The 144,179-nt window shown below is 36.5% G+C and overlaps 1 protein-coding gene across 6 annotated transcripts; it reads right to left on the reverse strand.

Moving 5' to 3' along the window:
* Positions 1-4,617: 4,617 nt before the first annotated feature.
* Positions 4,618-97,705, reverse strand: ETV1 (ETS variant transcription factor 1). Of its 6 annotated transcripts, none has more exons than XM_036079471.2 (14): positions 97,383-97,705; positions 97,088-97,284; positions 96,825-96,956; positions 95,917-96,004; positions 94,460-94,507; positions 85,198-85,251; positions 49,314-49,443; positions 46,305-46,493; positions 41,839-42,086; positions 23,454-23,522; positions 21,780-21,848; positions 18,346-18,515; positions 12,719-12,820; positions 4,618-7,752 (listed from the first exon to the last, which is right to left on the reverse strand). In XM_036079471.2, exons 3-14 carry the CDS (start codon positions 96,867-96,869, stop codon positions 7,531-7,533), a joined length of 1,434 nt encoding a protein of 477 aa, XP_035935364.1. In that variant the 5' UTR covers positions 96,870-96,956; positions 97,088-97,284; positions 97,383-97,705; the 3' UTR covers positions 4,618-7,530. The 6 variants fall into 6 exon arrangements, with proteins under 6 accessions (XP_035935364.1, XP_035935365.1, XP_035935366.1 ...); XM_036079472.2 differs by having other exon boundaries at positions 96,825-96,983; XM_036079473.2 differs by lacking the exon at positions 97,088-97,284.
* Positions 97,706-144,179: the final 46,474 nt, after the last annotated feature.

Genomic DNA, 144,179 nt, shown 5'->3' on the forward strand with positions numbered 1-144,179 from the left:
GGAATGCGACATTTAATTTGAATGCAGAAAGGGGACAATCAGTTGATTTTAGAGCAGTGTTTAATATGAATTTGTGGAAGATTCATATCGGGATTTTGAGAGATTAAATCAATGGATTTCCCAACATAGAACAAACTGAAATGAATAATCTCAAGTCTCTCCTAATATAAACGAATTAATATTCACTCAATGAATAAATCGGTGTGCAATGCACTTTTCCTTTGGGATCTAAATTATCCAAACATTTATTTTCATTTTTCTCCTTGCTTTGATTTTAGAAATACTGCCTCAGGGTTTCTACATAATCACAGTTTTTTGTGAAAATAAGCAAACAGCAAATTGTGCGGAAAAAGTCATTTTTCAGTTGATTCTATTTCATAATTTTGATACTGAATTTCACAGGTAAGCATGCAAAATAATTAGAATGGCAACTTTGTGTGTTATTTGTAACATTTACTATTTATGAGCTCTTCATGAAACAAGTAAAAAAAACAAACAAAATTGGAATGTATCACATTTGGGCCTGGTACATATCTGAGAAAAAAATTAAATATAATAATAGATTCTTATCTCTTCACATGCTGCCCTCTCAATAATGAAGCAAAAGTTTACTCCATAAGTGAATGATTCTAAACAGGCCACCTTAATCTGTATGTGATTGAATACCATAATGCAAGGAATAGATTTTGAATCTGCAAGAGATTTGGCAAGTCAGAGAAAAATATTCTATTTCTTTTCATTTAGAAAGTTCTTAGTGTTTAGGCTTAAGAATACGGTGAGAAGGTGGTGGAGAGATGCCCATTTTATCTTGATAGCCTAGTTTAATTAATTAAGTATTGTTATTTAATCCAGCATGTTTGTTAATTTTTTTTTTTAAATCATCTGAAATTATCACTCTTAAAGAGTTTAAGCATACCTTCAGTATGTTTGTGTTTTTATGATATGTTAATCACATCTGTCACTTCAAATTTTAAAAACATGAATGGAAAACAGCAGTTCACTGCTTGACATGGCTTGTGTAAAGGGACTGTTTTTATTTGTTAACATACACCTAAATAACGGAGTTATTTTCAAAATAGCCAATAAGCTGGTTATCTAAACAAACTTTTCTCCCTGCAACAATAATTGGGGCTCTGCAGACATAGTGTTTATGCATAATGTTTATTTTTTTCTTTAATAAAGCCATTAAACTACAGGGTAAAACCAAGAACAACCTATTAATGAAGAAACTGCAAGTAATATGAATTACTAGAAAGCAGAAAAAGCTGCATGTTTTACCTTTTTAATTCTTACGTATAACAAAGTACCTCCTGTGGTATGTTTACTAACACTTTAAGAATAAAAGGATCTAGATGTTTTGGAAATAGTGGTGACGGTTGCACAACATTCTGCATGTAACAAATGCCACTGAATCACACACTTAAAAATGGTTAAAATGTCAAGTTTTGTGTTATATTATACCACACTTTTAAAACAAAAAAAATTAATTTAATATTTATGATTAAGTATACAGTAAAATATTTCTGCAGTATTGAAAGTAAGATAGCATTTTAAATTGTAGTTTAAAAAGTAGTGCCACCTGCATTGTCTTTTTTTCTCCCATTTTTTCCCCAGGTTTTTCTTCCTCCAATTAAATTCATGTTAAACTATAGGACAAGTACTTTTACTAGCTCTTCAGAAAATTAAAATGTACATAAGAGGTCACCGTCCCCTTTGCAGTAATGTGACATTTAAAAAAATGAAGATTTCTATATAAAATAATTTCTATGCTTTCAGTTCTACTTTCTAAGTTAAAAATCTGTCTGTTGCTTCTTCTGAATCATGTAAATTCGAATTTACTGTGCCTTAAAAGTTTTCTGGAAAATCTATTACTTTCAGAAATCATATCTAATAGCATAAATCATGGGGGGCAGTGTTTACAACTTTCTGACGAATTTGATCATACATCTGTCTCTTTTGGTAGCATTAAGCTATATCCTTCTCCAGTAGGGGAAAAATAAAAATTAAAAACAAAAACACCACCACCAACAAAGTGATACTTCAATCATTTTGATTTCTAAATGCTTAAAGACATGGAAAAAACATCATAGCCTGATGTTGCTGTGTTTAAATAGCACTTGATTTCTTTGTCAGATTTTTCTATAAAGACTATTAAAATGGTTAAAGAAATGTTTTAAGTAAGACTGTGTTTCAGCAAAATGTGAATCATTGTTACATACATTTTTAAGTCATTAGAAATTTAAATCAAGAAAGTAGTTAGGTCCAAGTTACAGAAAAAAGTAGAGTTTATGAATTTGCCTGTGATCACATGACATCTTGACACAAGGACGTTTTTGTTTTGCCACGAGCCTCAGCTTCTCCTCGATGAAGCCAATGAGTGACAGAGGCATGGATGCTGGCTCCACATGGAAGTCCCTGAAATAATTTAGATGCTCCCTTCCCCAAATTTCTTCCCAATATAGTTGCTGAAAAGATTAAGTGAAATAATGTATTAAGAGAGATTAGAACATAAAACTAGAAAAATGTTTATCAGATGTCCTGGGACCTAACTTACCAGAAAGAGAATAATACATCGGAAGTGGGAGAAGGGCAGCAAAGACATTACTCAAATGCTTTGGTCATACATTAAATGATTAAAATGATTCAGATGGTTAGAAGCAAGTCAAAAATTTAGGCAACCTTTATCTAAGTTTTAGATATGCCACTTTAACTTAATAAACCTTAAGTTTTAGATATGTCACCATCCAGAGTGATCACAATAATACTTTCAGGGTCTGGACTTTTATTTTAGATTTAAATTTTGAGCCTATTTAATTTGCTATAATCACAAATTTCATAGTCTGTTTTCTCAAACCATAATTTCAATACATCTAAGTGAATTAAAATAATTTCAATACATATAAGTGAATTAAAAATGTCTTCCCCATAGAAACATAAATACCATTTTAGAATGGAAGTAAATAAGAATATTGGAGTCTATGTGCAGAATAAAAACAAACAAAAACCTACCCTACATATCAATTCCTAAACCATAGCTATTTTCTATATAATTTAACATTCTAAAATCATTATTACTTCTATAAAGTTGCCCACTCTTCTTACACTGTATTTTTCCATAATTTTTTTATAAATTAATCTTTCTAAAGGAGTCTCATGTTAAAAAAAATATATATTAAAGTCAAGCCCTGAAAGTACTAGTTCAGTTCTGAGTTATTAGGCCAAATTCTTCAGTATCATGTCCAACACTGATATTTTCTGGAATCTTGGCTATTATGAAATTCTTATCACAATTGCTTAATATGCTCAATAGGCTTTTTAATTTCCTTTTATTATTTTGACCTAATTTCTTTCTTTTTTTTTTTTTTTTACAACTCTATTTTCTCCTTCTTCATGTCAAACTCCAATTGGAAAAGAGCTCACTCACTTATTTTTAAATTTTACTTTTTCTCTTTTAAGATACCCAGTACAAAACAAATAGCCTTCTCTCTAATGTTTTGTCCTTATATGCTCTTGAAAGTATTGCTTGATAGACCAAGTAACTCATTTTAGAAACTCCCATGATCTAATTAAACACTATAACAGTGGGTAAAAGATTTCTGTCCTTGTCGTATAAAGATTAGTTGACTCATATTTTAGAATTGTTCTTTTGAGTAACAGACATACTCTGTAATCCTCACCTAAAAAACAGGAATCCCTTACAGATGTTAAGATCGTATAGTAACAAGTCATTCTAGCACAAAAAGAAATTTATTTAAAAAATATCTCTCTGGCTTGGACAACAGAATTAACTGTGCTACTACTCCGTAATTATCACACCTTACTTTTTTTCTCTCATTACCTAATATTTACATGAGGGGTTATTAAATCATGTAAAAGCTTGATGCCATTACCAGATGCTTTAGTGGAACAGGCGAACTTTAATAGAATGCTTTCAGTACCATTTCTAAGAAGTAAAACTATTTCAATGGTAAACAAAAATGTTCTTCAGTAACTTCTAATCCTACCTCCAACAATAGAACATTTTTTTGCCCATAGGTAAATCAATCAGTGTTTTTACTAGTGTCTTCATCTACATGACAGGCTGAGTAACAGCACCCTCCTCATGCCCCTCCATAGCCACGTCCTGATCCTGGGAACCCATGAATGATATTGACTTCCAAGATATGATCGAGTTAAAGATCTTGAGAGGGAGAGATTATCCAGGGTAGACCTTAAATGAAATCACAAGTGTCCTTAGAAGAGGTAGGCAGAGGAAGAACAGACTTTAGTAGACAAAGGGATGTGACCACAGAAACAGACATTGGAGTGACCAAGCCAGGAGCCGGGAGCTGGAAGCCAGAAACGTCAGCAGCCTCTAAAAGTGGAAGAAGTTAAAATGGGATTCTCCGCTGGAGCCTTTGAAAAGGAACAGGTCCTACACACACACTTTGATTTTAGCACCTTTAGACTCATTTTGGATTTCTGATCTTCAGGACTATAAAAGGACACATTTGTGTAGTTTCAGACCATTAACTTTGTTATAGCAGCTACAAGAAAGTTAAAACAATCTGTAAAAAGGAAGTTCAAATAAATGACCTCTAAAATCCTTCTAGGATTTGAGAGAACTGATCTGCACTGTTAGCTTTGTGGATTTTTATTTTTCAGCATTTTTCATAGGCATAACTTACAAAAAGTCATTTTTAATTAGTTATTCAGGATATAATATTCTTTGATTCTTTGTTGGAATCAGTCTCCTGGGTAATAGCTTGTCATGATCAAGAGGTGGCAAACATTAGGGGAGATATTTCTTTTAGTTTATTTTACCAAGTTGAAGGAAAATGTTATATTTTTAATTAATTTTCTATGTTTGAGTAGCCAATTCAATTAGAAATTCAAAACACGAGAATCTTGCAGAAATCAGCTGCCAGATTTATTAATCTATCTGAAAATAAAAACAAGCAAACAAAAAGTAGAATAAAAACAGAACTTAAAAAAAAAAAAGAAAACTTTGGAATACATTTCCCAAAAGAGTTTATAATGCAATGTTTTGAACCCTTCTGTATTGGAAATATCCTTAATGTTGGCCAATTACTCATTTTGTTTTGTGAGTCACTACCTTAAGCAGAAAAATAGTTTGTCCTTAAATATTATATAATTAATACCAGTTCTTCCTTGATCCCTTAAGATAACTCATAGTCCAATTCTTCCCCAATGGGAAATTAGAACTAGAACTTTAAAAAGAAAAAAGAAAAAGGAAAAAAAAGAAAAAGGGGAAAAAAAGAAAAAGAATCCTCAATACAATTTCATTTAGATGATATTTTAAAGACCCACTTTTAATTTCTCCTTCAATTTCTCCAAATATGTTAATTCTCTTTCCAATAAATCTTTAGCTTAATATTTTAAAATTTGTTTTTATTCTAAGTGCTGTAAATGGCCATATGAGCATAGTGGGGGGGGGGAGTTCTCATTTTTAAGGCATACTTATTAGCCCATAATGGGCCAAATGATATATATAAGGTATATGCAGAACAATCATTGAAATCACAGGTTACATACATACGTTGAAATTAAAATAGGCCCTTTTGTAGGATTAAATGTGAGTAGTATTGATTACGGTATGTGGGTTTCCCAATAACCGTTCAGTTTAGATACATGAGCTGTGATCTGTGCCACGCTGGAAAATGGGGTAGCCAGGAAATCATCTTTCGACAATCTTTCCTGTGCTCGTCAAGAAATGCTTTTATAGGTTCATTTTGGCTTTGTGTTTAGGATTTTTTTTTTCTTAACATTTCACTGTAGGCGCTTAAAAAATGTTGTTCCTCTGGGATATTGATGGATTGGACAAAATTCAGGCTTCTTGTTTGAATGGTTTAGCAAGCTATTCAAAGATATTATAACACCATTTACTTTTTTTTTTTTTTGTCCAAGGTGAATGAAACAACATATCCTGCTTTCAATTATTTTCTCCAAATGCCAAACACAAACAAAACAAAAACCTTTGAAACTTTAAATCTTTAAGTTCTTCTTTCAAACAATCCAATCACATTTACACAAGTGTCCAAGTGTCCAAAACAAGGTGAGTATCAGCGCCAGCACTATGTCATACAGCAACTTCCTCAGCTTCTTCGACAGTTTGTAAATTTTCTATTTCACCAAAAGTTACAAAAGTTTCCACAGTTTCCCTTAGCAAGCTGAAGCTTACTCTTCATTTGTCAATGTGCATAAAAGCTGCTCAGAGCATAGCATGGCATAAGCTATTTTTTAAGCAATAAATGGTTGGAGTCATCTATTTTGTCCTGAAATGCTATCTGTAGTTCACTGCATTGCTTATAAATGGTCATAGTAAATTCAGCATGAAAGAGAATATTACAGAAAAGACAGCAGCAGAAGCATTAGCATTATCTAATATTTATATATGTTATCAACATAACACAGCAGTAAAAGGTTTAAATGCATATCAACGGGTACCATGTCTAAAAATTACTATAGTACCTATTTAGTGTATTGGATATTTTTCTTAAGGAGTGCTTGCTGTATCTAGAACAGCATAATATGTGATTTAGTACAGTTAATTCTTATCGATTAAATAATGTTTCTTTATGTACTCAAGGAAGTGAGATAGATTTTTTTTTTTTTTGCTTCATTGTGATCCCAGATTTAACATTTAAATGAAGATCTCAAAGGACCATGACATATCATTATTTAACTGAAATGGGCTTCAAAATATTTAAATGACAGTATGATTTGCGTCTCAACAGCAAGGTGGCACCAGGTACACGGAATGCTACTGGCCTGTGACTCGCTTTGGAGCCAGAGTCCAAAACTGTGCCCCTCATTTACAGTCATGGTGATCACTCAACTTCAGAGAGAATTACCCATTTTATGGTTATCCTCTGTGAGTCAGATAGAAAGCAAAACAAAACAAAAAACAGCAAATGCGATCTCTAAATACCTTTTTACAACAGGTGCAAAACCAGTCATTTCTAACAGGTAAACTGCCATTTACAGTAGGTTTTTTTTGTGTGTTTTTTTTGTTTTTTTTTTTAAGTTTTTTTTGTTTTTGTTTGTTTTTTGTACACCTTGCAGAGACTCAGAAATGAGAGGGGAAAATGCCCAAGGCAAATAGTCTCCAAGTGGATATTTACACAATGTGAATTAACTGTACCATAGATACCCAGAGAAAATGAACATTTTCTTATGTTGTTATGAAATCAAATAAACATGATATAGCTTCATCATACTTAAAACCTGTAGGACCCCATCCCAAGCCTAAGTAAAAAGTAATCCCCATATTCCCCCACCCATTCACCCATTATCTTCCTGTTACACAGAATAAATGTTTAGATTACACCTACCCACCCTCAAATAAAGTGCGCAGTCCATGGCAGACCATAGAATAATGCAACAGGAAAGCCCCTTTTTGTGTATTATTATTTAAAAATAAAATACAAACAACAAAAATCAAACGAAGATTGAAGAGAACTCAGAGAGTCTCTGCATCCTGCAAAAAGAGGAGAAGCGCGAGGAGGCCCTGCGTGACTGTCACTTGTGTTAATACACGTAGCCTTCATTGTAGGGGTGGGGGTTGCAGCAGCCCCCTTCGGGCATGTAGGCCATGCTCTCGTCAAAGTGAGACAGAGGCACCGTGTCTTCTTCATTGATGTGACGTTCCATGTCCGTCTTCAGCAGTGGGCGCTGATTATCTGGGAAGGCCATGGAGAACAGGGCTTCCGGATCACAGACAAATTTGTAGACATATCTCTCTCCGGCCACCTGATGAAAATACGGAAGAGAAAAACCCATCCTTATGTATGGTGACGGATGTTAACTAAGCTTACCAGGGTGATCATGTCACGATATATACAGACAGTGAATGACTAGGTTGTGCATCTGAAACTGACATAAGGTTATATGTCAATTAACCTCAAAAGAACCACAATCTTCACAATCCCCAAATGGGGAAGAGCAGGGAAAGAAAAGAACAAAAACATGGTTTAATATGTCAGAAAGGAAGCATAACAAAAGGAAAGCAGCCAAATGTTAAAAGATATCCATGAAAGCAAAAAAAAAAGTCCTTACTTTGTGCAATAAACTTCAGTCCAAGAGAGGGAAATGCGGCCTTGAGTAATGATTGACCTTGAGTAATTACATTCATTCCAGGCACAGCTAGAAAGCTTAGCAGTTTGCTTGTTTTAATATAAAGGTAAACTTACATTGTTATTTCGGGGGGGGGAAATCAATGATTTCATGCAGGTATCTCACAGTGAAATTTTGTGTCCTTTGCTTTAAATGGTTATATCTTTATTTATAAAATAACTGGACCTTTAAGGTGTAGTGAGTGTCTCCCTCTTAATATTACATTTCTGAAATTGTAGAAAACCTAAACTTCCAAACCTTAAAAGAAAAATGTGCTGTGTTCTTAATAAGACAAGACTAGTGACTCACTGATTCACAGGGTGAACTGGTTCTTTTCTTTCTCTCTCTCTTTTTTTTTTTTTTTTGGCACTGTGTATTCTCACCAAAAAAACAAAAAACAAAAAACCCAAAAGATGCATAGCCTTATTTAAATGAAAGATGGATCAAGAGGACAGCATTATCTTGGGTACATCACTTTTAAAAATGAAGGCAAGATGCATTAGACAGAAGTTAAGGATGTGTGTAAAGTGTCAAACTGAAGTAAGAGGTGTAAAAAAGTGAAGGGAATTTAAAATATACAATGCATAGGGAGGAAATGAGAAAAAGAAATGTGAGAGCTGCCTGAAATAAAGGAGAAATACCATAATTTGTAGGGAATGACATGTCCCAAACTTAAATTTTGAAGACTAATGTTTCTCTAGGAAATTATAAACAATTGAGTGAAACAAATATGCAACCCCCCCCTCCATTAACAGACAAAACTGAGGTTCTCAAAAAAACAGGGGTGGGTTGGGGGTGGAGGGTGGGAGGGGGTGTGTGTATGAATACAATTCTTTGTATTGACATTGAGGTAAACCTCCATGTGTATGCAGAGATTAGTAATTTTAGAAAAGCGAAAATTATTCAATGCCTCTGGGTTCCTATGTATCAAAAAAAGGCACTGCTGGTTGCTTTGCCATGGAGAATGTTAAGTTCATGGTTTGTAAACTATCTGTATATGTTTGGAAAATAACAATCAACTATCAAAGAGTGCTACTCTTCTGGACTCAAGATTTACAACACTGTTTTGTCCTGGATGTTTTAGCTTATAAGAGGAGCCAATTTAGAGAATCCAAATAATCTGAATATTCTTAGGTTTGAATACAGTGAACACTTAGCTTTTATGAATTTGTACATGTTTCTTTTTTTTTTTTTTTAAATTTTATTTATTTGACAGAGGGAGACACAGCGAGAGAGGGAACACAAGCAGGGGCAGAGGGAGAGGGAGAAGCAGGCTTCCTGCTGAGCAGGGAGCCCGATGCGGGGCTCGATTCCAGGACCTTGGGACTATGACCTGAGCTGAAGGCAGATGCTTAACGACTGAGCCACCCAGGCGCCCCTTGTACATGTTTCTTAATCGGTCCTCAGTTCCCCTTTTTTTGTGAAACAGAGGTGGGAACGGCTTCTTTGGAAAGCCTCTTGTAAAACTGAGATGGAAGTCTCTAGGACATTGCACGGCAAACAGAGAAGTTAGTGTAAATTCATTTACTTTAGTCCTTTATAAAAAGGAAACTAAGTTCATAAAGGTGAAATTGCCATAAAAATAAAAACAGGCAATATCAGAAACAAAGCTAAGATATGAAATCCTAGTTTTCCCTTTATTTCTTTATTCAAAGCTTTTTGAGAAAAAAAAAAAAAATGGCCTGCAGTCCTTAGAGCTTTTAATAACCTGCTTTGTTTTGTTTGGAGCCGCAGAAAAAGAGGTATTTGCTTCAGGCTACTGGTAGCTTTTTTATCCAACCTGTTGCTATTGGTTATAATTAGAAATGATTTGATAAATCACTGTGGGGAATTAAAATGTACAGCATGCAATCAAGATTATAAAATCTCTTAAGGAGTCTGCCTTAACTCATGGCTTCCTACGATTTTTCATACGAAAAAAACATTTTTGGAACTACTACTATATTTATGAAACTATGTTAAATGTCACGGAGTTTAGAACAAGCGCTGATAATTACCAAGGGAAATAATGTCTTTCATTATTAGTAATACAATTACAATCTAGAAAATGCTGTACATTAAATATACCCAAATCACAGTGCTGAGATAGATAAAACATGAATTTTTTTTTTTAGGGGAGATGAATTGGAAGTGAACAAGGAAGTATCTTTTGAACTGTGCTTTGAAAGACTAGATATTTAAATTATGTGTTAACCTTTTAAATCTCAGAAGTAACATAAAAAAACTGGCGGAAAATTAAAAAAATTATAGATTAAACCAAAGGAAATAGTGATCTATCATGATATCATCCACAAATAACTGCTGTTAAAATATGTGCACAGATTTCTCTAGGCATTTCTAAGTTTTGAAATACAAGGTCACACCTGTACAATGTAAAAGCCAAACTCCATCATTTCTTATCTCTTTCAGAACTACTGAAATAGGCAGGGTTTTTCTACATGTTTAGATCCATTTGATTATTTTTATTTCAATTTCTAATCTTTCCAGGTAATTGTCCTGAATATACACCACACACATATATAATTTAAGTTTAGAAACAAGTGTGGTCATACAAACATTTTCCCCTACACACTGAAAGATAAAATTCCACATCATAGGGTTTTTTGTTTTTTTTTTTTTAAGGACGGCGTAACTACCCTCTGAACGACTCTGTTAGGAGTTGCTTAACCATTAGAATGGTACAGATGTTGGGTACAATCAGAAGGCAAGACACTCTATACAGAGGGCAGGACAGCAGTGACGCAGAGGGAGTCACAGGTGCGTCAAATGGCAGCAAGGAAAATGGCTCAAGGCATGTGAGGAAGAAGAGTAAACATGTCTGTAAAAATGGTGGAAAGCCTTCATTTTTGGGCTCATTACAAGTAGACTTCAGTTTTGTATGTTTCACCATCAAACAACCTATGTTTTCTTATATTATGCAGCAACACGCCAAAAGTTCTGTCGCATACAGACGCTTTGCTAGTCTATCTTAGCTGATAAAGAAATAGTTGCAGGGGCGCCTGGGTGGCTCAGCCGTTAAGCGTCTGCCTTCAGCTCAGGTCATGATCCCAGGGTCCTGGGATCAAGCCCCGCATCGGACTCCCTGCTCAGCGGGAAGCCTGCTTCTCCCTCTCCCACTCCCCCTGCTTGTGTTCCCTCTCTCGCTGTGTCTCTCTCTCTGTCAAATAAATAAAATCTTTAAAAAAAAAAAAAAAGAAATAGTTGCAAATAGTTTCTTTTACCTTATTTCATTTAATAATGACAACAACTTGATGAAGTAAGAACACCACCATTTAGCAGGAGAGGAATCTGTTCAAAACGGTGATCCACAGAGAAGGCAGCGTGCGAACCTAAATCCTGCGTGCATTTTCCTTGACATCTGCGCACCACTGCCCAGGGGACCTGAGCACCTACAGCGCCAGCCCACTGCATGGGTCAGGAATTAGCTAGACAGTGAGGGAAATGAAAGGAATGGAATGCGTCTGAAAGGATTTGGCTGCAAATGGGAAAGGTGGGTTGGGAGGAAGGGAGGAATTAAAAAAGGACCCCAGGGTTGAGGTGGAGAAGACAGGGGAGCAGGTAGGTAACGGTTATATGTCTTGAAGGTGAGATTCAGGGAAATAAGAAGTGAGTAATGAATTCAGCCTTATCTTTCAAGCATCTTGGGCACTGTAACTTCTGAGAGCTGGCAAACTCCAGAGCACCGATTCCCTTTGGTCTAAAAACTCAATGAAGCTGTTTCCTCTATTCTAGCATGTTTCATGTAGCAAATGGTCTGGTTTTTCTTGGCGTAACTACAGTGGTATAAAAATATGCCACAATCTGCAATATATAACTAAGTTTGTGTCCCCCACATGAACAAAAGATGCAAAATAAAACAGTAATGTTCACAAGAGATAAATCATAAACTTAGTTCACAGCCTAGACAATAGGAATGAATACACATGCAAGGCTGAAGGATGTAACAATAACAAATATCCGACGTTTTAACTTTATTCATTTATTCATTACCTTCTTCAAAAATTGTATATTTTGTTCTATGTGGATTCCATTTGTTTTATCATACGTTTTTAAAAGCCACCTTCAAATATTTAGAGAAGCTCATTTGAAATAAAGTAAAATACATTTACCTTAACTTCATTCACCAATGAAATAACATCAAACACTTATTTTTAATAAATGGTTTAGGTAACTAAGCTGTCAAACAGCAAAACCAGGGAAGACTTCAGACAAGAAGGGGAAAAGTAAGAATTCAGTTAGTATTGGAATCCATAAACAAAAGCATTTCAAAATTATGTAACTGTGGAGAATGTAGCAGACTATCAACAACTTCTGGGACTATATGGGACTATTAATACTGAAACAACATTTTTTACCAAATACGGTAAAGTTGGGACTTCCAAAAAGTCTACTAGTTTCTATAAGATATTATTACATAGGTCTATAATGCCAATGGATTTATAAATAGAAAGGCTTGTCATACACCCAAAACCAAGAGCTAAGCATATGTTAAAATGAGTGAAAACCTTGCTTCAGCAATGCAATGACATGTGGCTTTTAAAGTATGACATGCAGATTAATGTGCAACATTTCAATGAATTTTAATGCTGCTGTAGCTGCTCACCTTTTGCATGATTCCTTTCTCATAATAATAGCGAAGCGAACGGCTAAGTTTATCATAGTTCATAGCTGGCCTGTTTTTCTGAATGCCCCAACGCCGGGCCACCTGCCACCAAAACAGAATTACATTGTACTGTTAAGTATTACCTTATCAAGATATTTCATAAAACATTAGTGAATTAATCAGTTACTTCCAAATCTTCCAAAACACATCCAAATTAAAGACATAAGTAAAGAGGCAAAAGCTATCATGATCTGAATTTTCCTGTGTCCTGGTTTGCTTTTAAACCAGGCGTGCAGTGATCATTCTGCAACTTCACAATAGAATTCTTTGTCACTATTGTTTTGGATACAAAATCAAATGGAAATAAGGGGATGTGTTTACAGTGGGAATGAACAGGCTGCAATTCACCAAAATGAGGCAAGTTTCCCATTCTGAGATATACTGCCTGTTTTTTCCTTCTTAGTTTTTCTGATAAAACCTATAGACCAAGAACAGCTTAGGGATCTCTTTGTAAAAGTGTTTTCTAAGGTTATGATAAACTAAAGAAAAAAAAATATGCTGTTTGCTACAGAAGGAAAGAATGAACAAGTGGCACCGTATGTGTAACAGAGGAAAGAGTATACAAATTCATAATCTGAACTGCAAATAATTTTTATTGCCCGAAGCAGCATCAGAATAAAACTGTAAACAATACTAAAGTGGAGAATTAAGCATTCATTTAGAGAACAGTAATTGGATACTAAAAATAAGAAGGAAGTGGAAAAGGTCACCATGTACATGAATCCACAAACAAAAATCTCTAAAGCAGAATGTCCACTTTGTTGTTTAGTGAAAAACCTCAGAGCTTCTGAGGAGGTGGCTTTGGAGGAGCAACTTCTCTGGCAAAGCCGAGTTTTCCAAGGAACCCTCCTTCCTCAATGTATATATACATACCCCCCACACCTCACCGCCACCCGGGGCTGGCTGAAGCATTACACTGAACCATGCAGCGTGCTTCTGCTACCCCAGCTAAAGTCAGGTTCTCATTAATTTCCGTATTTTATTCATCTGAGCAGAAACTGCAGCTGTCGTGCATACCTAGGCAACCCCAAGAGAACATTATCTAATAGGGTTAGTGTTTTCCTTCATTTCTATGAAATTCCAAGTTGTTGCTATGTCACATATCCTAAAATAGACTGCTTTTCAGAGAGATCGTTCTGTCTCTCTCCACTTTATTAGCAATTACCTTTTCCCCAGGGTTTTTTTTCTTTCAAAAATACTGATCCTTGCTATTTTCTCCCTCCCTAATTTGTATTTCCTGAATGAAGATACAATGTAATTTAGCCACATGCATCAGGATACTTCTTTTAAGAGCAGAGAGATGTGATGTAACGGGAACATGACTACGTATCCAAGCAGTCACCATGGCAGGCACACCCGAATTTTCCAGAGATAAACTTCATTTTAATCTAAGTGTTCAAAGCAATAGTGCAATGGGAGGGTGGCAGTAAGAAATGAAAGCCATACTATCTAAATAAAATGTCTTTTAAAAACCTAACAATGATTCATTGTTTGCGTATAACACCCAGTGCTCCATGCAGAACGTGCCCTCTTTAATACCCATCACCAGGCTAACCAATCCCCCCTCCCCCCTCCCCTCTAGAACCCTCAGTTTGTTTTTCAGAGTCCATAGTCTCTCATGGTTCATCTCCCCCTCCGAATGCCCCCCTTCATTTTCCCCTTCTTACTATCTTCTTCTTCTTCTTCTTCTTTTTTTTTTTTTTTAACATATAATGTTTTATTTGTTTCAGAGGTACAGGTCTGTGGAACCCTACATCAAAAACTAATGATGTAATATATGGTGATTAACATAACATAATAAAAAAAAAAAAAAACCTAACAATGGACATCAGCAAATCTTTAACAGATTTGGCAACTGAAGAGCATGCTAACCTCGAAGGGCCATGAAAATAAACTCTTAATATTTCCTTAAATTAAACACCAGTTTCTGAATACCTTTTCATTTATAAATGATTCTCCTCTAGAAATTCACCAGGATGCACCCAGAAAGTAAAATACTTGCAACCAACTTTAAGACAACCCTGTGGAAGGCGCCTAGGTGGTCTAGTTGGTTAAGAATCTGCCTTTGGCTCAGGTCATTATCCCAGGGTCCTGGGATCGAGCCCCAAATCAGGCTTCCCGCTCAGTCTGCTTCTCCCTCTCCCTCAGCCCCTCCCTCCCCCCCAACCCTGCTCATGCTGGAGCGCGTTCTCTCTCTCTCTCTCCCTCCCACAAAAATAAATAAGTAAATAAAAATCTTAAAAAAAAAAAAAAGATAACCCAGTGGAAGTCTCTAGGGAGAGAAAGATGGTTTTTTTTTTTTTTTTTTTTTTTTGGATACCATAAGCAGATTCTGACTTTTAGGATGCCAGTTAATTCTCAGCACAAGTGGGTATTAGGAGACATTTTAAAAGAATAAAATATATTCTTAGAGGTGTTTGGATTTGTTCAATGTCACATTCATCATAAGGGGAAGAGGGACACACCAAAACACCTCTGAGATGCAGACAAGTTATGCAAGGTAAGTTCTAGAAACCTGCTCTACCACAGCGTGCCCACAGTTAACAATACTGTATTGGACACCTAAAAATTTGGAAGACGGCAGAGCCCACGTTAAATGTTGTTACCACAAGAATAAAAACAAAAAAAGACTGAAACTTAAAGTCAACAAATAATACAACTAATTTCCAGGAGAGGTTAGACCACCTACCAACTCAGCCCACTCAGCGCTCATGTGGGAGCCACCCATCACTACCACCTCCAGCACCGCTCAAAGCCAGCGCAGCGTTCTCAACATGGAGTGGGTGTTGTGCTGGCAACACTTCCAGTGACTTCCTTATGATACGCCTTCAAGTGAAAACTTCGACTATTAGTAAGGAAACCGAAAAGGCGACTACACTATAAAAATCTCTCTTGGGGCACTTGGGTGGCACGGTTGGTTAAGCAGTTAAGGGTCGAGCTCTTGACTGCAGCTCAGGTCAGGATCTCAGGGTCGTGGGATCGAGTCCCATGTCAGGCTCTGCGCTCAGCGTGGAGTCTGCTTGTCCCTCTCCCTCTGTTCCTCCCCTCACGTACACTCTCTCTCTCAAATACATGAATACATAAAATCTTTAAAAAAAAATCACTCTTACTGTCAAACGAATTAAGTAGGAAAATGTAATAGCTCAAGCATTAATTGATTTTTAAAAATCATGTTTGAATACCCAACAGTAAACCTGGAAACCACAATCAGGTCCTGGTTATCAGAGTTCCTGGTAACTCTTCTAGCTCAACAAGTTTGAATAACTTTGAAAGACTTCTTCTCTGAGACCTAGAGATGCTTTACTATGTTAATAATTGTTCCCTGAGACAATTCCCTAGCATCTATGATGAATTTGAAAATAACATCTCATTATTTCAAATATCTCAAAAAGAGAGATGTTAAAGAGCACGTGCTTGCTAACGTTACCAAACACACTGAGCAGATCATCAGCCCAGGATGACAGCCTCACTCAATATCATTTTAAACTGCAAAATGAAATAGAAAGAAATGAACCAAGGAGTATCTCCTACAAGAATGGCTTCAGAGGCACCTTCCAGGAGCCATGCTGAGAGAGACCCTCAAAGAGTTCCCGTGTGGTACAAGGAGGAGGGCGACCGTGGGCCACAGAGGCTAGAGAAATTTCACAAAGACTTCCCAAAGAATAAACTTAAATGGCACAGCCATTGCCTAATGGAGGCAACTGCAACAGCGAGCAAAGAGGCATTAGAAATGTGATGTTTCATTGTGAACAAAAGCCTTAGGAGGCTTAGTACTTACTGAACAACTACCACTGAGTTAGTTACTTTTTGGAAATGGTCTACTGACTCTGAATCACCTGGCCCTTTTTTACTTTATGAGTCTTCCACAGAAAAGGTATCTAAATGTTTGTTGTATTGAGCAGAGGTAATGGTATGCCTTTCGTGCATTTAAAAATCACAGAAATTCAGAATCTGATGAAGTTAATGGTCATCTGTTCAAGTCTTCTATTCTTCTTATTCAACCTGAACATCATGAAAGTCAACAACTGCTAAAGAACTTAATTACATTCATAAGGATTTTATTCTTCTGAGATCAATAGTGACCAACATAATTCAGTAATTTTTTCACCTTAACAAATATATGGAAAAAATAAAAAGTTCTGTTTCTGCTCACTTCATTTTAGTTGTAGGTAAAGGGAAATAACTGATATAAATTCCTGTTGAATGTACTCACTTCTAGGATGAACCAACTCTTGCAGTGATTATTAACATGTGTGATGAGGTGAAGAGCATACACTCCCATCATGTTAAAGGGCTTGCAAGTTACTTTACATTAAGTGTTTCCAGTCTCCCTTTGTTAGTGCTTCACATTTTTACGGGTCTTTCACTTACATCATTTAAGCACATCTACATAAAAATGAATTTCCTTTGACAGACAAATTAAGCCTTAGACACACTATGAAATTCAAATACCCAAATACTTAGCCCATACTAGATGATGGATATTTTCAAATTCTGATATCGAGCCCTCTGTGCGTGTGTGTTTCATTAGGGCAATGGAGATGCAAAGCTAACCCTCTAGACTACTAGTGTATTGATATAATCTGAATTAGACATAATTATGCTAACCAGCTCCTTTTATTTCAAACTTCTTTTAATACAAATTTGAATCAGACCATCTCTTAAATAAGGAAGATGACTTATTTTCTGGATATCAAACAAGGACATGTTATCTGATTATGAATGAATATACGGTTTCAGAGGGCAGAAAATTTAAGATGTATGGGCCCATTAGCCTAGGTTGTAGATGTCCAGTCTATACTAATCCAAACTAATCACTTTGGGTTCAAAAATAGCTGGATATCTTCCTAGATTTTACACGTTTTTGAGGCGTTTAGACTCTACAGCCAATATGAGCAGGCATAGGCATGTTAATTGCAAGTCATCAGGGATGCCTGGGTGGCTCCGTTGGTTAAACGTCTGCCTTCAGCTCAGGTCATGATCTCAGGGTCCTGGGATCAAGTCCTGCATCGGGCTCCTTGCTCAGCCAGGAGCCTGCTTCTCCCTCTGCCATTCCTCCTGCTTATGTGCACTCTTTCTTTCTCTCTCTCTCTCTCTCTCTCTCAGACAAATAAATAAATAAAATCTTTAAAAAAAAAAAGTCATCCATTGCTTTCTTGACTAATGTAAACTAAAGTCGATTCTAATAGTAGCTGAGAAAGCACCTTTAGTAAGATACAAACATTTTTATATATAAAAGTCACCTTTCTGTAGAGGTCCAAAATGCTATCGGTGGGTTATGCTGTAATAATAACAGTAGTTTTAAGCCTAAAGCTAGACCTGAGGAGAATAAAAATTGAACTGAGAAGTTTTTCAGGAAAACACTCCATTTGCATGTGCATGAGGGTCATATTCATTTCTTATTTTAAATGTAGACTTTTTTTTTTCCCTTTGCCCACTTTCTAATTCAGAAGGTTTCCCTAAAGTTTTAAAATTAAAAAAAAATACATTTTTAGCATATTAATCAATATTTGTTTCTTTATATTGTAATATATCCAATTTTCCTAACAAAAATCTACTAAACCCACCTCTTCAGGCTCAATCAGTTTAAATTCCATGCCTCGCCCAGTCCACGCAATGAAATGAGAATTAGAAGGGTCATCCAGAAGAGCTACCAAAAACTGCCAGAGCTGAAGTGATCCCCGCCGCTGGTATGTGGGTCCTTCCCGATACATTCCTGGCTCCTGTTTGATGTCTCCTAAATTAAAAAATGTTAAAGTTTCTATTATTAGCAATATTACGACATTTACATAAAATTTACATTAAACCAATCATGAAAATGTTTCAGCCACAACCACTTTACGGGTTTCTATGAAATATAACATTACCACTTTAAATAGGGCTTTAAAACAGTTAAAGGATTTAATGTAAACCAAGAACCTGTACAAACTTACAGACAACTATATATAACATATAAGGGTCAAAATATAAATGCAAACGGGTGTAGAATAAATCCACGAATGTCATTTGCTTATTAAAATTTTGTATAACTATCTTTCTGTTTTCACTCATTTATTTAAAAACCATACCATCCAATCACACTTCTTGCTTTTATTGTTAATGACATTATTCACTACTCTAAGCAACATGGAAGAGGGAGTAATTGATTTTAAGCTCTGGACATTTTATTTGTACAAATTCTGCAAACTATACTTTGTAATACCTCATTGACCAGTACATGAAAAAATCTGCAAATTTTAATGCAAATATTTCAAAGCAAATTTACTTTTATTTATTTATTTTTACAGATTTATTTATTTATTTGTGAGAGAGAGAACAGGGGGAGAGGCAGAGGGAAAGGGAGAGAATCCCACGCAGACTCGCGCTGAACCCCATGTGGGACTCGATCCCATGACCCTGAGCTCATGACCTGATCCAAAATCAAGAGTTGGATGCTCAACCAACGGAGCCACCCAGGTGTCCCATCTCAAAGGAAATTTAATTCTTAAATTCTGAGTTAAGTAATCTGTACTTTATGTAAATTAGGAAAATCGCACAGGTAAATCAGGGCATATCGGATTATCATCAGACCATCTTTTTCCCACACCTTCATACTGGCACTACCACTTTCTTAACTGGCAGCAAATAAAAATTCATTTTTCTTTATCTCTTGTTTGCATTTCAGTCACGTGAATTTAGCTTGCTAGTCTTTTTCTAAAAGTGCAATCTAAAAACACAGGAAATACAGGAGCTTTCTGTAAATCTATCTTTTTAATCAAGAAAGTCTGGTTTGTGTTACCTTTATTTGTTATTTATATATAGTGTAAAAACCAGTAGTATTAAGTAGATTACAGCAATAAGGGTGTTAGTGTTGTAATTCTTCTGGTATAAATCTGGTCAGTTATTTTGTTTTTAACAAACAAAAATTCAGTCATAGCTCCTGATTATTTACATCTACCTCCAGTCAACCATCCCCAAAAATATGTGGAGTTGGTCACACTGGGGATTGAGTGTCTAGGGCCCTACAAACATATCATTGTTAATGCATGAATTTCTCTTCTCCACTATAGAAACAATTCAGACAGAATATATTCAAGCCAATCTATTCACAGTAAGTGTGAATTATAAAACAGACCAGATCAAAGCTTCTTAAAACTTTCTTTTGGTTAATAGACAGACATACACCTCTTAAAATAATTACAAAAGAACAACACTTTTAAAAACCACAACCAAAATAAAATTATTCAGTCAATAGCTGTAAAGAAATCATTATGTCATTTTGGTCTAAGCTAGATAATACAGAAGTGTCTCTTCATATTGATTTCAATGACAGTTTTATTTATCTCAGTTTTTCCTTCAGAGACTTACAAATTTTTTCATGGAGGTAACTGAGCAACTTTACAGAGAGAGTGAAACACTGTCAAATTTTATAATCTCTAGATTGTTTCTGCCTATAAATGTGACGGACTATTCTAGCCTTGTCAATGAAAAAATAACCTTTTGCTTTTCTATTCTCTTGTTCTCTAGTCCTTATCAAATATAAAACTATCTTGCAAAAAACATTTTCTTAGTACAAAGTTGAAGAATATTCAAAAGTCAAAGGGAATAAATAATCAAGATAGATTGCTTCCCTAAACATTAGTGTGACTTAGGCCTGTTAGATTATATCATAATCCCACTCGTAGTTTTGAGCTCTTTTTATTTCCTTATATGTCCATACTGGTAATCAAGATTTCTTAAAATGTTAAGCTCACTAAGAATGAAAAACAAAACAAAACAAAACAAAACTGATGGAGTTCATTCCCAAAAGTGAAGGCTTTATGCTTTGTCTTAAGAGAAAAGGCCGTGTTTTAAGAACTGTGACTCTGTTAATGATGCTAACTAGCACATACCACACTGAAGCTCGAAGCTTAAAACTAACAGCTACTTAGAATAAGGCCAAAAAAGTGACCCCTACGAGAGCTTAACCCTGTGACCTTGAGTGAATTTAGCCATTTAAAGGAAGACTAAGGAAACAGATCTTCCCCAAATGATCATTCTTTCTGAGAAAGGACCAGAGTAGCAAAAACCTCAGGAACAGAGTAGTCTTCAAGAAACTAATTAGAGATGGAGAAGCAATCTGAGCATGCACTTTGCTGTTTAAATAATGACAATTAAAAACTTCTGAGAGCTACCAAGTCATTACAGCCATGATCCCTAAAGTTTGCGCAATCAGCTAATCAGAGGGTCCCTGCTCATTTCCTGTTAAACAATCAAAGCAGGAAATACGGAGACCACTCTGAAGAACCACTAAATCAACTAACTGTTCACTTTTCCCCAAGCTTCCTCGTAGATGCTGACTTCTGCCACCTTTGTCAAGAAAAAAAAAAATTTCTATCTAACTTGACACTTTTTTCTAAAATCTGGGACCTTTTCACTACAATAGCGAGTGATATTAAAAAGGTAATGCTTTCCTAACTCCATCTTAAGCAATTACAAAGTAACTGCACATTAGTAATGAACATCTTCCCAGGGGGGAAAAAAAAGGAAAAACAAAAAAGAACGACTAACAATCACTAACTAAATGGGCAGCTATGTTGTTCCTGTGTTCCATAATGCATCTTTTCATGAACAATAAAAGGAAAGAGGCTGCATTAGTCATCTGTGCATCCACAGTAGCATGCTTTCTGTTCTGCTTTGTTAATTATGGGATCAGCTTTCAATAAATCTCGAACAACAAGCCACATGTGCTCAGCAGGGCAATGGAAAGACCCCTCGTACTCTACACAAAGCTCAGCAAGAATGATAGTCTCTGGTAGTATCTTTAAAAATGAGATCTCTCATAGGACAAAAGAAAAAGCTTCTGAATAGGGGAAGGAAGAGAGAATTTATAAAAGGTAAAGTTTAGCAAGAGTTGAATGCATCATAAATGATGTGCATGGAAATCTTTAAGCAGGGATGTCAACTGTTTTCAGGAGAGTCAAGGGTGATCGCTCCACTCCCTCTTAAAAAAATGGAACTTGAAGCACAATGAGAAACCTACCATCAAATTTCTCCGGGACAACACAAGTGTCATCGTAAAACTGCCTGGGGCCCTTCTCAAACATACAGCCTGTGGGAGGAAATAGGATACATTTATTCATGATACAAATGAAGCTCACAAGCAATTTAAAATACAGCCATTAACCACAAAAACTGGGGTAGAAAAGGACTTTGCCATTTTTTAGCTCCATGACCTTAGACACACTATTCAGCCTCTGTGTCTCTGTTTCCTCACCTATAAAATGGGAATGATAATGAATCACCTATCTTAAAGGGGTTGTTGTGAGGATTAACTGATTTAATACAGCAAGTTTAGAATAGTACCTAGTGCACAGTGATATATGACAAGTAGATATTTATATTATTACTACTCCAAGCACAAAGCAGGTAAACACTGCCAAACCTAGAAATTACAAGATACCATCTCCTTTTTCATTTTCTTCCAAGTTTTTTTATTCATGAGACAGGAGGAAAATCAAGATGAGTTACTTATGTTTACCTTGCACAATTACCCTGATAAACTGAAACACATTCAGTTTACCTCTTACTTCCCCAGAGAAATATTTAGCTAGGCTAACCTCATGTTTTCATCTTCAACAGCCAAGACAGTTTTAATTTTCCTTTTTAACTGTCCTTTTTTCCTGTAACAAAACTAAGTCCACAGAAAAAAATGCAAAATAAATCAACAGCTTTTAGCAATCATTTTCTCCCCCATATATCCTTGACTGTGACCTTCACTGAATCGTTGCCGTCTTTAATTACCAGTAAGAAATTTCATATACTTTAGTCACAGTTTTCTTTCTCAGATGTACTGGTCTCTACAGTGAGTACATAACATTAACAATAGCAGTGACAATAATTACACTGGATTTCTGCTAAATTTTTGGTCCCAAATATTTTGGATTTACCAGCTTATTATACTCTTCTTCAAATATAAGCATTTACTTCTATCAGTATCACTTATGCAAAACAACCAGTATTAGACCTAACCTAAAGAAGATGCACCTATCCCATCTTACTGAGGAAACAGAACGTTTATGCCATAAACCATGCACATATTTCCAGAAACACCTTAATAGGGAATGTATCCAGAGAAGATCCTTGTTATCCATTACTTTGCAGGTATCAAAGTCCATTAGATCAAAGCTTTCCCACCATGGTTACCATGAACACATCCACAATAAAAACTCCCTTCTGTAGGCCTCTCTTGTGAAATTCCATTCTTAACAATTACTTGTCTAAAAATGAAAAATCCAGGATATATAAAGGCAAGTATATTTAAATCTACTCTCTTTTATTTCAAAACACAGACTTAGCTCTTAGAGCAAAACTGAAATTCCTCAAAGATAAACTTCAGTAGAGAGTAGTAAGGTAGACTAATCTATAAAGCACATGTTCTGTTTTTAAAGGATGTGGTTGTTGACAAAAAAAAAGAATACAGAAATCCACTTTTCAGCTGTTTATGTGCATATGACTCTTGTTAACAACCAAATTCAAGATAACATGACCTGAAACATCTTCCTTTTACTTTAAAAAGATAAAGTTTTAAAATAGTGGTTTAGGGAACATAGTGATTTTTTCCATAAAATATAATGATTAATCAAATGACTGCATCTTTGGTACCTCTGATAATTTTGACTGTATTTACAAAGAATTTCAATAATAGAAAACTTAACTTCTGTTCTGCTGGGATGAGCCAGGAAGCCTTCTTGCCTCATATAAATGGAGTGGCAGCTAGGCACTTCTGAAAGAAGAAAAAGCATCAGTCAAAGAGAAGTTTGGAGCTGAAAATGTGCTGTTACCAACAGAGTGCAGACAGGAAAATAACAGAAACTGACATGAGTCTCCATGAGGGGAGCTTCTCAATGGGTAGTTAACATTTCAGACAGGGCCCACACAGGAAATGGGAAAATGAGGGGCACCTCGGTGGCTCAGTCGGTTAAATGTCCGACTCTTGATTTCGGCTCAGGTCATGATCTCAGGGTTGTTAGATGGAGCCCTGCGTTGGGCTCAAGCTCAGCAGGGAGTCTGCTTGAGATTCTCTCTCTCTACCTCTGCCCCTCCCCCAGGTCGCTCTCTCTCTAAAATAAATAAATAAATCTTAAAAAAAAAAAAAGAATGGAAAAATGAGAAGCATATCATGGCAGACACAGATTCTCTTCAACAGGCATGTAAATTCAAAGTTTTCCCCACGTTTACTAAAGGATGGCTCGCCTGCAACCCCACATGAATGTGAGAGTGCTCTTGGAACAAATGGGGTCATGAGTAAAGATACATTTGGGGCATTTGTGGGGTAAATTTGTATATCCCATGGTATTCAAAGCAAAGATCAACAAAGACTCAGTCATGGTTTATTTCAGGAACACTGTTAGAAATTATTATGAAAAGACAAAACTGCCACATCTCTTAAAATTACTCTAGCCTTTTAAGGTGACTGCTATTTTTCACCCCCAGATAAAAAGTATGACTGCCTTTTTATTTTGTTAAGCACACAGGTAATATTCAAAACGAATGGGGCTATAAAACAGAAATCCAACCATTTCATAGCAAACACTATTATGACGCTACCTAAGTTAACTCATCACTGAGAAAATAAACTTGGTTAATGGTTAAACTTGAGTCATAGTGACGGCTGTTTATTTAACATGTTTAGTAGCCTAGGTATAGGGAAAAGGACAGACATATGGATTAGGAGACAAAAGATTAAAATTCAAGTTCTTAACTTACTACTAATAAAGCTAAATGACTTTAGATAAGTCATTCTGTATCTAAGCTTATATAAAATAAAGGGTTGGATCAGATGTTATCTAAAGTCTATTACAGTCGGGGCGCCTGGGTGGCTCAGTTGTTAAGCGTCTGCCTTCAGCTCAGGTCATGATCCCAGGGTTCCTGGGATCGAGCCCTGCATCGGGCTCCCTGCTCGGCAGGGAGTCTGCTTCTCCCTCTCCCACTCCCCCGCTTGTGTTCTGTTCTCGCTCTCTCTCTGTCAAATAAATAAATAAAATCTTTTAAATAAATAAATAAAGTCTATTACAGGCTCAAGTTCTTTGATTCTGAATAGAATGTCACTCACTTGACCAGAGGTTGATTTCTAGTGAAGCCAATGAAGTTGTAGCTTCAGGAAGGACCCTCCATTTACAGGAATCCCTTCCGATGCCCTGCAACTCATTTTGTAGATGCTGTTGCTTTCTCTTTTTCTTTCAGAAGGTTCCCCAAATTTTATATTTTAGGTCCCATGAACCTGGGCCCAAGCCTGTACATAACATATACAGATTCTATAGGAATGTTTAAATATATGTGACTAAATTAATTCTATCATCTGCAGGTATCCTCAAGTTTTTGAAACTTTCAACACATACAAAAATAAACTTATAAAATACATAGGACAAATGTCCTATTTAATATAAGAGTATGTCCTCCATTCTACCACTTGTAGCAAGTACATGATTTCTGAACAAGGAATAAAGAACATTTAAATGAATTGGGATCTAAAGACCCTCATCTCTTCTTAACTATCCATCCACAGACTTTCATGTTATAACAGATAATTAGCACTATTTATTTGGCCTAGAGGCCATTCTTTCTTGGTCTGGAATGTTCCATTTTTAAAGTCTATCTGATTTCTAAAAAAAAAAAATTTGCCTGGTGATTAATGTCAACCAAAATATGAGATAATTTTTCACAGAAAAAAGCTTACATGATTTTAGTAAAAAATATCTTAATGGCAATTCGTAATAGCGATAACACTTAAAAAGTATGTAGAAATCAACAAGCTTATGAGTTGAAAACAATATAAAACTCATTATCAAACATTTTAGAACACCATGCCTTCTTTATATAACATATGATCTAGTATATAATTCTGACCCTGCAAAAGACAGAGTTTATCTTGTTTCCTGATATCAAGAAACTTATAATGGGGTTGCAGAGTAGTTCAACTTCTGCGTTACCAAAGAGCTAGCAGTCCATTTTATCCATACTTTTTATTTTTTTTTTTATTTTTTTTTTTTAAAGATTTTATTTATTTATTTGACAGAGAGAGACACAGCGAGAGAGGGAACACAAGCAGGGGGAGTGGGAGAGGGAGAAGCAGGCTTCCCGCCGAGCAGGGAGCCCGATGTGGGACTCGATCCCAGGACCCTGGGATCATGACCTGAGCCGAAGGCAGACGCTTAATGACTGAGCCACCCAGGCGCCCCTTATCCATACTTTTTAACCAGTCGTACTTCAAATTAATTTTTAATGTTATGTTGATTTATTGCCAGGCATAGGACCCTCAAAGCAGCTGGGCCTAGGAGGGACAGCGTTAATGACTCCGCCATCAGTTCAGCAGCTGTTTAGAGGTAAGAATTTTGTTGTACCAATGTTGACAGCCTGCCACAAAACACTTTTACTGACTGCTGCCCAGCTGGGGTATGGCTGTAGGCTGCTCTCGAGGCAGCTAGAGGAAAACCTATAGATTAAACTCTATTATATGTAAGTGTGACTAAATGCAGTCTTTCCTCCCCAGGGGGGGACAAAAAGAGGAAGAGAGGAAATTCAAGCATTTATAAGAAACACTCAAGTCAAAGTTGAAGGAACATCTTATAAAAGTGCTGTAACATAATACAAAATAAGCACGATCCTGGGTATGTGACATCAAAGATAGAATGTGATGATCATTTCACTAATTCCCACATCTCTACGGACCTTGCCGATTTGTTATTTCTTGTGCTAATTCTGTAATATTTTTTCATAAATTCTACTTATCAATATGACATTTAAAGTATACTGATTTAGGGGCACCTGGGTGGCTCAGTCGTTAAGCATCTGCCTTCAGCTCAGGTCATGATCCCAGGGTCCTGGGATCGAGCCCCGCATCGTGCTCCCTGCTCAGCGGAAAGCCTGCTTCTCCCTCTCCCACTCCCCCTGCTTGTGTTCCCTCTCTCGCTGTGTCTCTCTCTGTCAAATGACTACATAAAATCTGTAAAAAAAATAAAAAAAATAAAGTATACTGATTTAAAATTCATAATAAATTAATGATTTATAATAAGGCTAAAGCCAGAACCTCTATTACACTTCCAGAGACCAAACTTGTGATCTAAGTTCTAAGAAAAGCCATGAGTGGCAATTTAGGGGGGAAAAATACATATATAAGAATATAATTGTGTTTTTTCCATTCTTAATACTATTTATTATACTCCGGAGTAAATAAAATTAACATCAGCTCTTGAAATTGAGACACTTGGCGAGCACTGTTTAAATCCAGTCTATCCTTAAAATCGGTATCCCTTATAGAGTCCAGAGAAGCCTGAAAAAAATATGACTAAGAGGAGTTTATTCCCCTCAAGTAACTAAAGTCATGTTATCCTAAAGTGGTATCAGTTAATTTATGACTATCAGAGTGGGTCAGACTCTAATCAAATTGTAGAAACATTTCCAAAGTGATTATTCAATCAAATGACTAACATGGTTAATTAGGAGCCATAAACATTGCTCTGAAGTTCATCAAAGTAATGACTTGCCCAGAAAAATTACTGCTAATTAAATTGCCTGCTGCTTTCATTTCTACCTTATCTAATAAAAAATCCAACCAATGAAGTTTGGTATTACATTTTAACTTTTGCTAAATGCTCAACTAAGAACCAAACTAGCTAAGTGGGGACTTCAAAGGCAAATGTTCTGTGGTAGGAAATGGAGGCCTTGCACACATATGCATTCATGTGTTTTCATGGAATAAAGCTCCCAAAATTCAGCAACAATAACGAACTGCTGTTTAACCTAAGCACAAATGTTACTAGGACAGCGTATTCATTCTGCTCTATTATGTGTCCGTAGTTTATGATGTTAGGGCCATGAGCACAGCACTGTGATTACAAATGTGCTCCTTGTCTTCTAATAGACCTGATTTTGAACCTCAGTTCTGGTATTTCGTGGGAGTATGACATTTTATTAGTTTTTTCACATCTCTAGCTCTCAACTTCCACATCTGTAAAATGGGAATAATACGTGATATCCTTCAAAGGGTTGTGGAGAGGGACCCTATGGGCAACATTTCACTTAATGCCAAACAGTGAGGATTCAAGATACGTGCTTATCCTTAATAACAGAAACTATTTTTAAGTGTCCCGCACGAGTGTTTAAAGTGAGTGAACCACAGTACTTAAAACTAAAAATAATTATGTATTTAAATTATTTTATATCTTAATTTGCTGTTCTTAAAACAATTACTTAGTGAGAAGGATGAACCTGTGATATTTAAAATATACTGATTTAAAATTCATTATAAATTTATGATATCAGGTTTAAGTGAGAATCTCTATTACATTTTCAAAATATTTGGAGGTACCTCTTTTGAGCTTCTTTTTACAATGTTATGCCCTGATGTTTGCTGCTAAATGACTTTGGTTTAAAAAGTTTTTAATTCAGGGGTGCTGGGTGGCTCAGTCGGTTAAGTGTCTGACTTTGGCTCAGGTCATGATCCCAAGGGTCCTGGGATGGAGCCTGGTGTGGAGCCCCACCTTGAGCCCCCAGGGAGTCCTGTGCTCAGCGGGGAGTCCCCTTGCCCCTCCCCCTCTGCCCCTCTCCTCCACTCGTGTTCTGTCTCTTTCAAATAAAAGGTTTTAAATTCAATCTATATATTGAATTATGTAAATTTAAGACAAAGGATTTTATATTATTTTGAAATGTATGGACCAAAAAGCACTACAATAGGACACTTAGCATGGGCCCAGTCAGCTTGCTGAAACTAAACTGCCTGTAATTTGTCACACATGAATTCGGGGGATGATTAGCTGATCTAACATGCTACAAAAATTCAAAGCAGCAAAGCACTGTTGTCATTTCAATGCACTAGTTAATGCAGGGGCACTTAAGAACAGTAAACTAACACCTCAAACTATCTGATTTGATTAGTCTTCACCTTTAGTAATACCGTTAAAATTGCCTTTAAATTAAGATAGTCAGGTATGAAACTAAAGAGTTGAGTTTTCTGTCTCTTGCATCTTAAAGCCATATTGGGAAATACAGCGCTCATTTGGGGAAAATGCCTCTCTTTCACTGGATGCTTTTGGTTAAATGCTTCTAGCAATAATCAGTGTGATAGCTTAATTAGGCATTCAAGTCTCTGAGAGTAAATGAGAAATCCCTATAAAAGAGGAATAAGTCCAATGTTGTATTTTTACATGATCTTGCCTTCATATGAGCATGCAATGGAGAAAGATGGATTTTCTATACACTTGACCAACTCCTTGAGGAGGTAATGGGGACAAAATCACATCTACCTAAACTTGTGTGTCATACATTGATGATGGTGGAAAACTTGGCACATTAAATGTCCAGGGCTAAAATACGTGTGTAGACATACATCTGAAATTATCAGACACTTTGTGGAAAACATGCGTGCATGTGTGTGTAATTCAATGCACACAGAGGAGTTTAAACAAGTTTTTCAAAGACACGTATCTATTATCTTAAGAAATATTGAGTTGTACCAAGAACTAATGACACCATTCTCATTCAAGAAAGAGGAGCTTTTAATACATTATATGTTAAAAAGAAAAAAAAGATAAAAAAATAAAGAGGAGCTTTATGACATATCTTGCGAAAGTTTTATCGGTCTTAAACTTCATGTTTTACTGTTTTGTTTGTTTCTTCCCATTTCCTGGCACAGTGTTTAAAATCCAAAGCTTTTCTAGAGTGCATAAATAACATGAGCTTTGTGAAGATGTAGTTAAATGCAAATGCATTCACATACAGCCTAGTGTAGCATCATTTTACTATGCGTTTCCACTTGCCACATAAAGAGATTTCACGTGGCTAATCGAGAAAATTATATTTTATAAAGTTTTCTGAAAAGGATGCTAAGGGGAAGGAATTTTTGTTTACACCCATGGGATCTCTCTATGAGCGAACAAATCTAAAAGTAATTAACTCTAAAAATAAGGCCCAGGATAAGTATGTCTGAATTCACTTGAGAAAGAAGAAGGCCAGTGGGATGGCACAAAAATGAAGTTTTGTAAGACCTGTTTGTCATCAGTCACAAAAGCTCCACATGGATGTAATAACATCTTAGTCACTGAACCTCATATAAAAAAAGCAAAAAAGTTGGACTTGGCTGAAATCTTAAGAGAATGATGAAGTTAGTATGACCTCATTCACACTTAGATGGGATCTTTTTCATTAGGATTTTTAGTAAACTGTGAATATAAATAATGTAAAATCTGCAGAGATATTCTCTTCCACCACAGCTCAGAGATACAGACTCTATTGTTGATAGACTTTGAGGACAGAAAGAGCACCACGTTAGTCTTTATGGTGTAGTGTTTGCAAGATATCAAAAAAAAAAAAAAAGTAATGTTATCTGCATTCAGGTACTTTTAAAACATAAAGGCTATGTAACATGAAGTAACAGTATAGAACACTATTGCTATGAGACCACAAACTTCTCTTGTAAGCATGTGGGTTTTGGGGGGAAACAGTATTCTACACAAATAATGACCAGATTCAGATTTAGCTTATATGATCTAGTAAGCTGATAATTCTACAAGTTTTACAAGCCTGTGAAGTTTTATTAAGTTAGAGTCAAAAATAAAATTGAAGTGATAGGAAATTTAAGTACAACTGTAACCTTGACTGTTTATTAGATATTATTGTACTCCGACAGTTTACAAAAGTTTAAAAGAAAATACAAGAATAGATGCCATTAGCTGCTAAAACAGGGCCACAAGAGAATTCTGAAGAGGGGAACGTTTTAATGTTGAGTTTCAATACTGAATCATTCCCCTTCTGGAATCTACATGATGTGAAGCAAACACATCATGAATTGCTTTATCCTCTCCCTTTCATCTCTCCTTGGATCACTGCAATATTCAGATATCTATTCTAATTGCTTTGAACATGAATATACTAGTATGGAGTTCTGTAGGATGGCTTCACTCCGTCGCAGACAGAATAGTACAATAACTTGTTGGTCTTACACAATAGGACTCTCTTCACCGAAGACTATCTCTCTCACTTTGTCTTATCCTCTAGCCCCCAAAACGGTATTTGCAAGCATTAGAAATAATAATGGCATCTTATTCAAGGACTAGCAGTCTTTCAGGAAATCTCTAGGAGTCAAGATAAAAATCATACCAACAGAAATCCCTTACTCTTGCCTGGACCCCTACTACTATAGATATGAGTAACTTTACAAACATAATCCTATCTAATCCTTACAAAAACAGAAAGGTAGAGGAATTATATGCCCCTTCTTATAAATGAGGAGATGAAGGACAAAAGGTGTAACAAAACATGTCTGCTACGACAAAGAGAGGAAATAGTCATCGGGCTCAGAATTCAGTGTAATATTTCCAGTGTCATACAAAGTGGGTGGTTTTGTTTTCTATTGCTAAGAATAACAAACACAGGCGGGTAAAGCAGTGCACAGTGGAGGCCCACACACTGAAACGAAGGGTCACCAGGATGGAGTATTCCAAGACTCTTCTCTAAATTTAAGAAAATGGTAAATAAATCACAATGACACATGCTTGTCATTCTCTCAGTTTTGTTTTGGTTGCTTTTCACATCTATCTTTGAATATCACTCCTTGTAAAATTTTCCAGACGGTATTTGAAACAATTACCTAAAAATTCTCTCACACACACATGATAAAAACCATAATCCTCTATTTAATGTGATAAAAATTCCTTGAAAAGGTTTCAATTAAGTTAGTCATGTGTTAGGTAAAAATATTTTATGGAAATAAAAAGTATTCCTTTTCCTCTAAACTATTAAATAGTAACTCACTTAAGTATACAAATCCTGTAAGTGAAAAAAAATTCTGTAACCACATTCTATCCTTAAAAATCTATATTCAAGTACTTTTTAAAAAATAAATAATATTTATCTTTCCTCTCGTTCACATTCATGAAACACACGTATGCACACACACACACACACACACAGATCCAAATATGCATCCTTAAACTGTTTCATTTAATTTCAAATCTTAACTGCACATATAAAAACAGTTGTATGATCATTTCGTCCACTTGCAATAAGCAGTTCTGGCCTAAACATCCTGATGGTTTTCTTTAAAAAGAAACTAAAAATCCCACAGTATAAAAGTCCTCTCCCCTCCCCCTTTTAATTCCCTTTTTTGATGTTAGTACAAGTCACAAGCAGATTATACCTCCCTTCCCCCTTTCCTGCCTGTAAAATCCAAGTTAGACAAACACTGTGTGGCTGAAATGACATATTTGAATGGAATTCAGACCCACCAGTTCCTGTTTATGTTTCTGATTTGAGAATGTTGTCTTCTCATTCACTATACATTAGGAACACTGCAAGGCCATAAATAGTGTTGGGTTACATGCAGGCAGAACCAATGAGCATTAATCATTACTTCCAGTCAACTGGCAAAAGCAGCAGCTGATGGAACACTACACCCTTCAGCTCTGTATAAATGGACATTCCAGAGAGTAAGAGTGCGTGTACGTGTGTGTGTGCGCGCGCGTGTGTGTTTCCTTTCAGTCTCCATTTTATGAATGAAACTCCAGGCTCTATAGAGTCCATTCATGTAAGACAAATGCTTCCAGGGCTCTGCCCCCAGGGATCAATCAGTCATGGATAAAACTGATATGATTGGTTTAAGACAGCCTTCAGCCTTCCATTACTGACTTAAAATGCAGTCCCTGTCCATTTGACCTGTGTTAATGCATAAAGAGTAAATCCAGACCATAGTCTCAATTCTCAAATCAAATCACTAGCCAGTGCCACTTACTGTAACTGTAGATTTAGAGCATATTTAAGTATTTCTTAGAAAAAGCGATAGAGTGGACCAGAGTACTGTTTTGGGAGATTTGCTATTTTAACTCGGAAAAATGAGGAAAACCCATACGAGGCACGCGGGGCAATAAAAAGCAAAGTCAGGTTGTGAGGCCAATCCCTGACCTCTATTGTAATAACAAAATCAATTAGGAAGATATCACCGTCACTTTTCACAAGTGAAGCACCTAAAAATCAGAGATTAAGTGATCCACTAGTCCACAAATCACTGGCTGAGTAAAAGAAAATTATCTTCGGATGTTAGAGAAACAGAATGTTAACATTTTCTGAAGGATCAATAGCTCATTCCTTTAAATTCCCAAGTGATTCTCCAGCTGAATTTTTTGAAGCAATAGTTTTAAAGTTAGGATGGAAAAAAAAATGAGCTGCCATGTTTTAGGAGAAAATGTAGCCATAAGCAAATGATGCTTACTAATGGAATAGGGCCAAGGCTTGGCCTTTGGGAGTGTTAAATATCAGGTACAAAAAGCCAAAGTTCATGAAACCATAATCATCACTGCACTGGAAATTACTAAAGATGGTAATGCCTAAAAATATCTAGAGTTTTTAGAAGGAAAAAAGCCATTTATGAGCAATTATGGGAATGATTTGTGAAGAGTCAATCGTATACCAAACACTGTTAAGCACATAAAAGGTTTTATCAGCCATCTGTAACTTGGTCCTTGACTCCAGAGGGAAGAAACCACTTCTCTCTTCCAGGGGCCTAAAGCCATACGGGAAAACAGTTGTAGTCAACAATCTCCGTATACATCTCCAAACAATTTCTCACGAAATTTTTACCATGCCTGTTGAAGAAGGAATGAGGAGAAACGTAAAAGATGCCTAGTCTTTGGTTTTAAACCTGTGAAGGATTATCTACTGTGGCATCATGACAATTTAATATGTACCTTCCAATTTCTAATATCTGATAAATAGAAGAGAATAAAGTTACCAACATATGTTAGAATTCAAAATTGAAATACCTGACAGAGCCAGGCGGGGAGATAATAAAGAATTCTATAATCTCCCAGCCAGAGAAAATATGGAACAGAGGCAAGACCACTGACGAGTGAACATACAGTGAATTATTAATTCCTAAATAACACTCTTTATTCAAGGCTTTAAAATTTTTTTCTTCTACTTGAGATGGTTCAACGATATGTAAATAAATGATGAAATTAAGCTGAATATTTTCAAATGTAATATTTCATATTTAGAAATTTTAAAATTATCATTATTGGCTGTAGGACCTTCCATTTTGGAGATGAGGAAGGCTGCTGGTTTATGGCAAGCCTGGGTGTTTAAAATAAGTATCAGAAGCTCTTACTCCCTCTGTTCCATCTGACTTTAATTAGCATTTTTCAACAGTTTCCTTTTGTAATCACTACATTCCTTGTGTTTCTTGAACAATATGTTTGGTTGTTTACTTATGTGTAACTCAATTGTTCAGAAAAGATGTAAGAAAATTTATTAGAAAATATGCATGAGGTCAATTTCTCTAAAATATATATCTCCTCTTGTAAATAAATAATAAAAATCATTTAAAAATAATAAATGCTGATGACAAAATTTCTGAGATACTACTCTAGTAGTAGTAGTAGTAACACTCATTCTGGTAATAGTTGAGAGCTAAACTACTACGTAATTGTGGTCTTCTGAATTTTGTTCTCTTGTTTTCACTTTTTTGAAATTTTGTGTCAGTTGAATCAATCGATGGAGGCCCTGAAGAATCTTCTCCAAACTCATAAAACACTATTTATTTATATTTCTATGTGGCAGCAGAAAATAATTATGTTCATCTTGCTCTGTCATCCACTGATTCCAACCTGTAACTTTCACTTTAAAACCTTATTATAAACTTCGGAAGGGGAACCCCAAGCAAGGCTTACTAGAACCAGCATTAAAAATTACTTGACCAAGGCGCCTGGGTGGCTCAGTTGGTTAAGCGACTGCCTTTGGCTCAGGTCATGATCCTGGAGTCCAGGGATCGAGTCCCACGTCTGGCTCCCTGCTCATCGGGGAGCCTGCTTCTCCCTCTGACCCTCCCCCCTTCTCATGCCCTCTCTCTCTATCAAATAAATAAATAAAATCTTTAATAAATAAATAAATAAATAAAAATTACTTGACTACTTTTCCTATGATTTGACTAAGATGAGTAGCCACCAACACAGCAGAAACACAGAAGAAGAGTGACAATGGAAAAATCTTCCTCCCTTGCCATTTTAGAAACCCAAGAGGATTTATATTTAACTCTCTTTGTCTAAAGTGCCAGCTTGGGCCTATATGAGGACCAGATATATTTGTCAGCTCTGACAGCTGAGAGTTGAACATATTCTTAGTTTTCACATACTTAACATGAGGTAAATATGTTTTCAGTGTTTATTTCATCATTTCTCTACCTATATATAATTTTTTCACATGCTAAAGACAGAAAATCTTTCTTTAAATTTATGAAGGCTTGTCTATTGGCTTTTACTAAAGGCCTAAGGTGACAAAGAAGGATATGGGGGAACTTGGGAAGGTTGCTTGGATGAAGAACGGATTTAAAAATGGAGGATGGAAAAGTCCTACCATATTCTTCCAGATGTAAGCTTTCCTTGTATCTCTTTTATATAATGCAGTCCCTCATAAGCTTTCTGGCAAAAAATGGATTCAACTGATAAAAGTTTGAAAATGACTCCTCAAGTTAAATTCTAAGCCTTTGAGAGCTATCAAAAAAAAATTTTTTTTAAGATTTTATTTATTTATTTATTTTTTGAAGATTTTTTATTTATTTATTTGACAGAGGGAGACACAGCAAGAGAGGGAACACAAGCAGGGGGAGTGGGAGAGGGAGAAGCAGGCTTCCCGCAGAGCAGGGAGCCCGATGCGGGGCTCGATCCCAGGACCCTGGGATCATGACCCGAGCCGAAGGCAGACGCTTAATGACTGAGCCACCCAGGTGCCCCAAGATTTTATTTTTAAGTATCTCTACACCCAACATGGGGCTGGAACCTATAGCCCCGTGATCAAGAGTTTAATGCTCCACTGACTGAGCCAGCCAGGCGCCCTGAGCTACCAAAAATTTTAACAAAGAATGGGTGATACCCAATAAGAAGGCTCAGATAAACTCAAAGTTCATATATAATCCAAGCATTTTAGAGTTGGATGATCTGTTAATTAGCTAATTTTTCCTTCTAATTATTACTAAGCCTTTTCCAGAAGACCTATTATGGAAAGTCACTTCTTTGACAATCTCAACTATTGACAATGTTTATATTTTTTTAAAAAGAAACAGAATGCATTTTAATCCTAAATGTCACTGGAGGTCCCATATTTTCCTCTCTTACAACAGTGAGCACCTAATAATTAGAATAAAATTTGGGGACCATCTAATGTAAAGGAAAAGCACACATTAGGTCTCAGTGCAGATACTTCCATTGCTCTGAATCACGTAGAGTTTTGACAAACCACAGAGAAACTGAGTCCAAAAATTAGAGTATAGGATCAATAACATAGGTAAGAAATGGTGAGTAAAGTACTTTATTTTGGACAACTATGTAGAAAGACGGTGGTGAACAGTGTACTAAACTAAGAAAATTTTGGTTCCAGTTTTGACTGTTTTACAAAATATCTGTGTACCTGGAGATAAGTTAATAGGAATGAGCCTCAGGCATTTTATCTGTACAACTGAGGTGTGGGGAAGGAATGTGAACTAGATAATATCCAAGAGCTTTCAGGAGTTTAAAATTTTCTAATTCTGTGAAACAACTCTTTGTGTCAATTTCCCAATTTAAAATTAGCATTCACAACATTTGCTACCATATGTGTGTTATTTGCCTCCAAACTGAAGGAAGGCCTCCTCAGTACCACAGAGTGGCCCTACAAAACACCATTAAAAAATATAACACAACTAATGAATCATTGAACACTATACCAGAAACTAATGATGTACTATACAGCAGCTAACTGAACATAATAAAATATATATATATAAAACATTTTCTTCAGGAGACACATGATGTCAGCTTTCTCCACTACCCTCTCCTTCTACTTGTTCCTCTCCTGAAGCTCAAACCTTGTCTCCCATTTTCTGATTTCAGCAACTTTCTTCCTGCCCTTGAAAGTTCTCCTTTCCCCCTCTCCATCCCCAGCTCTTAGATTAAACTGCTCCACCTCTTGGCTGGGAGGCATCTTTTAAACTAAGGAGAGTAATAGAATAGGCCCTGAGAGCTAAAAACATCTTATTAATGTACTACCCCTCCAATCAACTCTTAGGTTGAGATTTTTTATGTATCCCAAAATGCAAAGGAACAAAGCACTAATTGTGGATTGCAAACACCACGCAGGGATGAACTGGAAACCCACCAAGTAGCATAATAATTCTGCTCCCACCTCTAAGGCACTACTGGACACAAACTAATAGCAAGTCAGTTAGCTCTGCATCATGTGAGACTATAATATCATCCTTTACTTAGCACTCTTTTCACTTAAAGGACTGATGTGATTAATCTGGACACTTCTGCAACTCCAAATGGGTTGATATTTTGAAATATAAAACTTATTCTGTCTGATTAGAAAAGTAGTACCTAAGTATGGTTAAAATGCAAAGCACTTTACAGACAAAATAGAAATTGCTTAGAATATCATCACCCATATAGAGCCACAGTATGTCTGTACTGGGTATTATTTTGAATGAGTCATACATTACATATGTAATACTCTTTTTTACTCAGATTTCATTTCATTAAATTTTTTTAAAGATTTTATTTTTAAGTAATCTCTATACCCAACATGGGGCTCAAACTCACAACCCTGAGATCAAGAGTCACAAGCTCTATGACCGAGCCAGCCAGGTGCCCCTTATTATTTTTTTTTAATATATTTTTTTTAAAACCTGACTTCAAATGGCTGCATAATATTTCTCTAATGGATAGCTATAACTTATTCTACCTTTCAATTACTCTATATTTGTAACATTTCTCTCTCACTCAAATATTCATTGTGCCTTCCATTCTCTAACATAATTTCCAGGGTGAAATGACCTGATTACAGTGTATGAACATCGTGTGCTGATATTTTCTTGAATCAAACTTTAGTTTAATCTTCCCACCACCCCCCTAAAAATGCTACCATGTAAACTATCAAAAAGGAAGGAAGGAAGGAGAAGAAAGAAAGGAAGGAAGGAAGGAAGGAAGGAAGGAAGGAAGGAAGGAAGGAAGGAAAGAAAGAAAGAAAGAAAGAAAGAAAGAAAGAAAGAAAGAAAGAAAGAAAGAAAGAAAGAAAGAAAGAAAGAAAGAAAGAGAAAGAAAGAAAGAAAAAGAAAGAAAGAAAGAACGAAAGAATCAACTAACACAAACAACTCCAATGAAATATGTTGCTCTGAATATATAAAATATTTGCCTCCTTGGGCATTGTGAATCTGCAAAACCTCATATGCAAACATGAAAATGGGAAAATAATTATGATTCTATGAAAGTGGGGCACTGCATAAGGAACTCCCACGAAGCACTCAATGCACATTCAATTAATGTAGTCACTTGGCCATTAGGGCAAGAAAGAGAAAATCATGTTGGATTCAGGAGAAACCAACCAACTAACAAAAAAACCTGTGTACTGCTTTGTGCAGTACTATTAGGCTAGAGAAGATGAGAAAGAAAACAATAACAGATGTGATTATTTAGAACTCAATATCCTAATATAATCGTGATCACACTCTACTAGGTCACCAAACTGTCCCTAAATATATTTTTTTTATCTTCTCCAAGTGTCCTCTGATACAGATTTTATTCTCTTCTCCTGAATAATAATTTCTACTCTACTAACATAATATTTTGCATTTTTTTTAGCTTGAACACTCAGCAGTTGAAATTGCATTCCTGTAATTATAATTATAACTAATAGACCTTCCATTTCCCATGTCATAATTAATGTCAGGCTTTATTAGAGCATAATCATGCTGCCTTTTCACTTACAAAGCTTCTTTTATTTTCACAACATTTATGTTATATTGAATTAAGCAATAAAGAGTTCTAGAGGCCTTCTGAAAGGAAAACCTTTGGATCACAGATGCTAAGTAAACTATGAAACGTTTTTGCATTGTTTTTAAATCACATAAACTATTTTCTAATGTCCCATTTGCTCAACCTCAGTAAGTGAACCAAGAAATCAATGATCCAGCGATAAATACATTAGATTCCCTAAAAAGATTATTTAATGTGCTCTAGCAGGGATGAAAGAACTAATGACCACAAAACAAAATATTTGGAGATCATCCTTGTTGACTGCAATGTATGAATGTATGACACATACAGACAGGTCAGCCAACCCAATTGCAGCAACTTAGTGGCCAGGGAAATACATTTTGATACTTGCATATTAATTTTTCACAGGCCCTGGTAACACACTGTTACTGAAGTTTTTTTTAGACCACAACCAGAAGACACAACTTTACGACTTAACTATTCAAACAAAACAGAACTGTATCCTATTGGCAATACTGAAATTAGAATTCAAAGGTGCCATACTTCTTTAGCAATCCGCAATAGAATTTAGAGGGAAGAAAGGAATCTAAATTAACAGCTTCCCAAATGTTAAACAACTATTCTACAAGTCACTTGCAAGGTATTATGGTACACTTAACAGAAGACATGCCCTATATCCCTTTAAAATAGGATACTGGACAGTTACAGACAGAATGGTTATGTCCCCCACAATTCACTGTAGATGCCCTAATGCCCGGTGTGATCATATTTGGAGATGGGGCCCCTGAGAGGTAATAAGGGCTGGATTAAGTCAGGAGGGTGGGACCCCCCATGATGGAATTGGTGCCTTTATAAGAAGAGGAAGAAGGATCAGAGCTCGCTTACTCTCTGTCACATAAGGGACACAGTGAGAAAGTGGCCATCTGCAAGGCAGGAAGAGGGTCCTTCCCAGGAATGAGATCTGCCGGCACCTTGACCTTGGGACTTCCCAGCCTGCAGAACTGTGAGAAATAAATGTGTGTTGTTTAAGCTTCCCAGTCGATGGTAGTTTATTAGAGCAGCCTGAGCTAAGCCATGGACTATGCTTTTTAGGCTACATCTGTGCTTTTAAGGGTCAGACAGTGACTGACTCTGAAGTTCATATTATGTATGGCCCACCAATAATGCATCTTCTCAAGAAAAGGTACATATGCTCAACACCATGTTATACATAATTTTACATGTTACATAAATATGAGGAAAAGAGATCTATATGGAGCTAACTACAGAATCAAGAAAATGGTTTCAATATCAATCTTGCTAAATTATACACATAAAAACATTTCTAGAACACACAGATACTCTCTAAATGTTATGCCTTATAAGTCCTTTTGAACAAATTATTTGGGTTATTTTATATGTATTTTCTATGTAAAGTTTCTGGAAATCATGGTGACTTCAAAAAACCGTGCAGCAAATATGGTTTGAGGGGGGAAGAGACGATCAGTTAAAAGGATTTGAAATTTATAGAGAAAAATGACCCATCTATAAAATTATTAGATAATAGGATTCTTAATTATGGACAGAAACTATGGACAAATATACAAAGTTCTAAACATGAAACTACGGTACATTTCAGGTACACTTAGTCTCCAAATTACAGAGCGTGGGAGGCAAGCATTCAAATAAAGGCCCTCATGCCGTATGTTTAAATTTTTTTCATTGTAAACCAACCAACAAACAGATAAATAAATATGTTTTCTCCTCCCATGCCTTGAAAATATACCATTCACAACAAATGGAAGGCCACATCAAATTTAGAATTTGAGGAAATCTCTAAGATTAGCCCTGGAATAGGATGGTAGGGAACCAGCTTCTAGTCTTCAGACCCCAGCTCACCCCGCTTTCTGCTTCTTTTCCTATCCCCATAACCCCACATTGCGCCACATACCATGGGGGCCTCATACGCAGGCAAAGGGGCACATGCAAGCTCCATCCTCGTTCAGCTACAAACAGCTACCCGGTGGCCACTTCCTTGGACCTCGGTGTGTACACAGGAGCAACGTGCTCTGCCTTCAGAAAACTGAGCCTGGGATGAAACTGCTTAGGCTGTGGAAGTGGACTTAGGGCCAGTGAGGCAGGGAATTCATGGGTCCTTGGTAGCTGGTGCCCTTTCTAAAGGTGGAGGTCTGACCTCTGAGTAGGCAAGTCCTCTGACAATCCTTTGAACCTCTTGCCCAAAGAAGAAGGGTGGCCAAAAGGAGACTCTGAGTTGTAGGGCTCCCCCTTGCTGAGCTTCAAGAGCAGTTTATAATAAAGCAGGTAATTTTATGCAAGTTAAAAAGTCAAATTAGAGATAATTTTCTTTCTTCAACTAGAACTGATAGAAAAATTCAGCAGTTATTCCTAGAGAAGCAACAGTCCCCTCTCAAAGAACAACCATAATGTTGCATCTAAACAAGAGGAAATTACATTGTTTTCAAGTATTTCCAAGTCCACAACCATCTATTCACCAGTTACAATAATGTTAATAATGTTTTGTAGGCACACTGTACCCTTCTTATAAGCATTAGCTTTGATTTCATACTTTCTTTCAAAATTCCTGAGATATCTGAAAAGCAGACATCCTGATTTTGAGATTGTAATGGGGGAAAGTGAGATGAGTTACATAATTCTTCTAAAGTCTCAAGGTCACATGTTGGCAAAGTTGGTGATAATACTCATAACCAATTTATATTTCCTTACTTTCAGAAGACCTCCTTTTTTCTCCATCTTGATATACTTCTCTGGAGGTAGGGGGGTCTTTCTGGCTCAGTGAGACCAAAGCTAAGCTCTACAAATAAACCATTTTGAAACTCAGATGTTGTATTTTTGCTCTTCTTCTTCTAATATGTAAGAATCTTACTTTTGGACCAGTGGAATCTTGCCATTAATAAAGGGAAAAACAAACAGTTTTAAGCACTAAATGAGCCAATACAAAAGAATATTACTTTCTGGAAGCATTGTTATTAAATAATGCTGCAGTAGCAAAATGGAAAAAAAGCCCAAAATCAAGAAAAGAATTACAATGTTATGCTCTTGGACTGAGAGTGTGCCTAATTTTACAAATTACACTTTTTTTTGGACTGGTTTCATTTCTAGACACTACTTCAACCAGCTCAAGCCAAAATGGTTTGATGGTCCAGCTTCACACAGAAAGATTCAAAGAAGGGATAAAATCAGAAAGATTCCACACCAAATGGTCATGACTTACCCCATGCGACGAAACATTAATCAAAGTGACAAACAAGTGAAAAGATGTTTTAAATGTAACTTAAAGCCCAGGCCTACCTGAATCATATGCAAAGTCTCTGGGTTCCTGTTTAATCATCAGAGGAGGAGGGAAGCTTTGGCTGGCCGCACCGCCAACCATGGTGTTGTGTTCGTACACTGGGTCGTGGTACTCCTGCTTAAAGCCTTGAGGTGGGAAGGGGATGTTTGGCTCAGACATCTGCCGTTGGTACATAGGACGGCCTTCCCTTGGCATTGTCGGCAGAGGAGGAAAAGAATTACAGGGTTCAGAGAGCTGGCGGCGAAATCTGGGAAACAGGAGAGCATGTTTTAAGTAAAAAAGTTGACAAGGAATACTCCTTAAAATACGACTACAATTTTCAACTGTTTTGTTAATGAGCATAATACCAACTGACCTGAAAGGCAAATCTTTTTTTTTTTTTTTAAGATTATTTATTTATTTATTTATTTATTATTTTTGCTGGGGGTGGGGGTGGAGAGAGAAAATGAGCTGGGGGTACGGGCAGAGGGAGAAGCAGACTCCCCACTGAGCAGGGAGCCCAATGCGGGGCTCGATCCCAGGACCCTGGGATCATGACCTGAGCCGAAGGCGGACGCTTAACCAACTGAGCCACCCAGGCGCCCCTGAAGAGCAAATCGTTAACAAGGACTGGATTTCTCCTTCCTGGGTCAGTAGCACCCTGTTTTTTAATCACAATAGGACTTGTGTTCTTTGATAAACTGTCCCTTGCAGCACCATTTTGGTACACTACAGTGAGTTAAAGGTGTGCTTTGAGTAGGGATAGGAGAACAGTGTATTATTTTGTGAAAACACACCCCCTAACAAGCTAAAATGCCCAATTCTAAACAAATTGGATTATTTACCAAATTTTCAAATTAAGAGAGTCTCAAGTAATTATAGACAAGAAAAAACAAACCAGGAAAAACAGAATCTGATTCCAAAGTACATCTCCTGTCTCTTAATTGTTACCAAACTAATCAACAAACACCAAAAAATCAACCAGGTTTTTATTAACCTACTTAACTGGTTTTCCTTCCCTTACCATCAGTTACTGAGGAAGCAAGAGAGGAATGACCCTCCTCTCAAATGGGCAAGACTCTTAAATCTTCAACAATGTTCTAAAGAACATTGTATTCTGGTGAGAAATAAAACGGGAAAATATTACAGAGACTAAAACCCAGGCTGGTTTTTAAAAGACCACCTCTCTACCGTCAAACTGCAGTACAGGACACATCAGCTTCCAATAGCTTCAAACAAAATATCAAATTGATACAAATGAGCATCAAATATACAGATGGAAAGAAGATGTATGAGCGGAGTAGATTTGGGACAGGCTGTGCTGTGGGGTCATGAGGAAGTTCTGAGGCCTCAGGAGAAGGCTGACAGCAAGTCCCTCTCTTCCTTCCTTCTTGGTTATGCTGTGTAATGATTGGCTAATCACATAATCGTTCGGTTCTGTGTTTCTCATCTATAATATCATTGACCCACCACAAAGATGTGGATTAATTAAAGAGTCAAAAGTACTCTAAAATGCCCCAAGAGTGCTTAAAAATAACCTACCCAACATTTCTATGAGCAAATATAAACTTATTAACCGACCAACCCCCCCCCCCGCCAACACTAAAAGCATTCCTGAGACTTTAATTTGGAAAGTTAACATTTAATTTTGGTAACGGTTGGTAAATGAAAATAAGGTAAAAGCTAAAGAACGGCAAAGCAAATCACTTTAGCATTTCCACAAACACTCCTTCCTCTCTATCCCGCCGTGATTTAACTCTAAGTTTACTGACTGCCATAGAAAGCACTGAAATTCCACCTACACCTGCAGAAAATAAACTTAGAAACTCCGATATTGCCAAACACGCTGACTGGCACTGCATTCATTTCCCTTCTCTTGCTTATTTCATTAGCCAAAAAAAGAAACAGAAATTATCATTAAGAACTGTCAAGGAGTGAATCAGAATATTGTAACTTGAAGTTAAAATAAGAAACCAGCTCACTTGTGAAAGCCTTAAAAGGAAGTTAATAATACTTAGACTAAAAGCTTTGTAAGGAATCAAACCATTTGTTTTTACGAGTCGACCCGATTCTCGTTGGTACCTCCTGAGGACCACATATCTATTCAACATGCAGGCTTCACAGGAAGCTACAAGTGTCTCGTGCCATTCTTAGGAGGCACTGGGCAATGATAAAGGTAAAGTGACTCAAGTGGCTTCTGGAAGAGAGTTAATGCGCAAGGAAAGCACGCTGATGCTTCTTGGATACAGAAAAACAGTGTATAAGTGGTGGGAAACACTGAGAAAGAGAGACAGGGCTCCTGCACAGTGGGTTCAGGGACAAGTGCCAAAGGGCTGGCCCAAGGAACAGAATGAGCCTGAGGAAAGGAAGCAGGGTGCAGCCCAGTTGGCCATAAAGCATTCCCAGAGTGAGGTGGGGTGCCCGGGATGGAGGGGGCTATTTGGAGAAAGGATCTGTTCCCGGAGCAAATTTTGCCATTTATAAGCGAGGGACTGTCATTGGTTGGCTAGAACCCTCCAAGAAATCCTCCTCAGAAACATACGGCTTCCGAGATTTTCCTGGGATTGGCCAGCTGGTACTGTCCTCAAAACTCAGTGGGGGGCAGTGGGAAAAGACCCCGAGCTTCCCTCTTCTAGTTCCGGGCCGGCTGTTCTCAGTCTCAAATATTTGACTTCAAGTAGAGAAACTAAAATGGATTTGGCTAAAGCCTCTCACGTTAGGTCACCGAAACCCAGGCATTCCGCTTGTTCAGCAGTCACCTTCCCGAACTGCTCCACACAAATGGCCGACGACACAAGCTTGCAAGTGGGAGAGCCTCACGAAAGGGGGACTTGGGGAAGTCACCGCAAGTGGACAAAAGAGGACTTGCTTTTCTTGTTTGTACTCTTCCTCCCTTTCAGTCCTGCACAATGTGCATCTGTTTAATGGCCCACCCTGCAATAAGATTTCTTTCATCTGTATTTACAAAACTGTTTACACAGATGCACATACCATCACACTCTGACAAGGTCTCCAGTCTACGGAGTGAGAAGGGAAAGATCATAGGAGGCATTTCATAACCAAAGCACAAAAGGACTCAGTGATGGAAACAAAGGTGGCAAAGATACGGCTTAGTTGCACATTGTAAAGACTGCTTTAATCTTATCCATCATACCAAAAGAGAGTTAGCTGAATTTGAGATTGAGTCACATTAAGTAACCTATAAAAAGCAGATCTGAGTCCTCCCGTATTTTCAGAAAGTTGCCAGTGACACATCTTCTGGTTTCCTCTGCTGATCCAGAGGATTCCTTCGGCTGAGTTATTTTTATAATGGTGTGTCAGAGCCAGTTTGCACTGGCTTATTGTTATATTTTCAGAAATACGGCGAGCCAATTGTTAAACACAGGATTATTAAGAATTAAATGATGTCAATTTATAACTTTCTAAATATTATATTAAAAACAAAGGCGATAGGTACTCAAAACTCATCCCTTGCAAATTATTTTACTACATGTTACTACTGATTATGTTCCAGAGCTTACGTCCATTTTATCTGTATGGTAGAAATACTAAATAAAGCTGTGTTGCTACTACACATCTCTTTCTGACTCCACCTCCAGAGCTGTCAGAATGATAGCTCTGAGTCGGAATATTTACATCACAGACGTATCAAATGCCACAGATGACGTCTTTGGGCTCTTCTCCCATCAATCCCACCGTTAAACCCTTCCCAGAACACCATTGGCTCCATATAATTACAAGGCAGAAAGGAAAGGAAGGATGCTGTATACAATCAACCCGTGTTTTAAGCTGTATTATTAAAAGTGCTAAAGGTACTCCAATATTTTATTTAGATATGAATTCATCTCTAGGAGTCCAGAATTATCCACCACAGCATACTCCCTAGCTCCACGTTCTGGCTCTTGCCTTCCTTCTTTCTAAGGAATAATAATTCAGTCTCAATCTCTTAACTTTATATTCTCAGTGTCCAGGGTCATGCATCTACTGCCATTAAATATTCATCACTTGGAAAGGATGGAAAATAGTTTTAATCAAATAAGTTCTATTCTGCAAAACTATGTACAGCTAAACCATTCAATCTAAGGTAAAGAACCTAATTCCATAAGCCACCTACTAAAATTAGTCTCCTAACTTTATAGAACAAGTACACACATATGCTCATAAAAATGGGATGATCTGATTTAAAGTTTAAGTGAGGCAATTTAATTCAGGCAAAGCGAAAGGAAAATGTTCAAATGTCGGTATATAGATTAATTTTCCACTTTAGCAACCAATTTAAATGTTTATAAAAGGAATGTTTATAAATGACCTTCTCCACAAATTATTTATAACTATAGATAGGGCAAGCTCTTTCTAAAAATATTTTGCAAAGATGTGCAAAATTAATACGCTCACCTTAAATCTACCATAGGTCTTAGGAATTAGTAATAGAAATTTCTTCCAAGATGCTAAAAACATTAAAAAATATATAGTACTTGCAGTTTACCTGTGGTCCATGGGGTAGCTGCTGTCTTGTATGGGCTGCGAAGGAGGGAGGTGAGCTGGGAAGGCGCGGTCAGGCTTCGGAGTGTGAGTGGAGTTTGGAGATGCATGATGTAGTGGGGATACTGGGGTGCTGGACGGTGTTGGGGGGTTGGAGGGCCTCATTCCCACTTGTGGCTTCTGATCATAGGCACTACCCGAGGAACAAAAGAGAAGAGAACATCTGTTTCTTTGGAACGATTAAACAATTTTTCTTCCAACCCAAGAAAAGCAAAAAATATTCTAGGCTCAAGTCATAAGGAAGTGAGAATTTTATAAGTATTGGTTTTTTATAATCCTAAAACATGTAATCTGCAGAATCACCCACCACTTACACAGAAAATAGGATAATTAACATATAACTCGGTATTAGCATAAATATAAAACACGTGTTTTAATACCTACACAAACAACTTAGTATACGGAAAAATCGCTGTCTATGAGAGCACTGGAACTATGTAAATAATTATTGATGTATCTATTCTTGATATGTTTCCTTGAGCAAGTTGGATAGATCTTTTCTAAATCATTAAATATTTCTGATACTATCATTGTTCCATATTACGTAAGATTTTAGAACAAGACACTAACCTCAATTTCATAAGATGGAGACCATTCCTGGCTTGCCTTTATTTATGATAAAAATTTTAAGAAGGCAATCCTTTCGCCTTATTTTCATTTTTTAATATAAAATAAATGATGCCTGGCATTAACTTCCTCACATGGGATAATAAAGAGTAATGAGGCAAATTAAAATGTCTCTGATATAGTTAAACTTTCTTGGAGTATAAGAATAGGTACAAGGGTGCCTGGGTGGCTCAGTCGTTAAGCGTCTGCCTTCGGCTCAGGTCATGGTCCCAGGGTCCTGGGATCGAGCCCTGCATCGGGCTCCCTGCTCAGCGGGAAGCCTGCTTCTCCCTCTCCCACTCCCCCTGCTTGTGTTCCCTCTCTCACTGTGTCTCTCTGTCAAATAAATAAAATCTTAGAAAAAAATAATAGGTACAAAATGAGATTCTTAAAAAGAAAATCCTATTGTCATAGTCTAACTTTTAAACAGAATTACCAAGGAATAAAATGAGTAAGCTTGTTTTTATATACACTATGGATTTAAGTTGCTTTCCTTTGTTGCACTTCCTCTTGGGAATATGATTTAACTAATTTTTATAATCTAAAAAATATTTTACTAAGAATAAATTTTACTTAAATTTCTGAATAAGAAAGGTATTTCTAGGTTAAAATAATACATCTTTTAAAATAAAAAGTGATTATCAATACATAGTTTTTCCTTTTTAAAAAAGAAACATTCTTTTTGGACTAACTTCTGAAATAATTTATTCAGTTGCCACATCTATACCACAGAATTACATCCAAGCGCAAAAATACTTCACAGAAGTGTAGAGAAGTCAACTGTTGGCTTTAAAGCAAAGTCAACAGTACTCATATTATGTTTGGTTCTACCTATTTCCTTTACCAATATTTTTGAATGAGAAACCCCTTCTTCTACAAAATAGTTTGCCTGTCTTATTCCCATGTAAAAAGAAAAAAATGATCTATCTTCTGCCCTAGGACACTACTTTTTTTTTTCTCCATAAAATACTGTATTGAGTTATATTGTTCGTATAGAAATGGAAGTACTAGACTGTGGAAATTATTGGTCCCCAAGAAGGACCTCAAAATATTCAGGTGATTTGTCTACTATTAATTTATGAATGTCAGATAGGTCATACAAAGCAGGAGCAATTTCATAGTCACACTTCTGATCAATGCTGAGATGCAATGACAATTATTTATCTATCTGGTTCATTAACTTGAAATTTTTCAGTATGTTAAATAATTATTCTGTGAATATACAGTACTCTTAAAGAGAAAATGCAAAATTTAAAAACACTATAAATAAAACTCAGATTGATCATTATGATTTTAACTGAACTCAGTGTGCTTGAATGGCTTCTACAAGAGATCTTTTTAAATAAAAGCTTTGCAGTTTCAAGTGAGCTGGCTCATAATTTCAGGCTCTGGTGATCCTCATAGAAAAGCAGATATAAAAGACAAGTTTGCAAGAACAAATAGCAATAAAATATCACAACACTGGTCAGCTGCCATGAGATTGCACAAATCTAAGTTTCTTAAATCTTAGATATCTTGGACATAACATTACATGCCGTAAATAGAATACAGAACACTCTTTTGGATCATAATGTATATGAACTTGAATCTATGTTAACTTCTAAAACTGCAAATATTTGTAATCGTTTTTATAAGTTTCCAAGTGAGCTCCTTTTAAGGACCAAGTTTCTACTGTAATTGAGAATAATGATACTCAATATACAGAGCCAACTTCTCCTCATGCAATTAGAGGCCAATATGAAAAGTAACAGAATGCAATTTACTGTGAAGGGTTTTTAATGAACATATATGTTATCAAATCTTCTAACAAATGAGCAAAGTAATTTTACTGCTCCACCCTTTATTATCATCAAAAGGAACAACTGGCTTTTTAATAGATAATAGCCTGTACTAAGCCTTATAAAATTCTAACTTTATTGCAATTCTCCATGAACGCATCTTATAGATCATCTGCAAAGCCTGTCAGATAACTAATGTACTGCTCAGACCTGCCAAATGTTTCATTTTTTTCTACAGACTCTATCTAAAGTGCATAATGCATCCATTCTAATGAGAACCTTCAATAGCTGTTCATGCCAAGTAAGACCCTCTTTTCAAACCCAGGATGCATCACTACAGTAGAAAAGCAACTAACGATTTGGATGAAAATTAATGCTTTAAAATGATTCTAAAAGTGTTTGATCGGATGGTGTACGGTTCTTCCGAGTTCGGCTAAACACATTAGCTAATTAGCCTGTTATGTGCTGAAGATGTAACTCAGATAAAATAGAACTTGAGAATTGATATTATTCCGGATTTGTTGTTTCAGTAAGAACCACCACCCTCGCTCTACACCTGACGGCTTTACCTGACATTATACAGGCACTTCTCTCCATAGCTGAATTTAAAGGGCTGCTCCTGACTGCAGGCAGAGCCGAGTTCTGAACACGGACTGTGGGGTTCCTTCTTGATTTTCAGTGGTAGGCCATGAAAAGCCACTAGAAAACAAACAAACAAAATATCCACACAAATGAAATGTTGTTAGGAATTAAGTCATCGGTTCGACTTCTCTTGGTTAAAATGCCACTAACATTTCATACTGACAAAGAAAAATCACATTTAATGAATTTCATGGAAGAAAAGATTCTAGAGAATCCTTGTATTTTCTGCTTTCACTGCTTAACAAATGCACGCTTGAACTCCCATTACTTAAAGTGAATTGCTTATAATTTGCTCAGCTGCTATTAATAATACTAGAAGCTCAATTTTCAGAAAGTTTTGAAAACATTTCCAAAAAATTTCCAGTGATTAAAGACGAAAAGCCTCAACTGATTATCCAAGAATTAAGTGAGGACTGGAACACAATTTTCAGCATTACTGAAAGGAAAATATCTCAAGCCCATGAAGAGTAATGGTTTCATGGAATGACAACTGGACTATAAGAAAGAAAATCCAAATGCAGGTCCAGTTGTAACTGATGATCATTAGGGCAAAAAACTCAAAATCTTTGAGGCCAATGCTCATCTATAAAATAAAGGTAAAAGTACCTGCCTATCTACTTACCAGAGTTATGAGATAAAATGTGAGAAATATGTGAAAATTATTTGTCAAATGACAATTTTTCTATATCAAATGATGTTTTATCCTTTTTCATGCAACTTGATGGTTATACTTATATTCATTAATGCTTAATATAATACAAACATCATATAAAATATGAAGGCTAGAGGAAATACGTATGTTTGGGAAGAATCAGCTTTAAAACCAATAAATAAATAATGCTATGTACGTTTTTATTCTTTTTCCTATTAGAGATCTTATTAGAAGTTTTAGTATAAATGGAAAATTAGTAAAAAGAAAAAGGGAAGTACACATGAGAATGGATTTTATTTTCATGTACGATATGCACAAATGACTAATCAAGGGATAAACACAAGAAGAACACACATTCTGGAGATTTATTCTAACTCCTGTAAGAACTGGAATTAAAACACAAAATACTGTTCTCTATAAAGGAAGATATGACAAGAGAAACTTCATGATTTATGATGCCATTCAATCTTGATTGTGACATGACAGCATTATAAACTTGTACTAGTTTGAACGTCATATATAATTTAACATAGTAATTTGGTATCAAGAGCTACCAAGCTATAGGCAAATATATGCTATTTGTTTGGATATGCACATAATATTGACAGAAATGTTCTATGGTACTCAAGAGCCATCTGAAACACTGTAGAATATACATTTGCCAAAGAAATAAACAAATTTCACCTAAATTAGTTGTCTAAGAAAAACTTGATAGTGATAAACTAATTCCACTGGGTGGTCTATTTCAAAATATTTTCTGGATATACTGTGAGTTTAACATACCTACTTAAAGTAGAGAGTAGAGGAACAGAAACAAAGGAGAAATTACATGTGTTTTCATATGTCAAGGGTACTCATGCTCTTTAACTTTACCAAGTCAGAAAGTTATAATTTATTAACCACTGAGACAGAAGAGATTTAAGAACATGAGGACTTGTTAGGATTCTAATTTGAAAAAACAACAGCTATAAAAAGGCAACTTGGTGACAAATAAGACATCTAAATATGAACTAGATATTAGATATTGAAGAAATTATTGTTCATTTTGTTGGATGTGATCATGGAATGGCAATTACACACAAAAAAAAGATTTAAAGTTAGAGATTCATAAAGTATTTACATAAAATAATAAGATGTCTGGGATTTTCTTTAAAATAGTCTAGGAAAAATGATGTATGAGAGAGAAATCAAATTAGAAAAATATTGGTAAATGTTAAAGCTGATTGATGGGTAGGTGGGAGTTCATTACATTATTCTCTTTCCTTTTAACTAAGTCCCAAATTGCACAATAAAAACTTTTTAAAATGTGAAAAAATCCACAAAGGATTTAAAGTAGTGTAAGAAAATTCTCAGCCTGTGTATGTGTGTGTGTGTGTGCTGCTTCTTAGAATGACAAATATTGTATGATGAACTCACTGACCATACATGTGTTGCTTTCTTAACAAAGAGTTTTCAACTACTTAGTACTTCTTTGAACATATACAGTATAATGTGTATGCCCAAGTTTAGCACTTTGGATTACATATTGGGTTTTACATTTTCCTAAGAAAAAACAGTAGCAACACATCGGAAACTCAATTTGTCATTCATAGTAGCACCAAATTATTATACCTGAGAAATCAGATCTAAGTCATATGAATAAAAGTAGGTGAGACCTCAGGAACTAATAAAAACACAGTATGATGCAAAGTTTATCATATTTATCAAAATACCAGATTTATCAGAGACTACTATATCCAATAGTAGTATATTTTAAAAGTCTTTGGGACCATGAGGGAGAATAGGGTTAACAAACAGGACACTAAAAGCACTAACCATAAAATAGAATAACCTATAAATTACGCTTCACTGAAATTCAGAATTTCTCTTCATCAAAAACACTATTAAAGGAGTACAATGTAAGCCACAGACTTTTTTTTTTTTGTATAGAAAGCTCTGACAAAAAGCTCATATTCAGCATAGTAAGAATTGCTAAAAATTAATAAGACAAAACAAATGACCCAATTAAAAAAGTGGGCAAAAGCCTTGAACAGGAACTTCATAACAGAAGACTATAGACATCCAAATGGTAAAACAAACAAATGAACAACAACAAAAAGCCTATGTAAAAAGGTGGTCAACATCTTTACTTATCAGGAAAATGCAAATAAAACCACATAAGATCATCATTATACACACACTACGGTGGCTAAGCTGCAAAAGATCGACATTACCAAGTTTTGAAGAAGACCTAGAGTCAACAGGAACTTTTATATATGCTGCTGGGAGTATAAATTTGATATCAACACCTTGGCAAACTTTTTGGCAGTATCCACTAAGGCAGCAACATAAATGTACCCCATGATCCAGGAATTTCCATCTTAGGTATATATCCAAGAGAAGGGACTGCATATGTTCACCAAAAGACATGTCTAAGAATATTCATAGCAGCTTTATTCAACATAGCAAAAACTGGAAAAACTCAAATGTTCATTAGCAGGAAAATGGGTAAATAATTCATGGCATAGGGCGCCTGGGTGGCTCAGTTGGTTAAGCGACTGCCTTCGGCTCAGGTCATGATCCTGGAGTCCCAGGATCGAGTCCCACATCAGGCTCCCTGCTCAGCAGGGAGTCTGCTTCTCCCTCTGACCCTCCTCCCTCTCATGCTGTCTCTCATTCTCTCTCTCGCAAATAAATAAAATCTTAAAAAAAAAAATTAAAAAAAATAATTCATGGCATATTCACACAATGAAATACTATGCAGGAATAACAAAGAACAAATTACTGACACACAAAGAAATATAGATGTGAAGTTGAGTAAAAGAAGTCAAGCACAAAAGAGTATGTAGCATTTGAATTTCAAGAACAGACCAAACTGAATGAGAGAAAGAATTCCCTTCCACTGGTAAACGGGAGTGTTAATTCCTGAGAAAGGGCCCTAGCAACCTGCTACAGTACTGGGAATATTTCATACCTTGCTCTGAGTGGCACTTCTATGAATGTATACATACGTAAAACTCACCAAACTGTGCAGTTAAAATTTTACATTATCATAAATGCATATCTCAACTAAAAGGCTAAAAATATGAGGGGCATCAAGCAATGCTACACAACTTAAAATATTTGAATATGTCTGGCCTCCTGTTCCAACAGAGACATCTGAGAACGGGTCCTTGGAAGTGTGTTTTATTTTTAATTTCATAGGATAAATGATTCCAGATGAGTCAGGGGAGGAATGACAAGTCTGGGGTGCCATCACGGATGGTTGTTAGCCTAACAGTAGCCTCCTATCAAAGTGTCTACTGACATTAACTTAAAAGAAAAAGCACGATCCATCCTAATGGAGACACTGTCTGGAGCACTACTGCTTTCGGACGGGCTCCATGAGCTCCCTAACTTGACTTCAGATGAAGAGATGCAAGGATTCCCACAATGCTACTGGAGGCAAGTTGATCCCTAAACTTAGGATGTTCAAATCTGACCCATCATCAAATTTAACCAGGTACTTTCGAAAAACAAAAAACAAACAAACAAAAAAAACCAGGGATTCCCAGACCTCAGATGTTATAGGTTGAATTATGACCCCTCCAAAATTCATGGTGAAATCCTAACCCCAATACACCTCAGTATGTAACCTTCTTGAGAAGATTAGTTAAGATGAGTCAATAATCCAATATGACTCATGTCCTTATAAAAAGGCATTAGGATATAGAGACCCTCACAGAGGACAATGCCACATGAAGATGAAGGCAGTGATGATGCTATGCTTCTACAAGCCAAGGAATGCCAAAGACTGCCAGCAAACCATCAGAAGCCAGGAGAGATGCGTGGACTAGATTCTCTCTCTGAGCGCTCAGAACCACCCTACCAACACCCTCATCTTATACCTCAAGCCTCCAGAACTGTGACACAGTAAATGTCTGTTTTTTAAACCACTCTGTTTGTGATACTTTGTTATGGCAGCCCTAAGCAAACTAATACACCACTTCCAGAAATGACAATTCACTAAGGCTAGGCTATAGATCAGGATTCTGTATCTTACAAAAATTTCTAGGTGATTCTCATAACTGGGCTAACTTCAAACCCACTGTGATGCTTATCCATATCTGGATCCAGTGTGTGCTGCACCGAAATAGATCCAGTACTTGCAAAGACTTTAAAAAAAAAAAAAATCTAACAATGTCTTTCTATTCAGTAGATGCCCACACTTGAGGATTTCCCAGGTTCTCCAAATCCAGAGGTTTCGTGCTCCCCCACTCCTAACATAACTCCACAACATCAATGTGTCTCTAACACATGCAACGTGTGTGGGCCTCTTAATCATTACAGGCCCTCGGAACTGTGATTTTTTTTTTTTTCTAATTGTAAGACAAATAAGTAATCCAATGAATTTGAGTTGGCTTGGAATTTTTAATTGCTGTGGGGGAAAAAAAAGAAGCTAACCTGAAGATCTCTAACGTTTCGCACAAGAACCACAGGCGACTTTATTTTCCCCATTTTCACTTCCCTACTTCCTAGAGATCCTGTATCACAAAAGTGAATTCTCTTATTTATTCTTAAATAAGGATAGTACAGAGACTCCCACCAGAGTGGGCTGAGCCGAGAACGCGCTGGGTATTTCTTCACCGGGCTGAGAGTCTGAGTGTTCTGCTAACAGGCAGTTTTCCAGCTCACTGGCACAGGCACAAGTGAAAGCAGCACATTCATTTTGTGCAATTTGCTTTACCTTCCCACATGGAGTTGGTGCATGTAAAAGGCTGTTAAGTACTAAATTATTCCTTATCAAATCACCATCATCTGGAGTCATGATCAACACTAATTAAATTACTTTCACTGAACACGGCTCCAGCCTGCTGCCGAGGCTGCTAGGTACATTTCATTTCGCTTACTGTACGGTCCTTGCTGGGTCTGAAACAGGGAATGACATGCGTCTGAGTTGTTGGTAGTTTTAATTAAAGTGAATCTTTCCTTCTTCCAGTGTGTCAAATCGAGTGAGTTAACTCCTTCATTTCATTTACAAAGAAGCAATAGTTCAAATAATATTACTTTGTATCTTTATCCCTGACTTCTTCCCACAGTTTCAGAAAATGTATCTATGAAATCTACAGTCTTCCTCAGGCATTCCTCAGATGCGTTTCCATGCAAACTTCTATGACCCCCAGCTCCTCCGGACAACCAGATCTTTAGGAGGAGAAGCAGAAAGAACACGCAAGAGCTGCATCTTACATTTTTTCTTTGATGGAGGCTTGACCTTTAAAACCACATCTTAAGGCTGACTAATGATGACTGAGTTCTTCTAATGGTTAAATTTAAGAGCTCCAAAATACCAGGACTTTTAAAAGTGCACTTCCAAAATAAACTTAACCACTTCTTAATTTAAAAGTTTACTTGGGGTTATGGTATTCATCATAAAGTACTGGTTAAATTGATAATCGTTTTCATTTTAGAACTATGAACTTCGAGGCATCATCTTGCTTCCATTTTTTTTTTTTTTCTGTCTACATTCTAGAACAGAGGCAAAAATCTTGTCCTCATTCTACTGGAGCGGAGAAATGCCCTCCACCTTTCCATAGTGCAACAATGCTGATATATAACCATGTCTTTGGTTCAAACTACATTTGAACACCTTAAAATAAGGATGAAGATAATGACTTTAAAAATTCACTCATAGGAGAATAATCTCCTAAACAATCATGACATTGGAACATTTTTGTGCCATTAAATTGAAAACAGACCATGTTTGTTTTAACAGGCTGGTTCATGTTAGTCCGGAGAATAAACAATTTAATCTATACATTGAGTTTCTGTTTATATTTCTCGAATGAAGAGGATGTCGTCTTCTGATACATTTAAGAAAGATAAGATGTTTAACTATAGGTGTGACTTACTGAACTGTGGTTGAATTTAGAATCACAATAGAAAACATTAGCTACAATGCTTTTTAAAAAACCCTCAAGTTCACAAAGTATTACAAAGTTCTCAAAGAATCTTCACCTACTGCATTAATTCACATCAGTCAAGACAAAAGGACCTTTATTATATCTTCCACTTCTGCAAATTTTTTTCTAAAGGCATAAAAAAGCTAAGCTTAATATCTATCCCAAGACCTAGCACTAACTTACAACAGGTTAAGAATAAAGAGCCCTAGACTTCTGGTGACAACTCTTGAATTCTTGAGCGCATCATTCAAATTTATTTTGAATAAACACAATTATTATTTCCTTCATGTAGAAGCACCACTAGAACCTCCTATCAGATATTTATCCGTTCAGTCTTTCATTAATTCATTTACTATGGCCCAGATACTATGCTAGGTGCTGAGAGGAGACAGAATATAAAGGTATAGAGTAAGGATGAACAGTAAGACACAGTCTTACCTTCAAGAACTCAAAAAAGTCCAATTAGAGCTTTATTTAGTTTTTTAAAGTGTTTTCTCTCATAAAGATACTAGCCAGTCTCCTTTAAGTTTGATTAATTCATGTGTGTGGAATGCATGTTTATACATATATGACATTAATAATATATTCGTGCCACTTGTATCCAAAACACTTCTCAGAGTATTCATTCCTACTTCTAGGCATTCTGCTTTCTTTCAATTTATTACTGTGATCGAAAGCATTTAAAAATTCACACCACTCATATTCCACTAAGGAAAAATGTTGCCATCCAGAATCTAAAGCTTCCCCTAGAGTCTGATAACCAAAATGTCACAAGTGATGGGTCCCCTTCTATATGTGGACAGTGGATATAATTACAGTGATAAGTTGCCTTGACTCTGACCTTTCACTCTGCTTTCCTCGAAATCCTTATCATAAGAGTGAAACAGAGGAGCAATTTCTATGAGTACAAAACAATTACTCTGGGAAGAGAAACCCATCACATTTTTAATTACTTCTTCACTAAAAAGAACTATGTCTTTGAATCAAATCTGTAGCCTTTAAAAAACATTTTCAAATCTGTAGTTCTTAAACAAAAATGACTTAGGAATACAGGGCCTTTATAGAGAGTCTCCTGGAGTTTGACGTTGAGATTTCTGATCTGCTCAAAAATTCTGCTTTAGAATAGTCGACTTTATGTTCCTGAATAGGGGTTGGCAAATTACAGCACATGGATCAAATCTGGCTTCCCACCTGTTGTGGTGAATGAGGTTTTATTGGACCACTGTCCCACCCTTTCACTGAGGTAGAGTCTAGGGCTACTCTGACTTACAATGGAGTATTTGTGACAGAAACCCCACAACCTGCAAAGCCTAAAATATTTACTGTCTGGGTGGCTCAGTCGGTTGAGCATCTGACTTTTGATTTCGGTTCAGGTCAGGATCCCAGGGTCCTGTGATCAAGCCCCATGTCAGGCTCCTGAATCAGCAGGGAGTCTGCTTGAGGATTCTGCCTCTCCTTCTGCCCCTCCACCGCTTGCACACACACACACACACACACACACACACTCACACTCTAATAAATAAATACATCTTTTTAAAAAAATATTTACTGTCTGATTCTTTACAGAAAAAAAAAGTTTGCTGCCACCTGTTCTAGATTATGCGAGATTATGGTCTATAATGAAAGAGGAGAAAGAAAACATAAAAGTGAATAGGTAGAATAGTGACACCTGCTACTGATAAGGTTTAGGTAAATTAGCTAATAAAGGCCAATTGATTTTGCTTTATTAACTTTTTGTTTATATTGACTCTCAAAACCAAGTGTGCAGCCTTATGTAGCAAATTTATAGGGGTATACACAAACAAGATGATGAAAAATGACATGATACTTAGCCTCTAAAACAATACAAATTTATGTTCTTTGAGGACTTTTAAGGCATTTATATAAACCATGGTTATGTATAACATATAATTTTTTTACACTTGTCTACAAAATATAACTGAGAAAGTCAAAACAAATCATTTTGTGGACACTAAAGTGCTTGTAAAAAAAATAAATAAAACAAAACAAAACAAAAAAAACTTTCACTTGGCCATAGGAGCAAATTAAAAAACAACAACAACAACTCTGTAAAAGTGGAAAAAAATAAATGGTATACATAAATTAGATTATTTAAGACCAGATACAAGCACGGCATGAAAAATGCATGCAGCCTTTTACACAAATATATGTAGTTGGGAATACACTCACTAGATGAAAAGCATTCACTTTAAGTTAATATCATTTCAATTTCAGGTGATAAATGGATGGCAATGACCTCAATTAGTACTCAGTTAAATTCCAGAAGCAAAGGGGAAGGCCTGTATACAAATAAAGACAATAGAGTCACATGTTCCGTAAATCCATCTTCCAAGACACACAGAAAAACAGAAGGCACTTCTGCTGCATCTGAGCCTCTCAAAGAATCTTTTCCAGTACATTTACCTCTTCCAGGCCCTCCCCGCCCCCACTGTGCACACATACCACTCACACATACACGCACCAACATCCATTACTAAAGGGCCTAATCTCAGATATCAGCAGAGTGCCTTTATGGGGCCATTAAACCATTTCTCTTGTTTACAGTGCCTGAAGAAAGATGTGAATTATGTCTGTGACAAAACAAGCGATAACATTTCTAAACTGCTATCAAAATGCAAACTGAAACACATTTAAGGACAGGGACCCTGATTCGAGTTTTCATGATTTTCCATTATTTGCAGCTTCTGGAAATACATTCAACTATAATATTTCCAAGACAGGAATTTAGACCACAGTGCAGCAAGGTGATATTTATTTTTTCTTAAATAATATTCTTTAAGTGGGATACTTATTAAAAAAAAAAAAAAGATGATATAATGTTTTCAAAGGAATATTACCAGTTGGCCTGGATCCCAAACCTAGTTTGCCCTTTGATGTTATTTTGGCAATATATAAGATGTGGCTTAGTAGTAATCACAAAGGCAAAATAAGGGAAACTCTTACCCTTGTTATGAATCTAAGAGTTTCTGAATTATAGAGGACATTAGGTATGGTCCAGTTTTAGGGACTGAGTTAGGGTTTGTACTCAGAAACCACTGTCCTAAAGAAATCACAAGTAGAAGCCAATTGGGTAAAAAGATTTAAAAAAGAGGAGCTATGTTTATTAGAAGGCAAATGGTCATCAATCTGTCCCTACCTTGCTCCTGGAAGTTAATATGCAGCACCTGCAAGGAAATTCCTGGGCAGGCTGAAAACCAGGACTGAGCTCAGAGAAACCATGAGTTTCTGAGAAGAAGGTCTCAAACTATTTTTTCCTTTTTTTTTTTAATTTAAAGATTTTATTTATTTGAGATAGAGAGAGAGTGAGAGAGAGAGAGCACGAGCCAGGGGACAGAGGGAGAGGGAGAAGCAGACTCCCTACTGAGCAGGGAGCCAGAACATGGGGCTCGATCCCAGGACGCTGGGATCATGACCTGAGTCTAAGGCAGATGCTTAACCAACTGAGCCACCCAGGCATCCCCAAACTATTTTTTTCCTAATATCAAACTCCCATCCATCTCAGTGACTACATACTCTATTGCAGACATTCCTGAATGGATCCGCCAAGAGTACTTCTGAATAAAAGAGATGCACTTTGACAAACTCCAGGAATGATCCTACACCTCACAGCCCCATCCAGAATCAGGAGTCCACAGACTTGGAAACCGGTCCTGAAGTCAGAAGCCAGGAATCCTCATAATTTACAGAGTAAAGCCTTCTGATGATGTTACAGCCTCACAAGACAGTTATTTCTTAAAAGTATTATGTAAGACTGTTGAATCATAGACCTGTACCTCTGAAACAAATAATACATTATATGTTAAAAAAAAAAAAAGGATAGTAAGAAGGGGAAAATGAAGAGGGGGAAATCGGAGGGGGAGATGAACCATGAGAGACTATGGACTCAGAAACAAACTGAGGGTTCTAGAGGGGAGGGGGGTGGGAGGATGGGTTAGCCTGGTGATGGGTATTAAAGAGGGCACGTTCTGCATGGAGCACTGGGTGTTATACGCAAACAATGAATCATGGAACACTACATCAAAAACTAATGATGTATGGTGATTAACATAACATAATAAAATTATTTTAAAAAATGAAAAAAATAAAATATCTGCATCCAAGAAAAAAAATACACTTAATAATTCAACTTTCTCTACATTGCCAAGTGCCATTATGCCATCTTAATAGGCAGAAAAGAATGGACAAATGTTCTGGGTTTGGGCCCTTGCTGCTTGGACTCTGAAAAACAAACTGAGGGTTCTAGACGGGAGGGGGGTGGGGGGATGGGTTAGCCTGGTGATGGGTATTAAAGAGGGCATGTTCTGCATGGAGCACTGGGTGTTATACGCAAACAATGAATCATGGAACACTACTTCAAAAACTAATGATGTAATGTATGGTTATTAACATAACATAATAAAAAAAAAAGATGCAACCAGTTACTCTTACTCGTCTGAAGGTCATTTATGTACCAGTCCTGATGATCTAAACCAGAGGTTGCCAATGTTTCCATTTGGCTCATGGAATGGTTTCAAATAATTTCTTGTTGTGATCTTTTTAAAATCACCTTCAAAATCTCTTTCTGTTTTAAAAATCCAAACTTCTGGCTTCTCTAGGAAAAAACACAATATCCAGCAACACTAAGTCCACCTTCCAGCCTGAAAAGCAGGGCAAGACTTGGCTGAGTATCCGTACCAGTATCAGCTGCTCCTTCTGCGTTTTCTTATTTGCTGCAGTCCCCACCATCCCCCCACCACTCCACACCCTATTCTCTCTTGCACGAAATCCACTTCACTCGCTTATATCCTTGGCATGCCAGTTTCCTACTTTTTAGAGAACACATAGGTAAGAAACGATTAGTGCATGTGTTTCCACACACACACACACAATCACCTCTAAATAACAAAAATATTATAAAACTCCCATTACTCTGTGTCTTAGATACTCAAGTACTCCTTCTCCAGCAATAAAGTATAGTGGCAGAGCTAAGAGACACTTATATCTGCCAGGTTTCAAATCTTCCACTGCCACTTACCAGCTAGAAGAAGGGGCAAGCCAGTTAACCTCTCTTTCACTTTCTTCACTTATTAAAAAAAAAAAAAAAAGGAGCTACTAATAATACCTGCCTCATGGAGTTGCTGATGTGATTAAATGAGACACTGTATAAAGTATAACAGGAAATGGGGCGCCTGGGTGGCTCAGTTGGTTAAGCGACTGCCTTCGGCTCAGGTCATGATCCTGGAGTCCCAGGATCGAGTCCCGCATCAGGCTCCCTGCTCAGCAGGGAGTCTGCTTCTCCCTCTGACCCTCCCCCCTCTCATGCTCTTTCTATCTCATTCTCCCTCTCAAATAAATAAATAAAAATTAAAAAAAAAAGTATAACAGGAAGTACTCAATATTATGAGTGCTCGGTGCTGCCATCACTCAAACCCATAACATCGAGAAGAGAGCACACAGATCAGTCAGAAACAAAAGAACAGAGCGGTTAAGGGTGTGGAGGCTGAATCTTGGCTTTGTTACGTACATGCCGAATGACTTCTGGTAAACTGAGTAACTGCTTATGCGATTCAGTTTCTCCCTATGTAACATGAGACCTTCCTCTTGGGGTTGGTGTCAGAATTACGTGAAGTAACGCGCATGAGAACTTAGAACAGTCCCCGGAACATGGCAAATACTCAGTAAATGTTACTTACTACCACTATGAGTTCAACCACTTCCTTTCCCGGAGGCTAAAGCAAGACTCGAGGAAGTAGAGTGACACTGAAGGAACATGACTTCCAGCCCTCAGACTATTATTTCCCTACTTCTTCTACGTTGCCCTGTTCCCACTTTTATTTTGTGCCCATCAATTACACACCAAGAGCAAAACAATTATACATGGAGAAGAATCTGTGAGGAAGAGGTGATTAGACAGAAGGAAAAAGCAAACAGGGTGGCCTCGCAGAAGGAGCACTGGATTAGGAATCAAATACAGTTGACCCTTGAACAACACAGGTTTGAATGGTGCAGGTCCACTTACACGTGGATTTTTTGATCAATACAGGACAGAAGTGTAAAGGTGTTTTCTCTTATAATTTCCTTAATAATGTTAATAATCCTTTTCTCTAGCTTTATTGTAAGAAGATAGTATATAATACATAAAACACAGAAAATATGTGTTGGGACACCTGGATGGCTCAGTTGGTTAAGCATCCGTCTTCAGCTCAGGTCATGATCCCAGGGTCCTGGGATCAAGCCCCGCATCGGACTCCCTGCTCAGTGGGGAGCCGGCTTCTCCCTCTCCCTCTGCTGCTCCCCCTGCTTGTACTCTCTCGCTATCTCTCCCTCTCTTTCCATCTCTCTTTGACAAATAAATAAAATCTTCATAAAAAAGAAGAAAGTATGTGTTAATCGACTAATACCATAAGGTTTCCAATCAACAGGAAGCTATTAGTAGTTAAGTTTGGAGGGGGGGAGTCAAAGTTATACATGAATTTTCCACTGTGCACTGGCTCAGCACCCCTAACCCCTATGTTGTTCAGGAGCCAACTGTAATACCTACCTAGTTCCCACCTCTCATGCTATCCATGAGCACACAGTAATCAGCGGTGCTCATGCATAAACTGTGCAGCCTTCCCAGGCTTCCATTCCTACCTATAAAATGAAGGCATTAGATGAAGCAATCTTTCCTTGTAGCTTTAAAATTTAATGTCCGGGTGTAAGTACCTGCTTACTATTGTCAGAGAGAAGAGGAAAATGTAAAGATTTGATACAAGAATTCAAAGGGCATAACATTCTGAGTTATGCCACACAGAACTCTATATACCTCATTAATAATTGAGGGCATTACTGCATTTTAGCAAATAGTGGTCACTGAAATTTATAATCATGAGCCTTAATCACCCTGAAAAGGCAAAATCAGATGTAATCCACTATATCCAAGAAGGGAGGGTACATAATGCACATTAGAAAGGTGTACATGCAATATGTCAGCATTTTAAAACGCTCGAGGCTTTAAAAGGTGTTTCATGGACCACCTACTTCCCAGTGATGCAAGTAATATATTATTATATTAATAAAACAAAAAGCAGAAATCAAAAGAAAGTTCTATTCCTAATTTTAAAAGCATCACAGGCACCATTAATTGAAAAATAAAGAGAGTACAAAATGTATCGATTCATTCCTCCAAATTTTAAAGCCCCATCCTATTCTAACAGTACTTCAGCAATAGCACCACTAAACGATCCTCATCTTCACAGTCTAATTGCCAGGAGAAAAGTGCCCTGGGAGGAAACTGGTCCTTCCATCTGGAAAAGGGTAAGAACAGGGAAAGGAAGGCCTAATGTATGAACAATCCAAATCTAATCAGTTTGCATTTTGCACTGGCTTCAAATCAGATCTTCCTACCCCTACTGGTCCAGTAGATGGAAAGCAGCATGACACTATTTTTTTGGAAACAAATTCTGTACAGTGAGCCCAAACATACAGCACTTCATATCCAACTGGCAGGAATAAAACCTGAACAAGCTGCAGCTATTTGAGAAACAGATCGAATAAAATGAAGTAAAGTTCTGAAGCAAGATGCCCAACCAAATCCGTACCTCTCAAAAACTGCTCCACTTAATAAACTACCTAATTATGACCTCGATGAACATGGAAAAGACCTCTTGGGCAGAAATGGTTTCACTTCGCTTTAATATGGATGCTCTGTAAGCCCCACAAAGTTACAAAAATACATATTACTTCCCTGCCTAGTCATTCTGTAATTCCTTTCTAATAATAGAGAATATTATTTGGAAAAGACTGGGCAGTACTTACTATTCCTAGCTGATGAGAGGCTGGAAGAGCCCATCACTACCTGGTGTTTCTTGGTCTAGCATAAAGAAGTTCTGAGGAAGGCTCGGACAGATGGGCCCTGCACAATACCAAGACACCAAGAGCGCTTTGTCTTCACTACTGTGTGACCGTGAAAACAGGTCCTTCCCATAGGAAGAACATGCAAGAGGTGGGCATCCTCTATCCTGCATCCTCTGCCCTCTCCCCAACCACCCTCTGGAGACTATCAATCTAGATCTCTAATAGTTCAGGGAAAAAAACTAAAGGGGCGGGGGTAAATATATTATTACTTGAAATCCACTGATACAAAAAAAAAAAAAAAAGAAGAAGTAGACAGATAATACACAATAGAGAAGAATCAATGTGGATGGAAACATCCAGAGATATTTTACTAAGAAGAAGTAAAAAGAGATAAATGTGATCTTTAATTTTCCCTTTTTCTTAAATCACAAACACAGGAGGCTCCGACCTACAATTTTACACTCATTACTCCACAGACCAGAGTAACATGAAAAGACAAAATGAAGATAATATTTTATTGCCAAAGAAGACTGCCAACTCTAATATGCCTGTCATCACTTTGGAATAATAATTACTAAAAAGACCAGCAGTTTCTAGGGTTTGTAAATTTCACTCACTAAGAACAAGTATTCAAACAAGTAAGATTTTTATGAAATAAAGTATAGCTATTGTATCCAGTATCATTTTAAAAGCAATGAAGTACGTAATTAGTGATGCAAATACTTGCTTGAATGAATTTATTCCTGTGTTCTTCAGAACTAAAGCAATAGAATTCTAAATTTAGAGGTCATCTCACATGCATCAACATGATCTGAAAAAGTCTTTAAATAAGCCCAGAGGTAAGAAAAATGGTACACAGCCTCGAGAGTGAATACCACCACCAAGCCAGCTGAAACTCTAAACTTGCACACCTCCCTCACAAATCCAATAAAATTCTATTATTGTTCGGCTTCTTCAAATATTTGTGCTCTCCTTGTTTTAATATGTACCCCCCTGAAAAGGATCATTTCATTTTTCGTTTGGTGAATGTGTACTGCTTGGAAAATTCTATTTTCTTTCAAGTTAGTGACTACTCACTTTTCATTCATAATTTCAACATATTTTTCTTCCAGGCCGTATGTGAAAAGAGCCTGTAATTTGCATGGCCTTAAATTGACCTCTTCAGTACTTCAGTACCAAAACAACCCACTGTATAGGGAAGAAGCAACACTCCAGTGCTGAAATACACCTGCAGCATTCTGATGTCACACTACTGAAAACATGATTGAGATCAATTCAGTTATTATTAGCCACTTGGCTCCTTGTTCAAAAAGATCCCACTGGTAGACAATCAAAGTTGAAAATATGTTCTGAATACCAGAGCTAGAAAAGTTTGCCCAAAAAAAGAAAGCCAGCTGGCTAGCGCCAAAAAAAAAAAAAAAGTACCTTTTCAGTAAATGCCAATAAAACTTTACAGGCTGCCAAAATAACAATGATAGAATAATTACAAAGGACACTTTGCAATTTTCCTGACAATAAACACGTTCTTAAAAAGAAATTATCTGTCACCTGGCCTCAATTGTTAAAGCTGTTAATACTAGCTATGGTAAATCCTACAGTTTATTTGAACCAACTACGAATTTGGCACAAAATTTTTATAATTTCTTCCCCAAAACAAATTTTTGGATTTTCTTTAAAAATGACTTGTAATAGTAAAGTCAATGTATATTAGAGCAATTTCCATGAGGAATCACCATTCCTACAGAAAAGCTTCTACCCAAAGAGTTTTGCCCATCTTTAAAAATGTTCACTTAAATGTATCAGATTAAGAAGCCCCCCAAAAGGAAATGGGAGATATGAGAGCTGTAATAGTAAAGACTATGACTTAGGAGCCACATTATTAACCTCAAAATAGTCTTAAAATAGATCAATGTGCAGGGGGGGGAAAATCCATCAATATTATTTAGAAAAGTGCACTTCATTCTTCATACAGCAGGTAATACTGAAGTTGACCAAACTTTCTCATACAAGTCCACGAGACTTTCTTACAAAGATTCACTGCTAAGTACCAGTGTTCGCTTCCTCAACTGTGACAACACCATCATCACCTCCAGATGCCAATCAAGCCCTTTGTGCCATTTCTTAACAATATTAACTTAAAAACATCTATAGCTCAAGAGTGATATCAGAATAATGAACCATAAGAAGTCTCTAGTGACACAAGCCCAGCCTTCACCAACAAAACAAGAAACAAACCACTGAATGGTAATAAAGAAAACCAACCCAGAGAGTTATGGATAGGCTTAACCACAGCCATGAAATGAATAGTCAAGAGATACCACGTAAGATCCACCATACAATGTGTTTTGTACGAAGCAAATATGAATGATCGGCATACACACAGATCACCTTTCCACGACTAAAGAACATAATCCCAAGAAAACAGTCACTGGAACAGAGTTTTAGAATTATATTAGCATTTGGTAAGTAACTTTTGAGATTTCTTGACATTCTCATTTCTTAATAGATTGCTTCCTTTGAATATAAGCTTCTTCTTAAAAAGGTGTTGTATGTTAGATTAAAAATTATCTTTTTTTCTTAGTGGAACACACCTCTAATTTTTAACTGGCATAACAGCTGGGAGTTACAAATCACAAATGAATCAAGTCAGATAACAGCATTTCATAAGAAGTCGAAGAGACTGTTCTTATCCACCTTCATAAACTTTACAACAAGCAGTTACTGAGAAGTACTTTAATCATGGATAAACAACTTAAGTCTGATTTCTCTACCCTGTGGCCCAATTTATATTAAAACAGATTTATATAAAGTTACAATTATATTTGACTTAGTTGATACGGATCTAGGAATATATAATTATTAGACTAGCTCAAAATACAAACTCAAGTTTGATGCCACTATTCTTTAATTATATAGACTTGAAACTAAAGACATTTTCTTCATTTTCACTCTATTTACAGTATTCCAGAAAGGCTTCCTAAGTGTGTAGAAAATGATCCTGAAATTTTTATTATACTTTATAGAGTTGTTGATGTAACTTCCTAGCTAGTAGTTCAAAAGATGCCTGTTTCTGTTTTTTCGACTCTAGAGCCTCTCTACTGGACCATCCCGCAAGTGCATTCTTGAGGCTACGTAACAAGAGAAACCTCCTCATAGTAAGATCATTGTGATCCTTCAGGAACCAAGCCCTGTCTGATGGGAATCAAGACAACTCACCAGTTACCAAATTTGGCTCCCTAACAGTAATGTCATGGCAACATTCCAACGTATATATTTTTTTTTACTTTGAGCTGCTAACTGCAAATAAGGGGAAATTAGATAACTACATTAAACATAAAGAGCATAACTAGGTAGCAGTGTTGCACAGGTGTTATCGGAAATAGAAAATCACAGCACGAAGGCAATAATATTTGAGGATTACAAATCTTTTTACTTCTGTCTTTGGCAGAGCATTTTGTGGTAACATCAAAATTGCACATCAAATCCTCCTCATTCTTGCACCATGCAAGTCTTTACGTTATTCATAATATACAGACACTCTAACTAGGATGGAAATTCTACATTTAATTTGATTTTCACATAAATTTCACTTAAATATTACAGTCACTAATCCTTGTGGGTTTTTAAAATTTAGATGTAATAAGGTATTATAAATGGATCTCTATTCTTCAGTGAAATGGCATATCCAAACACTCAATGTAGTCTCATGTTTAACTGCTTTCTTCTAAACGGTCAAAACTATATTTACTGCTCTGTCAACCTAAAGCACTATTTAAATTTAACCTTTTGAGACTCTCAGATGTTACCAGCATGCCCATGTGAAGGAACAGATATTACAAGGCCTGCTACAGGTCACTGGTTATACAAGAATCATCATTTTTCTATAATTTAGTGATCAAAGAGGATGATAAACAATGACAACAGCATTCTTCCAAGCCCATTAATGGCTTACCAACACAACACAATGTAGGAAACTCATGTGTAGAATGGGATTTTTACATTTCCTTTTACTTTCATATTCTAAAATACACTCTAATTCTTTAGAACACAGAGCTCCGCCAATGGGTCTGCTGTTAACTCTGTGTATAAGGTGACCAGTAGGTGTGTCAAATACCGTAGCCAGATGATATATGCAACAGCTATATTAGCATTTAAACACACAAAGAAGATTTCTACAGTCCTCCTTTGTAATTGATAGTTCCAAGAAATGAGAAAAATATGAAGATGAAAGAGTCCTTCTGCTCTCCTTCCATGTGTGCAAATAGAAATGAACTTTGGAGAAACACATGGATACCACCTGCAAAACGACTGTGTGATCACAAACATAATAGGCCTGGTTTGCATTCTCTTCCTTGCCCTTTGAAGTTAATAGAAGCTTTGTAAATTGAGGGTGTGCACAGGGGTAAAAATTAAATCAGATAAAGCATGATTTAAAAGGAGTCTTCCCTTACAATGCATGCATAAATTCTTGGCCAGTAAACATTTGTCTGAATTACCACATTAGATTACACTAACATAATTATAAAATTTCTGATATATGTGCATTATGTGTTATTTGTTTTAAATACAGTTAACTACAGTGTGCCTACATGCTAAAACACATTTGCTCCCCCCAAAAATGTATTATTCCCCTTTGGTTTTTTTTCCTCCACTTTCTCCTCCTCAATAATGTGACATCAAATTTCATGCTCAGGAATTTCCAGGCTGGCTCATTTGTTCTTAGGATAAACCCCAAATACATCTGATTGAGTTTTGCTGACTCATAAAATTTGACTTTCTCTGACCTATCAGACTTCATCTCCACCACGAGCCCACGTACATCTCTATCTCCAAACGCTGCTGCCATTCTCTGGAGGGACAGAGAATACACTTGCCTATGTCACAGCAATTAACACCTGGTCTTTATCCAGCCTAATCAGTCCTCCCTTCATCACTGTAGAAATCACACAAAGAGTGAAGAGCCAACTGAGGTGTGGTAAGCAGATACATTGAAAATTAGGTACCAAGGAGGATTAAATTCCACTTCTATGACTAACTACTCGGGTACTAACTTCTTGTCAACTTGGGCAAACTGTTTAGCTCTAACCACCTTATTTCTGGCACTCAGCTTAATCTGTAACAGTGTAGGGTTATGGTTAGGAGTGTCAATTCCAGAGTCAGATCTGGAACTTGGTGGCTGTGTGACAAAGACACAATCCATTTAACTACTCTGGGCCTCAATTTTTTCACCCCCCAAAAAGCATATGATAGCTTCTACTAAAGAGGGCTGTCGTGAAGGGCTTGGAAGAGTATCCACCAAAAAGTAAGCACTATACAAATAAGAGCTATTCTTATCCACCAAATACAGAGATCCTGGGTGGAAAATCTCTAGGTTCATTTCATCTCTAACACTTCATAAGTCTGGGTTTCCAATTCAGGTCATGTTTCATTTTATCCATGAAGTCATTCTCAACTATTCCAATCTATGTTGCCCTCTTTAAGAAAAAAAAAAAAATCTATAGAATTTCCTGTCTATAACATTCATTTAATTTGTAGTCAAATGTTTTTATTGTTAATATTACAATAACAACGGTGTTAATAACTTTGAATGTCCTGACTTACTTTGTCCTTGTTTCACATCTATGGCATCCTTACTACTGTGAGCCTCTCAGTAAGATGAGGAAATGGAAGTATTCAGAGATAAAGTGACTCACCAAGGTAACACAGCTAGAAAACGGGAGACAGGGGGGCAGTGACTTCGGAAGCTGCACTCTGAGCTGCTAATGTTAACTCCTCACTTTAATGTATCTTATCTAACCCTAACATGTTTTCTCCTCTTCTCAAACTTCCCAGTATGCTTTTTGAAGTCAGGAATCATTTGTTTGGGGGAGGTTTTTCGTTGTTTTTTTTTTTAATGCATATGAACTATATCCTAAATTAATAAATATTTAAATATTTGTCTATCTTTATCTTGGCATTTTCACCATCCAAGTAATTTATACAATTTCTAAAATGGAATGACTCAAAAACATGGCTTAAAAATGGTTTGATCTGTCAAACCATTTTTTTTTCCTAATTGTGAGTTATGACTAGTCACGTGTGTTTCCCACAAAGCACTAGGTACAGACAACCTACCATTCAAACTAGAGAAAGAACGGGGTCTTTCACAAATTTGTAATGTATATGCTGCCACAACTGTAGTGTTTCCTCCCTTTGGGTTGGTAATGAAGCAAAATGGAAAGAAAGCTAACGTTTACTTTTTGGAGAACAATTTACTGATTCAAGCTATCTACGTTAGCTATCCTAGTAGCATTTGGTAGGTAGAGGAAATGACATCACAAACCAAACTTTTTCACTGCTAGATCAATCAAATGCAATCATTTTGATTTATTTTTAAGTGTATTGTTGGTGTTACTCTTTTGAAACCTGTAGCTTATGAAATCCTCTAGCCTTAAAACAATATATATGTTAAATATACACTGACAATGTCTTATTTCTATAGAACCACTGAGTTATCAAATACTAACCTGTGTGCCAAAATTTTGACATAAAATATCTCATTTAATCATTACATCAACCCATTCACTTTCCCTAACTTTTACTTAAGAGGCTCAAAAAAGTTAGGTAATTAGTCCAAGATCACAAAAATGGTGAACTGTGGAACTAGGAAGTGAACCTACACAAGTTGGGATCCAAATCCAACATGTCGCCTTGTGAGCTTAGAGCTACTTCCAGATCTTTTCTTCAGTGCTGAACAATCCTCAAATGTTAGTAATTCTAGGTACAGCTAGAATCTATTTTTCTTACATTTAGTATGCAGGGGCCAACTATTGAAACTCTCAAATTTGAATTTTTTTTTCCCTGTGGCTTTTGATTTTCCTTGGAAACTAAAAATATAAGAATTGGTTATCCCAGAAGAATGAGTATGCTAATCCCTGTGAAATGCCTTGGGTCAAACATATCCAGTCTGGTAGAAGACAAACCACTGCCCAATACTTGATTCATTGGAGTAGAAGCTATTTTGTAAGGATGATCTTAGGTCATTCACAATTTAATCAGCCAATTACTTTCATAGGGGCTTCCAGAAGGCCATCTCTAAAGCCAAATATCATTTCATCACAAGTGGTGTTACAGCAAGGGTCCCGTGGATTTTTATTATTTAAATAAGAGACGATCATAAAATTAGCACCCTTCTAATACAGTTCTCATCCTGATTATTGCTATTTAACTAGTGAAATTTTTTTTCTTCAGGCTGAGTGAACACTATAATTATTATTGCTTTGCATTGTAAAGGTTGCATCTTAATTGAAAAATCAACACTTTTTTTCCTTCCAGTGAATACATCAACTTCAAAATCAACAAAAACATTGAAGATGAAGGCAATTTTGCTAGACCCACAAATTAGAGTGTCCTCGATCAACCAGAATTCATAACCCGTAATCTTAAACATAAGATGTTAACTGATCCTATAACCAGGCCAGTATTACAAGTACCGAATGTCTTCAGCTCAACTTTCTGCTTATAAATCCCTATGGTCAAAGCAACAGTAGGTTTGAACAAACACTTCTGAGTGTCTTCTGACAGTGTCACTGTGGAGAGGTACTGAACTGCACAGTGTGATCAACAGTAAAAGGTCAAGTTGTTCTTAAAATTATTTTACAGGATGTATAGAAACAGCCTAGAATTGGCAGGTATAAGGTATCATTTCTGAGTATGGCAAAAACAAAGAAAACAAAAACAACACAGAAAAGTAAACTGATCACAATGAATGCATTTCATCATAAAAATTACAACGCGATTTTTTTTATTTTGTATATTTCATATATATTTGTGCTTATATATATATATGTATAGAATAAAAGCTTATACCATTGCCCTTTATGTCCAAACATATATGCCTAATATATTTCATATAAACACACAATGTTATACATGTGTGTGTGTATATTTGTGTGTCTGTATAATACTCATTTAATGTTCAAGTTATCCTAGAGGAAGGTAAAATTATCATCCCTGTTTTATGCAGGAAGGAACTGAGGCACAGTAAGGTAAAATTGCTTATACAAGGTCACATACTATTAAGTAGCAGAAATTTGAACTCCACTGTCCAAGGTCCAATACCTTGCTCGTATGTAGTACACTGTACTCAGTCCCCGGAGAGAATCCCATCACTTCATATTACGTGACATTAGTGTTTATAGCATTAATACCATATAAGAGCTTGAAGAGATATTTAAAAAGTACTATCAGACAAAATGCCAAGTGGTATGTTCAATTAACTTCAGCTTAATAGTAGCATATGTTTCTGACCTAATTATATGATGCTTATAGATAAATAATGTCCCAACCAAAATTTAAAAATTCTCTTCTGAGAGCACCATTATTTTGTTAAGCAAACATTCAAGATTTCTGAAACTGAAGGCTTATGTATACAGAGAACTTAACCACACTTCTACAATTCAAAGCATGAGGATGAAGATTTTCATAGAGTAATAGGGAACTAAGAGAGCTGTCTACTCCACCCTTGCTTTCCAGATATGTGTTATTTTGTACATTATGTTATAAATAAGAAATTTATAAATAAACATTTTTATGTTTTTTTATTTTTCCTTAATTTATATCATACAAACATACAAATTTATATATGTACACATGCACTTGGCAAAAATATTTATATGAATTTTTTTCACTTGTACAGCCCTAGCATTTCAATAAATGAGTGGTTCCCACATTTTGCTATGCACTATCCTGTGTACAAGAGCAAATGTTACAAGATGAGTCTTGGTTCTGATGTATGAATTCTCAACTGTTAAAGAAAGAAAGAAAGAGAGAGAGAGAGAGAGGAAGGAAGGAAGGAAAAGAAAGAAAGAGGGAAGGAAAGGAAAGGAGAGATGGAGATCATCGCTACTCTTGTTTTTATCTTTCATTTCATAGGATCTAGCATAATACCTGACATTATGAATGTTTGTTGTCTAAACTTATTTTTCATTATGAGGAAAAAAAGCTTTCTGGTTCTTAACCAAAAAAAAACATGCTGCATTTTACCAAAATAAAGATGCCAGGTCTATAGATTCTAAAACTGTTATCAGCTTAGCTATATGATTAATATAAAAATAAGAGTACAATTTTTTCTGATCTCATAATCACAGCATTTGTGTGTATTTTACTATGCGTACAATTATTGCAATTTTGCATGAAGTAAGGCACTTTATACCAGTCCTAACAACAATAACAAAAAAGGTTTCATATATTTAGAGAGAAAGAGGGTGGGGATGGGAGGTTGCTGATGAATAAAATTTGATAAAAAATTTAAGAAGAGTAAGAATGCAATATTTTAAATAAAATAAACAAGTTCGTATAATGTGGGTCTCCTTATGGCACATCATGCATGCATTAATTCATATGACGACCTCTAAATATACATAAACAGATAGGTCTATACATTCCATAAGCACATTATCCAAACCTTCAGAAATTGCCATTTAAAAGCCAAGGGCCTAAATTTTCACTTTGATCAATGAGACAGCTTTATCACAAGATGAGATGACTGAAGTTTATTGATTAGCTGATAACCTTCTAATGCACCAGCCTTTAATCTGCAATAAAACAGTGAATGTAAGCAAAGCTTTCAGAAACGAATACAAGGTTTGATTATCCTAGAGGAAAACAATGTGAAGAGGCTCAGGATGGCAAAACATCCAGAAACACAGAGCAATGACATCCATTTTCTTGGCTTTCCCAGCAGACCCGTGAGCTGAGACAACTGTGTCACCTGACATTCTAGCCCCAGTGCCAAGAAATCAAATCAACATAATAAGGCTGTTGTGTCCGTGAGGATGGAGAAAAACAACCTCAAACAGCAGTAAAAGTTCACTTCACAGCATGACTGCCATTTCAAAGGAAAAGCTAACACTACTGAAGTTAACACTTCAATATTATCCATACATCTTGATAGGAACGAGCCATTTTTAACCGAGTCCAGGGGTTTGACAGAACTTTTGCTGAATAGTATTTGAATAGTATTTGACAGAACTTTTGCTGGCTACTCTGTGGCTCAAAGAAAATCTCAGATGAAGATCTTATGTTTGGGCCTTAAATATCGGGACTGAAAGGTTCAGGGGGAAAAGTGGGCAAAGGGGGGATATATTTCTTTCTGATCAAAATTTATCCAGAATTTGGTATTGGCTTATAGAACTTGATCATAATGAGAAAAACCTAAATGATTGTAAACTATGAATTATATACAAATACATTAAAATTGATACACTCGATAAACAAAAAACTGGCATAAAGATATATTGAATTGAATTCATTCCCTCCTAAAATATATTTGTGTTACTGAGGTAGCTAAGCTTAAAGTGCCTTCCTTAACAAGAAAATGGTTGAGAAAAATATTTCTTACTCCAGTGTTATAGCGTATTTGATAAAGAAAAGGTCACCAATAAATGAAAGAATCTAAGTTTGTATAATTCTTATTTGCTGTTTTCCCAACACACAAGTAAGGGCATACAATTGTTCTTGTTTTAAAATTACAGAGCCAAATAACCTTTCTGGATTTCAGTTTTTCATCTTTAAAACAAGAGCACTGAGATCATTAATCTATGATGTCTCTTCACTCTGCAGCTCTGGGGTTCTCGTGAATATTTACTACTACTTTGGGAATTCCGTGAATCCTACTACTCTGACTAGTACTCACACTGATACTTCTGCTGTTGTCACTACTCCATCATCTGCCCAAAGGTTCTTCTCCCACAGTGAGGAAAACATACCATGTCTGAAACATTTTCAGACAAAAACTGCACATACACAACAGGCAAATGTATGATGTATCATAAATCTCTCTCAAATTCTGGATAAGAGGAAGTCTTTAAGGCAGGGAAAGGTAAGCACTAGAGCCTAGATGAGAAATGGAAACAGTTCCAAGTACCAAATCCTCCCATCTTCCTTCAACCATAGCTATTAGCTCAGATAAGTTCACAGAACATCTTTTTTGGGACAAACCCCTATGGGAAGGTTCTCTTGGTCCCTCTCAATCTATCATGCCTTAATAAGAAGAATTTTCAAACAATATCCATGTCCTATATGAAGAACATTCTCTGTTAGTGATGAACATTTTTTTTTTTTTTTTAAGAGTAGTAACAGTTGGTGCACAAAGGAGAGGTCAAACGTTTTCATCTCTCAGAGCGCCTGGGTGGCTCAGTCAGTTAAGCGTCCAACTCTTGATCTCAGCTCAGATCTTGTTCTCAGGGTCATGAGCTCGAGCCCCGAGCTGAGTTCTATGTTGGCCGTGGAGTCTACTGAAGGGGGGAGAAAAGCTACCCCCCAAAAAAGAGTATTAACAGTTTTGAAACCTTTCCAAGTGGGCTGAGTACTGGCCCTTGGGGAAAGGAGATGTTCCTAGACTATGCAAGTTTGAGCTGGAGATCCGACCTATATGATTTCAATCATCTGAGGCCTTAGTTGATTATTTCATGCCCTATGTTTCTCTATAAAAAATGGGAAAAAATACCAAGTTATTTCAGAGTACTTGTGTTAAATAGAGATTACTGAGAAATGTATTTTGAGATAGGAGTATCAAATAATATTTATTAGAGAGCCCTAATCTGATAACAGAGACTGATCACTGATAATGTTACATAAATGCAAATGGCTTTCCATTATACCTCAAAGAAAAAACAAAACATGGGAAAATACAAGCAGAATAGTTGCATTAGATTTCAGACAACTTAAGCCACCTGTGCATGAATATGTCTAAAACACTTTTTTAAGACTCTAAATATCTGAGAAGCTATTCATTCAATTCACTGAATACCCACAAAATGAGAATTATACAAAGATGTATAGGACATGATCCATCCTCTATAAGCCAACTTAAATAATATTAACATTGAGATGTATATAAAGCATTTATGACCACACAGAATTCATTAATTCTAAGATAAGCAAAGAATAAATGACTTTCATAAATGAAATGATTCATGAATGAACAGAATCTTAAAAAATGAGTATGATCTCAAAAAGTAGAGTAGGTCAGTATTTTGCACATATAATTGCCACCAGAGTACATGATTTATTAAGAGACGTAAGATAACCCTCTTAGTCCCTATCACAGGAATTTAAGCATGGGCTAAAGAGGTGTGAACATAGACAATGACAGTAATCCACTGGAAAATCCAGTGGCCATACCTTTGAACAGAGTGCTTTTTGTAGAAATAAACATAAAATTAAAAAAATAAAAAGCAAAAAACAAAAAACAACGTAATAAGCACATTTTCTTCAGAATGTAATAGACGAGCATCTGAATATACCATGTCTATGCATAAACACTGACCCCTATACAACTCCACATCCCTTGACATGGGATGAATAAGACTTTGTTTATTCAGTTGCATGCAGTTTGGAATATAAGTTCCATGAGAGCAGAGGTATTTTTCTTATTTGTCCAGCACTGTATTATCAGTGCCTAGACAGAACAGGGCAAAGGATAGACCAAAACATGTTCATTAAATGAATAAACATTTAGAGTCTTGTCAACCTACTTAACACCCTCAATAAAAATATACAACTACGGACATTTGTATCAATAAATAATTTAAACTAAAATCTCATAAGCAAAATGAGAATTGTTACACTATTAAGATTTATTACTCATATTTTAAATCATAAAAATCAAAATAATGAATATGGCTCACATTTCTAAGAGTATAATCATTCCAACTTTGCAAACAGAAATATGAATACAAGATTTCCTTATAGTAAGACATAAATAAAGGAGCAATCACAATTCAAGTCTCTTTTAGGGATTTAAAAATCTCCCCTAACAGGACTGTAAAGTCAAAAACTAGGAGCAACTACGAAACAAGCCTCTGACTGGTTTAACAATGTGGAATCTACAGCAAAATGAACTTCTTTGCTAAACCTTAGATTTAAGTAAGAGTCAAAGACTGCATATAAAATCACTACACAAAGGCACTTTTTCTGTCTTAAAGTTTAATCAGACATTGTATAAACAGGATTTTTAATCTAGTCATTTCTGATATACTGTCAGTAATTGAGTTTTGAGTTAACATCACCCTTACGTACTGTCAAGTGCAAGTAATGCTTGTTGGGGTGTAATTCATCAGATTTTAAAAAAGCAACTATAATTGGTACATTCCTGGGTTTGGGCACCACAAAAAAAAGGGGGGGGGTGGAAATGCAACCACATGAAACCAACCATTTTTACTTACTGAGACACAGCACAAACTCTCGTTAAGAAAAAATTCAATAACAGAAGCAAATAGGCACTGTGCATCTCAAGTAGATGTTTAATGTTATAAAAGGGGAAAAGTGGCAAAATGATAAAAATAAAAACCATAAAAACACTAAACAGACAGGACATGCAGGTTTACGTGTACTACTTTAGCTCGGATTACTTCTTCTTTATATCTGATTTTGTAAAATTTACATGTTCTATGAAATGGTGGTCCAGAAATATAGTCATTTTCATGACTGCTTTGGCCTTATTTGCAAACACTAGCAAATGTTTGCATTTGTAATCACCACTATGCCTAAGTATATGTATGTATGTATATTAAAAACACTGGAACAAAGAATATAATATTGGTTCTGCAATTTCCCACCATCATCCCTTACCTAAACTTTCCAACAAATACTGTGGGGCTCTCAGCCAAATCACTCCAGTAATCGCATAGCAATATACTTATTTAATATTAAGCAAAATTTAACCAAAGATGGCACAGATCACTTGTCTCAAAATAATTTGTTACTAATTATAGGCAGGGTAAGTGGAAAAGATTTGTTGGCATACTTCCATTGATCATGTTTCTGAAGTCAATTTCTAGGACAATGTGTTCAACTAAAGGCAAAATTTAAGAGGATGAATAAAACAGGAAAGAAAGCTTAAAACTTGGGGTGAAATATACAATTTCGGCTTTCAGCTGTAATATAGCCACAAACTCCAGTTTTGTGGGGGGGTTTGGCTTTGCTTTTTTTTTTTGGTTTTCATTTTGGCATTAAATCTGAACAATCTACCTTTGAAGAATGAGCTGATAAAACTAAAAATTTTGGGGTGCCTGGGTGGCTCAGTTGGTTGAGCGACTGGCTTCGGCTCAGGTCATGATCCTGGAGTCCCGGGATCGAGTGCCGCATTGGGCTCCCTGCTCAGCAGGGAGTCTGCTTCTCCCCGACCCTCCCCCCTCTCATGCTCTCTCTCTATCTCATTCTCTCTCTCAAATAAATAAATAAAATCTTAAAAAAAAAAAAAAACTAAAAATTTTGAAAAGGATCTACCTGAACAGACTTTATTAAAACTGATGCAATTTTCTAGCTATAAATATATAGTCATTTACAGTAATTTCTAATTACACATATTTCACCATTAATTGTGGTTTTTCTAAAATCTACCTTTTTATATTCAGCAAGCATTCCCCATATTTAGATATTATCTTTCCTTTTTTTCCTTGAATGTGGAAGAAGTGCCATAGAATCATAATGTGTTCTGGGCCTGAGAGATTATTTATTTCCCTGTCATTTTACGGATAAGTAAATAAAGGTTAACTGACATGCCCGAGGTGTATGATTTAGAGTTTGTTTCTTCTATGGAACTTGACAGATTTCCAGGACGTTATCTAAAACAAAATTTCTTGTAAACGTAGCTTTTTTTCCGCTGGGTTTATTTTCATTTGAAAAATATGTTCTTTGTGAAACAATCAAGCACCAAAATGTTTGTTTTGCTGAAAAGGTGGCCACTGGACTCTAAACCGTGCCCAACATAGGTGAGGTGCTGCTCACTAACAGTGAAAGAGTAGACCGTCGTGGGATGAGTACCCCCAGTGGATGCATCTAGAACATGGTAGGGCCACCAATGCTTGGTTCTCCTTAACTGGCATGGGGAGGATTCCTTCTAAACTAGAACTGATTCTAGTATGACAGGGATCTACAGTGAGCACTTTCTGAGGGTAAAGGAAAATAAGTAAAAAATAGTCTTTGGAACTGGATAATACAAAAACTCTATCAAAGATTATAAAAATTAACAATGTCAACAATATCATTTTTATGTAGACTTCATTTTTTAATTCCCTAGTATACTTACATAACAAAATGAAGTGTATTACTTCTATAAAAATTTTCAGAAACTCTATCACTTAATGAATTGCATACATGAACAGGAGTCCATCCTACAACTTAATTGCAAAAGACGGATACTGCTGTCATTGTTCCACAAGTAAGTAAATGACATGATAAGCAACATATCTAACTTTATGTTGCACGGAAAGACTGCATCAGAATCATCTAATAGCTCATGAGAAATTTGAGGGCCCAATTCCAGACCTGAAAGGCAAACTCTCATAGGACAGGGAACATGAAGCTGCATTTGAACAAGCTACCCAAATGATGTTTGTCCATCCTCAAATGTGAATAAGATTACTGGACTCATGTAGAATTACATAGCTGATTACTTTTAGTAAAATAATTAAAACACATCTCAAATGCTTATTTTCCTGAACGGGGTGCCAGATAAAAATCTAAAACTGATAAATCAAGAAGTTGCTGTGTATGGATATTATTTAGCATGCAGGACAAATGAAAGGCATCAAAAAAAAAAAAAAGAAGAAGGTTGCTGTAGAGAATGGGACTGTGTTGAACAATCTTATTTGTGTTTTTATTCCCCACTCTGTGAACATAATGCTTTGATAAAATATAAAAAAGAAAAAAGCGAAAGACAAAAAAGACAAAGAAACAAATAAACCCAAAACAACTGAAACAACAAAAAAACCATACACAAAGGAAACAGAACCTTCAAGAGCTGGTTATAGCTTAGATCTCAAGTAATACTATCTAAGATGAGGAAGGCACGAGGCTATTCATCCTTGAAGTGGATAGTTTGAGTCTGTACAGTGGCATGTTTAAACATGCCTCAGTTTTTTGTTTTTTTTTTTAAAGAAAACAAGACACAGTAACAAACTCATGTTCTCAAATCCCAGAAATGGACTTCCTCTTTGTATGCTCACCTGCGGGTAAAAGAAGCTGTAGGAATGAAAGACAAAGTCTTCCCGACCAGTCATATGCAAAAATTTAATCGGGCAAGAAAGGTTTCAAAATTAGTAATAAAAAGCTAACTTTTATCAAGTACTCACTATGTGTGTAGAAAGGAACACAACACAAGAAGGTGGCTTAGTAGAAAAGCAGAAAAGTAAGAAACACAAGCCACCAATGGAACTTCCCAATGCAGGGCAAGGACAGGTTAACATAAAAGAAGTTATTTAGTCAGGGTCTGCACAGAGACTTCTCTGACTTCAGTTTCTTAAAAAGCAGATTTGTAATCATTATCTGTTAAGGTGCCCCCCACCCCCTCCCAATGTAACTGCAAAAGGGACCCAAGTACTATTAGATTTTTTTTTTTAATTCCTAAGAAAATGAAGTATAGCTATGACTTTTATTTACTTGAACAAAGACTCATCCATGTAATAGTGGCTTTAACAGCTGAGATCCCACACACTGGTTTGCCCTGATTGTTTTCAGTTGGGTCACTAGTACCCTATTACGAATTTCAATCGAAGTATACAAACTTGCAAACTTTTAATGTTTACTTTCTGATATATAAACATATCAGAGTCAAGGTTATTGTTATTCCTTTAATGACACTATTCTAACTGACTTGCATTCCAGTGTTCTTTCTTGAGTACAAGAGAAAGAAGTAGAGTTATAAAGATCTATCCTGCTGGGAATTTTTGCATAACCCTGTTTATACGCCTGGGAACGTTCTGGGAAGAGGTAAAAGGTAAAGTGAACATCATCTATCCTGTGAATCACTGTAGAGAAAACAATGAAAAGAACCAATGTAACCAAATGGAAACAAACTAGTTAGAAAAATTATAACATATTACTGTAATGAAAAAAAAAAAGAGAGGTAGTAGATTTCAAAAGATGAGTGCTATAACTACATTTAAAGTATGTGATTTATAATGTAAGATTATTAATAAACACATAATTTACAAAAATTTAGTTTATATATAAATTTGTGTCTACTTTGGAAAGATAAGGCTAATTTATGTTCTAAATACTCTTTAAATTCTCTTTTCTGAAAAGACAGCTTTCTACTTCCTCTGGACTAAAGAATATCTTAAAGTAATTCTGCTTTTTTCAGCAGAGTGTCTGAGTTCTGAAAAGATTTGTTTCTAAGAAATAAACAATTTGTTAGAGCCAAGTAAGCTTTTCTCTTAGCCTCCACTCACTTCCTAGGATGGACCTGTAGGGAGTTTTCTGTTTGTTTTCATTTGCCTTCAGTGACTATAGGTGCTTCAAAAGTCAGCACCCTTCAAAGGTTAGCAGCAAGCTATAGGTCTTTAGAGTCTAGATTTCCAGTTGACATATTTTGTAAGTAAAAGTAAAGAATGTTTGGGAAGATTTTTAGAGAATCCCCAAGTGTTACGGTTTAATCTCATTTCTCACAATTTTGAACGCTCTGTTCTCTCTTCTTCCACATAGATTTATACCTCACGAAGGTCAAATGTATGCTCTATAATCCAGGGTTGAACAGACTTTGGCTGTTCGTTCTCCTAACCTACATTTACCAAAGGACTAAAGCAATAAAGAGAGGCATTTTATTTGATTGAGGTATGTAAGGAAATCTGATTATTTATGTTTGAAAAAACAGCCCCATAAAGTCTATAGATGGGCCACACAGAGGGGGCAGGGTTTCTTTCTATTCCTAGCGATAGGATTCCTCTGATCCACTAAGCATTCCCAGAGAAGAATCAAATATTTGTAAAAGGCATTTAGCAGACAATCTAACCTTTCAGTTCCAATATTTGATAACCTCCTTCATCCAGAAATCCTTAGAATTTAATCCATATACCCTATTTCTCTTTTTGAATCATTTCCCTTTGTTCTGTTCTCATTGAACATTGAAATTAGCTGCTCACCATCTTCAAACAATAGTCCTTTATGTCAGTGGAAACGTGAAATAAAGCACACCTCCATTTTCTTTTTATTAGACTATTTCAGATTTATTTTTACCTTTGTTTAGAGGTTTCCTTTAAAATTAGGTGTTTTATTCACAAGTCCCGGAGCCATATTTGTTAAATTGTAAATATTCACTATTGAAGAAAAATAAAACCTCAGCATTCTGAAAGCGTTTGGCTAAACATTCATGGTTTTAGCATGTTTTTCCAGAATGAGACTACATCTAGTGTGTTAAGGCATGATCATATATTTCCCTACCTTAAGAAGGGAATTAGGACTTTGAAAACACTTAGGAGGAAAAGAGCATGAAGAAGCTGACCACATTTATGTGATCACAATTTTACTTACTGTACTTCTATAACATGCTAGGCAGGACATGCTCGTAATCCTCCAGAGGTTTACAGTCTTATCGAAGAAATACATGTATCTAAAATGTTACAGTAAGTACAAGACACAAGATACTGTAGGGTCTAACTCTGCAGGTAAGGGTGGCAAGAAAAAGTCAAGAAAGACTTCCATGTGGTGAAGTCTAAGCTAGGTCTGGAGTAGGAGCTCTACCAACACCACAAAGCAAAAGTAAAAGTTTATAAAGCAAAATGAACATGTGCAAAGGCGGAGAGACATAAAACAGCTCCATCTGTTTAGAGAATTGAAAAATTAGAAGGGCGCAAGCTCAGGGGACAGGGAGGAACCAGGTGCTGGGATGGCACGAGTTAAAACTGAAACAGCAAGTCAAGGCCCAGATGGTAGAGTGATGTTCTGTAGGACTTTATTCTGAAGAAAGTTTAAGGAGAAAATTAACAAGGTCAGACAGCAATGCATTAATGCCACTGCAGAGAGTAGACTGGGAGGAGGGAAAACTGAAAAGAACACCAACCAAAAGGCTTACTCACAGGATCAGTCAAGGCAGAATGTGGATGTGAACTCAGTCAAATAGAGGTTAAGTAGAGACCACAAAATTAAGATATTTTTGAAAGGTAGACTCAACAACTTGGTAAGCAAGTGGAGGTCTATGGTAAAGAACCGGGAAGAATTGCAGATAAAGATTTTCAGCTTAGATGGTGATGCCATCAACTTGGAAAGGCAAGGGAAGTACAAAAGAGACGTTGATTGGGAAAAATAATAATAATAATTCCCACATTGGCCTGGCTGAGCGGGAACTGTCCATGGAGCATCACATGTAATGGTGTTTTATGCCGATGCTCAGCTAAGGGCTGAGGGTTGAGTCCCGAGGTGTTTCGTTTTTTCTCACTTGGCACAAGGATCACGTGGTGGATCAGGGGAAGATGCCCAGTAGACAGGGGCAGGGGGACACCCAGGCCATAGATAACAGCGTAGGAGACATCACTGTACGGAAGGGTGCTGGCCACTACAGCGACCGATAGCCACATGTGTCTCTTTAAATTTAAAGTCATAGAAATTAAATAAAACAACAAATTCATTTCTTCAGTCCCATTAACCACAGTTCATATGCTCAGTGAGCAACGTGGTTAGTGACTACTATACCGAATAGTCAGAAACAGATTATTTCTATCATCACAGATAGTTCTATGGGACTGTGCAGGGATGGCCCACGTTAGACGAGAGCAAAGCCTTGGGGACAGAACCCTGGGGAAAGAAGAGGGAAGGAAGATGAGTGGAGGGAGAAGAAGTAATCAAAGTAGTTAAAAGAGAAAGGAAAAACCATCCCAATGTGGACCAAGAGAAGAAAGAGTTTAAAAGGAGATAAAAGAGTCAAGAATATGAAAAACTGAAAAGAGGTCAAATAAGAAAAGGAACAAAAATTTCTTTCTGGTAGTGATTTTACCCTGGCATTTGATACAGTATTGGAATCATTACCGGTTTCTTCAGATGTAAAATGACTCAATGAGAATAATTCTCCCACTCAGATGACAGGTTTAGCTTTTAGAAAGAACTCCAGTGTCCCACAGAAAGAGAAATTCTGGAAATGTGACCATTCCCTTCCCACATTTTAAAGAAGAAAGGAAGGCCTTGCCTAGCCATCATCCTTGGCTGTCATCTTTCTGGAAATTTCTAAGGGTATCTGATTAAGGTCTATATCATTGCTGAATAGGCTTCTTGAAATTGCCTAATAACAATATTCAGACATCAAACAGCACATAAAATTCTCTTCTTAGATCAAAAATCAAGCTGACAGCACAGCAGTTACCAGGGGCTTGGACAGTGAGGAGTTATTTTTTGGTAAGTACAGAGTTGAGAATGAGATGATGAGAAGGTTCTGGAGGTGGGCAGTGTTGATGTTTACACAACAATGTGAGTCCCACTGAGCTGCACACTTAAAAAATGGTTAAAACGGTAAATTTTCTGTTACGTATGTTTTACCACAATTGAACAAAAAAATTTTTAATGAAGCTGAACTAAAACACAGGAGGAAATCTGGATGTAACTTCTTACAACCAACCCTTGACACCTGGGAAATTTAAAATACCAAACAGAGAAGTGGAAAACATTGCTCACAGACATCTGCTCCTCGAAGTCACATAGGTACTGGTATTAGACGTGTGAGATTACGTGTGAGAATATGAGTTTGATAAGCTGTAAGGCAGTAAGCATGTCTAGTTGCTGTTGATACGGCCCCTGTGAAACCGTCAATGGTCCGGAAAAATGAAACAAGTTAGAGCTCTACATGGTAACTAACAGAATGAAAATGTATTAGGTCACTTTCATCATCAAGATGGCATTTGTACCCCTTTCTTTACTATTGACACGTCAGGTCAACAGCTGCAGTTAGTTGGTAGAATGGCAGAGCATAAATATGAGGAGGAAAGCCGGAGGCAGCCATGTTTATACAGGCATAAGGCTCACTCGGGGATTACTGGGAGGCGACTGTCCCATGAATCACAACTCACGCATTCTCTGACAGGCCCTGGAGCAAGGCTCAGAGAAAGAAACACTGAAGGGAGCCTAGGAGAAGCCATGGGCTACTTCCATTTGTGTCACTGTAACCAGGAGGCAGAAAATGAAGCTAAAAATTACATCAAAGCAGGTGAAAGTTGGTGAATATAAAATAATACAAGCCAACAAATTTTTGTAAGTTATTCAATACATAGTCTCACATGGATCTTCACTACTGACTTTCTCCCATCAGTATTCAGACTTTTTCTCATGAACGTACCAAAAAGCTAGAAGTAAACACTTGCACATTCATGGATCACACCCTATTTCTTCTCCAAAGGTATTAACCAAATACAGAGAATAGGACCATCTTTTAATCAAAACAGTTTTCCTTAGCTACTGTTTGCAGCTCCGCTCAGATCATACAAGGATTCTGCTGATGTCACCACTTGACAAACAGAATCACCTCACGACTATACGCTAAAAAGGTACCAACATAACACGGGAACAGACACGGGAGGTAGAAACCAACCAAAGAGAAAGAAGGAAAGAAGGAAACCAGAAAGACAGAAAAATTCAAGAGATGAGTCATACTATACTTACAACTTTCAGCCTGATAGTCTGGCACAAACTGCTCATCATTGTCGGGTACCTGAGCTGAAGGGGAAAAAAAAAAAAAAATTAAAAAAAAATTAAGAGAGAAACTGCCAAGGCATAAGGAATGTCAAAGTAAGATCTTTGTCGGCTCAGATCTAACCTATGATTATTTGCCAATGAGCTCCTATTTAAAATGGTATTGACAGCAATACTTGGGAGGGGAAATAGAAGCAACCATTGATGTCAACGAGAAAACGTAAGTGTCAGAAATATAATTGTGGCAGTTGTGGTCCTTCTGAATATCACGTGCCAGATGGAAATAAAAGAGACATACAAAACAGAAGAAGCTACAGGATTTCTATTAGCTGCGGGGTTTCTTTGCAAGAATGGAGTAAGAAGTATTTCAATGTACCCATTGCTAGTGCTGCAGCAGCCCAGCTATATTAACTACAGCATCCTTTCAAATGATGTGCACGTACACACATCTCTCTGCTTTGACGGAAATGCCTGCTTTGGGTATATTCAGTCCATTGCAAATGAGACTACCATAAGGAAAAGTGCTTGACCTAAATTTGGCCGAAATATGCTACAAAGTATTTTTTTAGTGAAAGCATATCCACTGATTTTGGTCACAGAGAAGAAAATAATATGTTGTAGTGATTATGTCATAATAATAAAATTATAAAAATAATAAAAATAAATCCCATCTTTTCAGGCAAAATAGTTTCCTGGCAACTATACGACACTCGTGAAAAGAATATCACTATTTAATCAATCCTCATGTCAAATAACTTCCCTATTTTTAGTAAAGGAAAAAAATACTGAAGAGCAAGGACTTAATGCATTCGGCAGCAATCAAAACACAAGTACACTTTTTCACTTCTAAAATATTTTCATCATGGTTGATTTTAGACATCAAAATAACCTATTCCAAATTGACAAGATATTACTAAAACAAGCTTTCACGTGCACACACAAATGTACACAAACACACATAAACGACATAAAATAGAAGTTAGTTCCTTTTAATTTGGTAAAAATAGAGGAGCTATCCTATTTAACTTTAGCTATGATCCGATTACTCGTATTACTTTACTAGTAATATCTAATACTGAAATATTTTATCCAGTCAAGTCATATTAAAATAGATGTCAATTAATTTTTTAAAAAGAGCCTACTGTGAATGGGGAATGTTTATGAACATAACCATTCTCTGTGGAAAAAGTTTCAGGTTGCTAGTTGAATGAGTTAAAAAAAAATTCCCTATAAAAAGAAATTCTATATTTAAAAATTTATACAAAAAAGAAATGCAACATAGATAAGATTATTCTTTTGTATCAGCTTATTTAATCACATTTTTAAAAGCAGAAATACTTGGCTAAATAAAACTTATGTCATGTTGTTAAGAGCAGAACCAATGATCATCTTGCCGATTGTTAAAATATATACAGCCAGACATTAAATTATTTCCTAATGTTGTCTGTACACCAATACATCAGCTTATTAAAGACAAATTCCATCCTCTGTCACCAAAAAAATTAAGAACTTTCTCTCAAGTTATAAATGATCAGCGTACAATGGAAGAAGAGATTTTTTTTTTCCTCTTCATATTCCACTAATGTCTGCTACCATCAGTAACTAAAGCCACGCGAACTTCAAGTCACAGTTTTATGACTTCCTATCTGTGTAAAGTGTGTACACTATTTTAACCTATTTGAACTGTATTTTATTCATCAGTTTAATAGTGGTAATATGGGTTTTCTGTGACGATTAAGTTAAATCCTAAATGTTACTTATTTTTTCCAAATCTTCACCTCTCACCCATTTCTTTCAAGTCACACACACAAAACTACTTCAGTCATTACAATGCAAGCTTAAAATCTTCACTTCTCCTGAATTATATTGGAAAGGGATAAAAATAACAGCTAAAATGTGTACATTAGTATTCTCTTAACTATAAACATTTTTGACATTACAGCAAGCTTCATTTTTCTCAGATTCATAGAAGTGGAGATTTTAGACATAAAATAAGTCTAAAATCTTATTTTAGTCTTTAAAATAAGTCTTCACACCAAAAAAAATACAAAAATGTTTTCAATATCTATTTAATAAATAACAGCAGGTAGACAGCACCAAATCCTACACATTTTTTCCACCATACCCACATGTTTTGGTTTTCCTTCTAAATTAACAGCTAAACAAACATAACTATGGAGATGCAAAATTATCAACTACAGCAATTACTATGCTTTTAAAAAAAGCCAACATTTACAAGAATCTAATAAAAAATGTAATATCCCATTACAGGAATAGTTAAAAATAGCTGGTGAGTAACAAAAATTATTTGTAACTAAATACGCTGGTATGAATGTCCTAAAGGCCAGACATTATTTTTTCCTTACTATCATATCATAAAACAAAACTGTAACTCTGTGATAAGTTTCACTGCAAGAAAGACATAAAAATCACTGGTAGATATGTGGTATGTGTTGGGATAAGCATGGGGGGGGTAAAGCCAAATTTTAGAAGAAGCTGGAAGTTATACTTCACAAATATAAAGAAAATAGGTCCATAACAATTTGTAAAAAGAATAAGAATTGCTATAAGAATTGCTATTTCTGTTCTAACTCTCTAACATACTGAATAAATACTTCACACTTATGCCTGAACATATTACAGCATTTTAACAAAAAACATATGACTCACATTTTCACAGAAGCTAATCTTAAGAAACGGAATAGACCAAATGAAGCAGCATGCTACTTAAATAGACAAAGGCTTAAGTATACTTCTAATTTCAAGTTAGAGTAAAAGGAAAGCAGTTAACGAAAAACACACGTTGGATCTGGGCAAGGAAAATATGACAAAGTATTGCCACACTCATATCATACGTTTCCTTTTTTCTCAATTCACGGGAATTCTGTGAAATAGCAAACTACAGCTGCCTGAAAATTTGTGGCAAGCCATACCAACTCCAAAGTGGAAAATTAACCATAGCGGCCAACCTTTAAAAAACACTATTTTCACTGCTATCTATTATAAACTAGGCTTGGAATAATCACCTTTGGGGAATGAAAATGTTTCCCCACACTATGTAATTAAAGAGGAAGGGGAAGAGTAAGAAAGGACAAGGGGGAAAAGTATAGACCAAAAGACCAATAAAAGGCTTTCAAGAAGATTAAGCATGTGGATTTTATTGGTAATAGCTGGAGCAGCTCTATCAGTTCATTGCACATTAATAGACAAGTTGCCATCAAGTCTCAGGACTCAGGCTTTAAAAGGGTAGTATCTGCTCTCTCAGCTCTTTGCTTTACCTAGATTATTATCCAGAGTTGTTGTGTGTTTTTTTTTCTCTCTCTTTTAGTGCATAGCAATACATATTATAAGAAACAAACTCATGAAAATATTAATCATGATCTAGATGTCACAGAATCACTAACCCTCATTTTCAGTTTCAGCATACTTTCTTAACTAACATTTCTGGGGGTGGGGGCAATTTTTAAATAGAGTCCCTTTATTTTATGCTTAAACTTTCAAATGAAATACTAACTACTTAAGAAAAGGTAAGAGTTTTAAATATTTTCCAAGGTTGGCTGCAGGCAAGTAAAAAGCCCCCGCTCTTTACAAACTAGAGGTCCGTGGAGTTTTCTTTTAAAGCTAGGAAAAAAGTGGAAAAATTACAAATGGAACAAACGTCAAGTATAAAAGGGGTTAATATTTAATTAAAACCAGTTCTATCCACTGTAACAATGACCTGGAGCCAAACAAGGCGGAAGATGTATGAGTCATTCTTTCTGCCTGTGAATGAGACAGCTGATCTCCTCAGCAATTCCTCCAGACAAGCAGGCAGAACTGGAGTTCTGCCTCCATTCACAAAAACACAGTCCAGCATGAGCCATGTGGCCCAACCGCAATCTTTTCATGTCACACCCTTCCAGAGAGCTAAAGCAAGTCAACTTGAACTTGCAATAAACACACCAATTTTATTGCTCTATCTCAAATACAGCTCAGATCCATTAAGGTATACATTTAAATAAATGACAAGTTTACAAAATTAAATCTATCTATAGCTAGATAGACATCTATATCTATCTATCTATGTATCTACCTCTCTCTCTCTCTCTCTATATATATATATATTTAACCCATCCAGCTTTATAGGGTAAGTTATCACAAAAACATAAATGTATAAAACTAAAAAGGAAGGAAGGAAGGAACTAAGAGAGTGGAGAGAGTGAGGGAGGAAAAAAATCATTGAAGAAATGTCTTATTTTTCTTGCCTATTATTCAGATTTTCTTTATCCTGAGATTATAATAGATTTTTGCTGAACTTTGTAGCATTTCATTTTGAGTCAAAGAATTAGCAACAAGTTTCTCTGAATAAACTTGAATTTTATTTTACATAAAAGTAAAACAACAGGAAAATCAACCTTTGCACGGTGGTATTCTGTTTAATCCTGAAATGAAGCTTCAAGCCATGGAACAAAATAATCATGAAGCCACTAAGCCTGGTTTTATACCACATCCGCTTTTAAAATTAAAAATGATTGTACCGATGTATAAGCATTAATTAATACAATAGTATAAACATATTTAAAGAGACCAAAAAAAAGGGGGGGGGGAGCTATTTCCCCATGACAGAAACATCTTTAATACTTGATGCTCTAAAAAAAGGAAAACAGTAAGTTTCAGTTGTCTTCAGTCTCAGATCAGCTTCCACTCCTAACTCTACACTGACCTATAGTGACTTGGAAACAAGCATAGCTTAAGAGCTGTTGTTTCTATTTCCTAGTACTACGGAGGTCTGACATTATTATTATTATTATTATTATTACTATTAATTTTAATTACAAGCTTCTACACAGGTCAAAGGGAATGAAGTTATATTATGAAATTCAAGAAATGACACATTTCTTATAACTGAACCAGAAAACCAATATTTCATTAACACCGATCAGGACCCTCTGGAAAAGTATACCGAAGCTATACCACATCCGAGTTCTATTTTGAACAAACTTTTTTTTATTTTGCAAGTAGAGCCTAGATGAAAAGACATTTATATAATTCCAATAAATACTTAAAATATAATACATTTACTCCACCTGCTATCTTTTAATCAAGTCCAAATAAGAAGTCTTCCTTTCATATTTGAGAGTATTTCCTGGTACAACAAAAAGAGGAGTAGTAGCACCCCTCCCCCCTACACACAAAATGATTCTTGCTCAATACTAAGAAAAAATATGGACTTCTGTAATTTAATGCTTAATTCTCATTTCCTTTTTTATGTAAACCACATAAAATAATGTAGTTTTTAAAGTCCTTAGCTCTTACCGTAGCACATAAAAAAAACTAATGAGCACATATCCAATTTATGTTCCATTTTAATAAGAAACAGTATAATTGTTTGAAAAATAAAAATGAGTACATTATGACTACTGGGCATTGTGGATGACATGGATAGCGAGAAACAACAGCACACATTATTTAAAGGAACTTCATAAGAAATTATTTTGAATGTAAATTTAGTATCAGCTACTGAAGTAAATGGAGAGGATATAATGACATCTCTACTGTTAAGTCAACCTATTATTTGAAGGTCACACAAAACAAAAGAAAAAAAAAAGCCTTGTCTGCATGAAGTAATAACCTTTGGTGAAGAAAGGTTGTTCTTGGAGATAAAACTTTGATTCAAGTGTGGGGGCAGCAGGAAACTTGACTTACTATGTAACACCACTGAAAAACATCCCGCTCTGTGGCAGCGAATCACTGTTGACTTTTGTCCTTAATATCACTGATGAAAGGGAACCTCAAGAACGTCTAGATCCATACCAAAAACAATGTTCAAAAGTTGCTATGCATTTACATTAGATACATACGAAATTTATTATTTCTCTTCAAGTTGTGTTAGCAGGTAAGTTCTAATCAGCAATTTTAGAAGAATGCAATCCTTTTCAAACTCAATTTTATATCCTTCTGTTTCTCTCCCTCACACACAAAAGGGTCCATTTTAACCATGAATTTCTAGGACACCACCCTCTACAGCACCACTTAAAACAGGCTATTAAGAATAAGACGTTACCATGATGCTGACAGGATGGATATATGAACTCATGATTTCATGGGATCAAATAATGGAAATTGCCTTTCTGTCAGTAGCAATCTAACTCAAAAGACAAAGAATCAATGAAGAATTGTACACAGTAAAATTATAATATAAAGTAGCTATGGCAAAATTTAAAATAGACACATCATTTTCTTTTTTTTTAAGTGCTACTGTGGTCACTGAAAACATTATCTTTTCAATTTTCTTCAGGATGAGGTGTGAATATATTTAATTGTGGTAGACACGTTAAAAACGTTTAAATTGCAGTGTCAGTACTTAGAAAGTGATACCAATGCAAAGTTACATCCTTTACAAACATATTTTTGATCTCCGTTTGGAAATTAAAAATATATTTCCAGGCATCCCCCCAAATTACAGGACTTTAGCAAACTGAAAATACTGGCTCCAACCCTCACCCTCAAAAAGTGCTACCTTATCTACCCTAATTTGTCCTTAGACATAAAACACATTTCATAATCCATAATAATTTACCTATGACTAATCCATATGTTGCACTTTGAATCTAATTTATAAAAATTCTTATAAGAAAAAACAAACATCTTGGGATATATCATTTCCCAAATATTCAGGGCTTTGATCACTTTTTAAAAACATGATTTTCTTCTGACACAACTTGACTCTCACGTCTAATAAGATTTTTTAGATCTGTATAACTTCTCAGTGGGATTCTAACTCATGAGAGAAACTTAGTTAATTGCCAATGATCTTTTTTAAAAGGGTCAAGATGCCTTAAAATTCCATGGTCACTTTCTTGGCTACCAAGCATTATGAAAAGAAATATATAAACAGTCCCTACTCTGCCAATTTGGCAATGTTTTAATTTCTGGATGTCCAGAAGAACAGAAATGAACAAATCTAGCTACAAATAACCTAGTGTAATTTTAAGATCTCTTCTTAGTTCAAGATGTGGGATAAGTCAAGTTAAAATGCTAAAGCAAATAATATAATGATATAGAATTGCTAAAAATAAAAATAAATATGCAGTCTATTAACAAATAGTAAAAAATAAAAAAGAACTCTTTCCATTATTAGATTTTAAAAGTCCTATTAACAATATTTTGCTTATATCATGATAGGATAAATTAATATAAACTAATTTGAAAACTGTTTACATTATTCTAAAATGCAGTCTTATCCAGTTTGTAAACAGTCGCCCACCTGGGTATTCAATAAAACACCCCGAGGATTAATTCCTTAACTTATTTAAGCTTATGAATTATTTTCTAAGTAAAAGTCCATGTTCCTCCAAATACATCAGTCATTTTCTAGGTTTGTTTTATATAAAGTTAAATCTTCAAATCTGATTTACAGGTATGTTAATAATCATGGGTAAGAATATATTCAGTGCAGAGTTTTAAAAGATAAACTTGGATAAGTTATTCAAATCACTTACCGAGCGACAAATAAACAAAAGTCAAAAGTCAGAGACTGTACTAAAACTGATTATAAAATGGCAAGAGTCTGTCACAGAATCCACATTTTAAAATTCCAGAAACAGAGTTGCTATGCACATGCAAAATCTGCCAGCAAGTGCAATGACTTGGAATCAATGAGACTTAAACATCTAAGAACCAACAAACCTTCGAGAACAATTAAAATAGATATTTCAAGTTATTTTAGATAAGCGAACAAATTTCCTCATGAATGTAATGTCCTCACAACCTTCAACTTTGCAAAACTAACAAATCAAAGTTAACACAAGGACCTCTGTGCAAATTTTTCTTGAAAAAGTTAGGTTTGAATATATGGTTTACGTTGCAATAGTAAGTAATCTATTGCAATAAGTTTCATTTACAGAGACAAGCAAAATGACCTTTAAATATAACTAAAACTTTCATTAATACTTACCTTTTATGAACACGCAAATACAATCACCCTTTCAAAGGGCTACTAGAAGAGCTATTTAACTTAAAAGATCTATAAAGACTGCAAAAGCTTTTTGGAAAACTAGAATATCAGCAAAACAAAGAAACTTATTTTACATGCTAACAGCAACTTGATGAACTGCAAGCAAGACCACCGATAAAGCACTGCAGTCTGGCTCAAAGTAGCAACAGCAACACTTGGGTTCCATTTAAAGAGACTCTCTCCCTTCTTTTAACAACCTTAAAAATCTGTTCCAAAAACTGCATGTTTCCCAGATAACATACAGACAGAGATACAAATCATACTCAATGCTTAAATAGATATAACTTTCTCTTTGTGCTTCCCATAAAACACATCATAGGACAAAATTAGTATTTCACATTTATGACAAATCCAAAAGAAAAATTTCAAATTATGGACACCAACAAAAGTCCCTCAACATTAGGCATTTCTCAAGTTGTATTAAGCTGTACTGAAGCAGTATCTCATTGTTCCTATGAAATAAAGTTTCACCCAATAAAAGATACAATAGATTGCAACACAAAATTTTACTAAAAAGTAATTAAAAATAAGAGTAATGCCTTCACACGTCACCTTGCTATATTAAATAAATCCTAGTAAAAGTGACACAAAAGCAAAAATCAATTTCAGCAAATATCACATAACAGTAACAAACAGAAAACCTTTCTTTAAGTCCTCAAATCCCCCAAAGATTTCTTTTAAAGCCATAGATTTCCTAAGTATTGGATACACACCTAACGTTCTGTGTTGTGAACACGGTGGAAAGAAGACACTTGCACTTAAATCTTGAAGCATCCCGTCCTGATGAACCCAGAGAAACTAATTTCTGCCATCAGAAAAGTCCTCCACCAGAACACCAAATAATGATATGCGCTGCTGTAAAAGAAACAGCAAGCCGGGTTCTGGCTCTAGGAGGTCTCTCGAGGTACAATAATATAAACCTGATCAATTGCAATTAAAATCTGAACAGAGGCTTAGAACTTGAAGTCTTGGTGCATTAGTTCTTGCCAAAAGCAGATGTGATTGTGAGCTGGAAGCAATTTCTCCTGGTAATTTGTGATGACACTGGGTAGTGCAGCCCCGGATTCCCCAAAGACAAACTCATCAGAGACTCTAATGTATGCATGACACATGAGGTGGCTCTTTTAGAGCTCAATTAATTGGGCTGAACGTTAAGACAGCAAGTTCAGGACTTTTTTTTTTTTCCCCTTCTAGAGTTGCTTTTCCCCTCCTTTTAAAGCAATTTTTTTGCCTTACCTTCTGCAAGCCATGTTTCCTGTAATTGACTTAGATCTTGAAAGAGTTCTAAAAAACAAGTCAGAGACATAAACAAAAGATTTGAAAAACCTTTAGGCTCCATTAAATGGAAATGTTTGTCATGAAATTGGTACTAAGTATCAATTTAATTTGGGGGGAAGTCAGTATAAGAAGAAAATAGGATTCATGACTTAAATAGCTCAATAATCCTGCCATTTTAATGGCTATTAAGCAATACTTCTTTAAGAAATTATTTTAGTGAATTAAATAACGAAGGCAGTATTTTCCCCCTTTTAACAAATAACTTAATAAATAAGCTCAGGGACACTAGACACACATACACTAGGATTCACAAAAAGGCTGAGGTGAAGGTGTGTCTATCCGTGTAAACCTTTCTTAAATAGAGTCAACTCTTACAGAAGAAAGAGTAGAAAGGCTGACCATCACTTTCTTTTTATCTTCTGAACCTTATAGAAAAGATGAAACAGTACATGGTATAATTCTTAAAGCACTGTATGTTTTGAGTTTCAATGCCTCAAAACTAAAAAGGACAATTTTTAAATACAAGATCTTAGAGGAAAATTTCTACATTAGTAGATTTACAAAAGTCAAAGTGAGATAATTTCCTGGCACCTGTTTATTATCAAGTCCAAAACTGTGCATTCTGTCATTGTGGGAGAGAGAGGGTGTCCAATATGTATGAAGATTTGAGTTAAGTTTCAGAATTCAACATGCCTAATCAAAATGGCAAACTGAACTTTGATAATTAAATCTAAGTATATTAAGTTCATTATGAATGCTCCCGTATGGGTGGAATACTTTATAACATACTGACCTCCTAACTAACAGTGCATTAAAAAAAAAAAAAAATCTGTAACCTAATTTCCCAAATAGGTATTCTAATTATAAATTAGGCCTTAATTATGATTCGGTGAACACTTGAAGGCCTATAAACAAGATATTATGACCTCACTATGTAGTCATCAAAATCATCCATGAAAAGTTTGATAACAGTAAATGGTTTTAGTGTATGGGGAATGGGAAAGCAAACAATGATTTACACCATTTAACTTCTAATAAAGTAGAAAGGAGAAATTAAGTAGTATACCTAGCTGCTTACTTTGTCCCACGGTGTTGGATATTTTAAAATTGTTACCTCAGTGTATGGGATTAGTTATGTGCCATATGGACAAGAGTACTTAAACACAAAAGAATGATTAAAAGAAGGATGTCACTGTTAAGTGTTTATTTCCTTCTTTCATTAGTTTGTGACAGGGCCATAAAATATCCTCCAATGCAAATTGTCACATTATGTTAATTGCTCCAAGTAAAAGTCTCAGTTAAATGCAGTAATTTGAAAGATTATTATTTTTAAGCTAAGACTGAAGTGCTCCTCTCCTTTATGAGGGTGGGGGTATAGGTAAAGAGGGGGGATTCAGCCCCAAATCAAACCTCACCTTCTGAATCATGAGCCAGATCTCTGTTAATGAATTTTCTTTTCCTGACATTTGTTGGTTTCTCGTTACAATTTCTCCCACGCTGATTCTACAAAGGGAAAGATAAAATCCTTTAAAAAAATGTAAACCTCAGATGTCACACACACAAAAAAACACATGCATACATAAGTCTGCTGGAGCCTCTCTCTAAACAGAAAAATAAAAGTCCATAGTATCAATTCCAATGCTCATTTTCAGCGTTCACTTGACAGTGAAAGCTTAGGCTGAGAATTCAATAACCAGGGAGAGTTGCTTCCCAGCGCCAAGCGTAACACACTACTACTTATCAGTCATGTATTCATGGCATCTCAGCATCAAAACAACATTAAGCAATCACACTTAAAGTCGTTTTTAGCTGGATCAAAGCTAGACTAAAATACCGTGAATTTTATTCTCTCTGATACCACCCCCCAAAACAAAAGTAAAAATAGAGTGGTGAAATAAAAAACATGAGGAAAAAACGAGACGATAAAAAAAGAAACAAAAACACCCCATGTAAACAAAAAGTGTCAGCATTTGTCTCAACTTCATTCTTTTCAATGTGGCAGACAAACCCAGCCAAAAACTTTGAGTGCAGCAGCTGCTGCTGCCCTCCGTCTCCTCTTCCACTCATCTTGGGCACTTTAATCAGAACAAAAAGGGGGGGGGGGGTCTTAAAAACAAAACTATGCCTTATCCAAATCACTGAAAGGTAAGCTCATTTTGAAGATTGGGCTTCTAGAAGCAGAGTCGCCCTACAGTGGCAACAAAGCAGATAAAGTATCTGCAATCCCAGCCCCCTTACCCCCTCCCTTCTCGTTCTCTCCCTCCTCCCCCCCCCCCCGTTGGAGTCAAGTTTATAAACAGCAACTTTCGAACTGATCACTCACATTGGTGACCATGTAAGGCACTTGCTGGTCATAAAATCCATCCATTCTGCTGCTCTTCGCAAATCTCAGCTGAGTGTTTTATATTTTGAGCATTTAGCTGGAGATTTCCTCAGGATCTGGACTTCTATCAACCTAGAGGGGAACAAGATGGCTTTTAGGCTAAAAAAAAAAAAATCATGAATGAAGCTCTTGAATTTGCATAGCTAATTACCCTCCGACAGTCCCATTCACAAAAATAACCCTCCCTACACCGCCTCCTTCACCTGGATCCAAAGAGAGCCAAGAGAGTTCACAATTTACATATTTTCGGCAGTAGCAAAAATCCGAACAAGAGGCGATGTATTTATTTACACTCTCGATGTTTCCCTGCGCGGTCGGTGAACCCCGGGCAGCTCTGATTCGCAAACGTGTGCAAAACTAGCAATGGCGATCAACGAGACTTGCTTTGCACCTAACGGGACTAAAGAGACGGAGACACCTCTTTCATAAGGATAGTTTTTGCAACCCACAACCATGCAATTATCTGGAGAGACATAAAAAGTTGTTGGAAAGACCCACCTGAAGGCCACGCTAGGCGAACGGCTGCAAAAAATTCCCTCCAAATTTAATAAAAACATTAATTATTGCCCAGCACTTCCCCTTTGGAAGCCGAAAGCGCCTCTGACAGAGCTCAATTCGGTGGTTTTTCCTCTACTTCTCCTCCAGGGGCCTCCAATCCAAACTGATGGATCGCTGCCTCCCATTGGCTCCGCGTCTCTTTCACAAGATCAGATTTCGAGCTGTCAATCAGGCGGCTTGCTGCCCCTTCTCGTGGATCTCTCGCGCCCCTCTTCCTAGCGGATGCTCCGCGGGCTGGCGCAGTATCCACAGCCTGCAAACGCCACAGAGGAAATCAATTGCCTTCCTAACGCTCTGCTTATCATTAAGGCGTCCGGGACACTGAAGCCATGTGTATCGAGTAGCTAGTATTCCTTACTGGTGTGTTTCTTCCACTATTGGGCTGATGCCCTAAATCACTTTTGTTTGGTTCTGGCATATACTCTGAAGTGCTACTACCCACCAAGCCCATGCCTCCTTACTCCCTCGAATCCTCTCCCTCAAGATCTCTCCCCCCTACTTTTAACCTGATAAGGAGCCCACCTCGCTCTATAGACTCGTTCCCACTAAGCTTTTGGCCCAAATTCTTTTCCCGTTTTCCAACACCCAGCCCCACTTTTTAACGGCCACCCTCAAGTAAAACAAGATCCTGTCATTTATGGGACAGTACAATAAAGAATCTATGAGTAAAAGCACCTGGGAACTGAGGAACTGCTAGTTAGGAGCGGTTGCGTTGGGAGGGAAATTTAGCAGGACCACAGAGAAATCTAGGTGAGGAAAAGTATAAAAAAAAAAAAAAAAGGTGCCCCACGTGTGCACTGCGACAAGGTGCTTCCAGTCCACTGTGGAGGTGGGGAGGACCAGGGAGGGAATGGGGTGGCTCGGATATCCTAGGGACCCGCACGTTTCCTGAGCTTTTGTTATGTACACACGGAGGCGGAGGGTGTCACTTACTGTACTTGACGCTTTCACTTCCTCTCCAGCTTTTAAACCGCCAGAGCCCGGAGCTGGGGGCGAGCGGTGATGGGGCTCGGGTTTCAAGGACAATGATCGGGACGTTAAAAAGTGTGGGCTGCAACTCTGAAACCACTTGCCCTGACGCGCCTATGAGGCTTGGAGCTGTAAAAAGTCACTTAGGAAGCAGCCTCGGCCCAACAGTGGATGGGAGGCCGTGGGGATGGGACCAGCTACTTAGTGGTGTTGAAATTTACTTGTGATCCTGATGGCGACCAGAGCTAGAGACCAAAGGACGTTTCCGGCAGCTGTTCCGCCTTAGGGAAACGTGCTGCAGTTCTCAATTTCTATTTGAAAGTTTCCTTCCTTAAATGCAACGTGATGGAGACGCATTGAAATGAGAGTGTGAGCCCATAAGACTCAATTCCGGACCCATGGAGGGAACTAGGAGGGTAAATATCTCTGTCAAAAAAAAAAAAAAAAAAAAAAAAAAAAAAATTTTTAAATAAACAACAACAGAAAAAGTATTACTGGAGAAACACCCAATAACTGTGGACAGCAAGGACACCCACCGTGCATTCCCGCAAACTAGTTATTCCAAGTAGCCGGTGCAAACGCGAGCACCTAACAAGCATTTTGGGCGGGAACTGCACTTTAACCTCGGCCACGGAGGGGTTCCAGGCACAGCCTGGGTCTCCAAGCGGAATAGTGAGGCTCTGGGGTACATTCTGAGGGTGAAATCAGGCGAGGAGCCAATAGCAAGGGTGTCCCGCCGCCCAGCATTCCTGGGATAAACCAGCCTCTGTAACGTGAGCAACAGTTTCCAAAGACCTTCTCAGCGGCCAAAGCCCGACGGGTATCCAGGGTAACCGAGAGGGGGCGGAGCTTTAGGGTAGGCCCCCGCGAGGTTCTCGCCTCAGCCAATAACGTATCGTATGTTCCCAGCCCATTGTTGTTTATTGCTGACCCCGCAGCGCTCCGCTAGGAGATTGGCCGCTTCAGGGGAAGGGGCGGAGCTTCTCCCGCCCTTGCAGCCACCTTTCGGCTCCATTCACAAAATTCCGGCCTTTCTTGGTCACGTGCTTGGGGGCGTGGAGGGGCAGGGGAAATGACACAACAAAGGCCCAAGTTTCCCAAACCAAAAAACTTTTTTCTACCCCTCTACCTCCTCTATGATTCGTCCCTGAACAAATACTATCTGAAGAAAAGGAGGGTTAGGTCTGAGGACAAGAGGAAAAGAAATAACTCGGAAATTAAAGGAATGCTCACAGGGCGACAATCTCAGGGCGCACTGCCTACGAGAAAAGCTGCGAAAGAGGAAAGGAAGAGAAAAGGAGAGTGGGGAGAAAGCATAAGGACAGACTAGTAACTTGCTTGCTGCTTCAAGCCATTGCTTTTAGAAGTGCAAACAGTTCAATCCCAGATAGATTTCAGTTTTCTCACCTAACTTTCTTTAGTTTTCAATTTTACCTTTAATTTATCCCACAGTTTTTTTGTTAACTTTTTGAACTTTCATTTAGGGATACTGCAACTGCAGGACTTTTCTGGCTGACAGTTTTAGTTTCCATTTCCCAAGTCCTCACTCTTTTCACAGGCTCCCAAAAAGCACTACCCCTTCTCCCCACCAACGCTGGACCGGCAAAAAGAAGCGGCGCCCTAATCCTCCGATTTTACTCTGTAGTGAGGGGATTCCATATTTCCGCCTTGGGATTCTTTAAACGCACTCAGCTCTTAACTATTTGATCTTAACAATAATTGAAAATGATGTTATGTGAATAAGCAGACAGTGAGTCTCGCTACAGCTCAGTTTTGTTGAGACAGCACAATTTTTCTGAGATAAATGTCCCCCTCTAGCAAGTGAACTATTGGACCATGCTCTTTTCTCCCACTTTCTCTTCTGCCCTTTCTCTTTCCTTTTTGTTCTGTGATACCTAGTGAAACACTAGCTTTTAGCTTGGCTGCTGTTTATCTTTATGCTTGGCACTGGGAAAAAACCAATAGACCTAGATGCCGAAGATATTTCAAGGACTGAAAATTTGTTTTTCAGAAAAAGTTACCCCTGTGGAAAATGTCTAGAGAGGGAGCTGTTCTATCCACAGAGAGGAACGTCAAAAGCTGCACAGAATTTCCACTACTTTTGAAAGTGAATCTTTAAAAAAATAAGCTTAGTAAATGCCAGTCCTTGAATGGAAAATTTAATTTTGGCAGGATTTCAGGCAAAGAATGGCAGAGCAGAGGCCAAGAGGCTTTGACATTTATTTACTTGTATTTTGAAATCCCATTTGGCTTTTGAAATAGGAGCTCTTGAGAGAAAGCCCCCCCCACTTAAAAAAAATCCATATCCAAGTTTGGAAAGTTTTTAACTTTCATATAAGCTACTTAAATCCTTACAGTTTCTTTGCTGTTATTAAATGAAATAATATTCATTAGTGCTTTTCTGCAGTTAACTTATTATATAGCATTATACTGAAAATGCATGATGGTAAATTGCGTGAGTTTCTAAAAGCAGCAAAAACAGAGAAAAATGATACCGCTTGTTTTAAATTATTAATATGATTAAAATTAAATAAAATTTGTTCAAATTGGGTTGATTATTAAGTAAAATAGTAACTTTTATCATTTGTTTCTTAAAAATATTATATAAAGCAAATTGTTAATGGCCTAGTTTGCACAGAACTACATCAAATAGTTAAGAAAAAAATCGACTACTAAGTAGCCAAATGTGCAAAGGAAATAAACAGATGACTATAATTCCAAAAGAAAACTTAGAGACCCACCAGAATGGTGAAAGATAATTAGTGGCTTAGTGGGCTCCCTGTGAAAAGAAAAAGCAGGGATTTGATGGGAGGGTGGAGCCTAGGAAGAAGGGAAGAGTATCAAAGAAACTGACCCTGTGTAGAATGTCTTGGCTCCCACTCTCAAACCTGCCATTGTCAGCTTGGGGATATCTGCAAACTCCCCAAGAAGAGGAAATGCAAAAACGTGATTAAAAAATTCTTAATTGTACTAGAAGTCAGAATATTATGCATTTAAAAAATAAAGAATGTTAGCCCCACATCGGGCTCCTGGCTCAGAGAGGAGTCTGCTTCTCCCTCTCCCTCTGCCTACCCTTCCCCCTGCTTGTGCTCTCTCTCCCTGTCAAATAAATAAATAAAATCTTTTTTAAAAATTAAAAAATAAAGGAAGAAAGAATGTTAAAAAAATTTTTTTAATACCCAGGGATGTCACTATTGGGATAAGGGCACTCACATATATTGCTGGTCAGAATGTGACTTTATGTGACATTTTTAAAGTAATTTTACAATATCTACTGGATCCTAAAATTAGACCCCATAATCTGATTTGGAATCTACCCTATAAAAATAAAAACAATGTGCTTAAGGAGGTTTACTGAAGTATTATTTATAGAGAGAAAAGTTTAGAAGCATTTTCAATACCCATCAATAAGGGAATGGTTTTCGTTTTTAAGTTTTTTCACTCCCCGTTAGCTAACATAGTGTTATATTAGTTTCAGGTGTACAGTATAGTAATTCCACACTTCTATACATCACCTGCTGCTCTTCACAAGTTCACTCTTTAATTACCATCACCTATTTAACCCAACCCCCCTCGGCCCTCCCCTCTGGTAACAATCAGTTTATTCTCTATAATTAAGAGTCTGTTTCTTGATTTGTCTCCCTCCATCTCTATCTCTCTCATTTATTTTTCTTTGCTTGTTTTGTTTCTTAAATTCCACATGAGTAAAACCATATGGTGTTTGCCTTTCTCTGACTTATTTCACTTAGCATTATACTCTCTAGCTCTATCCGCGTCATGGCAAAAGGCAAGCTTTCATTCTTTTTTATGGCTAAATAATACTCCATTGTATAAAAACTTCCCCACAATGAAGGAAACAATCAACAAAACTAAAACTCAACCTATGGAATGGGATAAGATATTTGCAAATGACATATACAGTAAAGGATTACTATCCAAAATATATAAAACTTATAAAACTCAACACCCAAAAAACAAATAATCCAATTAAAAATGGCCAGAAACATGAACAGACATTTCTCCAAAGAAGACATTCAGATGGCCAACAGACACATGAAAAGATGCTTATCATCGCTGATCATCAGGGAAATGCAAATCAAAACCACAATGAGATATCACCTCACACCTGTCAGAATGGCTAAAATCAACAATACAAATAACAAGTGTTGGGGAAGATTTGGATAAAAGACAGCCCTGGTGCATGACTGGTGGGAATGCAAACTGGTGCAGCCACTGTGGAAAAGAGTATGGAGGTTCCTCAAAAACTTAAAAATAGAACTACTTTATGATCCGCAATGGCACTATGGGTATTTACCCAAAGAGTACAAGAACACTAATTCAAAGGGATACATGCACCCTCTATGTTTACAGCAGCATTATTTAAAATAGTCCAACTATGGAAGCAGCCAAGTGTCAATCAATTGATTGATGCATGGGTAAAGAAGATGTGGTATAAATAAGGGAATGGTTTTAACAAAGTATGATAGTTTCATGTTTTGGAGTTCAATTCTGGTTGTGTAGCTGTTAAAAAGTATCCAATGTCCTTGGTTCACAAACTTGAGATTGCATAAGAAACTCCATGTTAAAAATTCAGATTCCTGGGTAGATCCATAGAGTTTCTAATTCAGTAGGCCCGAGCTGGGGCCCAGCAAACACATCACATACAAATTCTGTTGCAGGGGATTTTGTTGTAATTGGTTTCTGAATCTTTCTTGGGAAACCCTGGGTTGGACTTCTACTAAAATCCAAAGGGAGGGCCTACATGTTTATTAGCAAGGACATGTTTGGCTTGACCCACATGCTGTTGACCCTCATGCGGAAATCACTGTCAGCTTCTAAAATTTAGATTTCCAGTATCGCTTGACAAATCAGAGAATATAATAACACTGAGTCCAAATTCCTTCGTGGCTACCATTAGCTGGAGCCGAACACTGCTACTCGTTAAAGGGTAAAGGGGCATGGGCTCTCAATTTTTCTATGGTCCACATTCTTCCCCAATCCCTGTTTTTCTTGTTTATGTTACCCAGCTGACCCCTATAAGCATTTGCATGTGTCAACCCTGATTTACATGTGACATATCATAGTCAAGTGAAAACAGCACGGAACAGAGTAGAGAGAATAATATATCCTCTCTTTGTTCAAAATAGAAAATAATGCACATAAAGGTGTACATATATACACATATACAAATATATATATACATATATATACACACACACATATATACACACAGGCACATATATACCAGTGTTTCTCAACATTGTTTCATTATTTCCCCTTAAGGAACCTTTTCAGACATTTTTTATTCCTAACTGCCCTTCTCCCATTAAATTTTAATATCAGAAATATACTCTATATCTGTTCATGTCCCGTAATTCTTTGGAGAGTCACAAACTATTATAATACCATCCATTCCTCCAAGAATGAATTTTCAACACTTGGGGGCAATATCACCCCCACTGAGCATGTATAATATATATCTATACTTCTTTTTTCTTTCTATAGGTACTATATTTACCTAAACATGTTGATTTTTTTATCATCAAAAAGGATACATCCATTTTTATTTTTAGTCACATGTACCTCTAGTAGAACTGATTAATGTGAAGTAAAAGATAACTGAATTTTTCTTCCAGTATTTAGAATGGTTGGTTACAATATGCATGTATTATAGTCATGTTTTTTAATCCATTGAAAGAATGAATGATTTAGTAGTTTAAATTAGAATTAGTTTTGTAAGAACTGAAGAAGTTTCCATTTGTAGGACAGCAATATATGTAGGTGGTCAGGGGTCATAACTTCTAAGTGGCACATAATTTGGAATAATTAATAAGCAAAGAATAAAATACAAATCCTTTACTTTCCTTTAGAAAGAGGACACCTTACATTTCTTTTAAAACCAAAAGCATAGCATTGGTAACTTTAAAACAAACAGCAAAAATTAAAATAAAATAAAATAAAACAAAATAAATAAAATAAAATAAAATAAAATAAAATAAAATAATAAAAAACAGCAAAACAGCAACAAAGTTCACCAATTCCTACTCTTATAGTTGTTTTCTGGACCACAACAAGAAATGAAGATATGGTTGCTATGCTTTCCTCAAATGTAAAAGATGGATTAGTTAACAAAGGCAAAAAGGGTTCTAAAGGTCCATTTTAGAAATGGAATTTTATTCTTCTGGGACACAACTTGATTTAGAACACTCTAAATCACTAACAAGTTAACCTTTTATGTGTATTAGACACTTCCAGGCTGGCTTCCCAAGGTACCTCCTCTAGAAAGTCTTCCTGGAAAGAGTTTGTTTTACCCAGTTATGATCCCCAAAAGAGAATTAGGAGAATTCCTCCCCATGGGCTCTCAAAGCTGACATTTTTCCATAGCTCTAAATTATGTGTAAATGTTTCTTACTGTCCTTTATTTGATAAATTCTTTAGGATCTTGATTACAATGGTGTCCTTAGTCATTGACATATAGAAGGTGTTAAATGCTTGTTTCAGGATGAAGGGAACAAATGGATAGCATGCTGTTGAACTGCCTTGCTCTACAAATATAAACAAATTTCAAATATTTAAGCAATGTTATGAGCAATGACTTTCTGAAAACAAACAAAAATTTACTGGATAATTGAAAAGGGCTGACTACCTGAGTACAAATGATTTTTAGATAAAAGTTTGCTCTTAAAATTATTGTGAAAAAGAAAATTAAAAGCTGCACTCAACTGAATATATTTCTCACATTTGTAGGTTTATCTCATTAAAAAAAAAAAAAAACCTTCTTTGTGATTTCTAAGGCAGTGATATTTATGTGGCCAAAAGCAAAGTATCTGAAATATATAATTCAGAATCATAGCTTCTATGAATATGACCTTTCTAAAAAATTTATTAAATGAAGGGTTTGTACTCAATGCCCTTAGAACTCTTATGAAAGCAATCCCCTGACTTTCTTATATTTAATCAATGACTATGTTGAGCTCAACCACAGGCAGGGAGAAAAAAACAGTATAGTAGAAAGAGGATTGGGATCAGAGAGTCATGGATTTGAATACTGGCTCCAAGACAAGCCAAATCACTTTATTTCTCTAAGTCTCAGCTTCCACATCTATATAATGGATATAAAATCTATTTTTCAAAATTGCTGTGGGGAAGAAATGAGCTAATGTATTTAAACTGAAGAGTTGGTACCCCATAAAAGTCACCTTTCTTGTCTGTTGGAACTTTTCTCTAACTTAAGACAATAGACCTCAACTCTCAAGTTAGTCCTCATTGACGCCATAGTTATATCCTTATGACCTTCCGGATGACTTTTAGAAATGTCTTTGACACCTGGGAACACTCAGCCTCACTTCCTACCCATGTTTAAAATAATTTTCTACCTTCCCATCTATGTGGGGGCCAATTCCTGGTCTCCAATACGTATCCTGCTCAGGCCAGGGACTGACACACCAGAACCAACCCCCTGGTCTCTGGTGGTTGGCTGACTTGATGCCTGACACAACAGGCCAGTGATCTTGCCTTTAAGATCTCATTATTGAGTTCAAAAAGTCTAGCATAGTAGTTGAAGGAGAGAGAGAATTGACAAGAGTGCACAACTGAGGAATTCATCTCAAGAAAGTAGAACAGAATAGTTGTCCAAAACAGAGCAGTTTCTGAAAAGGGGGCAAAAGAATGGTCTCATGTCCATAACTTCCTTAAAACCTAGAAAGTCTTCCTTGAATGAGGGTCACAAATGATACTTAAGTCAGCTTCTTGGTATTTGAAGAACAATATGTCTTTGAACTTCATAATAATGATTTCACTTCTTTGTGATCTTCCCGAATTCCCTTTTATATTTAAAATGTTCCTTTTGTCCTGAATTCCTTCTCAAGTTTAAAAATAGCCGTTTGACTACAGGCATTTCATGTAAGCACATCAAAGGAAGCTACCAATCTTCTTTGTATCTGTATGACACACTCTAAATAAAACTCAGGTTTTTATTCTTGGTTCACTTTTATATTCCAAATTGAAGTTACTCCCTGTTTCTATTCTGTCAAATATTATCAATGCTTATTGGTTTATAAAATATATTTTGAGGCAACATAGTCCACCCAGAAAAGGAGTTATTTATGAATGAAAGCTTTACCTTTGTTAGGAAAGATGGGTATCATTTGAGTCAATAAAGGCAGGCATTATCAGAAAGGCATTCAGGAAGCAGAACCCCATTGCCTCAGGTATGTGTACAGATGAGACCTAAAAATAAATTCTGCATTTAGAAGTAAAACAGATATTTTTTTCCTATACATACACACATTCTCACACCCCCTCCTACTGAAATCTACTCAGAATTCTTCAAATAATAAGTGTTATCAGTTAAAATAGAGGAAAAGGCCATGGCATTCCTTATAAATAGCTCTTGTTATTTGACTCATTTGTGACATAATTAGAGATACCAGTGCTTGGATTCTGGATAATTTAATCTTACAGCAGGAAGAAGCACGGTAGCTCACCTAGTTTGATATCAGTACCATAACTAGTCTTATTCTCCAACACATCCAGCTATACTTAATAAAAATTTGTTAATTCTTACTTAAGTCTTCCATATCTAATATAATTGTCAAGAATACTCCACACCATTGTTTCTCAAACTAACTGCAATGAAAGACCCTGATTAGTTATCTATACTGAGTAACAAACACCTTCCAAATTTAGCAGCTAAAATCAATCTACAATTATTATCTCACAGTATCTATCAATCAAAGAATCTAGAAGCAAGTCAGTTGGGTGTTTCTGGCTCAGGGTCTCTTTTGAGATTGTAGTCAAGCTGTGGGCTTGAGCTGCAGTCATCTGGAGGGAAATCTGCTTCTAAGCTTGCTCATGTGGTGGTTGGCAGTCTCAGTTCCTTGTGACTATCGGCTATACAGCTCAGTTTTTCACCATGTGGATTTCTCCGTAGGGCTGCTGATGACATGACTTCCCAAGTGCAAATAATCCAAAAGACAGAAAACTCAAGATGGAGGCCCCGACCTTTTATTATCTAATCTTGGTAGTGACAAACCATCAGCTCTGCCACATGCTATTGGTCACTTAGACCAATACAATGTGAGAGAGGGATGGCACAAAGCTGTGAATATCAGGAGGCTGCAATCATTTGGGGACCATTTAGAGGTCTCTATAAGACTTTTTTTTTTTTTAAGATTTTATTTATTTGAGAGAGAGCATAAGCAGGGAGGGTGGTGGGGGGAATGGGTAGAGGGGGAGGGAGAAGCAGGCTCCCCATTCAATCCCAGGACCCTGGGATCATGACCTGAGCCTAAGGCAGATGCTTAACCAACTGAGCTACCCAGGCACCCCAATAAGGACATTTTTCTCTTAAAAATGTCCAATCTATCACATAGTGAACAGAGTTATTTGCCATTCTGATTTATTCAAAATGGCTTCCACAATTAGACTTAAGGCTCTAGGGCAACAAGGACTTTATCTTATTCATGGTTGTATTCCTACATATAAATGAGTGATAACTTGAAAGATTAAGTAAACACATCCTATTTTTAAAGCTGCTAAAACAATGTTCCAGGCTAAATATTTGTATCCCCCTGAAAATGCATATGTTGAAGCCCTAACTGGAATGTGACAGCTTTGGGAGATGAGGCCTCTGGGAGGTAATTTGGGTTAAATTAGATCATGAGAGTGGGGCCCTCAAGACAGATTAGGGGCTTTAAAAGAAGAGAAAAGGATCTCTCTCCCCCCCTCCTTCTCCCCCTTCCCTCCCTCAGTCCCTCTCTTCTTCCCTCCTTCCCTCCCCAAGGGTCCCTCTCTTTTCCACCCTCTCCCCTCCCCCTTCTCCCTCCCTCTCTCTCTCCCCACAAGCAAGCCATGTTAGCACATAGTGAAAAGCTAAGCTATGAAGAGAGATCACCAGAACATGACCCTGCTGGCACCCCCAATATTGGATTTCCAACATTAAGAACTATGGGAAAATAAATTTCAGTCACTTAAGGCACTATTCTGTAGTATATTGTAATGGCAGCCTGAGCAGATTAAGACACAAAGGAAATCCAGAACTTCAAGTAACAATACCATTTAGGGATTCAATACTTCAGGGTTGGGATAGGTCTAATAATAACTAAATTAAATCCCTTATGCTGAGGTTTAATTATTTCCTCCTATTAAATTCTCTATTCAGCATTCATTACCATAGTGTACCAGGCATTGTATTATATGAGAAATACACAAATATAACACCCCCAACCAAATGGGAAGCATAAACTAAAAGTAGAGATAGAATAACAGCAAAACACCCCTTTGGAGGGGGCTTTCATGACATCCCCCCCCCCATGTTTCTCCTAACTCTCTCTTTAGTATATTAATCTGTTTTATTTTCATCACAGGATTTAGCTTGTTTAAAATTTTCCTACTTGTGTATATATGTGCCCCTAGTTTCTGTTTGCTTCCAGACCCCTCCTCTCTCCTCCTCCGCCTACTACAAGATGTAAGCTCTGGAAAGTAGGGTGGATCCCGGTGGTCTTGACGATTATTTTATTTACAAGCCTGCCTAGAACTTGACTTGGCTCAAACTAAGTATGCACCACATACAGATTGAATGAATATAGTTAACTAGAGGTATGTTCATGGCGAGATGGAATCTTTTACTCTCTTCTATAAATCCCGTCTCAGAATGTCCATGACAGAGCCTCAAATTCTACTTTCTCTTGTTTATGCTTCCGCTTAGGGTCTTGCCTCTCAGGGTTTTAATCACAGGCTTTGCCTTCTGCCAGCTTTTGTAGTTGTGGAGCCACAGAATGAGCCCAATATTCTTGCTTGTGTGCAGTGATTCTGCTTTTATCATTTACATTACCTAATTTAGTTTGGAACTAAGTGATGTCAATGGGAGTTTTGCATGAATAAGGACGGCAAATGAATCTGTTCCAATTAAATGGAAATTAAAGAGACATTTTCCAGGACATTTATTCTAGAAATTGATCTGCTTTGCAATTAGTCTTATGTAAAATTTTTTCAGTAGTCATGGAAATCACAGGTAGCCCACTAACCCAAGATGAGTAAAGTAGACAATTTCCTCAGAATTTATAAAAACTTGGATGGGAAAAGTTTTGTTTGTTTTTGTTAAATTAGAATTTTTTTTGTTGCTAATTTTTAACTGTTCTCATTTGTGAAACATAGCAAGGTGAAGGATGGGTGGGAAGAAACACTGAGTTCTGCTCTGGGCACTGGGCACTTTACATACTGCTTGATTTTCTCCCTGGATCTTGAGAACAGTATTAGCACTAGCAGTGTCAGTGGCCTTTTTTATAGTCGAGGAAACCGATTATCAAAAAAGTGAAAGGATTCACCCACAAGTCACAGAACCAGTAAGTGGAGAAACAGAGCCATAAACCAGTTCATTGACTCCCATTCACCTCAAGACCATGAATGAATGGATGCTGAATCACTGTTCACGTCTGATTTCAAGTACTTTCTAATGCGTAGTCCTGACAACTGTAATGACATAATAAAGGGAATACAGTTTCTCAAAGTTTGTCCTGGGGGAAGGATATTATCTTGGAATACTAATAGGTGTTATGGGGAGAGGGGTTTGCTGGGGAAAGTTTGAGAAATGCTGAGTGGAATGCAAGTAAATCAATTTAAAATAAAATACAACAAATAACCCTTTGGCACTTCTCAGAGCCTTTAATATGCTAATGTTCCCAGTGAAGTAAATTTCAGTGGAGGTGGTTTAGAGCCACCTAGAGATGGGGATGGTGAGGGGTTGGGGTTGAGACAGAGTAAACTTACCAAAAGTATTTGAACACCTAATATTTTTCCCTGGCAGAACATTGTGTAGGACTAAAGCTCTATGGATTAGAGTTGGTGAAATACTCGTGTAAATTATCTGAGCACAAACAAAGCAGCAAAGCAGCAGTAGAAGAGGTCTACCACTAGGGCTACTAATTCTACTGATTCAATATCACCATGTGGACATAAAAGATGTTCTTTCCTAAGAAAAAGCTAGAATACAAATAGGAGAAAATTAGTATGGATTAATACCGATGAAATGATTCCCTCCACCCACCTTGCTGCCCCTGTACCTCTTCTCATATTTCCATTTTTGTTTTTTCTTCTGTAGTGCCCTAAGGCTATCAGTCTCTCAGGTACCTAGAGCCGTACGTAATGAGCTCATTCAGGAAAAAGGAAAAATCGTTTGTCACTTAGAATACCAGAGATCCTTTATAAAGAGTTGGGTTTTCTTGAGTAGTTCATCAGTTTGGTCCAACCGGGGATTGGTAAAATTAAAACAAACAAACAAACAAACAAAAAACTATATAAGGGTTAACATAAAGTTAACAGTCTTTATTTTGTCAGATAAGAACCCAGGAATAACAAAAAAGGCCGGGATGGGGTGGATAGATATCAGTGGAGAGAGGGGAAATACTTACTTTAACTCTAAAATTCTTTTATAAAGGAAGAATACATTTTAACAAAACATTTTAAAAGTACAAAGAGCATATAGCTGAAAAAATTCTAAAAATTAACTACTACGATCTCATACCACACATACACATACATGTACGTGCGCGTGTGTGCAGGTGCCTTAGTCTCTTCAAGTTGCTAAAACAAACATACACTGGCTGATTTATAAACATTAAGAATACAAGTCCAAGGGGCACCTGGGTGGCTCAGTGTTAAGTGTCTGCCTTCGGCTCAGGTCATGATCCCAGGGTCCTGGGATCAGGCCCCACATCGGTCTTGCTCAGCAGGGAGCCTGCTTCTCCCTCTCCCACTCCCCCTGCTTGTGTTCCTGCTCTCACTATCTCTCTCTGTCAAATAAATAAAATCTTTAAAAAAAAAAAAAAAAGAATACAAGTCCAAGATCAAGGCACCAACATGGTCGTCTCCCAGGGAGAGCCCTCTTCTGGATCACAAATTCCTTACTTCTTTTGTATTCCCACAGAGCAGAGGGCAGAGACAGCATTCTTGCAACTTTTATAAGGATGTTAAAACTATTCATGAGGGCTTTACCCTCATGACTTCATCTAATTATATTTATTTCCCAAAGGCCTTACCTTCTAATACCATCATATTGGTGGATAGGGTTTCAACATATGAATTTGGGGAGGACCTAAATATGCAGTCCTTAACAATCTGTGAAAAGATTTTACTGTGTAGGCACTTGATTGTGAGCCAGAAGTGAGGAACCACTATCCTAATGTGAATCCCCAAACCAAAGTATGTGCCCTCGATCTCTTATTTGAAACCCTCATTATTTTTCAGAGCACAGAAAAGAAATACATACATCAATACACGGCATATTACATAACACTTAAAGGGTATGGAACTCTGGAATGTGACATAGCACTATTTCTCCAATAAAACATGGATATTCACAAAAAAAAATCAAGTAAATATGGATTGTAACAAGGCTTGACGTCAGTACAAGTCAGGATGCAACATTTAAAGTACCTTTTAATTTTCAGAGTATTTTCAGACCTACGTCGTCAATCCCCAACCCCCACGCCCAAATATGGCTCACCATTGAATTAATGAGGCTTAGTGAAATAACTTATTTGATTTCAGTCATATGTTTTGTGAAATTGACCTCAGCTGCATTTTGTTGTCTACAAGCACTTTCTCTTGTGATTCTGAGTATGGGGTTTAGCAGTAACGAGTGAAATCTGCATGGAAAGGAAGATTCATATTTCTTAATCCCTTTTGGTTGGGAAGAGTTGATGAATGCCATTAACTGGGAAATAGGAAGAGTGCTAAATAATAAGTAGGTAACGGTGGGAGAAAATTATTTCCACAGCTAAACTGAAGAATGTGTATCTGTGAACTTTATTTATTAATGAGAGGCAGCACAGCAGTTAAGAACATGGCTGTGGTTTGACTTCTGTGGGCCCTGAATGCATTTGCTTTCATGGGCTGCTTCCTACATTGAAAAAAAAATTATACATATATATATATATATATATATAGTTATATATATATATATATATATATATAAAAAATTTTATTGTTATATTTTAAGTCTTTGTTGGCATAAGGAAGCATTATATATTCAAGATTATTATAGTCATTATATTTATTATATAATCAATGTTACTATATTCATTTTTTACTTCTGATTTTAGAAGAAATTCAAATCGAAACATTTCTGTGACCCCCTAAAATATGGTGGGCCCTTGGCACTGTATCTGCATGCTTAATGGAGAAGTCAGCCCCTATTAAGAACAAAGATTCTGGAGCCAGACTGCATTGGTACAAATTGTAGCTTCTCTGCTTAGCAGATGTGTGACCGGAGGTAAGTTACTTTACTTTTCTGCACCTTCATTTATTCTGCAAAATGGGGAAAATAAAATATGGACATCACAGTGTTGATAAAAGGATAAAAGGAATTATCTTTTGTCAAGCAGTTAGATCAATGCTTGTCACATTCACTTTCTCCCAGATTATACACATTTGATTATTTAAAAAAAATTTGATATCACAGCTGAAATTTTTCTGAATGGAAACAAGCTGCTTCTTGTCTGGGAAGACAAATAATAATAAAAAAGATATGCTGGATTCAGCTGAAAGGAGATGGGAGGGGAGGAAGACATTGAGAAGGGACACATTCCTGGGGCGAGACTGCCTGATGCCAGAGCTTGCTTCTGCCACTTAATAGCTGTGTGTGATCCTAGGCAGGTTGTTTCATCTCCCTAAGCTCTGTTTCCACACTTGTGAAACGGAGATTAAAAATAGCATGCAGTTTACAAGGTTATTGTTGGCTTAAATGACCATTTAATGATATACTTAATAAAAGTGGCTACATAATAAATAATAATAAAGTCAACACTTATTTTTATTTCTTCATAACTTTTCCACTTCTCCCTTTTTACTGCAACCTTTTTTGGGAATCCAGCTCACAGTTCCAACTCTATGGAGTGACAGCAGTCAACAGGGAGACTACAGTGGTCTCCTATTCCTCCCTTGATCCGAAGTGTGTAAAGAAATATGAAACTTGGGGCGCCTGGGTGGCTCAGATGGTAGGCATCTGCCTTCGGCTCAGGTCATGATCCCAGGGTCCTGGGATCGAGCCCCGCATCGGGCTCCCTGCTTGGCAGGGAGCCTGCTTCTCCCTCACCCTCCTACTGTTCCCCCAGCTTGTGCTCTCTTGTTTTCTCTGTCAAATAAATAAATAAAATCTTAAAAAAAAAAAAAAAGACTTTCTTTAAAAAAAAAGAAAAAAAGAAATATGAAACTTGAACACTAAGGAAATCCTACAATATAAATACAAACTCTGTCATTAAAAAATTATCTTTCTTGGGGGCCTGGGTGGCTCAGTCGGTTAAGCATCTGCCTTTGGCTCAGGTCATGACCCCTGGGTCCTGGGATTGAGCTTCCCGTTGGGCTCCTTGCTCAGCAGGGGGTTTGCTTCTCCCTCTCCCTCTGACCCTCCCTCCTGCTCATGCTCTAGCTCTCTCTCTCTCTCAAATGAATAAATAAAAAATCTTTTAAAAAATTATCTTTCTCACCATTCTCTCACTAATCTCCACAAACACAAATCCTTTCTTAATTTGTATTATCAATTTAGCTATTACCAAAAAAATCCCAAAACAAAACAAACAAAACAACAAAAAAGGGGGGCGAGGGAGGTAGGGAGAAAAATATTAGGATGTAGGAAAGAACGTTAAGTGTAACCTACAATTAATTTGCTGTACATATCATTGGTTCTAAAGAAGAATCTCAGATAAATGACCATTATCAAGAAGAACTGAGACATTTATATGCAAGCCAATCCTTAATATTTTCAAGATAAAATACTATTTTGGGCAAAAAAACACAATGAAGGCCCATGTAAGAGTGAGGCCCTGGAAAGTGTTGAGTCCCCTCTTGTGTTAGGACAGGACTGCTTAGATGTTTCATAATTCTCTCCTTGTCTCTTCTATTCTCCCACACTCCCCCTCCCCAGGCAAAGAACTTTATTAACCTTGTTTCAAACTTTATTCCCAGGTTTCTTCAGCTTAATTAGCTGCAAAGAATGAATTGTGTATAAGCAAAAACTGAAAAGAGCTGCAGTGTCCAAGGGGCTTGGGCTTAAAAATATTAGAGATCTAGATTTTATCAGATTCATGAACAAAATTTTAAAAAGCAGTCATAATATAAAATAGCAGCTCCCAGTAACTTCTTTAAGTTTTATCTTCTTCAGAAGTTGACTCAATTCAGTTTGCTTCCTTCTTGGAAGCTTTATCAGAATTCTCCAAAAGATCTGGAACTTCATCATCATCATCCTCTCCAGTAGCAAGTGGGGCTTTTTCATCCACAGATTGTGTGGGCAAAGCTTCGGCCAGTCTTCTTCAACTAGTCAGACTGTCTGCACCAAGTTGGTTTAAGATCCTGGGCAGCATTTCTGTCAGCTGCTTTGTCTCAGCATGCCCTGTAATGGTGATGAACTTTGGGGTTGTTAAAGTGGATCATTACTCCTTGGTTTGTGAACATGTTCACGTCTTCAAAGCAGAGATGTTGTTTACCCCAAACTTCTTTAAGGAAAACTGAAGTTTTTTATCATCTGCTGTAGTCATTCTATGAACCACCTTCTTCTTTCCACGAGCAATTCCTTTCCCACCAATGCACACTTGTGCTTATTTGGCGAGTTTCTCCTGGTTCATTCATGATAGTTTCCTTCATCTTGTTGGAGTGGAAATGGGACCGGGTGGGGGAAGAGGGTTGGCACTCAGGGGGTCTTGGGCAGACTAGCTGAGATTAGGTGCACACATGCGGGGACACAAGATGGCAGCTAGGGCTCTCCCACACTTTTAAGAATGAAAGGGGTGGGATGTATATGTGTATTTGGTATTCATAATCTCATTTTAATGGTTGGCTTGTGTTCAACAAAAGTCTCTAATTCAATGAAGTGGCTTATCTTTAATGGAAGAATAACAAAGGAGGAGAATTTGCATTTCCCGTTTGATAAAATGAATACAATATATGGAATTAGGAAGTGGCTACTAATATTGTCAGGAGGTGGTTTATGTACTATTACAAAAGATTTGCTTTCCAACTGAAGTCCTATATACTGGCATTTTCTACAAAGAAAAGAGTTGAAAATTTTGAATCCAATAAACTGCATGTATATAAATATATAAACACTTTTTAAAAATATGGGGCAGAGGAAAGTATTTACAACATATTTGTCTATTCATATGAGATTTTCCTACAATTTGACTGCTTAGCTTATTTTCTGTGGGTTAAGGAAACCCACAGCGATGTAAAAATTTCATAGACACTTCATAAGACAGGCTGTCTCCCACCACGATATTATTTATTTGGGGTTATTTATATATGTATTTAGCTATTTGTATTATTATTTCTTTAGGGAGTGGGTGAAAATTTATTTTATAGGCTAAAAATTCTTATACTTCCGTAAGTACAAAGTGTAGCCAGGAAGTTCTACTGAGAGGATTAGTCCTTTTTTTTAAAGATTTTATTTATTTATTTATTTGAGAGAGAGAGAGAGGGTGAGATCATGAGCGGGGGGGAGGGGGGGCAGGGAAGGGTTGAAGGAGAAGCAGACTCCTTGCTGAGCTGGGAGCCCAATGTGGGACTCGATCCCAGGACCCCGGGATCATGACCTAAGCCAAAGGCAGATGCTTAAATGACTGAGCCTCCAAGGCACCCAGGATTAATCCTTCTGACTTTATTTTCATAGACTGAAAGATAATGGCTTAAGATTCTTTATGTTCTAGACTTAACATTGGCTACTCTCTCTGTGGAACTCACTTAATGATGTCTCTGCTTTAGTTTTTCTAACTATAAAGTGGAATTATTACCTTTTTCTGCTTTCTTGCCTGCCCTCAAATCCTGTGGACAAATCTGAGTATTCAGAGTTTAAGTGAATGCCTTTATTTTAGTCTTATTAAAGCATTGCAAGCAATTCCCATTGATAAAGGTTAAATGTGAACAAAATATGTATTCATATTGTAATTGTACAGTTATTGAACTGATTTCCAGAAAACATCCCAAATCTTTAAATTTGAAAAAATGTTGGCACTTCGATATTGTGGGTCTTTGGTTAGCAATGGGGACATGTCTAACATATGCCTCTATAAAAGGGCATTTCTTAAAGAAAATCATAAATAAGGGTTCTGGTCCAAGGTGGTGATGTAAAAAGATCCTGAACATAACTCCTCCATAGAATACACCATATTATTCCTATTTAGAGAGCAACTCCTCCTGAAGAAGAACTGAAAGCTGACTGAACAACTTCCGCACAACAAAAGACAAAGCAAATGACAAAAGAGAATAACAAGAGAGACATTCCATTCCTTCCAGCTTACAAGAAGTAGCTGTTCTGCCTAATCTATATGAACAAACACAAAATGTCAAGCAAAATGGGAGGCAGAGGAATTTGCTCCAAAAGAAAGAACAAGAAAATTATGAATAAAAAGATGTAAAATATGGCAGCATATACATAAAATATGGAGGAGAAAGTAAAAAACATGTTTTTTTTTAAAAGAATATGTTCAAACTTACACGACCATGTGATACACCACATCAACAAAACAAAAAATAAAAATTATGTGATCATCTCAATAGATGCAGGAAAAGCATTTAGCAAAATTCAACACTGTTCATGATAAAAACTCTCAACAATGTGGAAATAGAGAGAACATACCTCAACATAATAAAAACCATATATGAAAAATCCACAGCAAACATTATACTCCAAGGTGAAAAACTAAGAGCTTTTCCTTTAAAATCAAGAAGAAGACAACAATGTCCACTCTCTCCACTTTTAGTTAACATAATACCGGAAGTCCTAGCCACTGCAATCAGACAAGAAAAAGAAATAAGAGGCATCCATTTTCATAAGGAAGAAGTCAAACTCACTATTTGCACTACTATACATAGAAAGCACTAAAGACTTCACCAAAAGTCTATTAGAAGTAATAAATGAATTCAATAAAGTTTCAGGATACAAAATTAATACCCAGAAATCAGTAGTGTTTCTATACACTAATAACAAAGTAGCAGTAAGAGAAATTAAAGAAACTATTGCATTTACAATTATACTAAAAATAATAAAATATCTAGGAATAAACCTAATCAAGGAGGTGAAAGACCTGTACTCTGAAAACTAAAAAACACTAATGAAAGAAACTGAAGATAACACAAAGAAGTGGAAAGATATTCCATGCTAGAAGGACTAGAAGAATTAATATAGTTAAAATGTTTATACTACCCAAAGCAATCTACAGATTCAATGCAATTCCTATCAAAACACCAATAGCAGTCACAGAACTAGAACAAATAATACCAAAATTTGTATGGAACCACAAAAGACCCGAATAGGCAAAGCAATCTTGAGAAAAAAGAACAAAGCTGGACCTATCACAATTCCAGATTTCAAGATAAACTACAAAGCTGTAGTAATTAAAACATTATGGTACTGGCACCAAAATAGACACAAAGATTTATAGATCTATAGATCAGTAGAACCAAATAGAGAGCCCAGAAATAAACCCATGCTGTATGATCAATTAATCTATGACAAAGGAGGTAAGAATATACAATGGGGAAAAGAGAGTCTCTTCAATAAACTAGTCAGCATCATGCAAAAGAATGAACCGGACCATTTTCTTACACCATACACAAAAATAAACTCAAAATGGATTAAAGACCTAAATGTGAGACTTGACACCATAAAAATCCTAGAAGAGAGCACAGGCAGTAATTTCTCTGACATCAGCCATAGCAACATTTTTCCAGACAGGTATCCTAAGGAAAGGGGAAAAAAGCAAAAATAAACTGTTGGGACTACATCAAAATAAAAAGATTTGCACAGCAAAGGAAACCATCAATAAAACAAAAAGGCAGCTTACTAAATGAGAGAAGACATTTGTAAATACATATATTATTTATTATATAAATACATATTATTATATATTTTACATATAAATATATATCATTGTAAAAATGATATATCTGATAAGAGGTTAATATTCAAAATATATAAAGAACCTACACAACTCAACACCAAAAAACCTAAACAATTCCATTAAAAAATGGGCAGAGGACCTGAAAAGATATTTTCTTTTTCTTTTTTTTTTTAAGATTTTATTTATTTGACAGAGAGAGCTATCACGAGCAGGGGGGAGGGGTAGAGGGAGAAGCAGACTCCCCGCTGAGCAGAGAGCCCAATGCAGGGCTCAATCCCAGTACCTTGGGAACACGACCTGAGCCAACGGCAAAAGCTTAACTGACTGAGCCACTCAGGTGCCCCCTGAAAAGATATTTTCCAACAAAACACACAGATGACCAACAGACACATGAAAAGATGTTCAACATCACTAATCATCAGGGAAATGCACATCAAAACCACAATGAGGTATCACCTTATACCTGTCAGAATGGCTAAAACAAAAAAGATAAGATATAACGTGTGTTGGCAAGAATGCGGAGAAAAAAGAATCCTCTTGCACTGTTGGTGACAATGTAAATTGGTACAGCCACTGCAAAAACAGTACAGAAGTTCTTCAAAAAATTAAAAACAGAAATACCATATGATTCAGTAATTCCACTACTGGGTATCTACCCAAAGAAAATGAAAAAGACTAATTTGAAAGGTATCTGCACCCTTATGTTCAATTTATAGTAGCCAAGATAGGGAAGCAACCTAAGTGTCCACTGATAGATGAATGGATAAGGAAGATATCATACACACACACACACACACACACACAGAATGGAATATGACATGGATGTAAAAAGGATGAGATCGTGCCATTTGTGACAACATGGATAAGCCTGGAAGGTATGATGCTAAGTGAAATATGTCAGTCAGAAAAAGACAAATATTGTACGATTTCACTCATACGTGGAATCTAGAAAACAAAACAACAAAAAAACAAACAAACAAAAAAGTAGAATCAAACCTGTAAATACAGAGAACAAAGTGATGGTTGCCAGAGGGAAGAGGGGTGGAGGATGGGCAAAAAGGGTGAAGGGGAGTGGGAGATACAGGCTTCCAGTCTTGGGAATAAAAATACAGCATGGGGAATGCAGTCATGTATATTGTGATATCATGTATGATTACAGATGGGAGCCACACTTGTGGCGAGCATAGCCTAATGTATAGAGATGTTGAATCACTATGGTATACACCTGAAACTAATGTAACACATATGTCAACTATAGTCAAATAAAAAATTAAAAATATATACATGATTTTGCAGCTTCTCTGGTGTGTTTTATCAGTTTAAGTCATTATCTCTTCTGAGATCTAGATCTTCTCTAGAAATCCTAATTGAAATTGGCATTTCCATAAATACTGGGGATTTTTTGCTTACCATGACTTCCTATATACCTTGGTGTGTTATTTATTTTTCTTACTTGGAGCCTTGAAAGTTATATACATTGTTTTTAGTTTTTCTAGTATTGCTATTACAAATTTAATATAACCACATTTATAGTTGTCATTTACTACTTCTAGAAATTAAGTAAAAATAAAAAGTAAATAAAAGAAAAATTAAAAAAAGAAAAAATAAACAAAAGGAAAATATTTAATATGTCGAGAAAACAAAATAGGCTCGAACTATTACTTTTCACCTTCTAATAAATGAGTTCAGAAATTCCAGTTCAGTCTCCCTACATTTCTGAAGTATAATCTTTTGTTCAGTTAAATGTACATACGCAGAGGGGCACCTGGGTAGCTCAGTCAGTTAAGCGTCTGCCTTCAGCTCAGGTCATGATTCCGGATACCCATGTTATGCTGGGGTGTCGGGGCTCCCTGCTCAGTGGGGTGTCTGCTTCTTCCTCTGACTCTCCCCCCTCTTTTGCTTTCTCTCTCTCTCACTCTCTTTCAAGTAAATAAATAAAATCTTTGAAAAAAATGTACATATGCAATAAAAATGAAGGCTCTTTTGCTAAACATTGATATAAGTGTGGTATCATTACTTCTGATTTTTGAAGAAGAGCAAATGATGTAAATACATACTCTTTCTGGCCTTAACCTACTACTTCCTACAATTCATAAAACCTTACCGATGTTTCAAAAAGAAAAAAGAAAGAATATCCTAAATAAGGCAAACATACATATTTAGTGAAATGAATATAATATATAAACAAAAGGATGATGCTTATTTCAAGACATTGCCATTGCCTAAAATACTTTCAGATTTCATCCTTTGTAGATGTCATCAATGCTGGCAATATATTTTTACTGAATAATTTTAATTTAAGAGAGTCTTTGAGTGTGGTTTTTTTTTTTTTTTTTTTTCCCAAACAACTTAAACCATTTGGAGGGCCATCTTGTGAATAAAAAGAGGTGGGTAATGTTGCCTTTGTTCAAATACTGGTGTGAGTTTAAAGTCATAGTATTGACACTTTGTTGCAGAACTCAAATAGACTCTGAAAACAGTAAGAGGGGAATTCTGAAATTGTTAGCTGAAGCAAGAATCAGAGACTTCCTTAACTGGTGATATTGACAGATGAATGGCAGTGAAGATGGGGGTTCTCAGGATATTTGGCAAAAGTCCAGAAAATAAAGTATTTGAAAAAATTATAATAAAAAATTCAAATTAGCTAAAGCTTTGGCATCTCTCATTATAATCTTTATAATTTGCAAACGATACCACTGAGAATCAGAGAAGTTAAGTAACTGAACCAAGTCCACAGGGTTAAGGTCAGAAACTGGGAGTCGAGTTAGGATACTTGACACACAGTAGAGTGTGTTTCCCACCACTACATCATGGTGACAAGTTAACTGGACTCTCTCTCAAAGTAAGCTTTGTAAAGGCAAATCTCTTGAATGTGTAGTGATGTACACTCATAAGTGCTAAAAAAAATTGGTTTAAAAATTTTTACTCCTTGGGTGGGTAAAAACAAGTTTGAGAGCTTTAAATTTTCTGTGCATTAAAAAACCTAGAGAATTCATATCTGCAATGATCCATTCTAACAAACTATAACACTATTTTCTCTCTCTCTCTCTCTCTAGTTTGAACTTTGCTTTTTGATGCTTAGAGGGAAGGAAAATAATTCTAATTTAATTATTCAGAGTTATGTTTATAGTTCATTTTTAAGGAATTTTTTACTGCTCAATACTTGCGGCCATTACACTTTTTAGTTCCTAAACTCACAAGCAATACATGTCACATTATCTTTCTTGTCATTAAATCAAATTGAATCTGACTCCAGACTTCTTGCTTGGTTGGTAAGAGATCCGATGTCAGTCATTTTGGCAACATCTACCTGCCTTTCTGGGACCACACAGGAATCCAGGGATTTTACAGGATGACTGGAAAATGGGAGAAGATCTCAGTTCTTCAGTTAAGCAGGACTCTGATGACCTACTCAATATGCAAGCCTATTTCTTCTTAAAAGTAGGTAGTGCCAGTCAAAGGTCGCTTTGTCAAGTACTTTAAGACCTGCCTCCTTAGAAGACCCATGTTTTCAACCAACCTCCCTCAAGTTCTTCCACACTCTTGGGGGTTCAGCAAGGACTCACATATGGAGCTTCCTAGTTAAGACAATCTTTTTCTACTTTGATTGCTTTTTTTTTTTTTTTTAAGATTTTATTTATTTATTTGACAGAGAGATAGCATAAGTAGGCAAAGAGGCAGGCAGAGGGAGAGGGAGAAGCAGGCTTCCCGCTGAGCAGGGAGCCCAATGCGGAACTCGATCCCAGGACCCTGGGATCATGACCTGAGCTGAAGGCAGCCGCTCAACTGACTGAGCCACCCAGGCGCCCTACTTTGATTGCTTCTGCTCTTCTGCATCTTCCTCCATTCCCTTCTCTCCAGCCTCCAGCGTAATTCCTCAATAAACTGAGACTTTTGAAACAAACACTGGGAGGGAAGTTTATCTTTAGGTAACAGAAAGAACACAAATTTTAGCTACTTTCTGGACTGAGGAAGGGAGTGAAATAGAGATGCCAAAATAAAAATAGCTCTTGTTTTTTCTGATCCTTCCATAGCAATGAAAATGAAACACAAATTAATCTCTTACATGACCCTGTCACATGTTCTACACTCAAGACCCTCACAGATATGGTCTGTATACTGGTCACAAATAACGGCTAAACACAATTCTTTATCACTACAATATCCTATTATCAGAGGTAATCCTGGAGCTGATACAATTCTAATTCTTTAAAAAAAAAAATGAAATTAAGAATCAGAGTGAGCTGTCCTTTTTCTTATCATCACGTACATACTTTGGTAAAGGTAGTATTAATGACCAGCTCAGCATTCTTTGTACTGAAAAATTCAAACGCTTTTCCTTATGAATATGAATAAATGATGGTAATGAAAGCCACAGAATTTTTTAAAGCACTAACATAGTCAAAGTTGACTCTGGTTTCAGGTAACTTGCACATAGTTCTTGCCTGATCTAGATCTGAGCCCTAGTTAAAAATCAAACAATACAACAGTGAATAATCATATAGAAATAAACAACTTATTTTTATTACAAATTACTTCAAGTTAGAAAATACTTCCTGCCTCTCCATCCCACCTTACAGAGACAATAGACAATAAAAATGCTTAGACTGGGATAAGTGAGTTTTTTGTGTTCCCGCTTTAATGATAGAATGATAGTTTGGGGGACTCATTTTCCTGGGGTATTTCTCTTACCTGCTCTCTATTTATGGCAAATGGGGGCAAACAACACATCTGATGGGATCCACTTTTCAGAACTCCTGGAAAAAAGAGAGAGAACCAGAAGTTATTAAACTGTATGTGGCAAAAGAAAAACAAAGGCTGAACTGCAAGGCTCATTTTGACATGAAATTAATAAGAAAGCTGGGCTAAGGATTTTTGGTAGGCAATCCAAACAGATATAAAATAACTGAGAGTTAAAGAGAATTCAGAGTTAAAGAGAATATTGGATCTTCAAATCTGCGGCAATAATACTTTTTAAACAACTCTTCATGTTGAGTTTTCAGACCCAGGCTCTTAAGTATAACTAATGTATAACAGTTACTAGTTGCATATTTTTCCAAGAAGAAAAAAATGAAACAGTTCATTGAGCCCTAAATTTTCATTATTTTGAGCTTTCTAAAACTGTTCTATCTTGTATACAAGGGACTAGAAAGGAATTTAAAGGTTTGACCATCCCAGAATTGGTAAGAAAATGTATAGCTAAATGCATAGTTATAGATCTTATTAAGTATCATAGCAAAGGAGTAGACTTTTTGAAATAAGAATGCATAATATAGCCTAACAAACTGTTCTTATATAATATTTTACTTAGACTATAGACAATCACTGGCAAGCACTCAGGGAGGCAAGGTATGGTAAAATTAATAAATGTTGAATATTTTGTTCAATGATGTCATTTTCATATGGAAGACAATTTAAATGTCTAAAATATTCTGCAGTGTATTTATATAAACATGCTACATGAAGTTTCCTTTAAGGAAGGGTTTGTTGAAACTGATTTTAGGCCACATGCATCAGATTCAACCTGGGTAATTATTAAAAATTCCTATCTTAAACAATTTTCTCATGAATTTTATCACTGCAGATTAAAAATTATTCCTTTTCATTGTTCTGTTTGGTGGTGCAAACAGGAAACAAAATCTAAATCCCTTAATATTTTTAAGTATAGTTTTACTCATTGAATAAATGGCATGAATGAAATCACTGTAATTTCTCACACTGGTAGAATTATGAGTAATATAATGATTAGTATATCTTATAAAAATTTTATCAAGTATGAAGACAAAGTTAAATATTTTTTTTCCAGTTTCATAATGGAGATATAAAAACTAAATTCCAATAGTGGTAAATTTTCACTTATTTTCAAGTTCCACTTGTTACAAGAAATATGTATAATCATATCTATAGAAATATTTTAACATACATTCATATTTCAGATATGAACTATAAATGTAAGCATAATAAAAACTAATTATAAAGATACATGTGGTAGGTAGATCACTGTTCCTAATTCTTCATATTTTTCCTATGCATCCATGCACTTTGCCATGTCACTTGGGAGTTCCCCTCATCAGAAGCATTTATTGGGTCTTGCCAAATTACTTTCTTTGGCCAATGGAATGTGGGCATAAATGACAGTGTGACAGTTCAGACTATTTCTTGAGGTCCAGTGATACACCAAGAAAGAAATGCCTCAGGTAGCTGCTACCCATTAGCTTGGCCCCCAAAAGGAAGACGTATGAAGAGAACCTGAACCCAACTGTAGTTAAGCCCAGCTGAAATGCCTCCTAAAGCAGAACTCAATGTAGTTCAGCTGAAGCATAATCAACAGACTCCTAAGCATGCAGATCAATGCTTCTCATTGTATACCAATAAAAATTTGTGATTGTTGATTATACACCATTATTGAAGCAATAGAACAAACTTATACAAGGTTATACAATATATTTATACAAAAGTGAAAAATAAATATACTAATTCATGACAAAATAAATGTATAAATCATATGGACAAAGAATTAGTCCAACATACTATTAGACCCAGTGTCATCCTTAACAGCATGATTTGGGCAAGTTATTGTAGCTCTCAGATGAGCTCAACTGCAGTACTAGTTAAATGGATGATTTCTTTTATTTTGCCTTATTTTTTTTTTTTAAGATTTCTCTATTTGAGAGAGAGAGAACATACAAGCCAGGGGAGGGGCAGAGAGAGAGGGAGAAGCAGACTCCTGCTGAGCATGGAGACTAACATGGAGCTCATGAACCTATCATGACCTGAGCCAAAACCAAGAGTCGGACGTTCAACCAACTGAGCCACCCAGGTGCCCCTTAATGGATGATTTCTAAGGTCCATATACATTCAATAAAGAAAGAATGGCTTTGCTATCTAAGAATGATTAAAGTGCCAAAAGATAAAATATTTTATAAACTGAGTGTCTCTAGAAATCCATTATGGCAAATGACATGTTACTATCACTCATTCATTCAGTGGTTACTTTAGAACAGCCATCTTAAGACCAGAATAATGCCAAGCACCATGAGGGATGAAGAGGAAGAGATGATGTGCCTTTGTCTGTAAGAAATAAAAAACCTAATAGGGGACATAATACAAAAAAAGAAAAATCTAAGTGTTAGAAAAGTGTTATTAACTAAGGGCTTCAAGAAGGTAATCTCTTCCAGCTGGAGAGATTAGGAAAAGCTCTTGGGAGGAAGTGGTGTTCAAGCTGGATCTTGGTGGACATGATTTCAACGGGAAGAAATTTAAAGTCATTTGTTGACTGAAGGAAGGGCACTGAAGCAGGCAGAATTAGTTATTTGAAATGGTGAGTTTCTCTCTTTCAGTGGAATATACTGTCAGGGACAAGATGGAGATATGGCTAAAAAGAGAGGTAGGGGCCATATTTTTGGGGATTTTAATTTCTACATTCAGAGGCTTAGCATTTACCTTTTAGAGGATAATTAACAACTCAAAGATTTTGAAAAAAAGAGTGTCTAATGAGTGCTTTAGAGAGATCCAAGTGGTCAAGTGCTGGGAGAAAAGAGATAAAGGAGACTCCAGGGAAGTTGGAAGCAGTTTTGAATGGGCCTGAGCTTGGGGGGTGGGTGGGAGGAGACAGAGTAGGCATTTTAAATACAAACCTAGCAATGTGTTCTTCCCTAGAACATAGCATATTGAGGAGATACAAAGATGGAATTACTAGAGAGTGCTTTTAAACTACTACTATATAAGAAAACTGCATTAAAAAATAAAAGAAAGAAAGAAAATTCTGGGGCTAACTAATGTTTTTCAAACTTTAATATGCAAAAAAATCACCTGGGGTTCTTCTTAAAAATACAGACTCCTGGGCCTCAAGCCTAGAGATTGTGAAACAGTTGGTGCTGAGAAAGACCTAGAATTTGTATTTTAATAAGTACCTCAAGTGATAATGATGCAGGCGGTTGGTTTGTAAATCATTCTTTGACCCTGGTTGGAACACATAGTACTAACAATGAAAAGAAACATTTATTGCCTACTTCCCATGTGGGGACACTTGGCTAAAGGCATGCATGCAATATCTCATTTTACCCTCATGATGAGCCTAAGATGTAGCTATTAACACTATTCTCCAACTTATAGGAGCCAAGAATTAGAGGGATTCCACAGCTCTCTGAAAGTTATAGAGCCAGTAAATGATAAATTCAAGATATGATTCAAAGACTGCCCAACTTCAGAACTCCCATTGGAGAAGTTCATGACATTAAAGACTTGAGCTTTTGTCTTTTTTCTATTTTTTCTTCTTAAAACTTTCAACTGATTGGGACCAGTGCCACATTTAACAAGATTGTCTGATTAAATTTACTCTAGTAAAAAATTTCATTCCTAAGTAGAGAAAGACCAGCTGGAACATAATCAGTCATCATAGTGGGATGCCCTAGATATGAAGATGCCCATCCTACCAAGAATAATGCATATGCACATAGCAGTAATTCTAAAATAAATATAGAAAATTTCTACAGCATGTGTTATTATAACCATTTAAGCAGAAACACAAGAACTTTAAAGTGGGACATTATCATTGCCTTGAACATTTTTCCTTCACGATCTTAAAACTGACATCTCAAAATAAATCATGATCGTGAAGCCTAAGCATTAATTGTCTAAAGGAATGGGCCACAGTAAAACATGCTAAAAGTCAGACTTAACTTTATTCTTTTTAAATACTCTTGGCTCCAACCCCTGTTATTTACTTATTTATTTTTTTAAGACTGAAGAACCAGTCATTTATCTGTATTTCCTATAATAATGGAAGTAGTAGTAACTTTCGTTGCTGCAAGAAAAGGAAATGAATTAAATATGTTATGTGTCAAAGTCCAATGAACCCAGTACTGACATTAATTCTCCCCACTTTAAGAAAGAGGCCTAGACAGGGAGCCATTAATAGAGTTTTCCTCATAAAACTTAATGAATAAAAAAAGTTTCCAGAGTTGGAGCAGAAATTGTTATCTGCCGTCAGTTGTAATTTTCCAGTTTTAAACCTAATAACTGTTCAATGTTGTTATTTGTTCTGGAAGATGTGAATGAGGAAAAGGTGGTGGTAGTATGTGGTCACTGTAAACTGATAATGGAGTTTTTATTTGCCTTTCTTATCACTGATAGTCTTTCATTTAGTGACATTTCTCTCTTGCTCCCAGAGGTGAAGATGATAGTGTTAGAAGTTCCTTTTAATTTTAGACTTAGAAATCCAAGTCAATTTATGAAGTTGTATCATTTTGTTCTAGGCCCTTTAGAGTGGCTTCTATTTAAAGTCGATGCAGAACCGACTCTGTCCCAGGCACTATGCTAAACTCTATGCAGGGCACAGGTGGGGACTGATTTCTCTGCTTTCCATTCCATTCATGTCCAGCTTGCAGTGTATCTTCCTATATCCTTAAGTAACTTATTAAACCTTAAAGAATAAGGGGAAAATAAAAAGCCTACTCTGAAATATGAGCAGAAAGTTTCTTACAGCTAAAGAATATATATTTGAAAAATATATAAAATAAGTGTTATAGAATTTAATTCCCTTAAAAGAATCATTCATCACCAATGCTGGACATTTGGACATGACAAAAGATACATCGGATAACCCTTCAAGGTTGCAGTCCACATATATCCTCTGGTCTACCCTTCAGTATAAACTTTTTTATTGCTTGATAATGTGGAGAGAGCCTGGCAGCTTTTTATAGAAATGGAAGACTGAGAACAAGGTGCCAAAATTATAGACTTAGGATATGATTATTTATTGGGAAACCAAAGAGAATCAACTGATATTATTTAAAACCAATGTATAGGGGCGCCTGGGTGGCTCAGTCGTTGAGCGTCTGCCTTCGGCTCAGGTCATGATCCCAGAGTCCTGGGATCGAGCCCCGCATCAGGCTCCCTGCTCTGTGGGAGACCTGCTTCTCCCTCTCCCACTCCCCCTGCTTGTGTTCCCTCTCTCACTGTGTCTCTCTCTGTCAAATAAATAAATAAAATCTTTAAAAAAAAATAAAAATAAAATAAAACCAATGTATAAATATAAAAAGTGGATACAAGATAACTATATCTACATGAATAATACTCTTACATTTAATCAAAAAATTCTTTGAAAATAAAAATAATATCTCACTCCAATGTCCACTCTCACCACTGTTATTTAACATAGTACTGGAAGTCCTAGCCACAGCAATTAGACAACAAAAAGAAATAAAAGGTATCCAAATTGGCAAGGAAAAAGTAAAACTTTCACTATTTGCAGATGACATGATACTTTATATAGAAAACCTGAAGGATTCCACCAAAAAACTGCTAGAACTGATAAATGAATTCAGTGAAGTCGCAGGATACAAAATCAATGTGCAGAAATCTGATGTTTCTATATATCAATAATGAAGCGGGAGAAAAAGAAATTTAGGAAGCAATCCCATTTACAATTGCACCAAAATCAATAAGATACCTAGAAATAAGCCTAACCAAAAAGGTAAAAGACTTGTACTCTGAAAACTATAGAGCACAGATGAAAGAAATTGAAGAGGACACAAAGAAATGGAAAGACATTCCATGCTCATGGATTGGAAGAACAAATATTGTTAAAATGTCTATACTACCCCGGGGCACCTGGGTGGCTCAGTCAGTTAAGCGTCTGCCTTCGGCTTGGGTCATGGTCCCGTCATCCTGGAGCCTGCTTCTCCCTCTCCCTCTGCCTGCTGCTCTGCCTATTTGTGATCTCTCTCTCTCTCTGTCAAATAAATAAATAAAATCTTAAACAAAAATGTCTACACTACCCAAAGCAATCTACACACTTAATGCAATCCTTATCAAAATACGACCAGCATTTTTCAGAGAGCTCGAACAATCCTAAAATCTGTGTGGAACCACAAAAGACCCTGGATAGCCAAAGCAACCTTGAAAAAGAAAAGCAAATCTGGAGGCATCACAATTTTGCACTTTAAGTTATATTACAAAGCTGTAGTGATCAAACAGTATGGTACTAGCCCCCCCAAAAAGTAGACAGATCAAGAGAACAGGATAGAAAAGCCAGAAATGAACCTGTAACTATCTGGCCAATTAATCTTTGACAAACAAGGAAAGAATATCCAATGGGTAAAAGAGAGTCTCTTCAACAAAGAGTATTGGGAAAATTGGGCAGCAACATGCAAAAAAATGAAACTGGACCACTTTCTTACACCACATACAAAAACAAATTCAGAATAAATGAAAGACCTAAATGTGAGACAGGAAGCCATCAAAATCCTAGAAGAGAACACAGGCAGTAACCTCTTTGACATCAACCATAGGAACTTCTTTCTAGATATGTCTCCTGAAGTAAGGGAAACAAAAGCAAGAATAAACAATTGGTACTACATCAAAATAAAAACCTTCTGCCCAGTGAAGGAAATAAGCAGCAAAACTGAAAGGAAAATTAAGGAATGGGAGAAGATATTTGCAAATGATATACCCAATAAAGGGTTAATATCCAAAATATATAAAGAATTTATATAATTCAACAACCAAAAAATGAATAATCCAATTAAAAAATGGGCAGAAGACATGAATAGATATTTTTCCAAAGAAGACATCCAGATGGCCAGTGGACACATGAAAAGATGCTCAATATCACTGATTATCAGGGGAATGCAAATCAAAACTACAATGAGATATCACCTCATACCTGTCAGAATGACAAATCAGCAACACAACAAACAACAGGTGTTGCCAAGAATGTGGACGAAGGGGAACCCTCTTGCCTTGTTGGTGGGAATGCAAACTGGTACAGTCACTCTGGAAAACAGTATGGAGGTTCCTTAAAAGTTAAAAATAGAACCACTGTATGATCCAGCAATTGCACTACTAGGTATTTACTCAAAGGACACAAAAATACTAATTCAGAGGGATACATTCACCCCAATGTTTATAGCAGCATTATCAACAATATCCAAATTATGGAAAGAGCCCAAGTGTCTGACTGATGAATGGATAAAGAAGTTGTGGTATATGCATATATGTGTGTGTGTGTGTGTGTGTGTGTGTGTGTGTATGATAGAATATTACTCAGCCATAGAAAAGAGTGAAAACTTGCTATTTGCAACAATGTGGATGGAGCTAGAGTGTATCTAAGCACAATAAACCAAAGAAAGACAAACACCATATGATTTCACTCATATGGGAACTTAAGAAACAAAACAAGCAAGCAAAGGAAAAAAAAAAAAGAGAGGCAAACCAAGAAACAGACTCTTAACTATGGAAAACAAACTGATGGTTACCAGAGGGGAGGTGGGTGAGGGGATGGGTTGCATAGGCAATGGGGATTAAGGAGTGCACTTGTTGTGAGGAGCACTGGGTGCTGTGTGGAAGTGATGAATCACTATATTGTACACCTGAAACTAAGATTACACTCTATGTTAACTAACTGGGATTTAAATAAAAACTAAAAAAAAAAAAAAAAATCCCACTCCTAATAAAACAAAGCAAATAAAATACCTAGTAGCAAACCTAGAAAAGGAACAGAACCTATGTGAAAGACCCATAGAAAATTATCTTTTTATATGACACTTTGCATAAATGGAGAGATGACAGAAGTGAACACTCAATATTGGAAAAATGTTGATCTATTCCAAGCGAAGCTATAAATTTAGCACAATTTCACTCAATACCCAGTTATATTGTCCCGTAAGAATAAACAAATAAGAATAGGTCCGGATATTTTGTCTTAAGAAGAGTATTTGAGGTATAATTTAAAATGCATTTAATCTTATTATTAATGCAATGTGGTATGCACACAAGAATTAACAAACAGATAAGTGGAATGTAAGAGAAAAATCCCGAAATACACCCTAACATGTATAACTCAGGATATAATGAAGCAGCACTTGAATTTGGAAGGAATATAATTAAATATTTACTACTGAGATAATGAGAAGGAAATGCAATTAAATATTTGGTACTGATATAATCATTTAGAAAAACATACATCAATAGTTCCCAATCTCATACCTTACCATAATAAATTAAAAATATATGAAATAAAAATTAAATGAACGGGATACTAGTTTTCTATTCATCAGATTTGACAAAAAGTAAAAACAAGGATGGCAAATATAAATTGGTTGAAAAGTTTGAACAAGGAATTGGGTAACATGTACCAAAAGCCAAATACAATGTGTATAAAAATCTGTTAGTTAGTACACCTTAGTTTCAGGTGTACAATATAGTGATTCATCACCCACCTCCCCTCTGGTAACCATCAGTTTGTTTTCTATAGTTAAGAGTCTGTTTCTTGGTTTGCCTCTTTTTTTTTTTTTTTTTCCCTTTGCTAGCTTTTACACACATAGACTAGTAATTCAAGTTTTAAGAATTTATATTAGGAATACAAAAAGGCTACGTGTGAAACTATTTATGTATAGGAATTTAATGTATTTTTTTAAGGGGGAGAATTAGAACTGACTAAATGGTCAAGAGTTGAGGAATCATTTGGTAAATGATGATACAACCATGCCATGGAATGTTACCAGTGATTCAGAATGATGATTGGAATGTTTATTTGAACATGTTTGTACAATGTGCCAACATTTTCATGTGTATGTAAATATAAATTTTAAAATACACTTGATCTCTGAACGATGTGGGGGTTAGGGGCGCCAACCCCTATGCAGTCAAAAGTCCACATATATCTTTTGACTCCCACCAGAACTTAACTACCAGTAGCCCACTGTTGACCAAAATCCTCACTGATAAACAATTAACACATATTTTATATGTTATATGTATTATATACTGTATTCTAACAACCATAAAGTAAGCTAGAGAAAAGTACACTTATGGTACTGTACTGTAAAAAATTCTATGTATAAGTAGGCCCAAACCTGTGTTGTTCAAGAGTCAACTGTGTTTACAAGTAAATGTATCTTGAAGGAAATACATAGAAGGTTTAATAGTGGCTATTTCTTGTTTGTAAAAATACTAATATAATGTTCCTCATTTTCATCATCCTGCTTCTCTGGATTTTTTTTATTTTCCAAAAGAGAGTCTACTTTTAAAAGGGAACAAAAAATTCATTATTCCCTCTGTCCTGAAAAATAGAGCAGAAGGACAATGAGGGAAATAAGTACCCTGTCACACAACCTAAAATGTCCTTTCCACTCTTACTGCCTTCTCACCGAGACCAATTTTGCAGGAGTTAATTCCCAAGTTCCTGGAACCAGGACTCATTCACTGAGTTGTAAGTACCTTTGAGGGTAACACAGAGGAAGTGGAGGCCAGCTGACTTAAAGGATCTTAGAAAATTCTGTTAACTATATTGTACAAATTTTGCCCTGGGAGTTGAACAATGACTTTGTACAAGACAAACTTGGAGCATTCAAAAAGATTTTTAAAGATTTTATTTATTTATTTGACAGAGAGAGAGCACAAGTAGGCAGAGCAGCAGGCAGAGGGAGAGGGAGAAGCAGGCTTCCCGTCGAGCAGGGAGCCCGATGCGGGGCTCGATCCCAGGACCCTGGGATCATGACCTGAGCTGAAGGCAGACGCTTAACGACTGAGCCACCCAGGCGCCCCTCAAAAAGATTTTTAAAACCGCAATATATAATACTCTCTCCAGCCTCTTCCCAATTTAACTTTCTTTCATTATAACCCACAGAACAAAAGGGCAAGTGGAAAACGGACTGGTGTTTATCACATCACAGGCCCTAGTTTCTCTTTGATACGCCAGGGCCAGTCACCTGCACCTTCCATGTCATGCATTTCAAACCTGAGGTACCTTGCTCCTAAGGTGGTGATCAGGTAGGGCATGTCCACAGCCAGTACACCTGGATTGAAATTCTGGCTTTGCCTGTTAACCACTCGTGCAAACTTGAGGACACTGTGCATCAGTTTTCTCATTTGCAGTCTGAGGATCTTAGAATCTATATGAATTTTTCTGATTCTTAATGCTAACTCAAGTTTCTTTTGTAAACACGGTGTTGTTTAAACCGAGCACATATGCTGGTGGGTCTGGTCCATAGACCGCCACCTAAGTGACCTCTTGGGACCTTCAGAATAAACTTTAAGCTCCTTGGGTTGGCATAAGAAACCCTTCTTTGATCTGGCCCTGGCTTTCCTCATTTTGTCAGAGGCTGCTTTCAGATCTTCATACACAGCACATTCCTCAGTAGCTGTGCATGCATAGTACATAGTTCCATTCTAACTCTTTCCTTCCTAAACAACTCTTTACATACAGAACCCAGGACTACCTTCCCCAGACATACTTACCACCCCTACCTTAGTCTAAGCTAGAGTCTCTTCCTAGACCTCCCAGAGCACCATGTGTATTACTCAATCATAGCACTTAGCAAATTATGTAGTAATTGTAGATTTGCCTTTCTACACTACACTATAAACTCTTTGAAGACAGGTACTGTGTCTAATATTCTGTTTCTAGCACAGTTCTTTGCCCCCCAAAAATGTCAAAAATTTTCTTATCATGTCCCTTTGCACCTAGCAACAATGAACAAATTCACACTTTGGTGTGGATTTCCCACAAGTCTTAGGCATTGCTCATTATCAGGTATTTGTATTTATTGTGGGTCTCCTACCTTTTATCCATGTATGATACTAATGGCCATTTTCTTGTCACTTCATTTTTTTCTTCCAGGCCCATTATTCCCTGCTCTACAAATCTTATTAACCTGAAGACACACAAAGCATGAAGAATTCTGAATTTGTGATCCCAGGCATTTTCTTTTCATGTTTACTTTTTTCTTCTTTTTGCTCTCTAGTAGGCTGACGGTTAGAATACATAGAACCTATATGAAAAGGATAGAAGAGGACCCACTTGTTAGGAATATGGGATATTTATAAATTGGATAAGTTGTTCTGAATCTAGGAGAATAGGCTACTTAAGACTCCTCAATTAAGAGCCAATATTTGGGGTGCTGGGGTGACTCAGTCTGTTAAGCAGCTGACTGTGGCCAAGGTCATGATCTCAAGGTCCTGGGATTGAGCCTCACGTTGGGCTCCCTGCTCAGCAGAGAGCCTGCTTCTCCCTCTCCCTCTGTCCTTCCCCACTGCTCAGGCTCTTTCTCTCTCTCAAGTAAATAAATAAAATCTTAAAAAAAAAAAAAGAGCCAATATTTGTAGTGTTATAAATTGCTTTAAGTTTCTATTGGTAACTATGTCACCTCGTCATTTGGTATAAAATGAAGATCTATAAATAATTCTTTAACCTCAGTTAAGACTAATTCTTCTTTTTTGTGTGTGTGTGTGTTCACAGGAGATATGGAATGAATTCAAGGAACAAATGATTAAAACATAGTACATACCAATATCTTAATCTAGGAGAGCTGTGGAGCCTTCTTCAGTTTCACCATGGTCCACTTCCTCATCTGGCCCCAGCATTAGAGCAAGCCTGACCCAACATCATATCTCATCGTCATCTCAAAAACCTGCTAATATTCTCAATGTAAGGTCCAGAAGGCAAGCAAATTTGGAATCAGAGTCTTCTGTGGCCTAATCTTGGATAATATCACATGATTTTTGCTATATTGTCTTCACTAGAAGCAAGTCATTAGGTCCAGCCCATACTTAGGGTTGAATACCAGGAGGTGAATAACACTGGGAGCCAACCTAAAAGCGGCCCACCACAAACAAACTGCACCTCTTACCTCTTCCATTACACATACGACTTTCTCTCGCAATTTTTTCCTTAGTCACTCTGCTTTAATTACATGGGCTCCTTTGCTATTCCATGTGAGTTATACCCTCTCAGGCCATCTGGTCTACAAAGGTGAAAAGGTTTTAGATTTTTAAAGGTTGCATCCAAATTCTAAGAAGTTGTCTGGAGCAACAAGAACGGTAGTGATCTCATATCAACTTCACAGGAATCCACTGTCCTGAAATCAATAGCATGTTTAGAGTCTAGCTGCTGAGAGTGGGTATATGATGTACTGCCATGAATTTATAGTATTGTGCATGATGAAAATATCTGAGGGGTCCCATGGAGTTGGCTTTGAGAACTACAGAATTCTCTCCGACCAGTTAAAATTTCATCGGCAGGTAGGAAGTGAGTCTCAATTATCCCAGAGCTTGTTCATTAGTTAAGAGAAGAACGTCATGGTGGCTGCAGTGCTCAGAATAATCAGAAGAGAAATACTATGTAAAAAGTCAAAGTACAAGTTCAGATGGAAAATAAAAAAAACATAAGACTAACCACAAAAAAAAAAAAAAATTACCAAAAAACAATAGATGAAAAAATGACTATGAAAGTTAACCAGTTGAGCTTCACAGGAACTTGAAGCTAAAACTACAGGCAACCTGCAGAGTCTCTGCAAATGAAAAGAAATGTTAGTGCGATAGGATATAGGATATGGGTAGCATATACCATTACAGAAACAAGACCAGAGATATGAACCTAAATTGTGATTGTGAAACAACATACACCATTTATCTGCTTTGATGGAACAGTCATAGGAAGCGAGAAAGCTAAAAGGACAAAGATATCATAGGAAGAATTCCATTTTGATAAAATATTTGCCTTTGTTCCACCAGATCTTTCATTAGTAGCTCTTTATAAGGGCTGGCTATGTTAGCGTACACCCCTTCAGACAAAGATCAGGCTTTGTGGGTTTCCAGTGAACTTTATAGATACTTCATAAATATTAAATAATTCTGATTCAGCAAACAATGACAGGATCTTCAACAACAATACTACATTTTCCTGACCATTATGTTGTCCAGGGATAAACAGATCTGTAAAAAAATAACTGAACAGTATATTTATTTAAAGTATTTATTTTTTATTAATGTACTATCTCCCACAAAACATTTATGACTAATTTAATATGAAATTATATTTTCTACTGAAATATCAAGATAAAATTTCAGTATTATAATTACTACTATAAGTATGAAACACTAAGAAAGAATATTTGAAAAGAAGTAATTTTACTGTTTGATTAAAAGCTACAGACCTTTTACAATTGTTATACTGTAAAAAGTTGACTATAAGTTAGATTACTAAGGCAAACATTTCCAATTGCTACATAGTGCATAAACAGTAAGGTTTTTAATATTATATATAATAGGAAGAGGTCATGGTTTTGATTAAATGTATCTAATACTAACTAATCATATTCAGAGTTCTCTTTACCTAACACTGTTTACCTGACATTTAAAAATTAAATAGGAAGAAATGCATCTAAATCTATGCTACACATTTGAAATTGATAGTTTATATTTGGTATAAAAGGGATAAAATTTATAGTCCTGAGTGACAATTTTATGTAACAAGGCATGAGAATGTAAAATTCCATTCAAATTCCTTTCTTATCACTATTCATGAAAACAGCATTTCTCAGCTGGGAAAGCTAACAGTGATATTACATGGTGACATTATTTCAGAAGAGTTGTCTACGATGCAGAATATCTAATTTTTTCACACGAGTAAGGACTATGTAAAATTTAGCATTTAATTTGCATTCGGTATGCAATATTTTAAAGGGCAAGGTTAAGTATTTTTTGAAATATTATAATAACCTAAAATTAATTTAAAAACAAAAATTTAATATTTATGTACCTCTATCTGTCCAAGTCTTTCCAAATAGCTTTTTCAAAAAGAATAGTATATCTTGATATACTAAAGATACAAACACTATTATTGCTGTTTTAGTAAAAAGGAAACTGGAGCATGGAATTGCATAAATGATTTTTCTAAGGCAATCCAAATAAAGTATAAAAGTAGAGGAATCATAATATAGCCACAGCTTCGTATTCCTCATTTTAGTGTTTGATGCTTTTTCTTTTAAATATTAACACCAGTGGAACAGCCTGATAACAACATGAGCAAGGGACAAAGCTGTTAGCTGCCCACTGCACACAACCTTACGGAAGCACAGTCAATGCGAGACCACGCAATTTAATCCCGTCTTTATGGACAAGGAAACTTAAATCTAGTGGGATTGTGACTTGCCCAAGGCCATAGAATATGTTAATGGGACAGATGAGACTCAAACTCAGGTGTCCTTTATTCCCTGGGTAGTGCTGTGTCCACCACGATTAAAGTGAAAGAATTTTAATCAGGTTCCCAGACACTTTGATCCTTTATGTAATTAGATGGATGATAGAAAGAGTTTTTGTTACAAGAGATTTTGACTTTAATATGTTTCAAATAGGATCTGTAGAGCAGGCATTGTTTTTACTTGCCTGTTATACTTAAGGGACAACATTATTTTAATAATCTTCTTAATTTGGAAATAAAGATAAATTGCTGCTACTCTTTACACCTGATTCTCCACTTACGTATTTATTAACAATATGGGCACAACTCTTGTTCCTGCAGCTTAGCCAACTAACGTAGGTGTCAGCAAACTTTTTCTGTAGAGAGACAGATAATAAATGTTTTTGTAACAACTCGCTTCTAGTGGAATCACCAGTGTTTGTACCACCGAAGCAGCCACAGATGATATGTGAGTGAATGGAAGTGGCTGTGTTACCATCAAAGAAACAGGTGACTGGCCAGGGGCTACAGTTCGTCCACCTTGATTCCCACAGAATGAAGGACCAAGATGAGGACATTCTGTGGCACTTCAATTCACGATATTTCAGTTCTGTAACAAAATCACCACCAAACTCTGGGAGTTCTAGTTTTGTTTTTTTTTTTTTAAGTGGTATCTATAAACCTGCTGAATTGGCATAACTTTTTAAAAATAAAACATATCTCAATTTTTTTTTAGATTTCTTTTTAAGTTATCTTAGTGTTATCATTACCATCTTTTTTTTTTTTTTTCCTTTAGGAGAGAAAATTCAAGAAACAGACAACCTATAGGGTTTAAAATATCACAATACATGCTTTCTTAATTTAAACTCAAGTATTGCCACAACTTTGATCCTCACACCCATGTGTCTCTTTTAGCTCATTGCTCATCTTTGCCTCTTGAGAATCCCAATGACAGGGACGCCTGGGTGGCTAAGTCGGTTAAGCAGCTGCCTTTGGCTGAGGTCATGGTCCCAGGGTCCTGGGATGGAGTCCCGTATCAGGCTCCCTGCTTAGCAGGGAGCCTGCTTCTCCCTCTGCCTGCTCAGCAGGGAGCCTGATCAGCAGGGAGCCTGCTTCTCCCTCTGCCTGCAGCTCCCCCTGCTTGTGTGCGTGCTCTCTCTGACAAATAAATAAGTAAAACCTTAAAAAAAAAAAAAAAAAAGAATCCCAGTGACATGCCAACATAAGAAATTAAAAAAATGTATAGAAACATGAGGTTGCAGAGAACTGGAGGAGAGAGATTGATGGGTCATATTGGAAGATGGGAAGTAGAAGGAGTGGTGGTGACCCACTTAGCTTAGTGGGGGAGGCTAAGTGCAAAGTGCTTGCAGAGGGGGCCAGGATGAGAAATGGACCAATCCAAACTTCAAACTGCAAAATGTCAGGGAGACTCAGCACTTGAAGGCACCAGTTTATAAGGAAGTTGAGTTATGTGAGGCGTGGAAGTAAAGATAGGAATACTGATTTTACATATTTTTATACATATGAACATTTTACAAAGTTTATACATATTACATTTTACAAAGTTTATACATATAATGGGCAGTTGCTTCCTTCCTTTTGCCAGATCCCCAACTCTCTCACAGTCCTGTGTCCCATCAACGGCTCTGTATCAGTGGGGACCAGAAGTTTACTCTAAAGAAACTGAGCCAGAGAAGCGCAGGGCTCAGGGACACCCAGCCCACTTGGGAGCTGGAGAAGGGAATGGAACTGAAAGCAAGGAGATCAAGGTCCAGTCAGGGACTGAATTTGAGATCCTTTATGCTTCTTTTCCTAACTTGCTCCCAGAATACCAGCTAGAGAGCCCAAGAAGATTTCTCCTCAGAAACTAATAGTTCTGTAGAAAAAGTAGAAAGGAAAAAAAATCCACAATTTATTGACATAGGAAGGTCCTCATGACCCAACTTAAGTACTCAAACTTCCTTTGTTCTTCCTGTCTCTCCTTTCCAATCTTCTTCCCGCCACCAAAGCTCCTATTAGCTTTTTAGCATCTCATTATTAGATGTGATTTGTCGGCTAATGATCACCAACTCTTTGAAGAAAGTCTCTGATGTGAGAGAAAAAGACACCAAACCAAAAATAAATAAATAAATACAAAACAAAACAAAATAAGACTCAAAACAGAAACCTAGATGAAACAGACCCAACACAAGAAATAGGAGGAAACTAATATTTAATATCATCAGAGAGATAGGAATATTTATTACATCTCTAAAATGGGAAGAGAATGTTATTACAAAGGAACAATGACAGAATGAAGAGAAATCTCTTAAAATTAAAAATATGGCAATGAATACAGAAAGAGTAATTCAAAAAGATATATGTTCCCCTATCTTTACAGCAGCATTATTTATAATAACCAAGATATGGAAGCAACCTAAGTGTCCACTGATACAGTGATAGATGAAGGGATAAAGAAGATGTGAGACGTAAACAAACAAACAAGCAAATAAATAAATAAACGTAATGGGATATTATTCGGCCATAAAAAAGAATGAGATTATGTCATTTGAGACCACATGGATGGACCTAAATAAGTCACACTGAGAAAGACAAATATCCTAACATTTCACTTATGGAGAATCTAAAAAAAAGAAAACCCCACAAATGAACAAACAAACAAGAAACAGAAACAGAATCATCAATACAGGGAACTGACAATTGTCAGAGGGGAGAGGATTGGGGGAATGGGTAAAATACGTGAAGGGGGTTAAGAAGTACAAACTTCCAGTTAAAAAATAAATTAGAGAGATGGAAAGTATAGCACAGAGAATACAGTCAATAATATTGTAATAATGTATGGTGACAGATGGACATTGTGCTTACCGTGGTGAGCACAGCATAATGTATAGACACCAATCATTATGGTGTACACCTGAAACTAGCACAGTATTATATGCTAACTATACTTCGATAAAAAACATGACAGTGAATATAAATCAAAAAGAGAAAATCTCATACATTAGAACAAAGAAACAAAGAAGTGAAAAATAAAGAAAAAAAAACTTAGAGGATTGATACTGCATGATCAACATCCAACTGATAGATTTTTCAGAAAGAGATATGAAAAGAGAAGGGAGTAATTTATCAAAGAAACAATAAAAGTAACTTTCTGAGCAATTATTGGTATTTTTAAAGAAATACACTCTTTTAAATATCCTTGAAGAGTTTCTAGTCTATAGTATTTTTATACATAAAGAATGTTGTAATAGCGACCAGAACATGGGATACTATAAAATTTAGAGCAATTTTAATACTTTGGCAATAGAAATGAATTATGAATCATGTCAGAAAGGCTAATTTTGGGGCGCCTGGGTGGCTCAGTCGTTAAGCATCTGCCTTCAGCTCAGGTCATGATCCCAGGGTCCTGGGATTGAGCCCCACATCGGGCTCCCTGCTCCGTGGGGAGCCTGCTTCTCCCTCTCCCACTCCCCCTGCTTCTGTTCCCTCTCTCGCTGTGTCTCTGTCAAATAAATAAATAAAATCTTTAAAAAAAAAAAAAAAGAAAGGCTAATTTTGACCCATATTCTAATTCAGGCAAATAGTAAATGGAAATACTGCATTCTGTATTGGGTGTCATACTTTCAAAGGGATAGTGACTCCAACAGGTGGAGTAATGAAATGTGTAATGGACAATTTACTGTATTGGTTATTTAGTGCTGGGTAACAAACCACACCAAAACCGCGGTTTCGAACAACAATCATTTCGTTTGCTCATGACTCGAGGTCAGCGATTTGAGCTGGGCTCAGCTGGGCAGTTCTCATCCCGGTCTTATCTGGGCTTATTCATTCAACTACGGTCATCCTGTAGTTAGACTGAGACCGAGGACCTCCTCTGTGGGTGTGAGAATGGGTGGTGGTTGACAACTGAGCCGTTCTACTCCTTGGGGAAACAAATCCAGGTTTTTTCACATGGATGTGTCAGATTTCAAGAAAGTGAGAGTGGAAGCAACAGGGCCTCTTGAGGGTTACACCCGAAACTCTCGTAACATAACTTCTGTCACATTCTACTGGTCAAAGCCCGCTGCAAGAGAAACCCAGATTCAAAGAAGTAGAGAAAATATATCAGCCTCTGGTGACAAGCTGCAAAAGCATGTGCATACAGGGATGGGAAGAATCTGTCACCGTTATTTTGCAAGTCACTGTATTTATCCCAAACCAGATCACATGAAGAAGGGTTAAAAACTCACACACGATTAGCCCGCAGTATAGCAAAGGAGCTACTGTCATTATTTTTGGACACGTGAAGTGTTGTTGTGTGGAGGGGATGTTACACTTCTTTTTTTATGGACCCCACGGATCAAATAAAATATGTATAAAGAAGTTCCGGATAGCAGGCTTTTGCCCAATACAAGGAAGAACTTTTTTTTTTTTTTTTTTTAAAGATTTTGTTTATTTGAGAGAGAGATACAGGGAGGGGGGGAGGGGGAAGGGTGGAGGGGCAGAGGGAGAGGGAGAAGCAGGCTCCTCACTGAGCAGGGAGCCTGATGTGGGACTCGATCCCAGGACCCTGGGATCATGACCTGAGCCGAAGGCAGACGCTTAACCGACTGAGCCACCAGGTGCCCCACAAGGAAGAACTAAAAACTGTGAAGTGTCCTCTCGTGGGAAGGCTTTAGGTATCTGTTTAGCCACCGTTTGTTTAGGGTGTAGCAGAAGGGGTTTGTGTATAGAAGGACTTTCAGTGTCTCCTCAATACCAGATCCTGACTGTCTTCACAATTTGTAGGGAATATAATGGAGTACTTTGGACCAGATGTGATGTTTGCAAGTGGCCTGTGGCAAATGACTCACCTCAGTAGCCTTGGTTTATAAACACGGAGAAGAGCTAGAGAGAGGAGGAGTAAACCCTTGGGGGCTCCGAAACTCCAAGGGGAGGAAAGAAGAAGCAGGGCTAAACAGAGGAGTACAAGAGAAAAGAAAAAACCCAAAAACCAAACCAAACCAGAATGACACATAGTATGTCACCTCAGCATTTATCTCTGTGTGTAAAATGTTGTACTCTCTTCAGAATCTCTATTTCACCTTATTCCTCTCTGATCCATAAATCTTTCCCCTCTGAAATTCCTATTTGTGAAGTTATTACTTGGTTACAGAGTTATTCAGATTCAAATGGCTCCCTCCCCTCAGAGTTGCCCATTTATAATAGCATCCTAACTAGTATATCTTTCCTGGGAGGATAAATTACTACAGCTGTGGGTTTAAAATCTATGGTTACCTTCCAACCTCCTGCATTTTTAACTGAATTTGTATTCGGGCTCTTCAGAGAGAAATATGACTCAACAACCAGGAGAAGCTTGCATTACCTAATCCAACTGTACATTAGTGGCAGAATAAAGACACACTCTAGGCCCAATATGCAAGGTAGACAATTTCCTGGAGACTCTTGTGTCTCCTACTTCTGTATTTAGCTCTTACCCGGGACGGACTCCAGTATCATAATGGTGAATGTTATCGATGGAGAGATATCCACATTTTTTGAATTCCTCCCTACTCCTAGAGTAATAAGACCTTTGTATTATAAATTTAGTAGATGGAAAACTACAGAAAAGAACAAAAACAAAACTGTCAATAAAAGATTAATTATAAGAAAGCCCTTTCAAATGGAATCACGAAGCCTACAAGTAAATGAGGTCCACCTACAGCACTGAATTTAGTGTAAGCAGGAGACATTACAAACAAACAAGGTCTGAATGGGGTTCCTTCCACAATCGGACTTTGCAATGACTATCATTTGATGTGAGCATGCCACTTCACTGAGGTGGGGTAAGCAACGAGAAGGGAATTGCTGGGGCTCAGGAAGTATCAGGCTTAGTCCCATGCGTTTCTCTAGCTTGGCTGGAGAGGAGAACGGCATGCATATGCGCCTGCCTGCCTGGGTTTCCCCCTGAAAATCTCCTGGCTGGCACAATTGGCACTTATTTCCTTGAGGAATTTCTACTTATGCAGATGTATGGGTAATACACCCATTACTAACATGTTCCTGCATTCTCCGAACTAGACAATCTGTCCATGGAACTTAACATTCTTCTTTCCAAATTCTCCTAGATTCTTATCTTTTGTGACAACATGACCCATGCAGTGCTCTTTTTTATGAACATTTTAAATGAAACTTTAATTTGAAATGTCATATATATGATGAAATAAATTTTATGTATATATTTTAATTTATATCATGCATTACATATAAATATATATGACCTGATATAGAGACATATAAATATGCCCACACATATTTTCTAACATATATATATATATAAACAATTATTTCTAATTTCTTTTCCTACATCTTTTGGGGTCTTGAAAAATCAAAACAGGTTTTTTAGGATTCTTTAAATGGAGTTTCCTTCCTGGCTGCTGTTAGCTTTGGCATTTGTCTTCAGTTACCAATAACCAAAATGCTTAGCATTTTATTTATATTCACAAAACAGAAAAAATATTGGAATGAAGATGATAACATTTCAGTAACTCCAGGCCCTAATGCACGTATCTTTTTCCAACTCTTTTTTTTTCTTCAAGATTTTATTTATTTATTTGAGAGAGAGAGAGATCACAAGCAGGGGGGAGGGGTAGAGAGAGAACCAGACTCCTGCTGAGCAGGGAGCCCGATGCAGGACTTGATCCTAGAACCCTGGGATCATGACCTGAGCCGAAAGCAGACGCTTAACCAACTGAGCCACCCAGATGCCCTCTTTTTCCAACTCTTAAGCAAACCATGCTTCAAATACTTCCCTCAGAGCCCTCCGAATCAGCAAGCACACCCCTCACTTGTTTAAGTCATTAGTTGTTATTTTTGTTAGTACATGTTCGTATATATTATTACTAGTGAACAACTTTCCACAATGATAACCAATTTGGGGAAAATATATCAAGTAAG

Source organism: Halichoerus grypus, chromosome 12 (assembly GCF_964656455.1).
Source record: "Halichoerus grypus chromosome 12, mHalGry1.hap1.1, whole genome shotgun sequence".
In the NCBI taxonomy this organism is placed as follows: Eukaryota; Metazoa; Chordata; class Mammalia; order Carnivora; family Phocidae; genus Halichoerus; species Halichoerus grypus.

Excerpts from the sequence above, each read along its gene's own strand:
- ETV1 (XM_078059319.1), bottom strand. The coding sequence starts at position 96,568 with ATGAGTGGAAGAGGAGACGGAGGGCAGCAGCAGCTGCTGCACTCAAAG. Across the intron at positions 96,005-96,481 it reads GCCACATTGAAAAGAATGAA|AATCAGCGTGGGAGAAATTG; the intron begins GTTGAGACAAAT and ends TTCCCTTTGTAG. Across the intron at positions 49,444-85,197 it reads AGACTATCAGGCTGAAAGTT|TGGCTTTTCATGGCCTACCA; the intron begins GTAAGTATAGTA and ends TTTGTTTTCTAG.